The sequence below is a fragment of the Drosophila tropicalis genome, unplaced genomic scaffold (genome assembly GCF_018151085.1).
Source record: "Drosophila tropicalis isolate 14030-0801.00 unplaced genomic scaffold, ASM1815108v1 contig_3, whole genome shotgun sequence".
In the NCBI taxonomy this organism is placed as follows: domain Eukaryota; kingdom Metazoa; phylum Arthropoda; class Insecta; order Diptera; family Drosophilidae; genus Drosophila; species Drosophila tropicalis.
In genome coordinates, this window is record NW_027172753.1 from 684,641 (window position 1) to 824,463 (window position 139,823).

A 139,823-nucleotide genomic window follows, 5' to 3' on the forward strand; every position below is an offset into this window, starting at 1 on the left:
TTAGAATTGCAATGGGCGTGGCAATGGTAAAGCATTATTTATGTATGTCGTTATGTGCACAATGTTTTTGTTGATTTGGTTTTGCTAGAAATTACCTTGGGGCTATGGATTGAAATCACAAATTGAGGCAAATCTGAAATTCAACCAAATTTCTAATGAAAATACATAGGCAAATGTTTTTCGGAAACTAGATAAGGGAAAACTAGAATGAAAATTTTAAAAAGAATTAAGTGTGACACTGTAGGAGCATATACATATGTATATCCGGAATTGAAGAATTGTTAAATGTAATGCTTGCAGAAATCATTGCCAAAATATATTTTGTATCTTCTGGCTTGTGGCTTAAGAAAAGTGATGGCCAATCAGAATCAATACTCATTTATTTAGTTCTGCGATTAATCGAAATGGCTAAGAAAAATAAAAATATTCGAAATTTTTATTCAGCATTTAGAAAAGACATTAAAGACAGTGGTGCTTAATGTCTTTTCCATCCTTTCTACATCTGGTTAATCTGCTCCCTTTTTTAGTTGACTTGAAGAAAGTTTTTAGGAAAGTTCCTATTCAAAAACAATATCGACAAGCTGAAGTGTAAAAAGTTAATCCTTGTTGTGAGAAATATCATTAATTTTTGGAAGCAAGAGCTTCAGTATTTGATAGTAGAATTTCGTTTTTTGTTGTGTCCTTTATAGCTAAAACTGAGAATTTATGATCTTGATAATGAATTTGAAGCAAAGATCTAAATATGTTACATAATTTTAGGATATTATTTCAGCTAGTTTCGGAAATCGCCAAGCTAAACCCGTGTAAGTCGCCTGGATACGACGGAATGGATGTGCCAGCCATCAAAGCCCTGCCTCCGAAAGGAATATAGCTTCTTCTCAAAATTACAAGTAAAAGCTACCTTTTAGGACATTTCCCCACCCAGTGGAAATGCGCCGAAATCATCCTAATACAAAAACCTGGGAAACCTGCAGCCAATCTCGCTTCAGTCTATTGTCGGTTCTGTCCAAAGTAATTGAAAGACTACTTCTGCTTAGAGTCCGACCAATAATGGAGGAGGCCGGTTTGATCCCTGATCACCAGTTTAGCTTCAGAGAATGCCATGGCACACCCAAACAATGCCATAGGATCTCGGGGAGAATTTTGGAGTCTTTTGAAAAAAAATTTTGTACTGGAGTGTTTCTAGATGTGACAAGATTCAGAGTCAGAGCCGGAGTCCCCTTAGGGAAGCGTACTAGGTCCATGGCTAAGGGAAGCGTGCTAGGTCCAGTGCCCTCTGCACTGCTGACATGCCGATAATCAACGATCCCAAACTCTTAACTGACAACAAAGTGCCACAGGAGGCTAGCAACCTCTTCCAAATCCAGTTTGACATTACATGCAACTGTCTCAAAAGATGGAATATGGCGGTCAATCCAGACCAAAGCGTACAAACAACGTTTACATTGAGGAGAAGTTACTGTCCACCTATTCTACTCGACGGAACCCCCATCCCCATCTGTGACTCAGCCAAATACCTGGGCCTGATTATGGACAAAGGGTTAACATGGAGGCTCGACGAAAGGATGGAAAAGTAAAAGCCAATGCGGACATATGGAATACCAATCTGGTGCACCACCAGCCGATCCAACTGTGACCCAATTCAGAAATTCCAAAGCAAGGAGCTAAGCATCATTTCAAACGCCGACTTTCTAACGACAAACATACAAATACATACTGAACTGGATATCCCATGGGAACGAGCATGAGATTTTCAGACTGACCGTAGATTATCTCTTGGGGTACATACATAGTTGTTTGATCTAAAATAAACTTTTTTAATACGGCACGTTTAAAAATGAAATACGAATTTTTGACCGATCTTTCCTACGGCTGCTATATTTTGTCTGAAGGACTTTGTCTGTTTATGGTAAGAAAAAGTCTAAACTGCAAATTTCTTCTTAATGGATTAAAAAAAAGGGTTGAAGTAAATTGGAAATATAATAAAGAAAACCTTAGGAAAGAAACTTTTTTTAAAAACTAAAAGATTTAGCATTTTAGAATCAATAATATAATTGAGTATTTAGAAAAATACTCACAAAATATATTTACCCAGTACACTAGACTTGCATTTAAATAGTTTGATTTATTTCGATGTTGACATACATAAAAGATAAAATAGTTAGAACTAGAAATTGTAATTAGTTACAGTTTAGTGGATATTTGAGTTTAAAATTGTTATTTATACTAAATGCAGTTCTGTTGGATCCTTTAGTTAAACATTTACTTGTCATCTTCATTTAGTTGGGGATCTGAAATAAATTAAAACATGAAAATATTTCAATTAACATAATTTGGTTATTTGTTTAGAAAGATTGCTAACTTGCTTAGGTCGGCAATTAACTCATTTTTATTATTTTTTTAACAAGTTACACACACAAACACACACACGCAATAATTACTAGACATTTATATTAACTTTAATTGCAGAGGGGCAACAACTACAACAACAACAAAATCGAAATTGGTAGCAAACTATGTTTCGTATGGTAAAATGTGAAGCACTTTATGATTTATATGTGCAGCAGAGTCAGAGGCAGAGGCAGAGGCAGAGCCTCCTGGACAGCCATCACCAACAACAAGAAGAAAAATCAACAAATCATTTTTCTGGCCAACGCTGACAGCTGCAATTTTTCACTGCCTACTACTGCCACGAGGCCAGAAGGAAGGGGGCACTTGGGTTGTGGAGCAGAGAAGTCATGCAACATTTAACAGTAAAGTCCATGCAACTTTAAAGCATAAATATGCAATGCAAAAGCAACCCCTTCATAAAGCACATACACATACATGTTTGAGTGGTAGGGGAGGGGTGGGAGGGGGGACACCCTTCTAAAACCAGCCTTAACTCACACTCTTGCACTCAAACTCAAATTCAAATCAATTAAATTCAATTAAAATCGAAAAACCACAAAACCAAGTGCAGTCTCCGCTTAAGAGGAGCATGGTGAGCTTAACCTTATCGGTCAGATGCACGACCATAACCCCTAAAGAGCTTAGCTGTCAATCTTACAGACGCAGACACACCCACACACACAAACACACACACCACTTGGAACAAAACAAGTCAAGGAAATTGACTTCTAAACACTAAACAATAGAAATTGCAAGGATATTTGCTGCTCCTAAGCCCCCTGAGAAGAAGTCAATGTCCTTGTGCTGAAACTCCTGTAAAATCAACAAGTCAACTGCCTGTCATTCAAATGTGATGGGTCAGGCCATTTATGTTTTGTTTCTCACTGTCTAATTGATGCCCCCCACTTGACCTTCTCAACCAAAAGAACATTTTATGCCAGTGCTGGAAATGCAATTGAAGTTCAATTCAATTTATATGCAGAAAGCCGTAAATCAAAGGTTTATTTATTTCCCATCTCTTTTTGTTACCAAAAGACATCTTAATTAACTGACGATTTGAATTGAAATGCATTTGCTTTTTGATAATTCCTCTAAGCCTATTAACTTTGTTATTCTTGGAGTTTTGCAGTTAAAACTATTTGAGAACACAATTGCACTATATTACTTTTTGTTTTTCCTATAACAGAAGCAAAATGAGAGAACATTTTCAATTTCGAATTCTTTTGTGTTTGCTTTCAAAAATCTTAATCAGGCCAATTAAACGGACGACCAGATGGGCATGTCCTATCAAATATCTTATATAATTTTTGTAAATAGAATAAAACCCATCAATAAATGCATCTACATAGTTCTTCGTTTTGTCTATCTTACTGAATCAAGAAAGTTTTCACCTAAAACTGGTTTGCTGGTTACATGTATATATCTGGGAGTAAATGGGTATTTGATCTGTCCACCATCTCGAAGTATTCTCCAGTATTCTAGGAAAACTTTACGGTCTTACGGTCAATATCAAGTCTTCCACTATGCCCTACATCTCGTTCAAATCACCACCCACAACTTGTTCTTCTTAGGTATAACTTTATTCAAGTATGTATATACATAGGTATAACTACTTGTGGATTTATAAGTACGTGGGTTTCTCTTTACACATGCTTTACCCTAACACTAGCACACATACATTTAATAATTAGTAACCATTCTTCGAACTTATCCTATAGGTTTATCATCAACTGGATTCTAGTTCATTCAGGTTACTCTTACTCATAAATATTTCCCTCAAGCTGAAAATCAGATTCTACATATCTTTAAGTTAAATTACTTTACAATATATTATCTTAATAAGAAATGATCCTTCGATGAATAAGTACAAGACTTGATACTCAAATTAAGTAGTCGTCCTCAAATTTACTAGACTTTATAAATCTGTCATAAAAAAACATTTGAAACACTGTCAAATAGATTCTAGGCCCTTCATTGGAGGACTTAAAAAAAAGTACTTTTATTTTGACTCCTAATGTCAAGATCAGATTGTCAGGACACTGAAGAATCTGAGTTTCTTTCTCGATCTGGTATAAAATAATACCTTATCACAATTCTAAAGCATTTCTTAAGATATAAATGCATTGTTAGTGTCATTTTACAGTAAATGGAAGTCTAACAATAAGCAGATGAATAGAAGAAGGCAGTATCTTAGTTAATAACTCGCCAATTATGAATTGGTTAAGGCAGGAAGCAAATATTTATGAATGTCCATGAAAATCTTGCAATCTTGAATATGATAAGATTTCAGTTGATAATCTTTACACTCTTGAGTGATAAGGAAAAATGCGTTACTACTCACTACTTTTGAGAGTATTTCGTAGTCGGCCAAATGAATTGGTTGTTTTTTTTAGTTGGTGGCCTTAAATACTTGACATTCTTCTGTGCGAGTAAAATATTTTCCACACACTCAAATTTTGTGCATAAAATTTTACCTACGCCTCGAGCGTTCTCATTTCTCTCCTGCTTAATTAATTAAAAAACTTTTTTGCACCTTTTTATTATGAATATTTTGTCTCATTTTTTCTTTTTGGTTGTAAAGAGCAAAAAAGAAATGTCTACAATTTTTATTTCGCACACACACAATTTTGAATGTTTTTGAGAGTTTTTTTTTTAGTTCAACTGGCAAATTAGGGTTTGGGTTAGAGAATGTTCGACATGCCTTGTTAAAATATTTGCAAATATTTAAATTGACATTTTTTTGTTATCTACTCCAGCGCTTTTAACCATGAATAGGTACATATACATATATAGAATATGTGCCCGGGAGGTGTCTTTAAAATTTGTAGATGACTTTAAACTGCATTTGAGCCTGGCAAACTAATCAAAACAAATTCAATTAAACGACACGACATATGGGGAGATGGTCCAGTGGTCCGGTGCAGTCCAGTTCAGTTCACTTCACTCTGTTCTCCTCTCTCTCTCTCTCTCTCTGGTGAAGTAGTGTTGGGTAGAGGCGACTCCTTTTGGCTCTCGCTCTCTTATCTGGCAGCACAATCCATTAAAATTGCACATCGTTTACACCAAAAATCAATTCGCCAAAGCATTTAGGCATTACAAATGCCAAGGCAGCCACTGCCAGCCACAGCTCGATGCTCTTCTGACTTGGTTCGAGTCCAAGTCCGAGTACGAGTTCTCTCCTATGGGTCTCTTTGGGGGCTTCAAATTCAACGTTGATGCCCATAAATTTCAATGTTGCCTCTTGTTGTTGTTCCTCTTGTTGCTGGTGGCTACCAAGCGATAAACGTAGCCCCAGTTGGCATTGCTTTGAAATGTATCCGCCAGATACGGAGACTCGCACTGCAAAAGCTACATTTGTGGAGAGCCAGAAGGGTCGCATTGGTCGTCGCTCATCGTCATCGTCATCGTCGTCTGTGTGTCGTGTGTCGTCTAGAGCGGAGCCTTCAGATATTCTGACGGCAACTTCTATTGCCAATGAATAGAAGTTTACCAAATTGAGGTGCCTGTGTTAATCTATCTGAATCTAAAATATTTCTGCAATGCATCAGAAAAAAATGATCTAGCACTCTTGCACTAACATGGCTAAACTAACAATCGGCTAAAAAGTTCTGAGTAGAATTGTATGTGATAGATAGTTCAGTTGGTCTTTAAGTCTTTATTTTGGTGTACTAGGAATCTTAAGTAAATAAATGAGATAGAATTTGTAATAAATTTCGTAAATTTGCAAGTAATCGTACTGTAAACTAAACAGAGTTCATATAGTTATCAAAATATCCAAAAGATATTAATCTGCGAACTCCCATAATCAGCGGTTTCAAAAAAGTGTGGCTGCATATTGAAAGAAAAAAGATCCAACGTTGCTAAAAAAAAGTGTGACTGTTTTTCGCAATGGAAAAAAATTCAAATAAGAACCTTTAAAAACTTATACAGTCTGTCAAATTTATCCCATCACTAATGATAAAAAAAACCTCTCCCTACTACCGTCGCCTTGTGGACCATTCTATTGACAGGGTGTCAGTGTCACCCAAGTTGTTTGGCAACGTACGACAAATTATGTCTATCGGAAACAGAGAAAAAGGCAACCAGGCCGAATATCAACGAGAAATGTATTTGAGGATCGCTTTGGTCAGTTGCTGGTGGTGGCGTCTTTAGAGCTTGCCCCGTCTTATGGGTGTCAGTTTGTTAAGCGTTTTATTAGCGGCCACCGGGTGGAGAGCAAATACAATTCCGAGATTAAAACTTGAGTGAGGACCATGAATTATGGTGTGCATTAATGGGTATGAAAGTATGTACATATGTAACATAGGACATGGCATTGGACTTTCAATACTTTCATCACAAATCACCTAAATGCAATTAAAAAGAACATTTAAACATTTTATTCATCATTTAGGCACATTACCTTTTCACTCATCAAATGTTTCACTTTTATTCACTTTCATCTCAAGCATGAATATGTGAATATTTTTGACATTTATGAGGTGCCACCCCTCTCAATGAAATGTTTAGTAACAACAATAACAAATGTCAAATATGATTTACATAACAGGCAAATGCGTTAGATACCCATAAATGATAGCAATCTATGGCATAACAAAGTCGACCAGAAAAGGTTGAAAGCATCGACTTGACTATACCCTGCTCCAGTAGCAAGAAGTTATCTTCTCATGATGCTCTGATGGTTGGAGAGTTAGGTTCATTTCTACCTTAGTAAAATATTAACGAAAACTGTTCAGGATCAACCAAGTAAGTGCTTGATCAAAGAACATATATGTACTAGATTAAAAAGATTCAAAGAAGTGATATGCTAAAACTAAATCTGCCTAATACATAGACGCAGATTTGGAACATAATAACATGGCTCTGCACGGGAAACCCTTTGAGCTCTTGGCAAATGTACAGGGTATGAAAATCACTCTTAACCCGCATAATTCACTTGATTTTCACTTACAATTCAGTGATTGTTGCTTTGAGGGGTGGTGGGAGGGTGGGGAAGGGCAAAGAAAGCATAACATTAGGTCTTATTACATTTGACATGTTGCGCCATATACGCAGGGGAAAAATATGAGGAAAACGGCAAAAGCAGATGAACAAAAGTTTTTCTTTTTCTTGGTGCGTTGCTTTCGTGCCACTTTCATTTCATCCCTTACTACAAATCAAAAGATAAATTGTTTTTGTTCATGATTTATATATAAAAATATTTCTGCCGCCTCCCCCGTTTATCTTTGAGTTTCTTATCGCTGTCGCTGTGAACAGAAAACGCAACAAATATTAATATTGTTTGTATTTCATGTTCTCCTTTTTTTCTTTTTTTTTTTTTTTCATTTCGTTTTCAATTTGGCAATGTCAGTCCAGAGGGAGCTCAAAGGAGGCGCAAGATGTCAAAAGTATGTAATATAAATTATTTGATTTCTCATTCTATCTCTCTCTCTCTCTCTCTCTCTCTCTCTCTCTCTCTCTCTCTCTCTCTCCTACTCTCTTTTAGAAGCATAAAAATCAAATAAAAGTTTTCTTCACTTACATTTGGCAGGCTTTTTCCAGGCATGTGTGGGGGGTTGCGGCCATACCATTCTCGTATTTCTTTTGAATGATAACATCCTTCGATTTAGGGGTCGGCTTATTGCAGATCTCCTTGTCCGAGAAGTGATCCAAATATTCATCACGCCGACAATAGATGCAAACCCCATAGATATATTCCTCCTCGCAGATGGTGGCATTTGTGTTTCGTGCCCAATCCGCATTGCCAGATACTCTAAACAACTGGCCCAAATAGATGTGAGACTTGGGTATGCCTGTAAAGGCAGTCGGTGATATTGTGGTTATAGGGTTTTGTTCGAGATTCAATATCTGAAGGTTCCTCAATTTATCAAAAAGACCGCTGAAAGTAAAGAAAGTAAAGCAACATATCCACAAATCAATTTTTAGTAGTTTCCACTCACCTCTGAATGCGATCCAAATTGTTGTAGGCCAAGTGAATTTCCAACAACATGGGACTATGATGGAACAATTGATCCGGCAAACGGGCTATGTTATTGCGTTCCAGTTTCAGGGTCAAGAGCTTCTGCTGGGCCTTAAGGAACTCGCGACCCAAATAACTGATATTACTACGAATGCTTAGGTAGGCCAATTCATGGGATTTCCAAAACATTTCAGCTGGTATATTATCGCCGCACTGAAAGAGTTCAAAGGACACCAGTTCTGACATGTGCCACAGTTCTTGAGAGGCAAATGTGGACATTTCCACACTGCTGTTCTTCACATCACAGTGGATGGTTAGGTGTCGCAATTTCGTTTGCTTCGAGAATATTTCACTGGCCACTTTGTGCATATTTCGCACCACAATATTCAATTTGGTTAACTTGGTCAGGGGATAGAGTATAGTGCCAGGAAGGTCACCGCTTCCCTGCATACTCAGATCCTTTAATTCCGAGAGATTTTCAAAGTAATTCGCTGGCAGGGCAGACTTGAACCCCAAAATGGTTAATCTCTTCAAACCCGGCTGATTGGTATAACGCTGTTGCAAGACATCGCCCTTGTCGCTCTTCTTGAAGTCGAAGAAGTTGTTTATCTCCAGTTCTGTGTAGTTCGTGATACCCAGAGTGCTGATCAGTTCCTTGACACTCCGGGCATTGGGCAGGGCACAATTGTTGATGGACAACTTGCCGATTTTGCCCACTTGAAGTGGTGGGATATAGCCAAAGCCGCGTACATCAAAGACATTGCAATTAATGCTGTATAGCTCTTTGGAATTACTATTCAATTGGATTTTCTCGCACTTGATTTCACCATCCTGACACTCGCACAAATTCCGATCCCTGATCAGAGCTTCGCATCCCGATTTGGTCACATAGGTGGCAGTGTGATTCTCTTGTCGTGTCGACAGAGGACAAAGCGCTATCAGAAATAGCCAGAGAAACAGCATCCTGATCCTGAGATTCCCGAATACCAACTGATTGCTGTAGGCAAAGAAGAAAAAATGAGAAATTATATGACAGTTTCACTTATCCTTTTTGCACTAGTTTCAGGTAGCCACCACCCATTCACACCCAGAAGGCGGCCATTTTCTTTGCTCACAGGTAAAACTCTTCTGGCCAAGTCGCTTGGCCTCACTTTTAATGGCCCGTAATTTACAACGCAACGCAGCTCGATTTCTGCATAATATTAAACCATTTTGGAATTTTGTTGTAAGAAAAGAAAAAAGCAAAAGCAAAAACATCTACAAAATGACTTAAATTGCCATTTGCCATGGCGTAGAGGGAACGCGAGGATTCTCGGGGATCCTCATGATGTGAGATGATCTGCGCCAGCAGCCAAAAGCCGCCTCGCCTGATAACAGTTGAAAATGCGCAACTTTACATACGAAATCATTGCTCAAAGGGGAGAGAAACATGAAGAAGTGCAACTGAGACAACCTCCAGGCACACACACACACACATCCAGTCAGCCAGTTGCCATAATGCAGGCCACAAGCACAGTGGAATGAACTTACTCGAAAAAAAGTGTTAAAGTAAATTCTTTCTACAATGGCATAAGTCACATGAATTGATTGTGAATCCTAATTTTGGGTAAAAAATCTGTCAATTTGGAAGAGTTAGGAGTTGTCAATTCAGAAGATGTTAAATAGGACTACATACAAATTTTACTTAACTAACTCTACTAAGATCTCTTACCATCTTAGTAATGGTTTAACCCACAGTGCTTTGTCCTGTTCCCAGCTGGAGTTCAATGCTATCATCGAGTTCGAACAACCTCCACAAACAAAAGTCCGCATGGTGGCGGGAACTCAGACTCAGACTTATTCGCTGAATCTGGGCAATGGCTGATGCAGATGATGCTTGCATTTCATACAAATTACATTTCATTCTGGTTTTCAGTTTCATTACAAATGCAAAAATGCAAAATGGCAAGACCGGCCATTAACTCAACCCAACTGAAATCGACTTGAAGTCTCTACACAGAGTCAGACTTGAAGTTGGAGATGGAGTCGCGAGTTGGGAGTCTGTTGATCGATGATCATCTTGGTGGTGCTGGCTGTAGCGATGATCAAGTTTATTTTTTGTTTTTTTTTGTTTTTGTGTATCGTTTGGGGCGAACATGCGTAAGTGGTTATTCCTCAATCACCTGCCCCGCTTTGCTCTGTCCCCGTCCCGGTCTTCGGTATAAGCCATACGCAGTAGTTGCACATTCACAGATTGGGGCCAATGCACATTTGAATTTGTCGGCCGCCAGCCAAACGATCGACAACCAATCAGCCAGTCCCAGAGTCCCAGTCCCAGTCTCAGTCCCAGTCCCAGTCAGATCCAAAACCATGGCTGCTGCTGCTGTTGCTGCTGCGGCTGCTGGCGGTGGCAAACATTTCATTTTTCACGATTCGCCGTCTCGTATTCCCAAGAGCTAAATCAATAAATTACGTGACAGGCATGCAGAAAACCTGATGCCTTCCAACTTGGACTCGGACTGCGACTCCGACTGAGAGACTGAGACTGGGAGTGGGACTGATCGCCGTTTGCATTTTGCTTCGTTTTGATTGAATCAATCAAAAAATTGTTGCTAAAATAAAACATGCCTTGATCATATGTATGTACGTATGCCCACTATATTATGTTCATATATATCGTTTGCAGATCTTCTGGCGCAGCCATAACATATAAATTATGATTATGGCTTCAAGATCATTTCATTCCATAACATCTTCTCTCCCCATTTGCCATTTCCATCTCCATCTTCTTATTCTATCCATCTTTGTCTCTCCCTCTTCCTTCTTGGCCTTTTGCTTGGCATTAAATTTGATTGGTTTTCATTTGTTTTGAGCAGGAAATGCTCAATAAAGTAGTTCTTGACTCTATTTAATTAACTTTGACAAATTGAAAACTCTCTTGCAGGATGGGATTCCTGATGATTTTTAAAATGTAATCAAATTATAAACTAAATAGAAAAGGAGCAAACAAATAGCTATAGCCACTCTTTCAATTAATAATAAATAATTTGCGTGGCGCACAAAGTTTTTGCGACAAGGCTAATCCAAAAGGCAAAGAACTCCTGGGATGAAGAAGCCCCTTGTGGAGATGAAGCCAGCCAAGCAAGACGAGTGGAGCCAGTGGCAGGAAAACTTCACATTGATTTTTGATTTGCTTGCCAGTGGCAAAAATAAATCGCCTTAGGCTAAAAACTTTTCCTGCTTTTTCCCGAACACAACAAAAGAAAAAGCATTTACCATTAAATACAAAAGGAGTTTCTTGAACTTGGTAAATAAATGGTCATAATCCTGCTGCAATATACTCACATCATGGCCTATACACAGGAGCGGATCAAGGATGTTTACCAGGGTATGAGTAGGTATCCTAGCGAATCTATTAAAAAGATCTTTCGGTTAAGAATTCTTACTAATTCAACAAATAAATCTGATGATTCGGAATAAGCTAAGCCTAAGTCTAGATTTGCGATGATTGTCATTTTAATAATAAGACTTCTCAACTGTTGGATCTATTAAGCTATCAAAAGTGTTTAACAATGATTATACCCTTTCTAAGAACTAACTGATTTAAAAAGAAGTTTTTTTTCTAACATTTTTAGTTTTTTTGGGCGTCTACCCCATTTGCTTCGGCCCTGTGTCTTCTATGTAGACCCAGAATAAGGTAGTTCAGGATATGTCTGGACATTCTGTCTGGAGTGGTTTTTGGGGGCGTGTTTCATGCATTTCCAGCATTTGATTTATATGGTCATATGCAAATTTTTGCCGCTGTTATGGAATAATAAAAATTAAGTTGTACGAAGTTGTTTCTTGCCAGAACTCTTCCTGCCTCCTTTCTTTACCGAACCCCATAATAATTCGCTTAAAATTCATTTACTCACGTTTTTCTCTCCCCTCCAGCTACCTCCCCCCAGCTCATGGCTTTGGGCCAGAGAAATAAAAACATAGTCTAGCTTAAGGCGTCCACGCCCCATCATCTTTGCCATACTTCCATCCCCAACTCTTTCTCTTTTCGACAACTCTTTGGACCGCAGGGCATAACCCGCTCCCCTTTTCCATTTTTTGCTCTGCTCGTCAAATAGATGCATGAAATTTAATACATTTCCGGACAAATGATGAATGGAATCGTCATCATCATCAACATTGGCCTTCTTTTTGGCATTGTTGTTAGTTCTCTGTTTGCGCCTATTTATTTATTTTAATTAAAAGAGACACGTGTTGCTGTTTTCTTTTTGCCACGGCAACGCAATTCACAATCATAAGAAAATTATTTTAGAAATGTCTGGGTGCGGTTGCCTTCCCTGCTAATGTGTGGTGGGGGTGGGAACGGGTTGTGGCAAGTGTAATTCTCTGGTAAAGTGAAAACTGTATCGATGGCAACATTGAATGAATCCAATATGACATACTTTTGTGTGTTCAGGTACCTACATACATACAAACATACGTACATTTTAATGTACCTGTGGACTTTTATATTCTTCTAAAAAGATCGAGAAGTACTTATCATACATCAATGCCAAAGAAATTACCAAATCAGGAGCTGGTAAACTTCATATCCTTTTTCGCTACCTTCTTTTAATGAACTACAAGTTGATCTACTTGTTGTAGTCCTAGATCACATTTCAATTTAGAAAATTAGTAAAGATATTTTAATTACATTTTTATATGGATCTTTCGAAAATTAAGGAGTATACGAAATAGATTTTCAAAGGATATCCTAATTTCAACAGACTAATGTAAAGACGGCCAAACTTTCACAGATATTAGGTATCTAAATTACAGTTTTACGAACTTAATGACTAATCCTACCTCTAAATTGATATAATAACTTTATTAGTAGTACATTGAATCTTCTAATAAGTAACTACCGACGTGTGGTGGTTATTTTTACCATTAGAATTACATTTCTTATAGGAAAAACTGGGTCTTATTGTTAGAACATGGGATCTGAAGTGAATAGCTTTTCCTTATTTCCTCTTCTTTAAGTGTTCTTTGAGGTCTCATTGTGATTTCTATTACGATACCTACGAGTTTTCTTATATCCTAAGGGGTTTTGGTTTCGTCAAGGATATTAAAGTTTTTTATTTCGCTTAACCCAAGATTGTTAAAGAATTGGAAATTCTTCAAAGACATAAGTATTCCAAAGTGGTGGCCATACGTTATAGAAGAATCTAAGAGATCAACCCATGATAGTATGAAGCTAGAATGCAAAGATTTTGCGATTAAAGGTCAAACTGACGAACATGAACATGGACAGATTGGTGACGGATGGTGATCAAGAATATATACTTACATTCATTTATATTGGTGCCAAAAAAGAAGTACTAATATCACATCGAACTTAAAAACTAACTACTTCTATGATTACTTTTATGTGAAAATCGAACCTGATTTTCATTACCGACTTAAGGCATATTTGAAAGTGACCCAAAGAAGGCCAAATTTGAATTTCTATGGTTGCCTTTGGTATCTACAAAATTATTCATGGCCTCTTTGTTAGCCCACATAATCGTATTGTTGAATTCCCTTAGCCTTATGAATTTTCTCATCGGTTTTGTCCTTCTGTTCTCCTTTTAATGCTTCCCCACTTCTTCTATACTCCCTGCAATCGGCAAGCCACACAAAATGGGGCGTGACTGGATCATGTACATAACCTGCAAATTTTGCATGGCCAAAGTGAGCCAGTTGGAAGAGTCAGATGGAGCACGAGCAGAACCAAAATACAGAGAGCACACAGTATGATGCCCTTGAGTGATCTATGCAAAAGAAAAGAGCCAGCAAGCATCTTCTCTGCGGTTTCAGCTTACCAAAGATCGTGGCCAAAAGGTGACTATGCAAAATGGGAAAAGGTGGAGAAAAACAAAATATGAAAGGTAGCTAGTAGCCGGTAGCCGACTAGTCATCAAAACTAGGAAATTAGCATAGACAGGCTAAGCTGCTGCCGTTTCGCCATTCGCTATTCGCCATTACTGAGCCAATGGCCCAAAGTGCGTAGAAAATCATGAAAATGGCTACTGAAGTAAAGCCGGCAAAAAGAATGAGTGACGGTGCGACAACTGAGGGGAAGGTGTATGATGGAGTGCTTCAGTTTTCAGCCAACGGCATTAATTTCATACAATTAATGAAAATTACATGAAATTATGAGTGGAACATTGAAATTCCTTGTGAACATCACCCAGGACAACAATCATAGTGTCCCTCATACTCATGTTCATCTCTCCTCGGGTCTGGCATCTCAACTATAGCTCTCTATGTCGGCTGGTTCAGCTTGGGTGGCTTTTTTGCGTTTTGTCTAAATGAAAGAAAATTAAATTTTTCACTCTCTTGCTTAATTGAAACATTAGCCAAAGCAACACAAGACAAAAAAAACAACAACAGCAACAAAAAACAGAAACATTTTCATTTTCATGTTCATTTACATTCAAATTAACTCGTAATGAAAACGAGTCGAGAAACTTTGACTGTGACTCTTACTGCGTCTATGACTGGGATGCTGTCTCTATGCGGGGGGTTGTGGCATTTAATTAGTTGTTCTGATTGTTGTTGTTGTTGTTGCTAGTCATTTCCTTCTGGCATAGCCATTTGAACTTTTGGTTTATGATTCTGTTTGTTTTGACACTCATTTAATGCCCATTTATACGATTTGTTAGCAGTTGAAACTAACGTGAATGCTTAATGAGACAATCACAGCCACCCCTCAGTCCACAAAACGCCACCACCCACCACCCATCGCCCATTACCCATTGGCCCAACTTATATAAAAGTCTATTAAATTAAAGGCAAAACTGTTTAACTGTTCTAAGAGTTTCAATTAACTTTTATTGACTTGTATCCATTGGATACTTGGATCTCTTACAGCAGTGGAAATGACGCAGAAATTCGCAAAGGATCAAATTCTTTAGACAGTGCCGCATTAGCCATAATGCAGGATTAGCAAATGATAAGAGTCCCGAGTCTTGTTTGACGACTTTTGATTACTAAATATTTTATTTAATATTCTTTCACTTTTCTTCACACAAATTTAAATTTAAAAATTTCGATAATTTTTAAAAAACTGTTTAGTTTGTTAACTTGTAAAATGGCTAAGTTTTAAAACGCTTTTAAATTGAAAACTAAATCATGTTAATCTTTTCTAATCCATTCTAATAAACCTTAATTTCATGAAGCTCCTATATGAACAATATTAAGGATAATGTATTTCAATCTTCATGAAAATCTCAAGAAGTGAATTTTTTTATAATTTTTACTAAAATAGGCTCGAAATAATCCAATAATCCAAGTGTTTAAAGTCATTTTAAATATACTTCATTGCAATATAATTGAGATGTATCTTTTTTAAATCGGTTAATGAGCGAAAATCAGTCTAACAAGATCTAACCAACTTTATAAAAAGGGTAGACTAACCCAAAGTTTGTGTTTAAGAACTCTAAAAAAACATCCAACATCCTTGCGAATCATTTTTGAACAATTCTGATTCATGTTCTAACTTTCTCATGGTAAAGTGATCTTTCAAATTTTGTTATGACCCCGAAAACTTGTATTCATATTTTCATTTCTATTGTGACTTAAGATATTATGCAATTATAGAGGCTAAATTTTGTATCTAAACTAGCCAATTCTTTGCAGGGTATACAAATTTGGCATATTTAATGCTGCTGATTCTTCGTCTAGTCGACAATCGAACTAAATTTCTACATCCAGTATAAATGTATACAACAAATATAAAATATGTTATATTTGTTTATAAGATTTTCAATGTACCAACACATTATCTTAAATATATATACACTTATGTTCCTTTATTAAAAATATTTAGTGGTATTATGTATTTATATATAGCACATATTTATATATTATGGCACTCAACCAAGCCACAATCTCCTCTATATACAAAACATAGCTACTCAATTTTGATAAGCAGAATTGCTTAATCTAGGCTTTATAATTCTTTCACATTTTAGTTTAAATTCAACTTTATGAGTGACAAAATGTAAAAATGTTAACAAAATTTATGAAAATATTTTGCCTACTTCTGTTAACCGGACTAAGGAAATCGTATTCGTCATATCTTGATAGAATCAGGGACGATTATTGTCTCGATTATTGTGCCAATGAGTGTAAAGAGGCCGAGACCTTTGAGAATGCTAAAACATGCACCAAGAATGGAAACATCGTAATCACCGACAAATACAACATTGAAGTAAAAGATAGAGATTTCACAATAATCTGGAAGATAAACCCAGTTAACCTAACAGATCTAAAAAAACTAAATTCATCGGACTACAAATTCATAGTTTATGAACTTCAAGTGCAATATTTGAAGGAAGATTTCTTTGGACACTTCAAGGAAAATGCAATTGTTCGAGCCGCTGATTATATGAAGGCTCTTAATTTATATTCCTTGGAGAAGTTTAGGGATGGAACCTTAACGAGTTATATTTCTGAACAGAGCGTTAATGTAAATGATGGGCCACATATTATACATTTCAATCACTTGAGTGATCATATAAAGCTCTCAGACTTCTATGGTAAATTCTTTGCTGTGCGGAAAGATCGATTAATGCATATTACTTTTAATGATACCGAAGTATTTGATCTTGACAACAAAATTATCCAAAATAATATCAAAATACTTAGTATTTCGTTTTCCGGACTTAATTTGGAAAGTTTAAGTACAAATTTCTTTGACAAATTGTCAAACATTACGGATTTGTATATTTCGAATTGTACTTCGAAAAACTTTGAATTTTTCAGGTTGGTATTAAAATGATTGACCATCTTGCTCTTAACTATAATATATTGTTACTTGCAGATCAATTAAACTTCAAAACAATTTGGAAAGGCTGCATTTGCGGTCGAGGGAGAATGTGGACTTAAGTGTTTTCGAATATTATAAAAAACTAAAGGAAATTTATGTAACCAAAGAAGATCTATCGTATTATTCGCAAATCGCTTCCAGCACCAACTTAACTGCCTTTATCTGTGATTATCCAACTGATCTGGGATGCATTATAAACGTCGGCATGAACGGAAAACGATGTCCTTTGGGTTGCCAATGTTCAAAGAAAAACTTTTGGAATCCATTAGTGATAGACTGCAATCGTTGTGGATATGACAATATTCCTGAGTTGCCTGTACCAATCAAAGGCGAAACAATTTTAAAGTTCGAATATAATGGCCTAACACATTTGCCCAACCTAACGAGCGAGGGATATAATAATCTAAAGGAACTCCATTTGGCCAATAATAATCTAACCAATCTAACGATGAACCAGTTACCCCAAAGACTTTCTGTATTGGATATTCGAGACAATAAGTTGACGGCCCTTGACGATGATGTAACAAAGTTTGTACGAGATCTGTTTTCTAGGGTTCATCTATCTGGCAACCCCTGGCAATGTAGTTGTAGGTTTACAAAGTTTCTGGATCTTCTTCATGTGCAACATCTTTCTGTGTATAAAGCAGCTATAAGGAATTGCAGTGGACGAGCAAATTGTCCTTTCCGTTGCTCATGTTGCACCGACGAGAATCAGAAGTTTACTAAGACCTGCAAGAGGGGTTTTCCTTTATTATTTGTTATAAAATAAGGTCACACATTTGCATGTTTGGATATAGAAACATATTAGTAAAGGAAATTTACTTATGATATTCAGAGAATGTCATTAAATTGAGTTTTTATATATGTTTTCAGACTTTATTTTATCATAGAGTTGCAGTTCAGACAAAGGATTGCATACATTTGGGAGGAATGTCCCTTATCTCACATTCCAAGGTCTTTCATTTCACTTAAAAGATCAAATCCGTTGGAAAATATATAAAATGATCACATCGTAGATATATCTTAAGGGTAAATGAATTCGATTTTTGTGGAAACCAATCAAATCTTATTCAGCAAAAGAAATAAATGCGATCAAGAAAATATACTGAATCCTTTGGCTATAGGTTTGGGTGTTTTTTATTCCAAAGATTATTAGATTTGTTTGGTTTTATCAATTCGGTTTGCCTATGTCTTAGAGGCCATCAAGTGCTTGGCAAAGGGCTGTGTTTTAATGATATTCTCTTTGATATCATTTCACATTCTTGCATACATTCCTCTAAGAAAAGTCGACAACATTTCATTTGGTAGATGGTTGTTCCTGCTTGCCACCCTGTTGAAAGAGTTGCCCATTTACCAGGCTTGAATCAGGACACACAGAAACCAGGAATTGCGAAACTCTGAAACTTTCTGCACACACAGCACAAATTGCAATCAAAGCTTGCATATAGCTACAGCTCCTCCCCTATTCTTTTCTCCACCACCTCCTTTGACCGCATCTAGTTGGGCTCTGACTTTTTTTAGCACTTCAAATTGGTAAACAAACAAACTCACGTTCAAATGAAATGTGAGCATAAACAGAAATTTTTCACACAAACGTTTTACCCTCTCGCTTCCTCTCTCTCTAGCTAAATCTGGGCAAACAAACTTGAAGCGGAAACATTGCGCATACGTCGCGTTGCACGTGAATAAAGAAGAAGAAGAAGAAGAAGCAGCAGCAGCAGAAGAAATCACTTGACACGCAAATATGCATAAACATGGCATGAATATTCATGCTCAAACCCAAACCCAAACCCAGAACCAGACATAGACTCTTCGTGTTGTCTCTCTTGAAAAGCAGGACTCACATCACATCCACTTGTAGGTCCTCGTATCTTGGTTTAGAGATGAAATGCAATGCGCATTCACAATGTGGCCCAGCAGATGAATGAATGAATGAATGTTTGCTCAACTCGAGAGGTGAGTGAACTGCCTATTTGAGGGCAGGGTGAATATAATATGCAATTTTCACAGCATACGAATGAATGAAATGAAATGAATGGCTAGAAATGTGCAAACAGGTCGATGTGTCGATGTGAGGGGTTGCTCGAGGGTCTCTCTCTCGTGAGAGAGAGAGAGGGGGAGTATTAAAATTTCTTATTTTTGAAACAATCATAAATCCTTGTCAATCACACGCGGCTGTCATCATCATCATTTTGTATCCACCCGGCTCCATTTTGCTCCAAAAAGGCCTAAATATGGCTAGTTCTAAGTTTCGTCTCTTGACTTTTACTTTGTGCCAAGGCGGAACTGATTACAGAGACGCGTCATCGTCAAAGTCTCGTTTCTGCGTGACAAAAATTTCTTCATAACATTTTCTTTTATTTTTTTCGTACTTTGTTTTTGACTTTCTTTTATTTTTTGTGTGTGTCATTTATTTGATGCCTTGTCGTCGCCTTTCTGACAGCTGCGCGATAGGCAGATGAGCGGGGTATCATAACACTTGGGGGGTGCTTGCCGGGTTGAATGGTTTCGCAACACTTGAAGAGCTAATTTCTTGGCCTTCTATTTGACAATAATCAATCATTTTGCTATTCCCTTTGCATGCTATTTATTGATTGTCTGTGGTGGGCCAGACAATTGTTCATATTTTGATAAGGGCGGGGTTGAAAAAAAACATCGAAAAAACCCACAAAAATCGAAAGCAAATTCAAAAATGTATTCATAGACTACTAGTTTTTTAAGCAGAGGTTCTAACCTGTGGGTTAAGTATATATCCAATCTGCATAAACACCAAAATATCAAAATTTTGAAGCTTTCGTAGACAAAATTAAGCAATTATGTCGAAATATCAAACGAAATGAAACATATGTGTTTATATAAACAATTCTTATACAATTTAGCATCATTTATCTACATGAAATACTATAGATTATCTGGGCAAAAGATTTTCTAAAGAAATTTAAACATATGTGAGCAATTTCTGAAGCGTTCTGTTCTAATATCTGAATGTGAAAATATCTAAAGTGAGCCAATTAGAAAAGTAATGGCTTGGTACATAATTCACTTCATAACAAGGAAATGAAATGGAATTTTAAACCGTTTCTTAAAATTCGATCTTATGCCAAAGCTATTGTCAGTCATACTTTGTTGAAGTGGGTCAACCATATCAATCCATGCAAACTATGCACCATGTACAGCTGCGAACTTCAAAATTGCACTACTTGCTGGGGTAATGAGTTCAAAGGATTCATAGACTTATTTTAAGGATCAAGGAACATGTGAATATGTTTTTGAACCTAAAATATTTCCTACTAATGGAAGCAAAAAAAATTAAATTAATATCCAACGCTTTCAAAGATTTTTATAAAACATTTTGATATACTCTAAAAATACTCGAAACTAAAAATAGCATCAATTGCAGTATTTTGCAAAATACCGTCATATTTCGCAGGATTGTATTGCAAAAAACACATATTTAACAGTTTCTGGCTCAAAGTCAATTTTAAAAGCACCAGCACTAAAAAAAATGCTAGACTTTTAAATATAATGGGTCAGGGAAAACACTGCCCTGTGTTTGTACATACTTATATCAAAACAGTCTAGCACCTTAATAACATCTTATACCATTAACATATTTTATTTTTTTTTTTTAAATATTAATCACATTTTTGTTAAACCTCTTTATCTTTTGAATATATGTAGAGCCCTTTACACTAATTCTGATAGCGCCCAGTGTATGCACACAGGAAAAAAAGTGGAATCTGCAGTTTCAAGCTTTTTTGTTCCTTTTTCGCTTCATGTAGTTTGAATTCCCAACTACTTTTAGATATGATATGACCATTACAACTGTCGCTTCTTTAGCTTAGTCTGATGATGATAGAACTTGGTGGTTCTTGAAACAACTAAACAGACAACCTGCTCAAATTTTGTGATTAAAATCTGATAAATTAGTAAGATTTATTGACCTCAAGCCTCACAAGATGCCAAAAACAAATAAAATCTCCATAATCAATGAGAATTTCAAATCTTTTTCAAAAGTAAACATTTTAGTCCAATCGAATGCAAGTTCACAAATTTCAAATCAGTCTTTATAAACAACAATTTCAATTCCCAATTGGAGATATGGCAGAATATGTCCAGACACATTTGACTTTTTGCTAATTTTGTTAAAAGTTTTTAATCACAATAATTAGACTTAACAAAAAAAAAAGGCGAGTGTTTTTCAAACATTTCCAGAAGTCTCTCTAATTTTAAATAAAAGAAAAAGGAAATATTTTTTAACCCGGTAACAAATCCAATTTAATGATAGTGAAGAAAAAAACGACATCATTATAACATATATTTCTCCAAAGAAATTTGCATACAAAATGATGTTAAATCACCAACTAAAACTAATCCCTCAAATAATCTGCAATGATTTGGTCCAGACAAATCAAAAAGAGCTGAAACCTTAAGAAAAACATAAAAATAAGAAAAAAAAAAGAATGGAGAAAAAAACACAAGACAAGCCTGGGGCAACAATTTAAGATTTACGCCACTTAGAAGACATTTAAGCGTGCAACAAACACAAAAAGCAAAAAGAAAAATATAAAAAAAAAGAATTTCAAATCTTTAAAAAAGTGAGAGGAGATAGAGCGAGAAAGAGAGAGGGGGGAACTGCCGCCACATCATCTCAAGCAAAGGCAAAAAGTCGAAAAAGCCGCCTCAACTCGTTGTTGTTATGCGTGCAGCAGCTCTTCGACCTCTTTCTCTCCAACTTTGGCTTAAAGTTCTTCTTTCCCAGACCAAGATCCAGTACCAGACTGAGACTTAGGCCCAGACCTCGACCTGCCAAAATGAAAAAAGGACAAAAAGTCTTCTTGGCCCAGACAGTTTACAAGGTTTTCTCGTGTTTCGACAACATTAATTTGTTTGCCTGCATTGGCAACATGTTGCCAACAGCATTCTGTTAGCAACATGTTGCTAACCGCAAAAACCTCAAAAATCAAGAACAGTAGCAGGAAAGCAACAGCAGCAAACAGCCAACAACAGACACAATAAGAAAAATTATTTTAATTTGAATTTCAGTGTGTAGCAACAACCGAAACCACAAAATTTTTACGAGAGGTAGCACCTCGGCTTCTTCAGGTCTCTTAACAATGTCTCATTGTCAGGTCTAAATCATTTTTAACGATCAATAAAGAGACAGCAACCGAAACTGCAAGAAACAGCCGATTGAGATGGCAACGTGATTGAATGTCAACAGTTTTTCGCTTACGAAATGGGCATGGCTTTAGAGTAAGAGATCTGAAGGCGGATTAAATATCCCAATAGCATTTAGAAGCCATTGTTACGGTTGAACTTATAATACTTACAAGAAGTTCTCTTCATATTTCGGCAACTTTTCCAACGGGTGAAATGTTAGAAACCAAACTTTATCTGTTTACTTTGAAAAACGAATTCAGAGTAAAAGTTTCATCAGAAGTTCATAGAAGAGTGGGCAATCGACACTTAAAGAGTGAGGTGAGAATTTGTACGAATTTTTGTATTCGTTAATGGAAATCGCAAAGCCAATCGATTTGGATGACGAAAGTTTAATCACTAACCATAGAACACATAGATGCGTCAAACTCAAGTTTTTTTGATTACAAATGCTAGCCTGAGCGTGGAACCCCAGAGAACTTCGGCAAAAGCCGAACAGCGTAGAACCCCAGAGAGCGGCCGCAGTGTCGCTACACATCGAAAATAATTCAGTCTGCCACAGATCGCAGAACGATGAGCGCATGTCTGTGTCGCTGTGCTCTCGTTTTGCATATGTATGCGTACACTCGTCGGTACATGCTCAGGCTTCGTAGTGTGTGTGTGTGACGTGAAGTTGTACAACATCGCATTTCAATAGCTCCCTCAACCAAAATTTTTGATTTTCGACAAAAAAGCGACAATGCGAATAGGTAATGCCTCTGTGAAAAGAATATCAGGAAGTATTGGCATCAGCTTCGTATGTGTCACGGTGGCTGTGCCAACCGAGTTGGGATTCGAACCAGAGATATTCCGATCGCCAAGCGAGCACTCTATCGGCACAGCCACCGTGACACATACGAAGCTGATGCCAATACTTCCTGATATTCTTTTCACAGAGGCATTACCTATTCGCATTGTCGCTGTTTTGTCGAAAATTAAAAATTTTGGTCGAGCGAGCTATTGAAATGCGATGTTGTACAACTTCACGTCACACACACACTACGAAGCCTGAGCATGTACCGACGAGTGTACACATACATAGACAGAACGAAATCACAAGCGACATAGGCCTGCCTTCATCGTTCTGTAGTCTGTGCTACACTAAATTATTTTCGTAGCTGCTTGGCCCTCTCCCCATTTTACGCTCTCATTGAGAGTACGAGCGTTCGGGTTTTCCCGAAGTTCTCTGGGGTTTCATGACTAGGCTAGCGTTTGCAATCAAAAAAACATGAGTTTGTCCCATCTATGTGTTCTATGGTTAGTGCTGAAGTGCTGCCATCTGTTCTCATCCGTTCTCACGCTGCCATCTCTAGCGTGTGAAGGAACTATTCTGTTTCTTTGGAACTCATCGGCCCTTACAGGTACGCTTTGTGTGGGCCGCTGCTGGTTGCCCTTTCAACTAAACTACACAACTTGCTTAAGAGTTGAAAGGAGGTGTAAACCTAATTGAGGCGGTCAACTTCAAAGCGGAGCAAACAACTTTGTTGCGGAAGCAAATGCTGAAGAAATAAATAAACTAAATAGTAGCTATGGCAAACAATATTCCATTGAATTGAGTTGAAAACTAAAACTAACTAATATTCTCATCACATTTTATTGACAAGGTGTTCTAGATAAGCCCTGGACGGACTGCACACATGTTTCCATAGACAATATGCATGCGAGTTGATTTGATGTCTACTAACATACATACATTGTCAACAATTCTATCAATTTAGTTATTTTATCAGTCTCTATATTGTCTCTATTTACCAAATACTTCAAATTGACAGCTGTAGTTATATGGCCAGAAATCGAGTACAAATTCCTATGATTAAATTGCCAATTCCAAAACAGATGTTGCAACAAGAGCGACACGGACTTTTGGTGTGGTGGAGGGGGAAACGTAATGGGTGGCCGGGCGGATTCGGCCCATTTCGAATTGTAAGCGGATATTTATTTGTCCATCATTTCCGCTCATTTTAATGCTAATCAAAATTCAAAATGTAACTGAATCCTCCAGCCACAACAAAAAAAAAAATTGGTTGAAAAACACGGAAAATACATTTTTGGGGTAATTTCAAGGAAGAAAATGTTTCCTCTTCATCTGGGTGAATCGGACGGGCGGCTTATTAAAGCAACACGTGCAGCGAGTTTTTTTTTTAAGGAGTTTATTTTCGACAAAAAATTACCGCGAAATCTTATTAGAAAGTTAACCATAAAATCAACATGAAGCAAAACCTAAAACAGCAAAGTTCCATTTCAAGACCACTGTAAGCACAGTGGGTAGTCTTCTAGACGATGGAAGGGATGGGTGGATGTGGAGTCCACGGTCTAATGCATAAAAGAGAAATTATAATAGGAAGAACGAGCAACTTTTCGCCCATGTATTACAATTCCAGTGAAATAATAAATGAAAGTCGCCGCAAAGTAGGCAATGCAAATCGACTGCTTTGCTGTTTTTCCTTCTTTCTTCTTTCTTTTTGGTTTTCTTCTTACAGTTTTCCCATGTTTTTCGCTGGCTTTTATCGCTCTAATAAAAAGGATTTTCGTCGAACGTACAAACGAGTCGTCGTCTCGCATTTCTTTGTATCATTTTACTGCAGGCGGCGGGCGGTCGTCAAAAAGGCAGGGCAATGTGGATGCGCGGGGGCTATGCGGGCTGGGATGGTTAACTGAGGGTGATTTGACTTGGGCAGCCTTATTTATTTACTAGCCTTGTCATATTGCAACAACTGCCTTTTTGTGTCTGGCTTATACACATCCATATATAGATTTTTGTTCTCTGTCTCTCTCTCTCTGTTTGTTTTTCTTTTCCATTTTTTTCGAATTTTCTTTCTTTCTTTTTTTTTTCTGTTTCTCCCGTCGTTTGAGGTCGTTGTGGGCATTGTATGGAAAAGTTACCTTATAAATGGATTATGGCAATTAGACTGGGCCTCAAATATAGGCGAGGAAGCGTTAGAGAAGGGCTTTTTGTGGACTTAAAATATGCAATTTATATTCTTCTTACAAAGTGCTAGTAAAAGCATTAACACAGAGACAGAGAAAGAAGTCGGACGAGAGAGAGAAGGAGGGAGAGAGAGGTGTAGTTAATCCTTTGTAAGACATATAGATGCAATTTCTACTCCAATCATATAGTTTTGAATATATATTTATTTAAAATCTCAGGCCAAAAATTAGTCTTGTTAATATTTGTTAATGATATTGTACATATTACGCATTTATAATTTAAAAATTTAAAAATTTATAATGAAAACATAAGTTCTTTTATTCAATTCGATTCATTCACTTAAACCATAAACTCTTATATATTTATTTTCATCTTTAAAATATTAATTACAAATTTATAGATTCTACCCACAAGTACATATGAACATACAATGTATAGAACAAATTCTATATTCCGACAAAATGAATTCATTTGATACTCTATGGTGTAAGACACATTGAAAAATGAAGTAAGTAAGTCATCTCACCGACTTAAGTACACCATGCACCAGTAAAACAAATATTTGAATTTTATTAAGGAAATGCATTTTCACATGCTTTTTACAAGCAAATATCAGTATCTTGCTCACTTAGGCATATGCGCACCCTAGCGCCACCACCAGTCAACGGCCAACTCCGACCTTATGGAAAAACGTTTATACGCATAACTTGGCTATTTTTTGTCCGATTTGGATAAAATTTGGTACATTGCTGGAACATTACTATTAAATTAAAGGGTGCCAAATTTGATGGAAAAAGATAAATGGTGAAATTGCGGGAGTTAATCAAATTCCGGTGTGGAAGTGGGCATGGCAAAATCTTTATACATTAAAAATCTGCGCATTAATGAAACAAATATACATACCAAATATGGTGTCTCTTAGTTAGAATAGTCTTTGAGTTAAACGATTTTTTTTAATTTCGGGGGCGGAATAGGGCGTGGCAAAAATATAAAATAAACTCGATCACTTTACATACTACACGTGCTTACATACCAAATTTAGTGGCTCTATCTTTTATAGTCTCCGAGATCTAGGCGTTCAAACAGACGGACGGACAGATGACCATGACTAGATCGACTTGGCTGTTGATACTGATCAGGATTATATATACTTTATCTGGTCGAAAAAGCTTCCTTCTGCCTCTTGCATACATTTTGACGACTTTAATATACCATACCATAAATTTGACACAAGAATCTGAAGATTATAAGATAATTAGGTTTATACAATCATCTATTAAATTTTTACAAAATACATCTTGAAAATAATCTAGGCAGCATCCTCCGAAAACTAAAACTGTAGATTCCGTGCAGGACATGGTTTATGGTTTTTCCTTTATTTTTGATCCTGCAGACTGTACCTAAAAAGCTTTATCCGATAGCCTATATTTACGATTAGGCCCTGTTGTTCTCGAGTTGGTGGATTTTCCCCCCGATGAAGCAATACTGAAAGGTAGTTCAGTCAGGGATAATGGAAATGATTGTGGATAACTTTTTCAAGTAGTATCCCTGGAAATCATAGTTATTATTGACCCATTTTGTTATATTTATGTATATTAGTACTTTACCAAAAGAAACCTTCAAAACCTTCAAATTCCCACATCAAGCATCTTGAAACTTCTCTCTCTTCAATAAGGATATTATCGTTAGATATTATCGTTAATTCCAAAATAGAGCAATTATATAAATTGATTAACTTTCTTGTGGTCATTTTTTCCCCCGAAAACTTTGTTCTCAATGATTAAACTTTTACATTTAAAATTTGTACACCATTCTAACGTAAATCTTGTTAAACATCAAATTAATCATAATTGAAATTGATTTTTTTTCTAATTTTTTCAAAATTGTTGTTGTTCAACTTTCATTTCAGATGTTGTTGGTAGTTTACAATTTCCCTACTAGTCATTCGAAAAACTAATTAAACATGAAAACTATCATCATTAGGGCAATGCCATAAAATGATAATTCAAATGCTTCAGTCTGAGTAGCCAAAACGAATTCCAAAATAACATGATACAAAAAAGAAAGAAAACTGATCGATACCGTGAAATTGAACAAATAATATGGCCAAGAAAGTAGGCGCCTTTTTAGAATGTGAATGAGAATGAGAATGAGAAATCAAAAATCATAATTAATGATCTCTGGTGTGTACTCGTTACAAACATGTATCAATCGAGCTATCAAGTGTTCAGGCTATAACCACACATCAAAGCAACTGAGTTGAGCTGAGAAGCAGCAGAGTTTGAGAATTGTTTAACCAACGAAAATATTTTACTATACAATATGAGTTTTCCAATTTTCTGTGTAGTTTGTCGGACGAAAAATATTTGAAATTCGAACCGTTGTGAAATTCTTTGAAGCGCACAAAATGCCAGGCCAGAAACTAAACTAAATTTTGACTATGGCCAATGAAAATCCCAGCCTCCAACCCCCCCCAACAACAATCCGCCTATACATACATATATGTATATTCATCCTTTACCACCCATCAAAGACATTTAAACATTTTGCGGTTTCAGACGGTAACGGGATAGATGCTATGGGTTGGGTTAGGTTGGATTGGGCTGAATTTTCTAGCCTTTTTCCTATCCATCCTGTTTGAGGACATGTGCAACAAAGTGTCGCATATGTGGCTTAGCTTGGCTTTCCTTGTTTTATTTCACTTTTTTTGCGCAGTTACTTCTACTACTACTACTACAAACTACTAAGGGATTTATGTATGTGTGCCTCGTCCTGTGGCTTGGTATTTATGAAATTTTCTATGGAATGTCGGGCGAAGCAAGTTGAAAGCCTTGGCCAGAGATGAGATGAGACGAGACGAGACGAGACGAGGTTAACAAACTGCTTGCTTTTAGCCTTTTCCTTACGAGTGCGATTGTATGTGTGCATCTTTTTTTGAGGCACTTGTTTTTTTTTTTTTTTTTGGTTTTGTTTTTGTTGTTCTTTTTATTTTTAATTTATATGTAAATTAGCTTACTCTGATTTCTGTGCATAGACTGGAAAACTGGCTGAAAAGATCTTGGTTATCGTTTTACATTTTTTGTCTAGAGAAATAACTATTAGCACAAAGCTATAAATAATGACACATGAGTGCATTTTAATGACAACTTGCAAGAAAATCGTTGAGAAGCAAACCTATTGAACAGGCTTTCCATAAGGCATAAGCTAATGGGTCTAAAGTTGAACTAAAATGCCAAATGGGGGCTAAATTTGAATGTCATATGTGTACACTTAAGTATAATATTAAAATCCATTTCGATTAAGATGAGATTTATATTTTCTTCTGTTCTTTTTGCTGTGGAAATTCATATTTATTTGTGATCTAACATTCTTTTAACACATTTAACTTCAAATTTATTAAAATTTCCAACTTCACATATTCTTAAAGGAAATTTATAAACCTAGAAGCCCCAAGAAATTAGAAATTTTTGAAAATTTTGTAATTTTGTCATTGAAAGTTTTTGCGATTTTGTTTATTATTTAATTTCAAATACTTTATATAACTCCAATTCTTAACAACGAGGATCTGGGTTCCAATCCCAGGCTAGTGTATGGATGTAGATTATCATCTAGGCCGAAGGCCCTTTAGTTCATAGTTCATACAACTATATCCGATTCCTATAATAACTCCAATTGTATGTCATTAATTTCCATTTTCTTTCATTTATGATTCAATATCTTTTAATTCAGTGTCTAAATTTAGGAGTTACCTAACGATCAACATATTTGCCGACTTCCAGACGAAAGAAAACAAAAATCACCCATAACGAATCAAGCATAAAATTGAACAATTTATACCCGAGTTCAAGTTGGCCATAACTTACAGCAGTCAATAATAAATTAAACAAATTTTAATCAAATACACGTAAGTAGCACATTCCTCTTCTCACACTCTGCGAATTACCTGAGGCCAAACACACACACTGCAAAAGAAACAAAAGCAAAGGAGAAGATGTATGAAGAGGTAGAGAAAAAGTAGCCATCGCTTAGATTATTTAAACATTAATTAAATGTTCAACATGGGAACCACACACACACACACACACACACACACTCACACACAAATCAAAAATTTTGATGAATATACGAGTGAGCAAATAGACAAGTTTCAGGCGTGAAAGTCCGTCAACCCAAAACCTATTTAGTGCGATATAACCAACACGATATATACACATACATTTGGTTTATATGCTGCATATGGAGGGAATGTTACCATAATTTATGAAAAGCTGCAACCAGAAATAGTGGCAGTTGGTAATCATAAAAACGTAATCGAACGAATCGAACCAACAGCACAAATAACAATCGTCATAATTTATGAGACCGAAATAACCAAACAAAATAACAACTAAATTGATAAAAAACCACAAAAATGACAGACAACCAGAGACAGAGACAGAGACAGAGAGAGAGAGAGAGAGAGAGAGAGAGAGACAGAGAAAATGTGACACAGACTAAAGGCAATTGTCCAGGAATTGCTTATATTAAGCTTACTGACTTTGAGTTACTCTTTTAACCACGTGACGAAAATTCTCAAGAAATTTAACCTTTCACCCCCCTCGGCAGACACCTGTTTATCTATGTTAACATTTCAAAACCCCTTCACCTCCCTTATACTTAGTTTGATGATGCAAACTCTAAAGATTTCAATGGAATTCTTTAATATACGTAACCATTATTTAAACATTTTTAACTACTTTGCATTACTTGAATTACTTATATGTAGAACGATTTGCAAAACGATTCTTAAGTCTAATGTTGGCCGACGTTTTACTTTTTCTATTACGAATTACCCTAAGAAAAGGAAAAAAGGAATAAAGCCCAATTGCTTAGAGAATGGTCATTTCCAATCTATATGATCAAATTCAAAGTGAATACTCTATGTTATATCATGATCAATGAACATTTTCTGCAGTTGTACAGGGATAATCATGCATTTGGGGTTTGAAATCGGGCATATTGAGGGAAATTTGACCAATTCAAGAAGTGAAATCTTCCATAAAGGGAAAAATTTCCCAAGGAAATCCGTCACTGGTTTCATATGATGTTTTAAATAAACGAATTCGTGCGTTGGGCAATCATATCCCATCCATATATTCAAGAAGTAACCAAGCAGAAGAGTTTTCTGCAATCAAATAACATGTGAATGATAAGTAAGATTGTGGATCCAAATGGTCCTTGATCATCAAAGAACACTTTGTTAAACACCTTTTTACACTAAAGACCTTAAAGACTTTAACACTTAGGACCATTAGTATTGCTATTTACCCATGATCAAACAAGAGATAGTATATATTTCTTAGCTTATGACTTTATGTAAACTTATCTCATCTTTTGGGGGTCAGAGCACCTTTGGTAAGAATCCTGCTTTTATTACCTGAAGCTCTGTTTCTGCATTGACTTGATAGCCAAACTAGTCGACATTTAGAATAGGGTATCATATCGAGAAAGCCAATTGTAATGAAGCCACCAGTGGCAGTTGACAAACTGCAAGCAGCTGCCAACATTCACACGTCATTTAATTTCGATTAGTCGACAGTCGTCCAGGCCAAAAGCAAATAAGTGAATAAGTTGATATTGGAAAAAGCCAACTGCCTTTGTGGTCAATACGAGAGGCCAAGCATTCTGTTGTTGGGTAATTGTCACCTTTGGCTGAACAAAATGTTTAATTGGCACTTGAATGTGCCAACTAAGTGAATGTTTTTTTGTCTTTTTTCTTTTTCGGCCTGCAAGTTGCCCCCGATAATTGTTTCATGAAGACTGGAAAGAAGGGAAGAAGAAAAGAACCAGGGGAATCGAATAATTCTTGATTGATTGACTTCTGACTTCTGTTTCCCATAAGATCTCGATTTGATATGCCCCCAAGGCAAAAAAACTAAAGGAAGTCTTTGAGATCTTCGAAAAGAAAGAGATCGATTGCTAATGAATCGAAACGATTGCATCCGATATTTGTTTTTCTGGGTGTGATTGTGACTGATTAGATCATGAGAAATGCCCTACGGATAAGTTACATAGATTCCCTTCCTACTCTGGATTGTATGTATTAGTGATGGGTGAGAGATTTTAAGACTTTCCTTTTCTTTCCTTTTTGTTGTTGTTGGTGGGAGAATAATTTAAAGCATTTGGAAAATTGTTGGATGGAACTCTTTGTTGGTAGGCCTAGAGAGAAGATTTAGTCGCTGTCTTTTTCTATTTTTATATGGCGCGTGTGTGGAATCAATGAAATGGAAGATAATTGCACACAGCATTTCCATTATTATTAACATTAACATGAACAACAAGAGCAGTTGGCTAAAGGAGCAGAAGCTGATGGAGGGGGAGGAGTGCAGAAAGTAGAGGTGAAATGGAGGCAAAACGGAGGTGGGGCAAAAGCAACACGTGTGAAAATCAAATTCCATGGCATCACCTACGCAAATTACAAAATGAACACACGCAGCAGGTGAAGTGAGCCAAGGGACAGAGAGGTGAGGAAGGGACCAAAGGCTAGCGCTAGCCTATACTGGCCGAGCGCATGCCTCAACGCCAATGGGTTAAACGCGTTAATCATTTTAAGCATTGGCTCCCCAGAGAGCCTCCTGGCCCTTTCATCAATGATTATTGCGTTAATTATTATCCTTTTTTGGTTTGCCAACGCCAAGCAACAGCTTGGGCATATTTGTGCGTAAACTTCAAAAGGAATCTCTGCTATTTCCGTATGAGAAGCACACAGACACTGTGTATGTGTGTGTGAGGCCTTCAGGGTGCGTTTTGCCAACCTGTCAGCCAACCTGACTGCCACTGACCTAATAATCATCCAAAAAGAACTCTTGTTTTCCATTCAATTTCATTCACACATTCAAGCCAACTCAACTCCTCTCCCATTTGGGTTAGAGTTCGAGAGAATTTATCTCCACACGAAAAGAAAAAACTTATCTCCACCTCAATCACAATCTCAATTGAGGCTTTTCCTTTATGCGCTTTGGTCAAGTTCAAAGCTCACGTTGATCCCCAAGACTGGTAATAACAATAATCATAAATACTACCATCATGAGACGATGACAACATGTTCATGACCAACATCCAGGCACTTCAGCGAGCCAACGAGCCATCCAGCCAGCGAACCCAAACTTGACAAGAAAAACTGCACTTTAAATCACAGATAAATTGTGGGGCAAGTTGAAGTGAAGAAAAATGACTCGAGAAGGAATGAAAGAAAATGTATGTAGATGCAATTGAAATGAAAATTACCCTCCCCAGAGAGGGAAATACATGGTTATAACTCCATGGGAAGATCTATGTATTGTTGGTCTGTAGTAACTCTAACTAACTAATTGCTCAATTGTGTTGACAACCCGAAAGGCAAATATTTATATAGAAGGAAGAACACTAGAAAGATAAAGTGTGGAAACAGTAAAGAAAAGAAAAATGGAAAATGGAAAACAAAAATGCAAAACGCAGAAAAGACATTAAAAGGCACGCAAATGCCTAAAATGAAAAAAAAAAGGAAATGGGCATAGGAAAAGCTAGCGAGAGAGTGAAATGACTTGGCCTCAATTTAATGGCCAAGATGATAAGCATCGATAGCCACTCTATGGCCACCATTTTGTATTCCTCGAAAAAACGCAAAAATTGTTTGCGTGTGTAAGGTAATTTATCAAAACATTTGATTTAGTTGTAAGAAAATTTAACTCAGCAAAAGAAAATGCATATACATAACTTGGCAGGTCTATATATAGTAGTGGGTTTTTTTTTGGGGGTAAAATGGTAGCCAAGTTTGGCAAATTGGATATGGAGCCGTCATGTACATGATGACGATGATGATGATGATGTCTAGGCAAGTGGCAGAGCCGACGGCAAAATTTGTCCAACTCGTGTTTTTTGGGGTGAAGAAGGTTTCTTCTTCTTCTTGTTCTTCAGTCTGTTTGTCTGTCATGAAAAGGGGTTAATTCATAGGGGTTGACATGAAGTACAACTAAAGAACTAGGGAGCAGCAATATGGACTAAGGGGTGGAGGACGAGGTAATTGCCATTGAAATTTATGTGAAACTCTGACAGAAATTATTAGGTACATAAATACGAGTGAAACATCAAATTCTAAATTTTGAAAATTATGTTTTCACAAGTTATTAAATAGATACCTTAAGTAAATACATTTTGGTAGTTACTATTAGTCGGATATTCTTTTTATTCCATAATTAAGTCCTTAAATTATTCAACTTAATACATTTATTTATCGAAAAATTTGTTGCTTCAAATGAAAACATTAAACAAAATATATGTATTTGCATGATAAGTAGTAAGAACTGACTAAAACCTATTAAGGGGGTTAATTTTATTTAAAATTATATAAAAAATTTAAACTAAATGCATAACCTCATACTTAAATAGTTAAGAAACACAAATTTTACTTACCTAAAACGCTCTCTTAATGCTGTAATCGGTATGATCTGAAAAAGGATTCAAGGTAAATACATACATATATTAATACATAATGTAAATTAGAGTTATCTTTAAAAAGTCTTCAATTCAATTATGTATTCTAATTGCCATCGATTGAATGAATATCCAATAACCTTAGGTAGTTCATAGAAAGGAGTCAGGTGTTGTGAAGAAATGAAAAAAGCTGTTAGAGTTTGAATTGAAATGTAATTTGATAGTGTTAGACTACACATAATTTAGCTATAAGAACATATGATTGTTAGTGTTGGAAGACACTAGAAGGGCTAGTGTAGAAAGCGTGAGTAAAATGCGCTATTAGTTTTAAGTTGATTTAATTTGAAATATTTCTTAGGAAATAAAACTCACTCACTCTCTACTCATCAACTCCTCAACAATTTGAATGAAATTGGTACCAGAGGCGCTTGGAGAGGGTCAGGAATTATTATATGCTAAGGGGTCCACGGCGGCGTGGGTCGAGGTATGACCAGGTATGACCAGTAGACCGTAAAATTTTATAAAGTTTATAACAAAATCATTCAATTTAAGATAAAATTTCTTTAAATTTTTGTTTCTATTAAAAATTTATTGTAGATTAAAGTTCTCTTTAACTATTTTTTTGGAATTTGAATCAAAATGTATTCAAAGTATCTACTTAAAACTTGGCTAATCCCTCTAATTTTAATCCTGTCTAGGTTTTCGGGTATTTCTGATTCTGATATCTGGTCAAAACAGTTTCCAAAGTTGTTTAAAGTGCTCCTTATCAGTCAAGATATTTGATTGATTTATAGAATTTTTAAAATTTTCTTATAAATTTAATATATTTAAAGGCTTTAACCATATGTTTAATGACATAACTAAAAAAGTTTTGTTTTAATAAAATTGTATTTATAGTATCTTTCTTTTTAAAAAATTTATATATAATTTTGAAAATATTGACCCAACTGCCTTAAGAATACTTTTCATTTCAAAATTGCGAGATTTTACCTAGAAAACTGTTTGAATTTTCTTAAAGTTTTCAAATTTCTCCCACTTAAATTGGAGCTAAGTTTTAACAAAATAATTGTTAATACATTTTGATTTGAATTCCTAAGAAAAACTGTGAATTAGAAGATACTAAATGAATTCTTAAAAATAAAAATTACAGAAAATTGCATTCAAAATTGAATGAATTCTTAAAACTAATTTTAAAATTCAACGCTGACCTTCCATATACCTGGCCTATGACCTTAAACTAACTATGATTTATTCATATATGTATATCAGATCATACTTAAATACACAACAATCCAAATATGACAATTATTTTCCATTTATATCCTTTTATATCCTTATTCAATCGAGTTTGAATAAAATTTCTTATTGTTTTTCTTAAAGATCTCTAATAGAACTAGAATATTTGTAATTGTTACGATTTTGTTGCCATCTGGAATTACTTGATTCAATTAGAATTCGAGTTAAGACAAGGTTAGAGAGGGACGGAGACAAGTATCAAGTAATTAAACAACTTAACTATTGTTAAACATTCAAATTGACCCCGATGGCATGCAATTAAAGTGTCTGACAATGAAACAAAACCATATGCAAATCCGAACCGATTCCTAAAACGAACAACCGACATCAGCAGACTTGTAACATTTTGCTATAATTTTTGCAGTTTATAATTTTATGCAGGCAGAGAGAGAGAGAGAGAGAGAGAGAGATAGGGAGATAGACAACTAACCTCACCGGGATACGATGTTACAGGAAGAGGAGTAGCGGATGGGGATTTGTAGGGGTTCGAAACGACACAAAATGAAATTTTCTACAATTTTCGCAAAAGTTTTCTGCTCTCTTCCATCTATGTTTTTTTTTTTTTTTGCTCGATTTTTAATGTTTTCTTTTTTTTTTTTTTTTTTGGTTTTTTGTTTTTGCTGGTTTCTTTATTTGTTAACACGTTCTGTGGATTGCGCGTCTTTTTGCAACGTTACAAATACAACTACAACTGCTGAACGGCAGAACCAAACGAAGGAACGGGAAAGCGAAACCCTAAGAAAGAGAGAGAGAGCACGAGAGAGAGAAAGCAGCTGGCAGCGACGCGTCGCAGTCGACAGTGGCAGCGTGCATTTGTATTTGTATTTGTCATTTCGCTCTCTCGCAGCTGCTACTGCTGCTGCTGGCTCTCTCTCATTTCAATTGTACGCTCCGCCCTGAAAAGCGTTGCGCAGTGTTTCAATTCCCATTTCGTTTCTTATATACAGCAAACAAACATTGCCTTTGCTTTTGTCTTTGCTTTTGCCTCTCTCACTGTGTCTTTGCCCATTGCCTTTGCATTTTTCGGCTTATTTGGTGATTTTGGGTTTTAAGAGAAGAGTTGGCTATTATTTACTTAAGAGCTGGCTGGCTGGCTGGCTTTGGATTTGTTTATGCGTCTCGTTTTACAATTTAAAGGCATTTCCCTCCCCCATGGTAGGTGACGCAGGAGGTGGGCCCCTGCCCACCTGCCGCATCCTTCGTATAACCAAAAAATATTGTTATATTGAATAAATATTTTACTTGCAAGGTAAAAACAATATTTTGCTTTCAGTCTCTGCCTACACACACACACACACAAACGCACACATCGACCCAGGGGGGTTTTGACTTTCGGGGGGGATTCCCAATTCAGGCCTATACTCGTAGTTTTCGGCTCTTTCAACTAATTTAAAATTTATGTTTTTCACTAAAATTTTGTTTGGCCAATTTAATTTTGTCGACCAGTTTATGATGATGAAAAGCAGAAATATGTATTTATAGCCGCTCTGTCACGGCATTTTCATTAATAAGTAGTCAACAACAAAAATGTAATCTTTAATTCTATATAAGTAAAACTTGCAAATTGCCTTGACCTGGGAATAAGGAAATGTTACAGAGACTAAAGACAAATTTATATTAAACTCAGATGCTTTAACTATAAACGGGCATTCTAATTTTAGTAAGAAGAAGACATCTTCGATCCCATGAACTTACACATATAATATTGATTATCTTTATCATACAAGTCAATGTACATATAGGCAAAACAAAACTTGATATTTAAGCAAATTATTTCAAAATTGAACTCAAATTTGACAATTCAGCAAATCAAACATATAACATAACATATAACTGGCATAGAAATATCTCAGTAAAAATTTAGCAAAATCTTCAGTATTTCACTTGAAGTCGAAAATTTCTTCTCATATAGAAAAATCTTATAAGATCCAAAGGCCCTAGGAATACAAAACTTATTTATGAAAAATGGAAAAATTAACGATTTTAAAATGATTTGTAGGAATGAACTTCAAATTAGCCAAAAATTTCTTACTTCTCGTTTAATTTATACATATGTAAGTTTATGGGATTTCCTTTAATTTTACTTCGATCTTATCTCAACTTTTTGATTTTCAATGGATCCTTTTTATAAAATTCGTGCAAAGAAACGGTTCTATTAACTTAACTACCCTAATACCTCTGAGACACTTTACTTCATATACAGTTGCGAACCTAAAAAAAAGCACCACTTGCTGAGGTAATGTGTTCAAAGGGTTCCTAAATTTATTTTAAGGTTCAAGAAACATCTAAATATGTTTTTGAACGTAAAATATTTCCTAATATTGGGAGCCAAAAAAATTTATTTCAATATCTAACGTTTTCAAAGATTTTAATACGACTTCTTGACTTCTTACTCAAAAAATACTCGAAACTAAAAATAGCACCATTTGTCAAATATTTACTTAAAATTAAAAAACAAAGACAAAAAATGTACATATGTATGTAGATACTTCATTTTCAACAAATCTAATCGATCTAATCGTAGGAACATATGTACATACATATATAAACCAAAAATATCTGTTTATATTTTCGACCTCTTAAAATTTAAATCAAACTCTACAATTTAGCCGGCTCAAGTTCAATCTTCCAAAAGAAGAATATTTCAAAGGCAACATAATCTTCTTGTGGAAGATTAAGCCGGCTGAATTGCAGAGTTTGATTTAAAGGAAAATTATATTTTCATATTTTAAATTATCAACTAATTGTCAAATTGATTGAATTTATCATTTAACCCTCTAATGCCCAAGAGTGCCTCAAGACACATATCGATACTTTAGAAAATCATTGATACTGACCATTTTTTAAACCATTTCGAAGTTAATTTATGTTAAAAAGTTTCATTTGTTTATTTCAAACTTAAATAAATTTTCAAAATTTTTAAAACAGTTTCAGTTTGTTCATTGTGTTCATAATTTTATGACAATCGATTAAAAACTCAAGAGCATTAGAGGGTTAACATGCGGTAAAATTCATATATATATAATTCAAAGATAATCCTTCTTATGCTATGTATATCCATATAACTTTTAGAAATTTTCACTGAATTTTAGACAAATTTTTGGCATAAATCCTTATTTCTTTAATCAATGGATTCTATATCAAATATGCAACATTAATTGATGTTCGAATGAAATTTACTTCACCCGCTTAAAAATGATAAAAAAAAATGGTTTTAATTTTAATTTTCTTATAAATAATTTATCATTTTGAATATCAGCAAATTTTTGTTGATGATGTTCGTCAGATTTGGCCAAATTGTTAACAACTAATGTTTGTATAAACAATATTTTAACTAAAAAACTGTTTTCCAGTATAAACTATTTAAATATTTCTATTTTCCATTAGTCCTAATACTGATCTCTCCATTTCCGTCATATTGAGATAGAAATTACATTCTTATGAATTTGAATTCAATAAATTTTTAACTCTTTAATAAAATATCGAAACAAAATTGCATTCTCTTTAAATTGTTAAACATTTATTTTAAAAACTTAACCAAGAAACGTATAGATATTTCATCTTAATAGTTGATTTTAATAATTCGAAATACTTGACTTCAATTTTAAATTTAAGAAAACTCAAATAATTACTAACTAATTGGGGAATTAGCAGAAAAAAAAACACCATCATTGAATAAGTTGGCAGCTTCTCGAACTACTTTTATCCAGACTTTATGCCAACATTCACTAAGATAAGATGCCTTGCCCCATGCCCATGCCCACGCCCACGCCAACGCCCACATTCCATTGCCATGGCATTTTCTTTTTGTTCTGGTGCTTCTTCTTTCTTTTTTTTGTTGTTTTTCTTCTTCTTATTCAACTGCTGCCTGGGTTTTTCTTTTATATCCGCCATTTTATTGCTTTTCCTGCTCCTTTCTTCCTTCGTTGCTCTCTCTCTCCCTCTCTCTCTCAGAGTCTTTCTCTCTCACTTTCTGTCTATCTCACTCTTTGGCTTGGAAAAACTCTCAACATTTCATTTGCAATTTTCTTTTCTTGCTTGCATTTTATGACTTTTTCTTAAACACCCTGTTCTCCTGTACTCCCCTCCTCCATATCCTTGCAACACTCTGCTCCTTTAGTCCTTGTTTGCTTTCTTTCACTATGCAATTGGCAACATCTGCGTAATGCAATTTTCTTTGGCGAAAATTTGCGTTTTTTTTTTCTTTTTGTTTCCCTCTTCGTCTTCTTTTTGTTGTTTTTGGTTGCTTCACTGACAGGATTTATATGGCCAAGAGGGGATCTTTGGGTATTAAGCAAACAGTTAGTCGGGGCCACGCCCTAATTGCAGGGTGGATAGGAGAGAATACGAGAATAAAAACAGAAACAACAAGCACACAGAGAAAAACACACAATTTCCCTTGATTCCTTTTGCCTTTGTCCGTTTTTGCTTTCTGCTTCTCAAGTTGACGCCTCAATGTATGCTACACTCTTTTCCCCATTCACACACACACTCACGCGCACACACGTGTTTTTTATGCCAGGATATGTCTGCGGATAAGCGTAATTTAGATATGACTAAAAGTCACCAAATCCTAAACATATTTTCCATTTTCTTTTTTCTTTTGCTCTTTTATTACAACTTTTTGCGTATCGCTTAAGCCTATAAGTTTATGGTTTCCCCTCGCTCAACATTGTGGCAAGAATTTCCATCGCATCGCCTCGCAGAGGCAGTAACGTGACAATAATTCAACTGCAGACAAAAGCAAAAATGAAAAAAAAGAGGCACCTGTGAAAATTTATGACTTGACCCCACCGCCCTGGACTAGGCTAGAGAGCGGGAGGGCGACCACTCTAGTGTGGGAGCCACTAAGAGACATAGTGTGGATAGCTAGAGAGAGAGAAGAGAGGATGAGGCAGGTGCAGGACCAAAGATAGCTTTGGTGATTTTCGGCCATTTGAACTCACAGAGTTTTATAGCGGACACTAAGGAAGCTCGTAAATACCTGGAAAAAAAGCAAATCCATCGACTTGACTTGCAAGTTATGCAAACTTTTCTCAATCTCCCATCACCTCAGCTCTCCTCTCCTCTCCTTTATTGGTCTCTTTCTCTATATATATATATATATATTTTTTTTATAGTTTCCTGCCTCTGCCATCTGAACCCATCCAACTTTATTATCATATTTGTTTAATATATTAGAAATTTCTTTCTTTCTCTTGGCTGCCACCCCATGCAACTTGACTTTTTTTTTTTTTTTGTTTCCACCCGTATTTCCCGCTTTCCCATATATATATACATTTTTTTTTTTTTTGTTCCTGACTTGTGAAAACTTTGCTCAGCAGTTTTTGACATTTTCTATGATGGATTGCATTTTATGCTAATTGAGTTTAAACACAGTTACACTTTTCTCTCCCTTACAAACACACACACACACACACACCACATACATACATATATATGTAGGTATATTCCTCTGCTGACTTTTTGCCCAATCGGCTTTTGTTCTATTTGTGTCCTAAAGGTCCTTTCAACTGCAATTGATAGACAGTTGCCTAGAAAAAGAAAAGAAACTTCTTTAAAATTAACTATAACTGATTAGTCGTTGATGGCCTTAACAGAAAAAACTTCTTAACTTCCATAAATTTCAATTAATGCAATTTCAGTGTAAAAACTTTTACAACCAAACGTCTTTACAATGCTTTTACAATTAGAATCGATTTGTCTATAGTAGGTATTTCCCTTCTAAAGGATAACTTCAGTAAATATGTTGACTAAAAGCAAGTAGAAGGTTTCCTTCTGATTAAAACATAGCATTAGTTCAAACGATTTGAAATATTATTATCGTAAAGCAAGTAAAAAATTTCCAATATACTCCTTTGAGTTGAAGATTTGTTTTTTTCTATAGAAAGATATAAAAGAACTTCTGGATTCAGATAACTCAAAGGGCAATTTCCTGGACATTGAATTAGAATTTAGCGAATTTTAACAATATTTTTTATGTTTTTTTATTTAAGTAAACTAAACTAATTCACTTAAGAGTTGGTGTAATCTGAGAAGGATCAAATTGGCACCATTCCAAGTACACTTAATATATAATCTCTTTCAGTATCTTAACCGCTTTGGATCTTTTCATCTTGGAGTTTTCGTTTGGAGATTTGGAATTTTAGAATTTACCAAGCAATTTAATAGAATTAACTAAGAAGTTTACCTAACTAATACCTCCTTTTGTAGGGTAATGAAGTCTTTCTATTTTTTATTTGATTTTAATAAATAATATAGCAATCGAAGGGAAATTTAGTTCACTATCTTTATATAAAATTGGTCAGATGTTTGTAACACACAGATGGAGACGTTTCCTACCCCATAAAGTATATATATTCTTGATAAGCATAAGAAGCTAAGTCGATATAGCCATGTCCGTCTGTCCGTCCGTCGGTCCGTGTGTCCGTCTGTGCAAATCAACTTCACGCCGCCATCTTAAAAGCTATCGGTATGAAACTTGATATTTGAAGTACTTATAGAACGGAGCAGATAAAGTTTGCAAATTGTCAGGATCACACCACTATATCATATAGCTACAATAGAAACATAAATGAAGAAATTGGAGTATCTCTATGAAACGTATGATAGTTTTGAATATAAATGATCAGATCCCGAAATTTCAATCAAGAAGTAAGCAAGAAGACCAAAAAATAAATAGAAAATTCCGTTTTTCAATTGGCATCAATTTGGATTCAAAATTTGTGGTCTGAAGTTCACATCTAAGTTTAAGGCTTTACTTAAAAAAACCGTAGCAGATATATCCACAGAATTCACGGTACATCATCTTGATAGAAGGACCAACTCGACGCTATAAACTCCTAACTTCTTCACGAATATTATATCAAAATCGCGTGAAATCAAAATTAAAGTTCAAAAAATTTTAGTCTATTTTATTCCTGATATAATATAATTGTCTGTGCAAGGACCACAAATCAATCTTTCTATTGTATCTTCGATTGGTTTATCAAGATGGAAGACTCATATGAACTCTTGACCATCACACACTTCACATCGTCATCCCCCATCCTCCAGCCCATTTTAATCATCATGTGGCTCCTTTAACCCTTTTCTTTTTGGTTACCTTGATGATTTGGTTGGTAGGTGCAACATCTGGGCAACGCCCCTTTTGAAATATATACTCATCCAAACTAACATACATACATACATATATGAAAGGGAATGGGCAAACATTTGACCTCCCCTTTTATGGGGTCATTCTTCTGCCACTTCAACTTGTTCTTTTTCTGAGGTTTCTTTTCGTTTTCTTCTTGTTTTTTAATTTTACGCTTGAAAATTTTATAATTTCTACAGCCAGCAAAAACAGCAAAGAAAAAGATCGAAATAAACAAAATCAAATTCTTGTCACGTACACAAAATTTTTAATTGAGGGCATCAAAAAGGTTGGAGCAAAAATCCAAAAAGAAATCAAAGTCTCTAGTGGGTATTGGGAAAAGAAGCGCCAACAGGAAACATGCGAGACACACAGTGAGCAGTGAATTTCGCTTTTAAATTAATGATGGAAATCCTGAAATTGTGAAAAAAAAAAACAAAATCAAGTGAATAGAAACAAATAAAGTCACTTCATTGTCAATGAGATGAATGATTGGGCAGTTTTGGGTGAAGTGGCTCATAAAAATCAGAGATAGTTTGGCTTAGCTTTGACATTAATTAATGGACTTGTAAGCACATATAACTCTATCACACACACACACACACACACACACATAGAAACTGTCTAGTTGAAATTTTAATTGTAATTCAGAAAAACAAGGGAAAAACTTTTCCTGTTGACTTTAATTGTGTGAAATAGCAAAAACATTCTAATTTACAAGGCAAGCCTTATTAGGCGGGTATCCATGTGTATGTATGTATGTATGTGTGTAAAAAGGATGCACAGGACATGCTAGCTGGAATGTGATAGTGTAATTATTATGCGGTTTTGGTTTCAGCTTCAAACACAGGATAAAGCACACACACTCTCACACTCACGCACTCATGCTCTCACTTTCAGTATCCTCCAAACAATTGCAGGCAAGATTAGTCAGCTTAGCCTCACACACACACACACACACACCCGTCCGTTCCGCCCATTCTATGCCGCCTCTGGGCATGTGTCACACGTTTTTCGGTCCTTTTGCCTTTTCTCTTTCTCTGCTTCTCCTGGACTGCCTTTTTGCATATGTACGTACAGACATTTCATTGGGCAAATAATGCCAAACAATAGCGCATCGGTTGGCAAAGTATTTGATGCAATTTGGCCATTGTTTGCCATTGTAATTAAGTTGACGATCCATCATCATACATCATCATCGTCATCATCGTCATCGTCATCATTGGTGGTTTAGGTAAAACGAAAGAAACGAAATCCTCTTTCTGTGGCGCCGAATGAGTTTTGTGTAATTTGTTTAATGAATGCATATCGAAATGGAATTAGTTTTGACACGTGAGGTTTTACTTTTACTTCCTTTCATCGGCCAACAACAACAAAAAGGAAACAAAAAAATCAAGGGTTGTTATGAAAATGCACGAAAAGAGAAAGTGAGATAGACTATAAGTAGAAGTTACCAAGCATTAGAATGGCCCACATAAGGGTTAGGGATTTTAGCTAAAACTCTTTACTCTTTATTTCAATATATCGATACAAACGATTGATTGTTGACAAGATTTTAGAAGGAATTGAAAGAATATGGGTTGAAACTGTGTGACTTCTGACTGATCCCTCTAAAAGGTATTTCCTCAGACCTAAAGTGTGACCTTTTACCAAACTTTATCAGGCTGTAGTTTGTATTTAAGAAATGATTGGTTTTTGCATATTAGAATCATTTTTCTTTCAAATTCTATATCTGACTGATCTTATTGAACTATACATAGATAGAAGGGGGTCAACCAAGTACCAAAAACCTCCTTACGGAAGATTCTGTACCGAAAATTCCATTCTAAGATCTTAATCTTAATTATCTTTCAATTTTAGAAGGCGAAGAATTTCCTTAAAACAATTTTAACTACATACCAAACCGATTCGGGATTACTGTGATAGTAATGCTACTTTCTAATTGTACTTAGTTTAAAACTTAGTTACTATTAGAGTCTAAATTTTTGTAAGCTTATGAGAAAATTCTTACTAGGTGGTCACATACCATTTAAGATGATTTAGAGATAAAGAAAACGCTGTAAAATAAATATTCTAGTTATGAACTTTAGAAAGAAATTTTAACTAGATATTAATGAAGGAAAAGATATTAATCTAACGTAAGAAGGGGCAACCAATTTAGGTGCTTAATAGCTAATGTTAATTCCCCTTCGAAATAAAGCGTATTATTACAAGATCTTTAGGAGTAAGAGGATGTTATTGATGCATTACAAAAGTCAATACTTCGTTTCACATTAGCAGTATATTGGGTCACTCTCTACCCTTTCAGAGTTTATAGATTCATTAATATTTTATTCATCAGAAGTCAAATCTAAAATCTAAAAAGTTAATAGTTTAGAACTGTCAAAGAATTCCTTAATAAGTTAAAGTTTTTAGAAACTTTGAATTTCAAAAATAAAGGTCTATAACTTATTAACTAATTGACATTTAAGACATTCAGTTCCCTCATGAATCGAATATATGTGGCTAAAAGTCAAACGAATTGAATGAATACAAGTGCTACCTTAGAAGTCGAAGATTCATTCATTGAATGCGAATGAATCTAATGAATTAAATGATTGACTGAGTATCCATTTCGAATCGACAGAATCATCAGATCGGATAGAAACTTCTCAAGGACTTTAAAAAGTCAACTTTTTTGAAACATTTAAGGACTTTAGAAAGTTACTTTAACTCTAAATTTAATATTAATGAATTTCAAAACATATTTTATTACTTTCATTGATTATTAATATTAAATTTTTTATTGCTAACGCATATAAATCTCTTCTAAAAGATGTCTCTTTGATTTGGTTAATTGATTTCTGAATAAGCTAACAACTTTGGTAAAAACTTTTAAAGGTCCTACTAAAAAAATGTCTATTCCAAACCTAATTGAATACCCTTAGGCTACACAGAGACATATACACACACACACACACACACACACAGGAACACAAACAATAAATAAATAGCCGGCAATTACAGCGTTAACAAGTTTTATTGACTGACTAAATGTGCTAAAACCCTCCACCGCCCACCCATACACCATACACTCCCTCCACCCACCGCCCACTCCCTTTTGCGATTTTCGCTGCCACATCGAATAAAAATGAACTTCAGAGATTTGGCTCCCACTCCCCCCGCCCCCCGACAACGACCAACAAATGTTAGCCCTATTTTGTGAGGACATATCCAGGAGGGCTTGTAGAAACGTTTAACCAGAGTCCAGTCCACTCTGTAAATTTATTTGCTCATCGTGGCGAGTGTCTGGCCCAAAGTTGATGTTATTGTTGTTGTTGTTTTTGTTGCATGAGAGAGAGGGAGAGAGAACGGAGGGTGGCAAACAATGAATAATGTCCGCAGTCAGACGGGCACAATCGCTGGTTTCCACTTGCCAGACCGCCCCCCCTCAACTCTACTCGTACCCAAAGTCACTTAGTCAACCATTCATTCCGCTAGATCAATCTTCGTTGCACTTCTAACTCACACACACACACCCACAAAATAGACACACAGAGGAATAGTAGACCATGTCCATGTCCATGTCGATGTCTGTCTATCGATTCGACACTTTGTTGCATTTGAAATTTATTGGCCAAGCTAAGCTACACCCACGCTCTATGCGATTCTCTAGAGAATTGCCATTTTTTTTGTCTGTCTTTCATATATATTTTTTGATAATATTTCGCACCTTTTTTTCATCTGCTGGTCCGAAAAGGAAAATCATTTCTTTAGGAACATTTTTGCCGACGTCGTTAGCCAATAAAAAGATAAAGCCCTGAGGCATAACGTCTGTCAAGGGGTGTAATGGTGGTGAGTGGTGAGAGGGGGGTGCGGGTGGGGTGGGGGTAGATCGACCATGTGTCGCTGCTTGGGTCTCTCCGCTATCAGCATATGCGGTTTAAGTTGCGGTTGACATTTATTTCATGCTCCATTGCACAAATAAATGCGTTGCGGCTGACGATTTGGTTGAATGGAGAGGGCCAGGAAAGGAAAGGGATGCCAGAAGGTTTTAAAACTTAGTGGTAGACATTTTCCATACTTTTCATTCTGCTTCTTCTACTTAATTTGTAAAAAAGAAATATGAAAGTTTTGCACTTTTCATTGATACAATCTTGAAATGTTTCCGCCTCTTGTAGAAAAGCAAAAAACAATTAAAAATTCATTAAGAAAAACGCATAAGAAAATTAACTAAGAACACGCAATTTTCACTTATGGCATACAAGGTTTTCCTTAACTCTCCCTCTCCCTCTCTCTCTCTCTCTCTCTCACTCTCTGTTGGCTCTTTTCTCACTTTTGACTTTTTGGTTTTTGATTAATTTAAATTGGTTCTCTGGACTGAGAACTCTGAGAAATGCAAGTTGCAACTTCTTGCATGTTTCACTAGAATTAAGTTGTCGCAAGTGTTGAAACAACCTACAAAGAGAAAGAGACAGAGACCAAGCGGGGAGAGAGAGAGAGAGAGAGAGACAGGGCGTGGCCTCTTCTAAACACAAGACGGAAACGCGTTCCAGTTGCAAAATGCAATTTTTAATTATTTCTAATGGCGGAAGACCAAAAACGATAAAACATAATGCAAAAACCGATTTCTGGTCAAGAACATGCCAAAAACGGAAATGTGATAATAACTCTTAGATTTTCACTTGGCCACAAGTTTAAGCAAAGAGCCAAAAGTTACACCCAATAGGGTCGTAACTAAAAAACGATTCTTATATGCCCTTCGGTTAGTCATTCGAAATATGGAGAAACCTTGTGCCGAATTTTGTTCACTAAACATCGTGAAATTTGATTCGAAATATGTCTTAGTTAGATTTGTTTTCTAGGCAGATTGGTTAACTACTATTAAGTTATTGTAATCTGCGGTTACATCTAGTTAAAGGCAGCTAAAATTCTCGCCCGGATTTGATTCGTTGTCAAAAAATATTGATATCCTATCGGAATTATGCCTGTGAGATGTAGATGGAAAGCCTTTTAAACTGTAATTCAATCTTTTACTTCCAATCCCCTAAATACCAAACTTATACTCTGTGTTTAAGTGAAATAAAAAGGTGCCTTGACTTTGAAATTGTATTGTTTTGCCAAAATGTTTCATCATTTGTTAAATTATTTGACATGAATTCGAAAAAAAGATTACTCTGGCAAATCTAAGTAAAGTTTTTGGGAAATAGGAATAGCTCATTAAAGAGGAGAGATATTGAACTTGAAGCTTTCTTAGAGGTCAATAATCATTCTTTGGGGAATTCCCCTCAAATGAGGGGAGGAAATCCTCTTTAGTGGATCAATATATTTTGTTATTGACTTAAATATTCAGAACTTAGTAGAAATAAAAGAACTTAAAAAGGTTTTTAACATTAATTTAAATACTCTTGCCCTTTTTTATCTCTATCACTAAGATACATATACATATATGTACTTATTGTCTGTCAAAGGATCTCGTTCGAAACGTGCATTGTGATCCTTTGGCTAAATGTTTTAGCCTTTCCCTTAAGTGAAATACGCATCTTCACTACTCATTCCAACAATTTCCAAAAATTTCATGTTTTCTTCTTTTGTTTGGCTTGTCAACCGAAAGTTCAAATGGTTTCACAATATTTTTACAGTCAAACGACTGACAATTTGCATAAACGTTGAGCGGATGGACCCAAAAACTCAAAATCCCAGCCACAGCCAAGCCCTTCAAAGGGCCCAAAGTAACAACAGCAGGAAAAAATATCCTAAAAGGATAGTAAAACACCGAAGGGGAGATACCCTAGATTGTAAATTACTTATATGTAAGCTTCACGTCTGCTTAAACACTTAAGTTAGTTAGTTACTTAAGATTTGGTTGAGCGAAGGTAACGTTTTTCAATTTTCCAAAAGCTAAATTATTATGGCATACCAATAGGAGCACAGAACATGTGAATTGTTAGATCTAATATGCCATTTTCCACTCACTCAATGGTTAGCAGGGTATGCAAATACCCTCAAAAAGCTTTTCAAACGTATGTTCCCCTTGTTATTGTTGTTGTTTTTCACGCCAAGCTACATGTGACAGCAACAAACTTCAGTTCACCCCTTTGACTTGTTGGTGGTGCTCCTGGCGACTGGTGGTGGGGCGCCAAAAGCGTGGGATTGGTGTGGGTGGGTTAAGAAATTTCAACGCATTTTGTTTCATGTGTCAAATTTAAAATGACAGCAAATTTAATCGATTTATGCCTTTGTTTTCTTTCATTTACAGATTTTTGTCTAGATTTCTACTCCACAGAAAAGAAAACCCGTAGAGAAGGGGCTGGTGAAGGGGAGGTGCGGGTTCTTCTTCCCCCTTAGCCATCGAGTTGAGGCAACATTTTAAAGTTAATTAAATTGAAGAAAAAGTTTCGAATATAAAACTTAATTGAATTGAAATGTCTGTTTGACATGATATCAATTACATTTGCATTTGCCTATCCTATCTATCTATCTATATATTGAAAGCCTCCGACTGGCCCCTAGCAAACTAACTAACTTCATATGTATTATATAGTATATCTTTCTTTTGTTTCGACTTGTTTTGCCATGATTAAAAAAAATTATAACTAAATGAGCAATTTGCATGTTGGCAAGTTGTTAAGAAAATCTATGATATATATATGCTATATATATATGTATGTGTGTTTCATATAAAAAGAAAAATTTAAATTTATATACTTTATAATATATATAAAACAAATTAGGCCTGCGACTTCATAATGAGAAAGAGAAAGAAAGAGAGGGGCAATGCTTTTTTTTTCCCTAACATTTAAATGAACTGCGTTGTTGGCTGATGAGAGAATATAGAAGAAAAGCAAAAGAAAACTCTCACAATTTTCTGTTCTGGGGCGTGGGGGTGAGGGGAGGATCTGGCAATTAGTTTTACAATATATGGAAGTGGAAATACAGCCCTGAGGGCAAGCAAGTTGTTCGACTAAATTGCTGAATAATATAAAATGAATTAAGTTATACAATGCTAAAGACAGAATGCATTTTATCTGAACATCACAACTTTTTATAGGTATTCCACTTTCTTGGGATCTTAATTCGGTTCACCGATTTCTTCTGCAAATATTATGATATATTCCGTTTAATCTCATTTGGCTCAATCCTTTGTTGAGTGTTGTAGACTTATCCTTTATTAGTTTCTTCCTTGTAGTATATTCTTTGCCCTTCTCTCTCTTGTTGAATATTCATTAAAACCTGCCTAAATATTTTCTCACTGCAACTCACCTAAACTTTTCTATAAATTAAGTGAGTTTAAAAGTTTTACCATTTGTTTTTGATACAAACTCAAAACTTAATTGGATTTGAAATGCCATTTGCAAAAAGCAATTCCTCAATGCTTTTGAAAGAATCTTATCTAAGACATGACTAGAAACCAATCAGATTGCTTTATCTTTGTGAGTGGCAAAAACAATTGCATATGATTTATATGCATTAGACTGGGAAGCACTCCACATAACAGTTGCCACATGCCACATGGCCACACAGCCTCAATCGCAGTCTCCGGCTAGACCGAAATATTGCAAATGCTTCGGGGCTGGTCAAATGAAGTTGCAAATCAAGTGGCAAGTGGCAAGTGGCGAAAAAGGAAGGGATTTTTTGAAATATTTTTGCCTTGGCATGCAACCCATTTCTGCCTATGACAGCCGGACAAAAGTTCACCCGATGATACATTGTGGCAGCAACTGCAGTCTGCCGTACGCATACAAATGCAGTTGCATTGTTTTCGACCTGCAAGTGTGGCAAAACTGTGACTAGAGAGTAACAGGAGCTTCGGTTTATGAAATGAAAGCAAAGATAAAGCCACCATTCCCATTCTGCCCAGCAAACCCCAACCGAAAAAAGAACCTTGGCCCTGGTGATGGGTGGCGGCAAATTGCATTTTGCAACAACACACACACACACGCACACTCAGACTCAGTGAGATGCACACAGGCAGATAGACGTTAGTCGGGAAGCAGAGGGGCAGATGGGGGTTGCAAATATACATATATGGGGCAGGGTGTGGGAGTGGCAAGTTGACAATGTGCGAACAAATAATTCCATCAGCAAGAACAAAAGCGTCGAGTGTTTGTTTGGGTGGCAAACGACGACGACGACTACGACGACGACGTCCTCGTCCAATGTCTGTCCACAGAGGACCAGTGCATACATATGCAGGCATCTACTACTCCTCCTGTTGCCCTCCCCCATTCCATCATCTCACATGTCTCTGTGCATGTGCAATATGTTACACACTTGCCTGGTTTCTCTGCCCTCTCTCTCTCTCTGCCAAGTGGCAATCCTCGCCTATGAAAACTCATATAGCCGGGCTCGATTATCATTGTTCAAATTTATGAATTGCAGTGAGAGAAGTGAATGGACGAGGCATTCTGTTTGTCCATTGCAACAACTCTATTTCTCACCCTTCCATTCGAATGGAAATTTATCATCCAAAATGGAAAAAAACAAAATATTGTTATACTTGGTTTTAAATTCTTTTCTTTATAAAAATAATAAAATATCCCTAAAATTTAAATAGTTCAATTAATCTATTATCACTGAAATAATGAAGATTATTTGAATTTTACTCATGTCTTATCATAAACTAAATCGAATCCCTCTGCTTCCTTTGAATAAGTTTAGCTTTAACTTAGTCTTACATTTTTGCATATTTTAGCAATATTATATATTAACCATCTCAAAATCGATCTAACAATTCACAACAATTATGGATTAACTAAAAGCTAATCAACGGAATTTTATAAAAATTAACTTTGCTCAAAGTAATCTCATGGATACTTGAGTCTATTGTATTCACATTTATTCACAGCTTTTTTGCTGAAGGTCTCACAGTTGTGCTTAAAGAAATAAATCAAATCCTTAAGCACGCAATTTCATCGCCCACGAGGCGTATGTGTAATATGTATCCACATGTATACACATACATACATACATATGCATGAATGCCCTCAAATCGCACGATAATTGTCTCTCGTTTCTGGCTGTGAGGGTGAAGGAGACCTTCTGTTAATTTATACACGCATTAATTGTTACAACATTTTAACTAAGCGCCATAAATCTAACGCCCCATTTTACATTTTTGTTCCCTTAATGTGAAGGGTATGTCTGGTTAATAATGAAACTATGTACTTTTGACTAGAAAAAAGACAATATAAACAAAAAGTAAACTATATCAATTTCAAATATGTGTTTATCTTTTAGGCATTTGCTTTGGGACTTTACCCTTTATATATTTAACTTGCTTCTTTTTATAATATATAATTAAAATAAATACATTTCACTTATGTACATATGTATCTTTTTACCTTGGATGCCAGATTTGAGTGATAGCTTAGACCTTCTGTTTGCCTATCGATGATTTCAATCCATTTGAAAGTACAACAGACAAAATCTTTAGGTAATCCTCTTATTTATCGGTTTATTTTGTGTGTAGCAAAAATATTACAAAGATTATTGAAAAAATAAAGAATATTTTGTCATCTTGTTGAAAAGAATAGGTCTATAAAGACATTAATATTATTCAAAAGTCAAATCTAAACTGTTTTATTGTTCAAAATTATACGTCTATAAAGAAAATTTGTATACAGTCGAAGGACCTAAGTCAGCATGAAGCTTTTCGGATGCCAAAAGTATATTTATATTTGATCAAACCATGACAGCCAGTCTGTCCGTTCATTTATCAGACTCCCTAGATTTGAAATGTAAACTTTAGATTTGTCTAGTATGCACCTCAGCTCGCCTCATCTTCCTCCTTTTATCTCCCTAGGCCACTGGTTTTAAAACTTGGCTGAAAGAATTGGGGAAAAAGATCTCAAGAACCATTGAAGGGTATTTATTTTATTTCTAACTAGTGATTGACTGTTATCAATATGATTAGCTAAGCACTCATTAGTAAAAATTTCCTACTTTCTTCACCTTACTTCGATGCGGAGTCTTACTGATTCAAATATTCCCATTCTTATGCTAATATTTCATTGTGTCTATGGTTTTTGGCCTAATCTGTTGTCTTAAACGGTCTAAATGGAGAGGAAATGTTATAAAAGATAATTATTTGGCATATAATTCCAGGCAAGTTGCATAAGTTCTCATTTTTGTAGATGATTGAACCAAATGAATAGCTATTTGCCATATTTAAGCATCAAATCGAATCGAAACATAAAGCCAAACATATATCAACATGTCTGAACCAAAGTGTTGGCCATTCATTCCATTTGATGCCTGTGCACATTGATGTTTATGTGGATGTTGATGCGGTTGTGGATATGCACTGCCCATTGGTCAGCCAATGCACTCATTTCGCTCCCAACCAATTCGCTTAAGTCACCTCCTTTACAGTCAACTCCAAACAGCGTACTCCATGCTACTATCCCCTATACTTCGCTTCACTTTTTCGGAATAAAAAAAAACAAGGAAAAAGGAACCCAGAGAAACCTCTCTCGTCGTCCATTTGTCGAAAGCGCAATATTTTCTGCATGCAAACCAAAAAATTAGCATATAAATGCGAAAACGCATTCAAACTAACAACGACTAAAAGTGAAGAGAGAATGCAGGACGCGGATATGAACTGGAAATGGAGCTATAGCTCAGGGATATTCAATGGGAGGGAAGGATGGCAAATTGGGGAGACAGGGGCAAAAACAGAGGATGGTTTGAAATGCACAGGCATCGTTTGCAGTGAAATAAATAAAAAATATATATATATATGTATATAAGTGTGTGTGTGTGTGTGTGTGTGTGTATGTAAGCCATCGAAAATGTACGAAAAAGTAATTAACTTGTGGGGCCCGACAGAGGGAGGAACAACTGCACCAATAGTGGGGAAGTGGAAACGTAGTGCCATCGTATGCTGGCCATATGCAAATTTCGCCAAATGCATTGCACTTTTGGCTAATGGCGGCCATCGTCAATGTGGTCGACAATGTTACAAGTGTAAGTCACAGTGGTCACAGTAGATATAGCCCAAAAATATTTAAGAACTTTTGAATGTTCATATAAGTTATCTTAAACTAAGATGTTGCCCCTTTAGACCATCTACTGTGTTTCCTCTACAAGTTTTCTACAAATACTCCTTAGTCAGGACTCATCACTTCAGGAGGCCAAATCTATTTATGATTCATTTAAACTTAAAATTAAGGAAATGTAAGACCATTTTGACTACATTTTGGACCACTGTGTCGTATCAGCCATTGCACATTTATATTAAACACACACACACATACAGTCACTCACATATACAATCTGCTCAATTGCATGTAGACACGGGCACGCCTTCTACGCCTCTACGCCTTTACCCCACCACCCAACTACACACAGAGAACTCACTTATACATATAGCCACATGGCCGACAAAATAATATCATTTGACGATCAAAGTAATTATTTTGCTTTGGTCTACAGCATAATTGCGGGTTCTACTAGTCAAGGGGTGAGGACGTGTACGGGTGTAGGGGCATGGTTTGGGCAGAGGGGCGGATTTCGAGCATTGGACATTGCATGGCCATCGCTTTGGTTGGTCGGACAACTCGACCATATCAAACGAACAGTGGACTCTAATAGAATGTTTAATTCTCAAAAAAGATTGACATATACTCAAGCAGAATAAGAATCGAAATGGAAGACGATTCTTTTAATAAATTGTCACTAAAATTGCAATGATTATGCCCCTTCTTAAAACAAATTAAACAACCCATCTTACAATTAGTTTAAAGGGAAACATATCTAACTCCTTTAGTTTCATCTTCTGATTTATAAGAATTTCTATCTTTAAGGCAAATAATATAGTCTTTAATCGATATAATGTCTTTCAGAATACAAGAAGAAGGACGAAATCAACTCTAAACTCTAAAAAGGCAAATAACATTGTGGATATTAAGAGTAACGAACAATTTTCAGCCACTCTAGAACCACTGTTCAATTGTTTGGAAAATAGTCGTAGTTTTAACCGGTTGGTTCTGACTGCTGAGGAGGGTACCGAATACCTACTTGCTACTGGCTACCCTCTGTGTGCTTAAATATGTGTGTGTGTGTGTGTGCGTGTGTGTGTGTGTGTGTGGGTATATTTGCCTTTTTGCACATGGTTGACATTTTCCCCAAACGCCATTTTTGCGAGCCCTGGACTTCTCTTCAAATAAAATGTCGCGCACTGAATGCACAAAATATGCAAATGCATGCAACAATTTTGAGCCCCTGAAACTCGGTCCGGCTTCAAAAACGGTTCCCTGTCACACACCCTCCCCCCCAACCCGCTCTCTCTAACACACACATCAAGCCAAAATGGACGCCATTTTTCGCTTTTGCCGCAAAACGAACACGAGAAACCTAAATAAATTTATGTCATTCTACGAAAAATTAAGGAAAATTTTCCAAAAATTGCATGCAAAGCGCCAACTCAGTAATAACCAAAAATTGAAATGCAATTTACTATAGCTATATATAGCTACATATATGTACATAGCATGAATCTGTGTACTATATAGAGGAAATAAAATATATGTAAATGCGAAAAAGCATCGTCTGTTTCCTAATTACAGTTAAAAGCTCTCTTTGTGGCCATTAAAAAGTTAGTAGAAAGTTCAACTTTCAATAAATTTTTCCTTTTTTCAGTTTTTTTATTCGTTTTTGCCTATTGTTGGCAAAGTGCTGAATTTGTGGTTTTTAAAATTGAGTTTTTGTTTTATAAATACTTATTAGATATTTAAAATATGCTTGTATTCAAAAGTGAAAAGTTTAAGAATTTGACTTTCAAATTTCAAAGTTAACTAAAATTAATTTAAGGTTTTATTATTTGCCACTTGAAAAATGCTAATGAGTTCTTAAGAAATCTTTTGATATGAATACCCTTAAAAAAAATAAGTTTCAGTAATTTCAAGCAGAGTTTTAAATTTTATAACAATAGAAAGACTGATTTCGAAAATTCGAAAACGTTTCAATATCCTAACCAAAAACCAGTACCGAAATTTGTATATCTTTTCAAAGTAAACACTTTGAAACACTTGCGCTTTTCATACCTATGTATGGGCATAAAAGCGATCAAAAAATGTTTCTTAAGAGTCGAATTTTCAAGAACTAAATACATACATGTATGTATATATAATATACAATCTAAATGTCGATATCGATAATATTTGTCACAGTCATTCATGGATGAATCCAGAAGGCCATCTCGAAAGTCTCGACAGCTCCGAAATGTACGTAATTTAAGCAATTTTTTACCTAAAACTCGTAAGTCTTCGAAGTGTTGGAAAAATTTCGATAAATCCTCATACTGAAACAATTCCTTCATCGACAATTACTGAAATCGGTAAATTCTGAAAACTTTTGATTGGACCTTCCCCTTAAATGTTTTATATATTCTTTTATAAGGTCATCAATATGCAATTTTTGTTATAACAAAGTTTTTGTTGAAAAATAACAAAGTTATTAATAAAAGACACTGTTTCCGAGAGATATTTCGTGTGAAACCTAGATGAAATAATGGTCTGATCCGGCTGAATACGAAATACGAAACGCCTGCAGTATATAAAGTTCACCAAAAGGCCTCATGATGAATTTCAGGGTTGTAGCTCTGTTAAACCAGACAAACAGATAGATAGATATGGATACAAGAACTTGTCTTATTGTACTGATCAAAAATAGATATATACTATATACGATTGAAGATCCTTTTTATCCATTTGCACATTTATGAGTCAAAGAATAAAGTACTTTAAGGGAATAAAAAGATAACTTCTTAACAACTATTGGCTTCTTATTGAAATCTAGGGAACTTACATTAAGGATTAAAGATAAACCTATAATGGATAAACCTATATTTTAATTTAGATGTATTTGTCTTTAGATATTGAGAGAGAAACCACTCAATATAGTTTTGCTGCAATGTATCTTATCGAAAATTTCTGAATTTTTGAAAGTGAAAAAGGTATATATGTACATACATATATATATTTGTGATCATCTGGAGCCACTGAATCTTGTGTAGTTTCTTCAGATTTACGTTTCCAGTGAATAATTTATAAGATGGTAAATTTCTTAGTTAATTTGTAAATTCTAATTTCTGTTACTTATTAGACCTGCATCTTACATCTAAAACTTGGTCGCAACTCCTATGTCTGCGACTAAGAAAAAAACTTTCAAATGTTTTTGAAAGCTCTGCTTAAGTCCCAGTTTAAAACATCGAATTCCATTTAATATTACGTTTAATTGAAGCTAACTTTTACCAAGTTTTTGATTAGAACAATTTTCGATTTAGATCCGTTTCTAACTTTATGAAAAAAAGTTGATAAAACAATATGATAGGAGGACAAAATTCAAAGAACTCTAAAAATCCAACTTCTCTTGCAGACAGGTGAAACTAAAACCAAAACCAAATCCAAGTTTAACTTCCAGAAAAATGTAATCAAAATACTAAAAGTTAAGCAGCAGATGGAAAAGCGGCTGGGGTAGCAGCGGGAGCAGCAAATATGGCTGCAGGCAATACCGTCAAACTGCATTCCAAATCAACAACAGAAGCTAACAAAACATGCATCAAGCTCATCAACATCCTCATCAGCAGCAACGGCGACAGAGGCAGAAAGTAGTCAGAGCAGCGGCAACAAGAAGACCAGAAAACATGGCGAAAAGTAGCAGCCGAAAATGGAAGACCAGCGATGATGATGATGATGATGATCGGAATGGGGATAAAGTGAAGAGAGCTAGCAGGAGGTAAAGAGCTAGTCAAGTCTAAGTTAAACTATTCCAGCAGCCAGACAACTATTACAACCACAACAACAACAACGGTAACTTCAATGCAAATGGTGGAATAGACGAAGAAGGCCCAGACCCGACACTTATTACTCACCAAACAACTCTTGCACTTCGTAATGAACTTGGAGGCATTTGATTGACTCCACCGTCTCCAAGTAAGAGCAATTCGCGGCAACTTGCAGCAACTCGATTCGCGACTTCGCCATATTTGCAACTGAGACAGCCACAATGAATGAATACTTGTATGATGAATGCCGAGTGCTGCGAGTCGAGAAGGTAGTCACTCCATCACTCCATCAGCCAGGGCAAACATGGAAGCCAACAGCCGACACACCATATAACAGCCGCAAAAGGCATCATCATATCATCGAAATGTGAATTTTATGCATTTTATACAAGACGAAAATGGAGACAAGCCTCTCTCACACACACACACACACAATCTACAGTGGAATAATTTAAATCAATTTTGATCAATTTCTGGAAATTCTTGGAAATTTTTATAGATTTTTTTCTCAAAATCTATTGAAGTCTATTCTTTGTAAGTTTTCTTTGAAAAAAATCATTATAAACAGCAAAAAAACTGTTAAAAATTACTATAGAATGGCTATAAAAATGTAATCCTATTGATTGCAAGAAAAAAGGATACACAAAATTTTATATATGTACATAAATCGTTTTTGAGTTGCTCTGCTGAACTCTACGAGAACTTCAAAACATTTCAGTTCACTTTCGTTCACTTTTACATCATGTTAAAATCAAATACATTCATAATGAATCGGCCTATGTTAGCCAAATTGTATTCTGTTGTTAACATCTAAAGGTTTTAGAGAAATATGTGAATTTGCAATGTTCTAAAGGCAAACGGTTTGAACTTCTCTTTGGTTTTCTTTTCTCTCAGGTTTTCTTTTAGTTTTGAACAAAACTATTCGGAAATGGAAACAGTTTAATCAAAATTCAGTTTTCAAAATATTATTAATCTTTCGAGACTAAGTTTAACAACAATTTTAGATTGTAAATCAAAGGCTGCCTAGGCACATCCTTAAGACTCATCAGAGATATTTACAGCCTATTTTGAAAGGGATTTTAGAACTAAGCCCACTGTTCCAACAACCGCGAAGTCTGGCTTGCACAACGTGTAATCCTTGATATATAATATATATATGTATATGTGTGTGTAAATACATATATTTTTCTTGTACAATATAGATATATATACCTATATATATATGTTCATATGTATATGAAGCATAAAAAGTGCTTTAGGCGCGGCACATCGCTTTTCAACACAGCAGCGGCAGATGGCAGCTAAAAAAGATGCCCAGATATAGCGCGAAAGAGCAGGATGATGATGATGATGAGAAGAGGACTGACGATGATGATGATTACCAACGGTTTTCAAGCAGGACTGAGCAGGACGGACGTATTGTCAGACGGATGGACAGACTTGGGTGCAGACATTGCGCATAATTTCGCGTACGTTTTGTGAATTTGTAATTTCAAAATTATTATTGCTCAGGAGGTTATTGCTGTTCGTTGCTCTTCTTGTTGTTGTTGCTGAAGAAGAAGAAACACTCCAAAAAAAAAAAAAGACAGCAAAAGGAAAACCAGTCAAGAAACCAACTTGGAGGATGCGCGAGGCTAAAGTTGAGCTTGGAACAAATTGTGCCTGATTGGAAGTTTCTGTTTTGGTGTTTTCTTTTTTTTTTTTTGGATTTGATTCGCTGGAGAAAAGACATTAACTGCGAATGCGTTTTGTTTTGTAGGCGTTGCCATATCAGAAATTGAAAACTTTTGCTCCCCCCTCGCCCCGTTGGGTAGAGAACTTGGCATATTTCTCACCCAAACGTGAATCTTTTCACCTTCTCATCTCTCTCTCTCTCTCTCTTTTACTTTTGCCCAACGATCCATTAAATGGGCTTTTGACCATTTTTACGCCGCGCTTGCGGTTATTTACACTAAATATATATGGGAGTCTATATATATATACGTATATTCAACAGATATATATGAAGAGTTTTCCATCCTCAACTGTTTACTCATGTAAATAATTAAGCAAAATAATGGAGAAGTGCACAAAAAAAGGACCTTTCGTTATGCGGCAGTGATTTTTCATACACACACACACATGTCAACAAAAAAAAACCACACACACACACACACATGGACTGCCAACAGACAAAGTGACGTTCTCGTTGAGGTTCATTGTGTTGGTGAACCTTTTTGACCATCACACCAGCACGCGCTACACCCTGTGAACTTCCTTCGGGTGCGACGCAATGCGATGTGCCCTTCCCCTTTGCGTGTCTGGCGTGTGAAAAACCAAAACCAAAAAAAATGCCCAGCTTTATTTTTCATACATATATGGTTAAACTGACTGAACTGGAATGGACCCAAAAGACTCATGCATTTTTTAACAAATTTATTGGGCGTAAAAAATTATATTTAATTGTGTGTTTGAATTGTTTTCCTCAATGGCCCGAAGGCCATGCGAAAAAAGCATCCATAGAAATAAAGGATAAAGAAAGGATCATCATATAAAAAAATATATGAATAATCACGATGGAATACTCACGTTGGAGCTGATAGAAGTTATATTTAACATCAAATATATCCGATAAGTTTTAGAGTACTTATTCTATAAAGAAACGTATCAAAAATCGTTAAAATTTTAAACGAAATGCCTTAGATTTGTTCAAAAGGAAGAGAACCTAATGGCAGATCTTTGAGGGTTATTTTTGTTAACAAATAATAGAAAAAAATATCATTTACACAGTTTGCCTTTGCAGAAAGCTAATTTTAAAATGTTTTTTATTCAATTTACTAGAAATTTTGTACTTTTGGGCTATTGAAACCTAAAAAGATTAAGATTGTTCTAGTCTGCAAGTCCTTGTCAAACCCGAAGTTATTTACAAAGAAACCCGTATACTTATTCTACCAACAATTGCTCATATGACTAACTGGGAAATCCCAAAAACTGTGATTTGTTAGAAGAAGTAAAATTGTAGAACATCAAACTTAGGAAAAGATATATCAAAGTACCCAATTTTTGCCATACTGAAGTTTGAAAAACTCTTACAGGCTTTAACCGAAGTCTTTACCCCTGTTTTAAATTCTATAGTACTGTGCGTCTTTATGTATGCATAGCATTAGATATTATACCTTTTTTTTAGTTCCATGTGATAGGTTCTAACTATCAAACTAACTAAATTTTACAAGCACTAGCAAATATGGAGATTTGCGGACTATAGCTACTTTTATGGGACTCGAACCCGGATCCTCGTTCAGTTCAGTGGCCTATAACACTGTAGATATGTTTGCAACTCTAGCTGTAGGGACACTAAAGTAATTAATATCATTAATAATAATAATATCCAATCTAATGTGCATTTGCAATTGAGACTTTATGATTATTAACCCAAAGTTGAACAATACAGAACATGAATATTGAAATCTAAACTTATCCAAACTCAATTCTAAAAACTTAAAAACGAATCAATCTAATTAAGACCTTTGGCAAGTATATCTTATAATGCAAAGCCCAATCCACAAGTTCCATCTCAATAGATTGTCTATCCATGATGACAAATGACAAAGACAGGCAAAAGTACTTAAAGTGCTTCGATCTAATTCTTCTCCTGACTAATTTTGTACTACCCACTGCAAGAGTATGAAGAATTGGTCTATAGAAGATTGGGTTACTTATTTCTTCAAGGAATGGCAACAAAAAGTGTTTCGCTTACCAAGAAGTTGTTTCCATTGAGGGTTGCATTCGACAAGGCCATATTTAGTTCAACTTACTGATTAGTTCTTTACTGTAACAGTTTTTTAATCTTTTGCTTCAACTAACTGTGCAGAATTAGTAAGGTGAAATAGTGATAGGTATAAGTATTAAATTGAAGCCAAAAATCTTAGTAGATGAATATCTAGTTAAAAACCATTAACAATTTACTTTAAAACCAGAATGATTTCAGTCATAGAAGCACAAGTTTAAATTTTCGAGTCTATTTGGTGCCCGATCCGATTTCAAAAGTAAATCGAGAGCGTTGTTTTCAAACTTCCTGTTCTTGACTTCTATTAAATTGACAATCCAAGTTCCAAAAAATACTTTCGCCCACTATATTAGCTTTCCTTTTAATTATAAACTTCAACAATTCAATTTTCGACTTAATATTATCATTATCTTATCATTAGTTACTCATGGCTATTGAAGAATAATAGAAAAACATTTTAAAATCGAAATTTTCGTGACTTTATTAGAAAATTTGCAATTACTTTTTATTGCACTTAGTCAAAAGCAAACTATTTGAAACCGAATCAATTTTCTGGCGAAACTCAAGAGAGAACAGGTCTGTTAATCTTAGTTGGTTAAGGTTTTAACATGATTTATCGAAACATTTTTGTGTTATTCCTAAACATTCCATTGAAGGGCTAACAAAAAAGTACTCACACTTATGATTGAACGATAAGATTGATAAAGTTGTTAATAACATTCATTGCAAATTGGCTTTAGATAACATAATAAAACCATAGCAACTCAAGTATTTACAATATCATCTACCTTCGCCGCAACCTATGTAAGTAGTCACCGTTTTCAACCCATTCCATTGGGAAATGGAAAATTTTTCACCCCACATCTGCCATCACCAAAGCGACCACAGAGAAGTGCGGCCAAGTTGTTTTTAGTCTATTTACCTTGGCGTAGAACAGCATTTGGCCTGGCTAGAAAGTAAATTCTAAATGAATTATTGGATCCATTAGCAAAATCCATTTACACAAATTTAATGCCAAAGCAGGCGGCAGGCAAAAACTTTACACACTTCGTTGAGCCAGAACTTTTTTGTCCATGATGGCAACAGGGCGGAAGAATGGTTTAGCCATTTGAGGTGAAGACGCAAACGGTGAAGGGCAACTGACAGGGCACTGGGGCGGGAAGGTAAAGGTAAAGGGGAATGTGCCCTGCATTGATGGGAGGATGTCTGAGAAAAGGAAATAAAAACTTAACAATTAAAAAAATAAGCACTCCAAAAGAAAACACATTTTTAGATTTACGCATAATGCCCAAGAAGGAGTGCTCGCAGAAGGGTTCAAAATTTGCATAGAAAAATAGGCAAACGTGAAATTATTTCAATGATGAGAAATTTGCGGAATGGTCTACAAAATTCGCTCCAAATCCAAACGAATGTCTACCAAAAGTGCCGACTTGAAGTTATCCTGTATCAAGAAAGAGCCAAACTTCATTCTAAGCTAAGAACATAAACAATAGATGTCAGAGTATACTAAAAACTAATTAGTATACTAGTGAATGCCACTTGTATGGAAACTAACTAGCATAACCATCTAATACACACTATTAAGTTTGTCTTTTAATCCTTTGAGTTTTCACTTGACGCCCACTTAACGTAGTAAACTTAATTGTCAATAAAAACTTAGTCTGAGCACCTAAAAATATTCCAAAGTCAAGTATTTTTGAAGCGAAAATTTCACAAATAAAATTATTTGATGTTTCTTATAAGTAGAATAAGCAAGGATTCTTTTTCATTTCAAGAAGATCTATATTTCCATGTAGTAAAATGAAAGGACCTTTTGTATTTGAAAGGGTATGCCAACAGACTAGACAGTTGGCTTTATCTGTTTGTTGGGGAAGATTGGAAAAATATTATTTTAAACTCTTACTGAACAAAAGTGAAAAGTTTAAAGTTCCTATGAAAGATACAAATGAACGTATTTAGTACTTTATTTGAAGGGTTGATTTTTAGATTTTCATTTCACAACTTATTTTTTTTTTTCTGTTCTGTAATACGCTTAAAAACAAAAGCCACAAAATTTATTTAAAAAAAAAAATACAATAAATTTGTATTTATCACATTTATGAAGTCAAACCAAACTCTAACCAGGTTGCAATTTCTTTTTTCTTTTTTTTTTTTTTGTGCATTGGCCATTTTTTAATTTATTTACAAACCACTTAATTTGTTTTTATTTAATCAGATTCTGTTTTAATTACATTCTCGATGTTGGGTATTAAATCGGAAACGAAAAAAAATGAAAAAGAACCAATTTATATGGTCAATATCAAAGAACTGAACTTTAGATACCCTTTAAGATCCTTCAAGAGAGTGAGCCATAAAAAGATATTAACAGGCTTTAACTTATATTCTGTTGATTATAAAGTTAGAATTGGTTTCCTATTTCAGTTTATAACATAAGATAGGTAAAATTTTATTGATCAGAATGTATCTGAAGTATTGAATTGATTAAAATAATAACTTTCTTATCAAATTCAAAACCAATGCCCAATATATTTCGATTTTCAGATCGTTATCAATCAAAAAAGGTTGCCCAAAACTTACTGTTCAGTTCGGTTTCACATTTGATTCCATAAATGCAAGCCCATTAGAGAAGTGTCCATGACCATAGTGAGAGTATATTCATGAATATATGGTTCGATTTCGAACCATTTTCATTCCTTTTTTTAATGCAATTATAAACAATGCAAACAATTGTTGTTATTTTATGTCTGACCCACGTTTTTTTTTTTTTTATTCTTTCCTTTTTCTTTTCCCCCATTTTATTTTTAATATTCATATTAAAAATTGTGGATCGTTGTGCCCCTCTTCCCTCGTCCCCATTCCCAATCCTCGGGCCAATCTTTTATTGCTTTTACTACTACTTTTTTCGATGTGTTGCCATGAAGTGGCATTAATTATTATTTATGACATTATTTTGTCATTTAATTTTTATAGTATTTTTCAATAAATTAATGCCGTTATGCCGTTCATTTTTTCCCCCATTTTTATTCGTTTTAACACACAAAATGTTATTATTAATAAAAATGAAAAAAAAACTAAAATTAAATTATATTTGCAAAGTATTGAAAAGACTTATGGGTACCCTATAGAAAGTTTTGACTGCATTTCAAAAATATTTTACTAATTCTAAACTCAAATGTCTAAGCAAAGATTTCTCAATTGATGTCACAGGTAGACGAGGGAGACATCCAAATGTCCTTTAACATAATGCTAAGCTTTATACCAAATTTTTCCAATTTTTACCAACCAAATAAGGGAAAAAGATATCCTGACTTGAAGCTATTTCAGTGTTTTCTTTTCCAAGTTTTTTTTTTTTCTCCCAAAAGGAATAAGTTCTAAATATTTTAAACGACACAAAATAGGTTTTAAATAATTAATGACTGTTTTTTTAAATGAGAATTACTAAAAAGGATTTCCGGGATATAAGGGCACAATTAGGCAACATTTTCATTAACCTTAAGACCTTGATATTGATTTACTTCAAAAAAGTAGAAAAAGATTAACAAAATCGTTTAATTTCAAGCAACATAAAATTATTTATACCCTTTAATTTAGACCTGAATCATATATGATTCTCATATGAAAGAAATTTTAAACATATATCTTTAAAAAAACTAAAAAAGTCTTAAAATTTAAGATTCAAATTTAGGAACTTAATAGTAGGACTTTCCCTATAAGGATATAGGCACGACCGATAAGGCTGGAAATCTAATCTAAGCTCAAGCCCAATATAGAAGCAAGGTATACAAAGATATAAAATGGATTGATGATAATTATTCCTTGGCAAGGGTATAAATAAATATTGAAAAAACTTTTGACCAACTGTCGACACTAAGGTTTCTCAGCCTCAGAGTGTTATCCTTCTTTCTCTCTGTCACTTGAGCACTCGATTGTGGCCAAAAAAGGAAAGAAAACCAAAGCAAAACCAATAAGCAGTCAGTTAGAGCTGCAAATTCACTGGTAACTGGTGACTGGCAACTGGTAAGTGGTAACTCTATACTCGAGACACGACCAAATTGAGCAGAAAACCAGAAGGCGCCAATTCCCCCTCGATCGTCTACTTCTTTCTTCCCCTCCGTTTTATGAGACTGTGGATCCTGGTATTTTGACACTTGCCATTTCGCTTGTAAACAACAGTTATTTAGGCTTATAATGAATATGAGCAACAGCTCGAAGGTCAGTTTGCCACAAGAAATCCTTCAAGTTCACTTTGGTGACATGTGGCGCCAGATTCAACCAAAGCAATTTCCGGACAACCGGAGCAAAAGGCAAAAAAAAAAACGAAGAAAAGACTCAAAAGTTTACTTTGATGGCCTGTTGGATCGGGGAGTGAGACTGGATTAAATTCAATTGGATTGGTTTGGTCTGGCCTAATGAAGATGCTCACAAAGAATGTTTGTCCTGCTTAATGAATGGCATAGAGACTGAAGGGACATCATCATCATCTTGCTTCTTATAGACTGTCAATTACTCCCCTTGGAGATGGTCAAAGAAAATGTTTTCTCGTATTTTTTTCATCCGTCTCATTAAAAAATTAGAATTTGAAGGCGTGCTAGGTATTCCTTTTAATTTTTTTCCTAGTTAAATACTCTTCAAATGGGATATAGTGGTACTATGATATGGTTTGCTATATTAACAGATTCTGTGGGGTATAATGTAAGTAACTAGCTTAAAATATTTGATGTATGCAAATGTTTACCATATTTCTATTATCCAATTGTTGGAATATCTTATTTTAAGAACTTTTCTTATGAACCTTTCTTAAAATGTGTGTATTTTTTCAAAGAACTTTCAATATAGACTTTAAGTTCCAATAACTGATATAAATATTCGATGTACATATAATACTTACAAATATTTATCAAAGTTTTTTACTAGAGTTTCAAATTAAGTTGTGGCTTATATATTACTTAATCTCGATTTAGATTTATATAAATTAAACAGAATTTCTTTTTTTGTCTTTAAACTATAAAAAGTAGAGTGTCCAAAGCTTCGTTGTCTTGTAGTTACTTGATCCAGCTTTTTATTCTTCTCAGTTTTCTTGTTGTGTATATATTTATATTTTTTTTTTTTTGTGTCTTTTCTGTTCATTTCCTTTCGCGCTTAAATCAACAAACAATTTTTAATTTCATTTTTCAAACGTCGCTTTGATACCTGCACATCGCATTAACACCCTCCCCAAGACCAAAACCCAAAACCCAAGACCCTGACGGATAGAGGGGTAGATGGATGGATGGCTGGATGGATGTCTGGAAGGACTGGCTCGGACCAGCCCCGACCAGGGACCAGCCCTTGGCTTGATAATTTGATATGCCTTTTGGTCTGTTTATCTATACAATAATATAAATAAATGTGTATGTGTGTGTGTGTGTGGCCATATAAATGGGCGATTTCGGGGGCGGGTGCTTTAATTTTATTTGCACAAAAATGCGCGTCAATATTACATTTAGACGTCAGGATATGGCATCATGTTGCCGTTTGCCTTCGACTTATTTTTTTGTTGGCACCCTTAAGGAAAGAGAATATATTCATTTTTTTTAAGGCTTTTGCAATGAACAAAAGTTAGAGAGATTCGTGTGAAAAGAGGACAAACTGGAGGATTGATTTTCGAAAGGAAAGGTTCCCAATTAATTTTACTTATTAAATACTTTTCAGATATTCAAAAATGAAAGTTTTTCGTTCATAATCAAACTTTGACAAATTTTAGAGTCATTTCTTATAGTTATCATTAAATTTGAGACCATTTCACGTAGCTTTTCAAAGAATATTTGGATTAAATTTTAAAAGAATTCTTTAATCTTTAGTAAAAATCTCTTCTTGAGGTAAGAGTATTTCAACTGCGGTGCTTTCAAGTTTCATTTTATTCCTCGCTGTGGCCAAAGCAAATAAAATTCATTATGAATTTCTAATTATATTGCCCCCTTGCCAAAAAGGACGACAAAAGTTTACTTTTTTTAACCAAAAAAAATATTTTGTATTTCTGTTTTTCATTTTTTTTTTTTTTTTAAGGTTTTCTTCCGAAAAAATGTCAAGCCACACATTTGACAATGATGAATTTGCAACCCCTGGTCGAAAATGAAAAAAAGGAATGGAAAAAATAGATACGATACTTCAGATAAACTGATTAAGCACTTGGCCGGCGAATGTGAGTGGGATGATGGGAAGGGGGCCAATGGAAACATTGTTGCTTTTGCCTTTGCTAATGGCAATTGTTTTGTGAAAATTGAATTTTCTTTTGTGCTTTTGGCATTCGGCATTGTTAGCCGAAAAACTCTCCAACTCTCTCTTGCTCTCTCATTCATTCTTCTTCAAACTTGGCTGTAATTAGAAATGGGGCAAGAGCAAGGCAAATGCTTTTGCGGTTTTTACTGCACCTGCTACCAAAAGATAATTATGGCAAAGGTGAGGAGACTCGAAAAGTGGGATGGGCGGTTTGGGGGGGGCTGCTGCAAAAGTATGAGGGGATGGTTGTAAATTGGTAAAGGTATTTTCTTTAAATTATTATTGGACTTAATTATGCCAAGCAAAAGAATGTGAAATAATGAAAGAAATGGCATAGAATGGGAAGCCAATGTAAAGTTTCAGTAAGAAAAGGGGTGAGCATGGAGAGGAAAATGTGATCAGCTTAGAGTGGCAAACAAATGGACACTTGAAGCTTAATAAGGTTTAATTATTATTATGAGGTAAATTTAACAAGAGAAACAAATAATGTAAGGAGTCTGTCGGCAAACGAAACCAATTCAATTATAAAACTCAAACTCAAAAAGTTTGAAAAGTGAACAACAACATTTTCATAAATGAATCTTAAAATACAGATCTTAAATATTGCCAGTTATAAATTAAACTGAAAGTAAAAAGAGTTTTTAAGGAATATCGGAATATCCCCACTTAAAATCTTTGTAATACATATTTTACTTGCTTAGAAATTTGAAAGGAATCTCATGAGAAGAAACAACATTCCAGATGTTATTATATAGTTTTTTAATCAACTCTGCGATCGTGTTTTCTTGATAACCTTTAAGTAGTATTAACAGTCTATAGAGTAAATAAATCTAGCATTATCTTGATTTAGAGATATATCAATAAATGCATCCCAGGGGAAGCAGTCCCAAGGGTCTTGATTCTGGCCAAAAAAAAAGGCACAAATTACTCGAAATACTGACATTTCTAGAGGAATCCAAACTTTAAGGATTCCTCGCCCTTGTTTCATCCATGTATATACCTCAACTAGTGAGTCTTCAAAAGAGTCATACCTAGTTCTAGTAAGTTCTAGTACTGACCTTATTCAAGAATACTGAAATTACTCACAACAGAAAATCTTGACGCCCATATGAATGTATCCCAAAGGCACTAGTTTACTCTTTTCTTAAAAAAACATTGCTTGAACTTCTTAAATTATCCATTAGCACATTAGTATATAATCTATAAGCCTAGGGTAAATATTAAAACCTTAATTCATGTTAGAAATGTAATACAATCTTTGTATTTAGCACATTTATTCGGTGTATAAACAAACCATTTGGCATTGATTTCTATTGACAACAAAACCAGAAGCATCGATTGACTGATGATAGTCCGAGTAAATATATATACATATGTGTGTATATATTTGCTGATCAAATATCGACAAAGCCAAAAACGTCAGTCCATTTGCGGTTATTAGGCAAACTAAATACCGACAATGTTATGAGTGGTTTTTGGTTTTTTTTGCTTGACCCATTTTGGCCAAACAAAGAGTATACTCGTACTCAATCTCTAGACAAATAAGTCGAGTGAATGAAATGAATGGGGCGGCTATTTAACTTGCACGCCGCCGCTCTCGTTTGATATAAATCAAACAACAACAATACGAGAGCAGAAAGAGCAGAAAGGGAAAGATGAGGAGGACGACACTCGAAATCATGGGACACATTGGAGATTATGCGGCTCTCAACACGAACACGAACACGCCTTTCCATTGCTATCAACCTTTGTGACCCGGACCCGCCCCATTCATCTCCATTGTCGGCATCTAAGCAGCGTGTGAGGATTATTTTCGCATTCTTTTGGCCATGTCCTTTTGTATAATTGCTTGTGTCACATATGCCAGATCCTTGTGTGAGCATTCTCCATTCGTTGATTCCCATTGTTGTTTCTGTCCTAGGTATTGCGTGTTGTCATTAGTCTTCACTGTAAACATCTTTCATGGACTTATCTTGTTCTTCGTGAGGAATTTAATGCTTCAATTGATTTCTGATTTAAACACTCTAAACAGGCCAGTTAGCCAGCAGCTGCCTAATATCAAGCTACCTTTTTCCTCTTTCAGTCCTCCTTTGAAAAGCCCAGCAGGTTGCCCTCTTCAGTTCAAAGACGAAGGCGAAGTAATTTTGCTTTTTGTTCAAGATCAGCTGTGTCAGTTAATTGAAAGTCTCACAAATGATGACGATGATGATCCGTAAATAGAGAAAAACAAGTGACTCACAGTCACGCACAGCACGAAGTCGAACCGAGGCAGATGAAATTCTATATACATATTCCATATAAACCAAAAAACATTAACAGACATCGAGTGAATAGCAATAAGCTAGAGAATCAAACACTGACATGCACAAGGTGTACCCTAAGATAATGTATATATATTTTGACTAATACTAGTTATTAAAATTAGATTGTTGTGGAATGTTTTATTGAATCAAAAGATTTGCATGATTATTGACTGATTCAATTTGTAATTTCCAAAGCTTTTATCAATATCGGTTGAAGGTTCAGAGAAGGCAGTTCTTAACTAACAAATTCAAACATCATTTGTGTTTATTTTTGGTATATTGTAGAATATCTAACATCATTTTTCAAATCACGGGCCAAGTTAGCTAATCCTTTTAACTTTATATTAGTTTATATGTTGTAAAGTCATAATCTAAAAGCAAGCAAAACATATTTTGGGCAGTCCTCGGTAGATGAGTTGTCTAAGTGACCCATTCATTTGGGCAACTGAACAACGAGGACCCGGGCTCGAATCCCAGGCTAGTGTATGGATGTAGTTTTCCTCTAAGCCGAAGGCCTTAGTTGCCAGTGCTTGTAAAATATAGTTGCTTTGATAGGTTACAAACTATATCCTATACTTATAAAAATAATAACATACTTTCGCCCAATTCTTAAAGGAGCATTAACTATATTTTCTGAATCAAACCTCTGATTGTAACTAAACATTCCATAATCTGTTAACAATTTTAACTTTCGTCTCTGTGTTTTAGTTTTGTTATCTATGTTTGGTTGACTATGAATAATATATCTTTATAATACACTTTCTGAATATGTATTCATATCACAAACATATGTTTGTCCTAGATTTTTCTATCCAAGAATTTATCATAATTGATCTTCAAGGTAAGAAAACAAGAGTTTAAAACTTTCCAATATATAAAATATATATTTTATATGGAATATGTATGTTCTCTCAATAGAAAAGGTTTCTGCGCTCAGACTGATTCATCTATTTCTCTATAAACTACACAAATAATAAGTTTGCTTAAAATGTCATGAAAATTTTTACAAGTGTAGGGATTCTTGGAAGAAACAAACGTGTTTTCAAAATGAGTATTGCAAGCTCACACATTGACAGTGCCTACGTAATACCGCAAATAACAAAAATAACACATATGAAAACAAAAACCTGATAATGGCATCATCATGAATGTATTATGTAGTATATATGTATACATCTAGAATAAAACCCCGACAGAGTCTGAGACCAGCGTGTGTTGCTTATCTCTCGAATGCCCCTGAAATTTTCAAGCACAAAAAGCTTGAAATTAAAATTCTCTCCAGACAGTTGCAAATATTCATTCATAAAGTCAGGACGTGTCCATAAGGAGAACAAAAAGTGTATGAAAATGAAGTTCCAGTTGATTGGTCTTCTGGGTGTAGTGCAGCTTCTTGGCCTTGTTCAGGCTGGTAATGTGGTTTGCTATTACGATTCGGCCTCATATTTGCGTAAAGGCCTGGCCAGGGTGACACCAAGTGATTTGGATTTGGCCCTTCAATTCTGCACCCATCTTGTCTATGGCTATGTGGGCTTGAATCCACAAAACTTTGAGGTGCACAGCCTTAATGTGGATGTGGATATGTTTAATTTCAAGGATATAACAATGTTGCGTACACGATATCCGCAACTGAAGGTGCTCCTGAGTGTGGGCGGTGATCAAGATGTGGATGAGGCCCATCCGAATAAATATCTAGATCTATTGGAGGCGAATCGCACGATACAACAGAATTTCATAGACAGTAGTCTGATATTGGTGCGTCGCAATGGTTTCGATGGCTTGGACTTGGCTCTTCAGTTCCCCAAGAATAAGCCGAGAAAAGTGCATGGCACAGTGGGTACCTATTGGAAAAAATTCAAGAAACTATTCACAGGCGATTATATAGTCGATCCCTATGCCGCAATACATAAAGAAGCGTATAGCGAGTTGGTAGTTAACTTACGCAGAGCATTTCAAACTGTCAATCTCATGTTGACCATGACCGTGTTGCCCAATGTCAATTCAACATGTGAGTAAGACCAAATTTTTAATCCCAAGCTTAAAGTGAATTCTAGTTTCTTCCTATATATTTTAGGGTACTTTGATGTTCCCAAACTGCATTCCCAGTTCGACTACATCAATCTGGCTGCCTTTGATTTCCTCACACCAACGCGCAATCCCGATGAAGCTGACTACAGTGCACCCATTAAATTCCTGGATGAAGAGAATCGTTTGCCTTTCCTAAATGTGGATTATCAACTAGACTACTGGCTCCATAACCAATGTCCTCCGCAGAAACTATACTTGGGCTTAGCCACCTATGGCAGAGCCTGGAAATTGACCTCGGGTTCGGGTTTAAGTGGCCTGCCTGTGGTGCCAGAAACCGATGGACCAGCACCGGGAGGCCTTCAAATTGCCAGCACCGAAGGCTTACTAAGCTGGCCAGAGATATGCGCCAAATTGGCCACCAATAATACGGCTGCCTATAGAGGAGCAGATGCTCCCTTACGCAAGGTCACCGATCTGACACAGAAATATGGCAACTATGCTCTTCGTCCGCCCAATGAGGATGGTGAACATGGTCTCTGGGTTAGTTACGATGATCCCGATTTCGCTGGCATTAAAGCGGGCTATGCCAAAAGCAGGGGACTTGGCGGTGTGACCATCTTTGATCTAAGCTATGACGACTTCCGTGGTCTCTGTACGGGTCACAAATATCCCATTCTACGTTCAGTTAAATATTTTATTGGCTAAAGTTTCAAAAGAATATTCTATACTTTATATATATACCTACTTTTTGTTTAAGTCTAATGTCGTAATAAAAATTATAAAAATGTCTCTGTTTATTACACATTCTAATCACCACATCAGTTTCAATGTTTATACTTCAAGATCGTTTATTCTATATGCATGACTTAATACCTCGCTCAAAGCTCGTTTTGGTTTAAGCTTTTTGTCATCTGGCTTCTCGTTTTGGGTTTTAGGTTTGTCGGTCGATTTGCTTGATTTTCATTTCGGTTTCAGTTCGATTTCATTCGATCTGTGCTGCGGTTGTGTTAATTTCCGAAAAGGCAATATGAAACCTTTGCTTTTGCTTTCGTTTGCCGTGTGCTTCCTTGTGACTGCGGCACAGCGTCCTTCCAATTTGGTTTGCTATTACGACTCGTCTAGCTACACGAGAGAAGGTATGTACATATGTGTTTGTTTACCCTACTTTCCATAGAAAATTATAATAGACTAACAAAAAGTACTTACTCCTAGTTTAATTTTAAATTTAAATAGACAATTAAACTAAAACAAACAAATTTATAAAAAAAATTGCCAAAAATGTACAAAAAAAGTGGCTAATCAACTTATTACATAATATAAAAAAATGCTTAAAAAGCAAATTTACATACACTAAGAAAAATTACACCATTTTTTTTTTAGGTTTCTTTAAGTAGATCACATTAATTGCTGTATAAAGAAAGCCTAAAATCAATTTGTATACTAAGATTGAAACGTTGTTTTATAGGTACTTAGAAGAGACTAAGATAATCTAGTTAATTGCTTAATTGATTGTTGATATTCTCTCTACTAAATGATACAACAAGAAAAACAATTTAAACTTTTTTTAACAAAGTATTTATTGGGGGCATTAAATTGAGTTTTTTTTTTAAATCGAAACTCACAAAACAAGTTTTTAATTCGTTAATAATATATAATTCAATTAAAAGTGTAGACGGGACCCTAAGGGATTAATAGTAAAGGAAATACATATATAGTCAAGGGTGAATTTTTAATAAATTTGCAGTTTGCTAACTATTTTCTCACTAAAATTAATATAAACAACTTAATAAATTGATCTAGAAATCTTTATAATACAATTTTGTAAGTTTTGTTTACCAATTTTTAAAAAGAATCATTAACCATAAAGAGATATAGATTAATAAAAATATATCCTATTTAATAGTTAAGTTGCATAAATGAAAATTTGGAAATTAGGTCAAAATTTATAACATTTTCCAAACAAATTCTAGAAACTTTTTCTCCTTGTGCACTAGAAGTGAACTATTTAAAGTAGAGTGCGTGACAATTGATGGGGGATGAGGAGGGTTGAGGGGAGTATTGAAAAAAAGCCCCGCTTATCGTACATAAGCACAGAGCGAGAGCAGAAATCTAGTTCTGAGAGGTCAGTGGCTTATCAGACAAGTTTTTTTTATTATTATTATTATTTAGCTGTCCCTCTCTCCCGCTGCGTTCAAGTCGAGCTCATTGATATGTATGCTCCATAGTGAATAATGAATACAAGAAAAACAAAACAAAAACAAAAAAAAACACTTAAAGCAGCCGATACACCAGCAATAAAAGCTGATCCAAACAAGCTAATTAGTCAAGTTAACTTACCCACATACACACAGCCAATTAACAATTGTAATTATGGAATGATAGTGCGAAACAAAAGCCTGCTAAGTAAGTCTGGACACAAAAAGGCACTTGAAAACAAAACCACGCACTCTACTCGCTGTGAGTCCAGCGCCACAACTGCCCCAAACATCTGCCCCAAAGACGAGTCTCCAGAGAATGAGAGACAAACACAGAGAGAGAGAGAGAGAGAGGGAGAAACAATGAGATGTCTACACACAAAATAACAAACAAACAAGTGACTCAGCACAGTGGATTGAGACTTAGTTGTTAAACGATCGATTTTCAAGAAATAGAGAAATCTAGGAATAAAATGGAAGGGAAAAGGTAACAGTTAGAGTTCATAAAAGGCATCTTAGTTTTAAGAAGAAAATTGTCAAAGGTTTTTTGGTTTCTTTTTCTTACAATTACCACATGATCCCAACTCACTGTGCTTAACAATAAATCCCACACTGTGGCGTTCAATTAAGTCACAACGAGACAATGGATGACAAAACCACAGTGGTTTCGGAGCAGGATGGGGTAGATGGGTAGAGATTTCTTTTCATGTGGTTAAGCTACTGTGTTACGATCGACACTCTCAGAGAGAGACTGTCTTTCTCTCTCTCTTTCTCCCTTTCTCTCTTTTATATTGAATTAATGGAATTTACGATTGCGTTTTACAGGTTTGGGCAAACTACTGAATCCCGATTTGGAAATTGCTCTACAATTCTGCACTCATTTGGTATACGGCTATGCGGGCATTCGTGCCGACAACTATCAAGTGCAAAGTTTAAATGAAAATCTCGACATTTACAAGCATCAGTACTCTGAGGTGACGGCACTTAAACACAAGTATCAGCATTTGAAGATTCTGTTGAGTGTGGGCGGAGATCATGATATCGATGTGGAGCATCCAAATAAGTATATCGAACTCTTGGAGGGCGAAAAAGTGCGTCAGACTGCCTTTATACAATCGGCATTTTCATTGGTGAAAACTTATGGATTCGATGGCTTGGATTTGGCCTATCAATTTCCACGTAATAAGCCTAGGAAAGTTCATGGTGAACTGGGAAGTGCCTGGAAGAGTGTGAAAAAGTTCTTTACTGGCGATTTTGTGGTGGATCCCCAATCATCTCTGCATAAGGAACAATTTACGGCGTTTGTGCGTGGGGTAAAGGATTCTCTACGCAACGATGGACTCCTGCTGAGTTTAACTGTCCTTCCCAATGTCAACTCCACCTGTAAGTTCTACAGTGTTCACTCACTTTCAGGAAAACTAAATCGTATAATTCTCTGTTTTGTAGGGTATTTTGATATCCCCGGTCTCGAGGGCCTGGTTGATTTTGTGAATTTGGCCACCTTTGATTTCCTTACACCCGCACGCAATCCTGAGGAAGCTGATTTCACTGCTTCACTCTATGGAGCCCCCAATCAGAATCGTTTGGGACACTTAAATGCCGATTTTCAGGTTCAGCATTGGCTTCAACACGGCTTCCCATCCAATCGCATCAACTTGGGTGTTGCCACCTATGGCAATGCCTGGAAACTGACTGCCGAATCCGGTCTGGAAGGTACCCCAGTTGTGGGACACACCGACGGTCCAGCTCATGCTGGGCCACAGTCTCAAAAAGCCTGGACTACTTAGTTACCCGGAGATTTGTGGAAAGTTGAAAAATCCTCAAAATGAATTCCTCAAGGGAAATGATTCTCCTTTGCATCGTGTCAGCGATCCTACCAAGCGATATGGCACTTATGCTTTCCGTCCCGTTCAAGGAGCTGTCACCGAAGGCATATGGATCAGCTACGATGATGCAGACGCTGCTGCCAATAAGGCAGGCTATGTGAAGGCTAAGGGTCTGGGTGGCATAGCCCTCTTCGATTTGGCCTACGATGATTTCCGTGGTCTGTGCACCAACGACAAATATCCCATATTGCGTTCCATCAAATATCGTTTGTAATTGATGTCCTTCAAGCCGCCTAATAAATGTTATGAAATGTTATTTTAACTACTACTTCTGAATGGGCATCTTTCTTATAATCTTTCTTTCTTTTGATCTGAAAAGTTTCTTAATCTATTTGATCTTTTTGGGTGTGAAAATCTTGAAACAACAAGGGTACTTACTATCACTATCTCCAACAAATAGCTGTATAAATTTCCCCAAAAGCCTTAGAGCCATTGTATATATAGACCTGACGGCATTTTATTGTACGATCTTATTACTAATTTGATTTAAATGATGAGAGATCTTATTACGCTTTTATAAAAAAGCCTAACCACATAAACAATGAGTCATTTAAACGATTTAGAAAAAAGTTTGTCATGATATGTATGTATATAGACAAGGGCCTCTGCCAAAAGTGGAATGTGCAAACCTGAAAACGACTTGAGGTAGAAATGAAGAAACGTTGTAATAGGCACCAAAGTTCGGGCTAACCCCGAAAAAGAACAATTTAAAAACAGTTTTTAACGTCTCACAGATTTGGCTCCTTCACATTTCCAAGTCCAGCCCTGTGTGCACTTTATACCAAGGTTTACTAAACCTAAAGCAAATTTCGAAATAACAGATTTGCATATAGTTAAGCTCTGAGACACTCAGACTTATCACTCCATATATAGGTGAATATATTTATTCTGACTTATTTTTTTGAAAGATTTTTTCACTTATTTAAATAGTGAGTCGCCCATGATTGTTATCTCAGGCAACAGTGGGCCATAGATAAGTGTGTTTTACCCGGGGAGAAGTAAGTGATCTCATTGAACCCAATGTCAGCTTGTCACTTTATACAAACAATTCTGTTGAATTTTGTTGATTACACATCATCGCGAGTCCGACTTATTGTTCGTTTCGGGAGCCGTACAAAAACAAATATAAGCAAAGCAAAAAGCTCCACCGAATGCCATTTCCAATGCCATTTCGAATTCAGTTTCGTTTCGAGTCTAGTTGAAGACGGACGTATGTATATAATTGCCTAAGTGGGGTCTGGTTGCTCTGCTCTCTTTCAAGTTATTCTCTTCCAAAGCCTCTCTGTGTGAATAGTCGGCAAACATGAACTCTCTGTGGCTCGGCTTAGGGCTGAGTCTGATGCTCTTGGCGGCGATTCAGAATGTATCGGGAGCACCAAATATGATATGCTATTACGACTCAAAAGGTTTTGAGCGACAAGGTGAGTACACTATCTTTTCAATCAAGAAGACGACGAATATCTAATTGAGATGCCATTCTCATAGGTCTGGCTCAGTTTGGTTTGCAAGATATGGAATTGGCCTTGCAATTTTGCACACATGTGATCTATGGTTATACGGGCATCAATCCGGATACCTTCGAATTGCAGAGCATTAACAAACGTCTCGATATGGAACAGCGGCATTTCGCCCAGATAACCTCGCTGAAGGATAGATATCCGTATATTAAGTTCCTCTTGAGTGTGGGTGGCGATCGTGATGTTGTGCAGGAAGACAAATATATTAAGCTCCTCGAAGCTGGACGTCAAGCACACACTCGTTTTATAGAGTCCTCCCGGGATTTGGTGCGCCGTTATAATTTCGATGGCTTGGATTTGTCCCTTCAGTTGCCGCGAAACAAACCACGCAAGGTTCATGGCGAAGTTGGTTCGGCCTGGAAGAGTTTTAAGAAATTCTTCACTGGAGATTTCATTGTGGATACCGAATCGGAAACACATAAGGGACAACTGACAGGCTTGATTAAGGATCTAGGCAATGCCTTCAGAGACAGCAATCTTCTTTTAAGTCTCACAGTGCTTCCAAATGTTAATTCAAGCTGTAAGTTTGTTTGGAAATAGGTTTTATTGTGCCTCTTCTTATCTCTCCTTATCTATTCCTCTAGGGTATTTCGATGCCCCGGCCATTGCTCCCAGTCTGGATATGATTAATTTGGCAACTTTTGATTTTCTAACTCCTGATCGTAATCCCGAAGAGGCAGACTATACCTCTCCTCTGTATGAGGCTTTTGGCCAGAACCGTCTTGGTCACTACAATGTCAACTTCCAAATGGAACACTGGCTACTCCAACGTGTGCCGGCCCAGAAATTGAATATAGGCATAGCCAGCTATGGTCGTGCTTGGAAATTGAGCACCGATTCGGGTAACACCGGAATGCCGGTGGTTCAGCAGACCAAGGGACCAGCACCAGCTGGTCAACAAACTAAAACCGAGGGTCTACTCAACTGGGCCGAGATCTGTCAATTGATGCCGAATCCGGGCAATTCAAATCCTGTGCGTCGTGTCTTGGATCCCACAAAACGCTATGGCAGCTATGCCGTTCGCCCAGCCGATTCGAGTGACGAAAATGGTATTTGGATAAGCTACGACGATCCGGATACTGCGTCCAGCAAGGCACAGTATGCGAGGGCCAAGAATTTGGGCGGCGTGGCCCTATTCGATCTGACCCTTGATGATTTTCGTGGTCAGTGCACTGGCGATCGTTTCCCCATGCTGAGAGCCATCAAATATCGTCTGCTCGTCTAAGGTAACCAGCAGCTCGGCACCACATAAAGATATCAAAAAAACCACAAAAAAAAAACCAAAATAAGACCAAACTAAATGTCACCCACCAGCAAATTAATTACAAAGTTGTAAACTAAAAACCAGCGCAAATTAATTCGATATTGGGTGGAAGAAGGGAAAGATGGAGATGTTGGCACAGTAGTCTCTCGATCTTGGTTTTAATTGCCTTTTTCCATTGAATTGTGAGCATGTGTGTGTTGGCGCCCACGTCCATTGACTTTATCACCTTGCTTCCATCTTGGTCAAATGGCATTTTAGAGTCGGGTTTGTAGTTTTTTTTTGGTTTACCTTTCCAGATTTACAGATTTCACTACAGCGCAAGTTTGGTTTGTGTAATTGGCGCTACATACAGGCAGGCAGATAGAGAGAAAGAGTGACTCAAACTCAAACTGGACCCCGTACGATCCTTATGCGTTGGTCTTGCTCCGAAGTCTGGGGTGCATGTGACTTTGTCTGTTTTACAGAATTGCTGACATACCACCATGCAAAAGGTTGCAACAACTGTATCTCCCTCTTCCTCACTCTCTCGTGTGTGTGTGTGTGTGTGTGTGTGTCTAGAGGGGTGGAGTGGGGGTGTTTGCTTGGAGGAGGCTGGCGACGACAACGACACGATGTAAGACAACTAAATTAAGTTATTGTTTCGGGGCAACTAGGCAAAACAACTCTAACGACTATTGCATACGCTAAGTTAACTATTTTTAGTTAGTCTAATAAAAAATTAAGTTAATCTAAGATGAATTCAAGAGAGAAAAATAGAAAATCAAATAAGAGTTTAGAGTCTAAAGTGATTTTATATTAGAAAGTTAGAAAGACTTATTTGAGATCCTAATAAATAAGACAAATTTTAAAGTGTATCTGGAATCTGTTTATAATTTTTAAGGTTCTGGCTTCAATAGTTTCTACATATTTAGTGACTGTTTCTAATTGATTTGATTTATGAGCAAAAGTTTTACTGTATTCTCTGAAAATATATTTAGTATACAATGTTTTGTTTCAAGCATGCATAATGGGCATTTCAAAATTCTAGAAAAGAAACTTAAGTAGAGTGTAGTTTCTTGACTACCTAACTAATAATGTAAGTACCTAGAGAGAAAACAAAAAATACTTATTGTTAGACAAAAACGAGTGCTTAAAGTGCTTACTTCAAAACGACTTACTTAGATAATTCCAGGAAAAGACTCTAATGCAGAGCATAAGCAAAAAGGTTTTGGAATAACTTCTTATACCAAATATAAACACTCCTTGCCAAAAGTACTGCCCCTTTGGAATATTCAAAAACTAATATGCTCATGGGAAACATTTATGATATAGTCAAAAGCTATTGTTATCATAACTACCTATGTATGTACATACATACATATACATTGTGTATACTTAGATACATAGATAAAGTTGTAGCCACTTAACCATATTGTCGCAGGAGATGCTTTTCGCGAAATAAAATAAAGAAGTTCTAGTTGCTATCTAGTCAGCTTATCTGTGAATCGTGATCTTATTAAGCAAAAACTACACTCTAAAATTATTTGCAATTGGCGCAATGCCTTATTGGAATGCAAAATATGCCATTAGTGGCAGTCGAGACGACGAGAGACTTTGGCCACTGTTTTAACTGGATTCCCAGCAGCCGCTGACTCCTGCACTTGGAGGCCCTTTTCGAGACCCAAAGGGCAAGAGTACACTAAGTACACAGAGGAACCCAGCCCAGCATATGCATGCCTGGGCCATAGTGTACAAGTTGTAAACACGGCATTGTTTTGTGGCCTCAGCTGTGCGCCGAAATATCGGCGATCGTGAGCCTCCTTGTCGCCTCATCTAATTAAGGAGGCTCAGTTGGTTACCTCTGGCGGCGTCTACAAGATCTCTCCATGATATTTGCCTGGTCGATTATTTCCCCTAGGCGGGGCAACCAGAGACCAGGCAAACCAGCAAACTGCATGCGAATGACAAATATGCTGCTCCCAAAGAAGCAAAAACACAAAAAAAAACAGAAACCAATCTGTATAAACGTATGTGGTGCTGCCTTCCATGGAAGGCTCTTGCTCTGTTCTCTAAAATAAAGATATTTTCGCCCTCATTACGCGTTGTGTCCTTTTGTTTATTTGCCTGGATATACTTTTTTGTTTGTTTTTTTTTTTTTGGTAGGCGATGAAGTGTCGCTGATTGCGCTTTGCATTGTTTTTAGTTCTTTTGGTTCCTTTTTTTGTGTTTTTGCCCCCTTGTAGCACTCGATGCATGATGTCCACGATGGCGATAAGGACTGACCATGTGCAAGCTTTGGGACTACAACTGCAACTGGAATTGGGACAGAAATCAGATCGGAGGATTTGTGGGCATTTTGGTTAACTGCCTGGCTAAATGATAAGCTGTTAAGCCTGTCCAAAGCAGCGATTAAGATATCGTTGCCAAACAAAAAATTCAAGCAAAATAATTGATACAGTTTTTTAAACAATATCCATTGGGGTGGATAGCTCAAATGCAGGTTCACAAGGTCCACCCAAGAAGCTAATTTTGGCTATGCAGAAATTTACATACCCTTGTAGTCTTTGGCCAGAATATGTTCCCAACTCTGTGTCTCAGTGCAGATGCCCATACAAGAATTTCAAGAGTTTACGCTTGAGCAGAACTGATCTTTATTGACTAAAACATGTCTTCTATCTATCCGATCTTATTGAAATTTGGGAATATTATGTTTTTAAGTAAAAACTATCAAATTAGTGAATTTCATAAAAATACTCCAACTCCTTGACCTATTTTTCGTATTTCAATTTTCATACTTTATCTCACTCGGGTTCTAAAAACCTTAATTACCAAGTTTTTATTCCAAGACCTTTTAAAATTTAATTGATTTGCACAGACGGAAGGACAGAACTGGCTATACTTATCGCCTGAACTTCTCATGCTGATCAAGAATATATATACATATATACTTTATGGGATACGAAACGTCTCCTTCTCTGCGTTGTGGACATCTTCTTCAAGGGTATTAAAATAATAGATAGATTGGTAAATTGAATTCAGGAGGTTTATGGCAAGAATGTAACTGATTTTATTTTAAGTTATGGTTTTCTGGTTAGAAGTGTTTTAAGAATCATGAAACTAAAGTATATAATAAAGTACTAACTACTAGTAGCAGTAATATGTAGTAGTAGGCATCTCATAAGTCATTCTTCCCTCTGCTAAGACCAGTGTACTTGGATCAATGAGGTGAGCTGAGAAAAACATCTAAAGACAATTTGTCAGGAATGCCAAAAATAAAACTTTCAAAAATTTTTAAATTAATTGGCAACAAGCCTAATATTTACAATTTAGAAATTAACACCAAAAAGGTGAAAAATGTCAAAAGATAATAAAAATTTAAGACTAGAAGGAAGCTTGTGAGTGTTGTATTGTCCATAACCCGATGAAATCTATGACCAGTTAAGCATCAGCTCTAGCTCAACTATTAGACATATAGACATAGATACATATCTAAGTATGTATGGCATCTGGTGAATGGGTAATAAACTTTGTTCAACACTTTTGCTTTGTTTTGACCTAAACAAAAGTGTAGGAAACGTAATACTAATGGATAATGAAGAAAAGTAGTTAAAATAAATCCTATTGATTTAAACAAAAATCATTCTTCTGATGTTCAGTTAACTAGTCTATATGTATGTATATTATAGCAGGCAGATTTTATTTCTTACTCGCTTCCTCTCTTTCATTCATTGTTATCGCCTTTGCTTGCATTGAGTTTGCATTTTTATTGCTTTGTTAATTTTAAATAAGCCACGCGACTTTATGTTCACAGTTGTTGGTTCAGTCTCCCTCTCTCGCTCCCTCTGTGGGCCCTTTGAACCTTGCAAAAGTTGGCCAGAATCTCGTTAAGTGCCGCACAGTCGCCCGTCGAATTGAGCTGTTGATCCTTTTGTGAAGTTAGTGTGGTTTAGCTCTCAGTCTCAGAGTCTCATTGAATTGTCAGCGGGTTGTCACACAAACGAGAAATGAAAATGATTTACATATGACGATCTTCTGTGCGATCTTTGACTGGCGCCAAAAAGGGGGAATACGACTACGTTTTATAGACATTTAACGCTTTAAACGTGAATACGAACCGACTGACCACAATTATTTTGTTGTTTTTGTGCTAAACATTAACATCAACAATAAAAAAACGTGGCCATAACTAGTTAAGCGGAATAAACAACTCGTAAAATTATGCTACACGTTGAACTAAAAACTCAAAAGTTTTTCGTTTTTAATTTATCACATTTTTGCTTGATTTTTTTTGTTTTGTTTTGTTTTGTTTATTGTTTTTAATAGTGTTTTATTATTTTTCTTCACTTTTTATCTGTACATTTTTCGCGCCAATTAAATTCAATTAGCTGTCAGCTCTTTTGACTCTATGATAGATAACCATATTATATGCCCCAACATCGAGCACCCTCCCCATCCCCATCTCTATCCCCGTCGCCATTCCAGCCCCCAAAACATTGGGACCGCCCCGACAATATGTGTCTGCGGCGAGTCTGTAGCGCCACTGCATCGTAAAAGGTTAGTTTAAACAAATAAACACGTGGAATTTAATGAAGAAACGTGTGTGGCGCTCTATAGGATTATCAGGCCAGCGTGAATGGTGTGAATTAACAGGGGGCGGGTGTATGGAAGTGGCATCAGCGAAAGGGCTAAACGTGGACTGTTGGACTATGCGGCAGATACAATACTCTTGGCAATAGGATCACTACTTAAGTTTACTAAACGAATCGTATAAGAATTGTAAGCACTATATCTTAGAAATTGTTTTGTTCTTTTGATTTCGAAGGATATAGTCGGAGTTTTGTTCCTGAGAGTCAAAAGTGATCGCCTTAATATCTATCTTAAATCTATAAGAATCAAAAAAGGTCGAGAAAGGATCTAATTTTCTCGGGCAATTTTAAAATCGTTAATTTCTTCAGTGAATTTTCTTAAATGAGTTGAGAAATTTCTCGCAAAGATTTTGTCCTCAGTAGTTGAATTGTCTAAAACGTCCATTCAACTAGGCTAATTCCCTAGCTCATGTAGGGGATGTAGTTTCCATATAAGCCTAAGGCTATTGCTGCTTGTGCTTGTAAAATATAGTTAGGTTGATAGTTTATAACTCTATCCTAAAATATATAATACTAATTTCTTGTCGGTTTCAATATTAGCAATAAGTTATAGTAAGTTATAAGTTCCGACGAATTGTCAAACTTAATCTTCCGAAAGTAATTCAAAGCTTAAGTGCCAAGATTCATTCCAAACGGTCAGAAGGCTATTGCTATATTGACTAGGCTTCTCACGTTAATCAAAGATTTGACTAAAATTATAATATGTACTATACAAATTATTAGAACATTCTCTACCACTATTGATGAAAATACAGTAAAATTCGGGTAAACCGACTCCGACTATGACGTCCATCGGGTTATAGCGACTAAAGTTCGATGAGTGATTGGTTGGTCCCAATACCAACTTATATGAGAGGGCCTCCAGTTAGTACGTCGGTCCCTTGATCGTCGTTATAACCGGATTCTACTGTAATGTTTAACACTTGATATCATAAACATTATACGGACATCTTACAGGCTCATAAGGATGAGGTTGGTAAGGACCAACCATTGCCTACCCACATAAAAAAGACAAAAATATATTAATAGAAGATAAAACTATGTTTAAAAATCTTTCTATTATTATTATGTTATGGAGCTGAATACTTTTGAACGTTAAATCATAAACAGCAAATCAACATCAACGATAAATTAAAGCAAAATACGATGTTTATCGGCTTCAGTAAAGTCAAATTACATGAAAACTTTTGGTTATCTTAGGTATGTTATTAGTCGATGGTACCACATGATTTCAGTGCAACATGTACTCCCCGCCCTACCCTCGGTACAGTGCTATCCAAACTGCCCATTCGATTAGGGGATTAGCTATAAATGTTCTTATTATTTCATCCTGTTCTTATGAACATTTATCAAAGATGTAGTTCATTTTTTGCTAGTTTAATCTATAATGTCACATTTTTGTTTATCGCCTCTTAATGGCCTCTTTCCCTTAAATGAAGTATTTCTCTAGAATATTGCAGAAAGATCTTAAGCAATTGTTTGCCTCTTCATTGAATGCATTGTTTCATTTACAGAAATGTTTACAAAACGAAAACGAACACAGAACACAGAACATGGGGGAGAAAATCGAAACGTTTTTTGGTTCTACATACCATATAGAAGGATGATCATTTTTACGATTTGCCTAGTGTTTATTTGTGCATCTAAACAATTTTAATGGCAAATCATAAGATGGGCCAACGAACACCCACGCGGCGTGTTCAATGTGTTTGATTATGTGCCTTTAATTTTTCTACATTGTTGTTGTTGTTGTTTCTGATTTTGATTTTAATGATACACGGGCAAGTGATTTTTTGAGTTATTGGCTCATGGTATACAGGGTCGTAATAAAATCTCTCATGTGTCGGTGTGTGTGTGTGTGTGTGTGTGTGAATGAGTTTTTATTGTTTTCTCTGACGATTTAATTAAATTTCCTAAAAGCGTGCCGCCATCCAAGTCGAAGGCTGTTAGTTAACTAGTTGGCCATTTACTTGCCCGTTTATTTGTTTGTTTTAGGCGCGTCGTCGTCGTCGTCGTCTTCGTCGTCATCAACGCCCTCGACCCCGCACAATTCAAAGACCAATTTCTAGTTGCAATTGAATAGACCATTCATCATCACACATTTTATCCCCGCCAAGTTTTGTTTTTACTTTCGGATTTTCATTTCTGTATTTTTAGTGCGAGTAATCAAAAATGTTTGTGCGAAATGTTTATGCACATTCTTTCTGGTGACCACAAGTCTAGGGTGATGGATTGTTTATTTGTTTGCTTGTATTTTCCTTCTTTGCCAATTGGATTGCCATATTATATGCTCCACCTTTTGCCAGATGATTCGTTTAAAGTTATAGTTGGATTGCTACATCCATATGGCCCAAGATTCTATGATCAGAATCATATATAAATTGCATAGTCAGCGAATCTGCATAAGGAATCTATTCATATGCTGTAAAATGGGGCGAAATTACCCCTTAAAGTATACAATAAGCAGTACAGGAATGCGTAGATACGTAAAAATTCAATCTTCGAAGCAAACCTTGTTCTTGGTCTTTTTAAATGTTAAATCTAAATTAAATTCAAATTTTGTTGAAAACAATTAATATCATATTGCATATTGCATACTTTAAGGAGCCAATTTACCCATTTTTCAGCCCTAGATGCGTATCTAGGGTATCTTATGAACCCATTATGGATATATTTCAACTGAAAAGGGAAACAATTATGCTCTCACATTTATTATAGGAAGGATTTTGTAAATTAAAACAGAGTTATTGCTTTAATAAATTAAGCTTAATAAGTCTAATTACATTTGATAGAAATCTTCCGAATCGAATCGTCCTTACAGCAAGTGCACTGATCGGGGCAATCTTCTTGTACATTGCAATTCCTTAGAGCAGCTTTATATTCGATGGGATTTGTTTTCCTGAGGTAGTCAAGGAACTTTGTGTGCTTGCAATTGCATTGCCAAGGGTTGCCAGACAGTCGAATTTGCGGTAGATGTGATATAAAGTCGGTAACATCATCGTCAAGTGCTGTGAGATTATTGTCTCGAATATCCAAAAGTGTAATATTTAAAGGCAGCTCATCTAGATGAATTTCATTGAGATAGTTATTCTTCAGGTTAAGTTCCCGAAGATTGGAATTTCGCAGGAAGCCAGTTGAAAGAGCTAGTATATGATTATCCTCCAATAGAAGTGATGAGTCTCCGATTATTTTAGTTGGTAGTTTAGGAATAGTATAATAACCTCTTCTCGTGCAGTCTACTATAAATTGATTGTCATCGAGACAACAAGTACAATCCTGCGGGCAGGGACCATTCAAACGATCATAGAAGACAGGATTGTCTATGGCATCGTGCCAAAATTCAATTTTCACATGCCTTTTAAGATTGGAGAGGTAACTTAATAGATCTCTATTCCCGCAGCTGGGACTCCACTTAATGCCAGTTTGTAAGATATCAATCTCACGATTCTTTAAAAACTCAACTACCTTGGAATCCAGAGAAGTTAAACTATTATTTCTTATATCGAGCCATGTAATATTTCGAGGCAATTGTTCTACACTCAAGCTAGTTAGTTTGTTATTTGCCAGATGCAATTGGAGGACATTATTTAGTCCCTCAGACGAAAAGTTGGGTAATTGAGTTAAGGAATTATTTTCGAAATGGAAAACCGATGATCCTGCGGCTGGAACAGGCAACTCTGAAATGTTTAACAATCCTCGGCTAGTACAATTTATGACAAAGGGATCTGCCAAATGTTTCTTTAAACATTCGCAATTTGCCGGACACGATTTCCCATTGATGCCAATGTTAAATTGACAATTTCCATCATCTGCGTTACAGAGAAATGCACTTGAATGGATTTTTCTGAACTCTTGTGCATAATAAGGAAACTCTTCATTGTCCACCAAGATTCTCTCGAGCTTTTGGTACTTTTCGAATAAAGTCAAATCGATTTTCTCTTCAGTCTTGAATGCAATTTCTTTCAAATTATTCTGAAGATGAGTTAGCCTGAAATTAGTAAAGAAAAACTATATATAATTGGAGATCAAAGCCAAGTAATGATTTTAATACCAACCTTAGCAAGTTATTGACATCTAATTCGCATTCTCCAAACTTGAAACTAGTCAAATTTGGCAAGTTTTCAAAGGTTTCTGCATTGAAATTGTTCAAATTGAATCCCATAATTCCAATGCTCTCTATTTGTGTATTATTTTCGAATACTTTGCCAGGGAGTTCAAATTTTTTGGTATTGTGAAATAAAACTGATTTCAAATTTTCCATTCGCCGTGATAGATAATTAAGAATAGAGGGGGTAATATTTTCACCCTTTTCGCAAAAGAAATCCACCGATCTAGGACCCTTGTTCACATTAATTTTACTCTCATAAATTAATATCGAAGGAGTGTCCTCAGTAAAATCTTTCAATTCATACAAGTTAAGAGCTTTCATATAGTCAATAGATCGAATTCTTGGCTCTTCTGTTATCTCTCCAGAGTCATTTTCAAGATAATATTTAACTCGTAATCCAAAAGTTTTCCATTTTTGATCTGATGAGTCTAGTTTTTTCAAATATTTTACGTTTCCTGGGGCTATCTTCCATGTTAATGTCAAATCAATAGCTATTAGGTTGATTACATATTTGTCGGTAACCACTGCAGATCGATCCTGTCGGCATGTTTTGACGTCCTTGTTATCAGCAGTCGGCAGTTTGCATTCATTGGCACAATAATCAAGACAATAATCTTCCCTGAAATCTCTTAAGAATTGTACATCATCCGTCTCAGCATTCGATTCACATAGTCCGATTGCCAGAAACAGGCAAAATATATTAATTACTTTTAGCAACATTTTAAATGTTCGCTCAGTGGGCGACTCAAAACTATACTGAACCATCCAAAGAACTTGCAGCATACATTAAGTCTCGGTATGCCGAGAAGATTATGTATAAAAATAAACTATATAATATGTATGTATATGTACATATATAAAATACGATTTGCTTGGGTACAGTCTAAGCTATCTTCACAGATTGTGTTGGCTCGAGTGACCTCCAAATTAGGACGGAACAAAACGCAAACCATCATCATTATATTAATGCCCCTAATGGGTATATTAGAGTCAGCAAGTTACCAAATTTGTAAATTGTGCCAATTCTGCTTTCGCTACTGTAATTTAGAATAGAATAAATCAATTTCATTAAAATCGCAAAATATGTAAAAAATTTTCACTATCAGAGGGTATTATAGCATTGCAATTCCCTTGAATTTCTCCTTAGACCTTTGCAAAATCACAAATTACTTAACCCAGTCTATTAATACATTCTATTGATCTGGATAAGTAGGTCATTCTTATTGGAGATTTCAGGATTAGACCACTACAACATTGGAATGATATTTCATTGAAACAATTTCTAGTTGCTTACGGTAGAAGCTAACGGTCAACTAAGGCTATCAACAATATATCAAACGACTCGTTTTGTTTTGATTTTACACGAAAAAAGCATTAATAGTTAGTAAATCTATAAAACATCGTTTAGGTAGAAGAAGTCGGAAAAGAAAACCAAAACTGAATGCATTTTCCTATAGAGTTTATATGATAAACAATTTTCCAACTTGTATAAGATAGTCCTCATATGGATTTCCCTGGGAAAAAAGACAAAAAAAGGTAAAACTAGGCAAAATAGTCAAAATGCATACAATTCAAATTCAATTTCAAAGTTTTTTGTTGTGGAGTCTGATTGGTTTTCTGTTTGGAATCGATAGATAATTATATTTTGGGAAGAAGAAGGAAAAGTTGCTAGCATTTGTGTTTAAATCGTAAAAAGTCTGACCAAGGTGTGTAGCGGAGGCTTAAAGGCAAATTATTTTGGACCTAAACTTGAGATAACAGCGTAGATTTACTTTTGCTTTGACCCCAATTTCAGTTATGTAAGGATAGGACTACTCTTTTATATACATAAGTTCTATCATGTAGGATAGGGGTTGTTATGATATAGCTTAAATCAATTTGCATACAAGGAGCTATAAATCAGTAGAAGTTGGAATTACTGCAAAATTGAAATAGACACAAAAAGTTTGTATTTGAAGTTGATTTAAAGTACTTACCTAAGAGATGTTTGAAAATTTCGAAATGTTTTGAAAATTGTAAATCATTATAGATCACAAAGGTGAAGGAAAGAGGTAGAGGATAGTTCTGGAACATATATAATAATACACTTAATCACTTAATTTGTGTGTTCCGATTAAGCTAAGCCATATATGGCTTATTTCAATTTGGGTATAAGTACTTTATATTGGAATGCACTCTCAAAATTTAAGTTGTAGCTGTTATGGACCAACAAAAATTAGACGAAACCCAAATAAATTGTCACTACATGTGTTCAGATAGAAAGACATGTATGTTTATTTACTAAAGATTCGATCGATTAAATGTTAATCTAACTCATAGAGCTTTGCACATCAAAAAATTGTTATTTAATGGTCCCCTCCCTCATTCTTCTCCCTGGGTTTCTAGTCCTAATCATAAATTGTTGATGTAAATCACGGCGGACCACATCTTTATCTCTTCGCCTCATATGCAGCAAACAAATAGAAAAACGGAAATTATTCCCTTTCGGGGAAAATTAGTATGCAACCCTTTTGCAGCCCTTGATGAGCAACAATAATACACAACAGGGACAAAAAGGAAAAAGGGTAGAGTCACTGCAAATAAAAAAATAAAACGAAAAACGGCAGTGTCAAACATGGTTTGGTTTGGCGATACGTCATCATGATTTGGCAAATTTGACAGCCGAAACAGAGATAGAGATACATGTATAGATGGATCGCTAGATTGAGAGGGAGAGGAAGGGAGATTGGGCTGTCATTCAGTTGCTTTTTGCATAAATTGCTTAACAATTGCTTAACCCATTCGCTCACTCACTGACTCACTTACTCATTCATTCATTCATTCTACTTTGACAGCAGCTGAGAGAGATTACAGCGATGATTTGCCAGAACCCGAAATCAGAATCGAAATCGGAATGAATCTCCAACACTTTACCCATTTTTTTTATCTGCCCATTGCTTGCGTGTCACGCACAGATTTCTCATGCATAATGGCAAATCGAACTGCCAACTTGCCAAATTGTTTATCTGTTATTTGTTGTGCGTGTTTTTGTCTTTCAGTTGGAAGGACAAATTGAATAACTCCCCCAACTTCTTCTTCTCCTCATGCTGCAAAGTAAGAACAAACAAACAAACGAAAAAAAATTGAATTATCAGTTGGCTGGTGCATCAGGCTTAATTCGTTTTGGCGCTGTACGCGTGCGCACGCAAATTGTTTTGGCCCTATACGATTCGGTTCTGTTTAATGCCCACATGCTGGGCCACAAACACAACCGACTGACATAATCGTGATATATTAGCACGCATCAACGGCATCAACACATAAACTATATATAGGTAGGGAATACTCATATATAATTCCCATTTGTAGTGTCAAAATGTGGCAGTAATTTGAAAAGATTTCGAAATGTGGAGGATTAAAGAGGAAGTTTTGCCTAACATAGTCACTTGCAATTCTAATGTCTTCTGCTTAAACGAAAAGTTTTTGTAAAATCAACTCATCTATGTCAAAAGCCAAGTGCATACATCTTTGGTTTAAAATTTAAACTTAAAATATCCTCAAACCAATTGCTCAAGCTAAAACCAATCACGATGATAGATACGAAAACTTATTCTAGTTTGGATTTAAGCTTATGAACTTAATAGAAACCAACAATCTGGCTACCAAACAAGCCCACCAATTCACAAGTATAACTAAGACAAAAATAAACTTTAAAGAAAGAAATTTATAACAAAAATAATCAGATAACTACAGGACAGTTAATGTAAGTCACAGCACAGCTAAGTATTCTGAACTAAAAGTAGAAAGATCCACATCATCAAATTTCAAGGAATGCCACTTGCAGTTCATGTTCAAGAGACAACTTACCAGCCAAAGTGTGCTTAGTGCAAAACACATTATATAGTCCTCTACAAACTCACAGGATTCCCAAATACAAGACAATGTATAACAACTTCATAGTTATATATATTAAACAATTTTTACAAGAACTAATATTCCACCATCTAATGTCAGTCGAATTTTGTCAAAGATGTAAATTTCAAATTCTGTAATCTAGTCACAAACTATATTTATATAAGTATATAAAACTCCTTCATAGTATCATCTTAACCAAGTTTCTAATAAACAAACTTTGTTCATTACGCTTCTGTATTATTAATAAAACTATCATTTTCCGTAACTCTCTTAGTAAAATATATAAGTAAATTAGAAAAATATGACCTTTTTCGAAACTCCTTTGTGCACTTTGGGAACGCATCAGCTATCAAAAGTCGTCAGAGGTCGAAGGCCAACAAAACCTAGACTCGGCAGTCAGAAGAGATGTCAACATAATCAGAAGCACATAAAACCCGAGGACTAAGAAGGTCGGTTGTTTCCGTTCTAATCATTATTCGCTCGTCCGATTTGTAAAGTTATTTAATGAACTAGTATAATAATATCTCAAACATATATTTTCTCTAAATCTTTGGACGTACAGACGATGACGACTATATAAAAGAGCCTCCGCTTAGGACGCTTATCTTTTGCACAATTCAACCGGCAATTTCGATGTTCCGACTGAAAATACAGCAAAATAATGCCTAAAAATTTACATATTTATCAGTTTCAGCATTCTCATTTCATTCTCTCGCTAATTAGCTCGACTTCTCTTCTGACTGCTGAGTCTAGTTTTGATGATTTTGAAAACGAGAAGGACATTCTTTTGGATTGAGCAAGAGTTCTAATACTCAGTAGAGAGAACTAGATGAATATGTTCTTATTAACAATGGTTTGGCGATTTGTGGAAAATCTTCCAAGGACAAATTTGTTAAAAAGTTAAAACAGCGACGTTGAAGATCAGAATAAATATAAGAACCTAGTGTTTTGGAGGTAATTTCGGTTGCATTCCCCATTCAAATTTAAATGATGCTTCCTTTAGCTTAACGATTAGAATATTACGTTTTCATTATATTATATCTTTTGTAAGTCAAAAATGGATAAAAATGTTTATTCCTTGCTCCTAATATAACTATAATCTTCGGTGCCTTGAGCGTAGTTATAACCGGGTCTAGTGTATATCGAATAAGAACTATACAATTTTTACATAAGGAATTGCAAATTTACTTGCTCTGGGTGGGTGCTATTTAATTGTTCCTTATCAAAAACAATTAACTTAATTGACTAACTTTTAGTCTTATGATATTAGACTTGATAAGCAAAAACAAATGACTCTATTCTTTCACTAGAATTTGCTTTTGAGCATTAATTTTTTAATTTATATTAAAGGATTGCCTTTTCGGGAATCTATTGCTCAAAGTAAAGCTTTAAAACTATAAAATTGTGAAACGAGAATAAAGATTTTTAGTTAAAAATACATTTGTTTAGTAAAAACAAACGAGAAAATATAATATTTAATGATTTTTTGACTTTAAACTATTATTCAAGTGATTCATAACCCAATTATTATACATTCTAACCCCATCCTTTAATTTCTCTTCCTTCATTTGGCTCAACACTTTCAATTTAAATTAAATTTTGGGTAACGGCGCTTATGGAAATCCGTTGCCGGAGGCCCAAACCAATTCAAAAAGCCATCCATCACACACACTCACATATAATACAAATAAAAACGTCATCGATCACACACACACACACACACAGGCATGTCCTGAGCGCCCAATGTTAGGCAATACATTTGGCAAACCGAAATAAAAAACCCAACAACAACAACAATAAGAAGCGCTGACAAATTAAAATGCAGAATGAAACTTACTCAATAGAATTTTCCCTAAACTGATGACGAATGTTGAAAGAATTAAGATGGATCACATGGCATGACGTAGAGTAAAAAACAAGCACACACACACACACACATCAAGGAGGGGAGAATTACACAATCGCAGTGAAGGATACACAATAAAAATAATAATAATAACAATAAAAAACGAAGCAAGTTGCACAAAAGGAAATCAATGAATAAAATGAAAGAGAAACCGAAAAACAACATCTTATGCCATTTGGCGGCAAAACACTGAAAGAAGAGCCAAAAGCAATGATGCAGCAATTTGGCTACCTATCGTCATGGATGTCATGTCACTCTTCGGCTACAACAGAAGAAAAAGATATAAATCTTGACGCTTAGCTGTGGAATTGACTTCTGGATACCCTAGTTAATATTGATCAGCATCAAAGGGAATCATTTTCAAACAGAGTTTGGTAAACACCTCCCGAAATATCGGTTAAAATTTTGTTGTCAATGATAAAAGTCAAAATTAGCATTAGGAATAAACTGCTACTACTTGTTATGACAAATTAGTTCCTTTGTTTAGCTAAAAAAATTAAATAACTTTTTGAAGGCTGATTGAGTCTTTATTTGCCTATAAAATACATTTAATGTATGAGTTTACAGCATAATATACTAAATTTAGTACAGAAAGCCAATTTAGTTGTAAAAATGTTTTTTTTTTTTATAATAACACAGACTTCGCTATATTATTATTCTTCTCGCTAATGTGAGAAACATTTTATATAATGGTTCTTAACAATTGCAATCAGATCTGAATGGAAGTTATGTGAATAAATGTTAACAGGTGATCAGGATCTTGAAATCCAATTTAAAGAAAATCGTTAAAAACTTTCAAAATATCTCTATAACTCATCAAAAAAAATCTATAAAACAATTTGCAGCTTTGGAGATTTGGACAAGTTAATGAATAGTAAAGAAAACTTTAAAGATATTACAAAGTTTCTAACCAATTTTAAACATACTTTTAGTATTACTTCTTTGAGGACAAAGTGATACCTACATACGTCGGGACTCATGCTTTAAAGGAACAGGATTAAGTGGATCTGCATATTTATTATCTTTTCTCCCTATTAAATTAAAAAATTTCCCAAAATGTAATAAATTATATGGACAGAACACATAAAATCCTTAAGAACCTCATGCTTGAGTCCTTGTTTAAACTTAAATACTATGCCAAAGATTACGATTAAAGTTTAAAAAATTGTAAGAAATTTCGTCTATATAGAAAATATGAGTAAATTGAATATATTTGTAGGATAAATCAAAAAAGAGAAAGGCGATTCTTTAAATTAAGAGAAAAGGATTTAAAATAAAATATGTTAAGAATTAAGATATAATTCTTAGCTTTATGCCACTCATCATATACATATAGAAAAGAATTATAAAAAATCCTTTTGGAAAACTGTTAAGTAACAAAAACAGATTGGTAATTCGTTCCGTTTGCGCAACTCAATATAACCCGCTCAGCTTCAAAAACAGGGTATTGGAAAAGAGTTTTGTTTTTTTCTTTTTTTTTAGTTTATCAAAATTGAATTGAAAACAAAGTAAATGACGTTTGAAAACTTACAACAGACGCATGAAGCCAGGCCAATCCTCTCGTTCTATCTCTCTCCCTCTTTGTGAGGGAATGTGTGTGAGTGTGTAGATTTTAAATGCCTTCTTAATGGTTAATATAGACAGAGTTCGGGTCATCTTTTACGAAACTGTCTAGTCATGGCGCCACAAGACAGAGAAATGCGAGACGAGAAGAAATACATAGAAACAAAAAATGAACTGAATTGCACAAACAGGATATGAGAGACCATGTGGCAAATCATTTATAATGTTTAAATTTTTAATAAATATTCCTAGCATATACGCAGAGGGAGATGGAGAAAATTCTCAGCTTCTTTCTCCCATCACCCAATCTTCCCTCTCTGCTATCCCTTTTCTCATTCTGTATGAGGTTTGCTTCTTTAATCAGTACAGGAATCTGATACTTGTACAAAAGGCTTTTTCTTTGTAAACACACTTCCTGAACTTTGCCAAGCCATAACAACAGGCAAAATGGTAAAGAATATGGACCAACTAGCGGGAAAGGGGGAAGAGAAAAGGGGGTGTGGAAGTCCTTGTATTGTATGGATTTTGCGCATATTTACACATATGTACGTATGTATGCATTTCTATATATCTATATGTTCGTATGTATGTATGGGAAAAACATGTTAACCAGAAAATTAATTATAAAATTTTCACAAAAACCTTAACAATGTCTACAATATGGCGTTGATTTTACTCAAACAAAAAACTAACTAACTGTTACTCCATCATGTGTGTTTGGTCGTGTGTAGCAAGGAGGGGTGGGTGTTGAGTGGAAATGTCCATATACATACATACATATATAAGTTTTATACAAGGCAACTTTTCTACATCAGCTGCATTGATTGAAATGTCTGTTGAATTTTTAACAATAAGAAAAGTTGCAATCTCCAGAGGAACACAAGATACAGAAAAAACACTGAAAAATATTCATTGAAGTTATGGAAATGGCATATTTTAAACTCTTAATGATCATTAACAAAATGTATTTAGTTTCGTATTAAGTTTAATCTTCGTTATCATTATCATATCTTTATTTATATAAGACATACAACAACTTATTTCAGAACACAACTCAAGAGATCACAAGAGATTACCTAACAAAAACTAGTCCAACTTAAAAATTCCAATTTTTATACAGACCAAACCAATTAAAATGTGACTAGAGCCGTTTGCATACATCCCATGGATTTAGATTAAGTACTATACTAAGAAGAAATGTTTGAAACTTTTTGTTGGGCTTATCAACCAATCAAATCAGTCAACTAATAGCATTTTAAGATACTTTGAAGTACTGAGAATGTGTATAAATGAATCATTTCACTTTTTTCGCTTCATTTAGTTGCAATTCCCAACTAGTTTTAGCGTTAAAGACATGGTATGGCTATTGCGATTCTGGAGCTCTTTAGCAAAGTCTGCTAATGATAGAACTTGGTGGTTCTTGAAATGGCTATACAGACAACCTGCTCATCTTTTTATGTGTTGCATTTGAAATAATCTTCTCTTGGAAGATTTCCGGCTAAATTGCAAGGCTTGAAATTTGATATTCCTAAAAAAACATTTGTAATGAACAAATTGCTCTGTTAATGTTAATTTAAAACTATACATACTCGAATATCGACGCTAAAGTGTTATAGGGAAGCTTCATAACCATTATTTCAAAGTACAATATTTTAAATCAAATTTAATGCTTCTTCTTTTGTCTTAGAAAAGACAATAAATTAATTATTTAAGAAAGAATGCATTCAATATCAAAAAAAGTTTGACTGGTTTGAACCTTTATAGCTCACAATTTAAATTTCACTGTGAAAATCGTAAAAAGGAGGACTTGGCCAAATTCAATGGTTTCACCTTATTTCGGGTCCTGTGAATCGAACTGCATCATAAGATTTTTAAGTTAACATAATGGTTTTATACAACATTTTTTCTGAAGTTTTTCATCAAAGTTGCCATTTTTTCGAAAATATTAATTATTTTTAGAAACTTTCTTTAGCAAAATTTCTTAGAATTGAAAAGGCTACAAATGTTGGGATGACATCCAGGCTCTAAATCCGTTCCCAAGCTTTGTGACAAAATGTAAAAAAAAAAAGAAATAAATAATTATTCATTAACTTTCTACTATTGACATTGAGGTTTCTATATTGATGGTTTCGAATCGATATAATTTTGCATATTCACCTTAAGTCATCTCTTATTAATAATCGATTCAAAGCAAAGGTTCATTGAGAAGATTTTAAGTCTTTGAATATCCGTTTATGGCAAAGAATTTGCTCCAGTATTTGAATTTAGCATTTCTTTATTGTATTTAGGGGCACCCTGTTTAATAAGTACATTTCTATAAGAGTAAGAGTAAGAACAAAACAGCAACAAAAAGCAATATATATTTATACATTGTTAAAGAAGCAGCAGCTTTAGCAAAAGGAAAAAAAATATATAAAAATAAAAACCCCAAGACGTCAGAACTAAAGCCACACAGCCCAAAGCCAGCAATGGGAATAGTGTGAATATAGAGGGGGAGGCGGGTAAATTCCAAAGGGGATTGGCAAACAACAAAAGCAAAAACGTTGCCTCGTAATTCATACTTCCTATAAGAAATTTACAAAAATTTCTTTTCTTTGGTAAATCAACCCAGAAAAATAACTTACCACCCCAAATCGCCCATCTCATGGCTCTCTGCTCAAAGCCAAGCCAAGCCACAGGCAGGACAAGAAGGCAGGATATGGATATATGTAAGTATATGAGAAATTAAACATAGCAAAAGGACTTGAGAGAAACGTGATCAAGTTGTGGTTTCCGTGAGTTTAGCGGATGCAAATCTTACTTCTACAAACGATGCGGGCTCCTTTGCAAAGCTCAATCAATCCCACGCTCTATCTTATCCTTCGAACTGGCCTACTCCACCTGCTGCTTGGCTGCATTTCCATCGTTTGGGCAACTGTGGCCAATTGACAGCTGTTGTCACCTGTAAATCACGAAGAGAAAAAACCCAACAAGAACAAGCATAAACAAAGAGATTAACCAAAATTTAAGCAATCGAATTTTCTATGCCCTTTAATTTTGGGTGTCTTCAAAGGTGAGTGAAGCTATGAAATATCAGACCAAACATTACAAAGTATATACAGAATCGGGACCCTAGTAACAGTTGTAACAAGGATATACCAGTTATCAGAGTTGTAGACTTTTGAGATTTTAACTGATAAGGATTTGTTTGAAAAATGAAAACCTCTTAAGCTTCAAGATGATCCTGCATAGAGTCAGAATCGCGTAATACTTAAATATACATATATTAAAAAGGACATCATCTTGAATATACCTCATTAATGCAGGGTATAATGATATTTATGTGTGGTCCAGCGCCCACATAACGGTGAATCAATATTCCTTAACCAACACGAACTGCCCGCAGACATATAAATAACGGATCATATTGCATTTCATCCACACAAATTTTTCACAAAAATTATCATAATAAGAGAAAAATTATGAAAAATTATGCAAAGGAACCAAACAGAAAAGAACAAAACCAAAGACAAGACAGATGAAGAGCGAAAGGGGAGGAAAAGAGGAAGGGGCCCGTTTCTTGAAATAAAAGTATCGAATTAGCGAAATAATATCAGATGTCTCTCAACAACTACTGGCAAAATGAAAAACAGAGAGAGCAAAAAATAAAAAAAAATAAAATTAATATTAATAAGAAAAAATGAAAGAAAAAATTCCACTTGAATTGCCAGCCGGCATGCTGGCGCTCCTTCTTCGGTTATGCTACCCAGAAATATCCTTTCTAAACATTGTTGTATCATCATCATTATTATCATCATAAGGTATATCCTTGATTGTCTGCAGTTGTCAGCTGTTGTCAGCAGTTGAAATTGTATGGAAAAAATCAAACCACATTCGACATATGTGTAATCCTTTCGCTAATCCCGAAAAGATAGTGTTTTTTAGTAGAGTGTAACGTAACTATAAGAAGGAAGGCTAAAGAATACTGCCTTGCCTGAGTGCATTAGAATTGTATTTACTCTTGTGTTCAAGGACTTATGAAATATAATGGACGCAAAATATGTTTTCTTTTCATCGTCTGCTACTTATTCCTTTTATTTTGCTATTCTTGTGGTGGAATATTGGAACAATAGGCAATTGTGAGAGGTTTTTGTGATTTCATTCTTACAAATTTTTTTTGTGCTCCATACTGAGCGGATTTCGTAGACATGTTGCGGCTTCTGCGGGTCGCTGTTTCATTATAAATTGCATTGGGATCGACATGGAATTGTGTAAGCAAAAAAGTGAGTGTATCTCGAGTGGTAGCAGTCAGCACCTGTCATTGATAGATATAAAATTGAACTGAAGGTTAGTAGAAAGGGAACTTGGTCACATATATTACTTAAAGACTCCTAACCAGAAAAGTTAGAATACCAGGAAAGTAATAAATTATCGGAACTCACAGCAAAGCATTGACAAGTCATTTGTATAAACTAAGGGACACTAACCGTGAACAAACAAATTTAAGTTTAATTTTCCTTCTTGCGAGGAGTTCTTTCTCTATCCGAAGAATTTTGTCGGTTCCAAAGGTGTTCGCATATGGGAGTCTTCACTGTTTGTAGTGAAAGTTAGAAACATTTCCAACATGTTTAACAAGAGAATGGCACATCTGTGAAAATTTTATACTTTTTCATTTCAAATTGTTCTTAGAATTCAAATTTTAGTTAAGGTAAAACAAATTTGTTTTCATTTAAGCGAAATTTTAGAAATTAAAACAAACATAGATCAAAATGTATCCCGGTTCTTTAAATCCAACTGTGTCAGAAACAAATAAAAGATTATTGTAGACAAATTTAACTTAAAAACTTTAGAATGACTTTAATTTTCAAACATTTCAAAATTGTGACACGAAAGTTCTAAGATGCGTTCAGGTTTTTAGACAAATTTGTCACTCATCTGTTATAAGCAATTTGTCTTTAACCCATTTTCGGCCATAGATCTTTTTGTCAATTTTTCAAGTCCATTCCTTTACTTAATTAGATATAGTGCTAGTTTTAATGTAAGTCTTTTCAACATATAAACCTTTTAAAACAATTTAAACTTTAAAAATTGAAAAGAAAAACCCGACACTTCTTGACCGATAAATCGCGTTAAAAGTAACGAAGTAATTTACAAAAGTCACTGTTTTCGACCGATTGTTCCTATGGGAGCTATATGATAGAGTCATCCGATCTTGATCAAATTTGGCACAGTCATTTTATAAGCGTAATAAACTCTCTAATATTAAGTTTCACGATAATAACATAGAAAATAACAAAGTTATTGAGAAAAGTCACTGTTCGTGACTTGGCCGTTTGTATGGGAGCTATATGATATAGTGGTCCGATCCGGCTGAATCCGAGATATACAACCCCTGCAGTATATACAAGCCTACGTGCAGTCGTCAGCTCTGTAGCTCTTACGGTCTAGGACGAATTTGCGTTGATCCGGACGGACGGACATGGCTATATGAACTCGTCTCGTCCTGTTGATCAAGAATATATATACTTTGTATGGTCGGAGATGCTTCGTTCTATGCGTTGCACACTTCTGACCAAAATTTTACCCTTGCAAAAAGGGTATATTAATTTTACTTCCTTAGATTGCTTATGGACTTAATACCGCTAAAGAAATCACATGAAATCAATCAAAAATTTTAAGTGGCTCGCTATAAAGTAGGAGAAATCGTTGGAATCTGATTCAAATGAATGAATTTTACTTTATTCAAGGATAACTTTAAGTATATCAAAGTATGTATTTGTATGTTAGTCACAACAATCAATAGGTCTTTCGAAACGCCTTTCACCGTTATTCCATTTGAAGTATTTAAACTGACCCATAACCCAGTCGAATGCTTAGCAAACCACCTGCTACAGAAAAAGAAAAACCAAAGGCGAAACAAAATAAAGCCAGAAAAAATGATAAGCCATAAATTGACCCGCCCCCTTAACCAAAAAGAAAACAAATACGTACGAGTTTTCCTTGTGCCACAAAGCAATTAAAGAAGCGATGCGAAATTGGTCGGATGGTTAGTTGAATTGGTTTGCCCTCTTCCTAGAGAGATACAATTAAATGAACAATTTTTCATATGCGAGTAAGTGAGCCTCTGCGTACTCGCCCATATCTACGATTGTGTGTTGTTAGTACATATCTCTGTACACATATCTGCTGGCCTAGGTTAATTCATATCTTGGCCATCGATGGCATCGAAGAGAGCAAGAAAAAAACTTTCAATTAGAAAAGTTGGCAATTGGAATCAGCAAATACACATCGATGCCTAACGATTTTTCCAAAATGTAGGCGTTGGCATCTCATCAACGTTATGAAATTAATTTTTTAATACTCTTCTTTATAAAGGGTCGATAAAGTCATTGAGTCCATGCCAAGGTTTATAATATGTTATATATACCTATTTTTTTAACGATGCAACTTTATTTTAAACATTCTTTTGAACTAGCAAGTTATTTTGAAAATAAACCAAAAAGTTTGCAAGTTCACGCTCCGCTTTAGTATAGCAATACCATACTTATTTCTTTAGCATCAGAACCAGTTGGGAATTATAACTGAATAAAGCTAGAAAAAGTATCTGTTTTAAACATTAAACATCATTGGATCTGCTTCAGACGCTTAGTCTGACAAGGGGAACTTCAGCGTTTTACCTATAAGTCACCGAAGCTATAGCTTTAAATGCGATCTATGTATTAGGAAAATATAGAATAGTGTTGTATCCACCAAAATATCCGAAATTCATCCAAATCGCTGATTCGCATACCTGAAGTTTCCCTTGTGAGTACTACTGGATAACACTTAGTTACGATTAACCATTTATCACCAGCTAGGCTAAAGAGTTTTTACGCAGTGTCTACCTACTTTAGAAACCGTGGTAATGGCGATGACGCATGAGATTGAAAAGTGAAACAAAGAATTAGAAACTGTTTTGAAATATCTCATTAAACTTTCGCCTATTTTTCTTTGGATTTTCGAATCAATTACTAATTGTAAGTTCGACAATCAATTTAAAAGTTTTTGGGCAAGTTTTTCATCTATTAATATATATTTTGTTAACCAATTACTCTTATAAATTCTATACTTTCCATTAAAATGCATTCTAATATACTATTTTAATGTTTCTTTGAATTTTAGTTAATTTCAAACTATTTCTTTGACAATAAAATTAAAATCAATGTTTTTAGAAAGAGTTCCTTTTATATGATGTATTAATTTATGTCATGAGTAGGAAAATGCAAACGTTGCCATTCCTTTTTCGCTATATGAAGCTGGAATTCCCAACTAGTTTTAGCATTTAAGATATGGCAAAGTGTACTGATAATAGAAACATCCAAACGGACAATCTGCTCACCTTTTTAAAGTCCTAAATATTGATAAGATATACTAACCTGAAGATGGCTGAAACTGAGGTTTTTTTAAAGAATGGGTTAATACATTTTGTAATTTCTAAATTTATGCTGAGAAAAAAGGTCTTTCTGATCAAGCATTTCAATTACATAAGTATTGACTAATAAAATATTTGTAAATCAACTTTGAGATACAATTTTTTTTGGCATTAACAAAGTTAATGTAAGTTTTATCATTATATTTTTACTACCTTTAAATGATAACAACTTTAATTTACAGGACAATCCGTATGTCAATCAATACCTAATCTTAAATTCTTTTAAACGACAAAAAGTTTATCAATACGAAACGAGTCTCCTTCGAAATATGCATTTGATCCACTCTTTAAGGGTATTCCTTCTTCGTCGAAGAACTTTCACTAGTTTACGCACTCTAGATCTAATTATGTGGATTTTTCGTTTTTAGTTGCTTTGCGTGCTTCGAATCGTTAGCCAATTCTGTAGATTTATCCAACTAATTCGATTTATTCGATTATAGAATGGGGATTTCATTTTCCTTTTGCATTTTTTGTTCCTCTTCCTTTTGGTATTGTTGTTGTTGCTGTTGTTCTTTCTTTACAGTTTAAACATATGTTGCATTAATTGTTCCATGTTTGTGCTTCACAAAAACCAACTCATGTTCAATGAGTTTTATTGCTGCTCGACACACAAACAACACAACAAGAGAAGAGAAAAAATAAAATAACGAAAACCAAAAAACCAGGCAGACGAAAGAGAAGCATGCGAAACAAATGAAAAGAAAAATTGCTCACAAAACATTTTTCATTACGTGATTTTCAAGCATGCCACGACGAACCCCGCGAACTCGAACTCAAAAACCCAATCCCAATCCCATACCCATACCCATACCCAAACCCATACTCAAAGTGGCGACAGCCGGCAAAGTGCCATGTATACAACAACTACAAGATGGTGAGAGGGGGACCGGCTTTAGGGTCGTCGGTTGCACAAGCCATAAGGATCATCTTGGCTTCTTCAACTCCTGTCTCTCTCTAACTAAGTCTCACTCTCTTTCTGTATGAGGATGCATTCCCACACGCGATCACAATCGCAGCCTAGAGAGTTAGTTCCGCGATGTGCAGGAGGAGGCAAATGAGGATGAGAGCTGCAAGCTGGAAGATACAAATGTATCTATGAACTACAGTCGCGACTCGCGACTCAATTACAATTTATTAAAAGACGCGCAAACTGATTTATAACCAAAAGCCGCAGCAGTATCCCGACCATAACAAGCCAAAAGACAAGGAAAAGCCTTAACAGTGGTTCGAAATGGAGCAAAAAACATTGGACAAGTATCAGTTTTAGCAGGGTCTTTAGCTTGTACCACCGTAAGTATAGCCCATAGTTGGTTTCACTTGTCTCTGTCTCTTTCTCTCTATCCCTCTGTCTGTCTGTCTCTCTTGCTCGGTCTGTGGTTGACTTAGTGTCTGGTGGGTTAGCTTTCGACTTGTTCGCCTGTCTGCTGGCTGCTTGCTAAGAGCTGAGATGTCTAGCGGGGGCAAATTGGCGGCTTATTTGTGTGGAAATTGGCCTGCCATGGCTCTATAGTCCACCAGCATCAGAGACTACCACATGGAAGAGTGTGCAGCCACAACGAGTTGCAAGTTGGTGAAGCTTCAACACAATATGGCGCCTACATCGCTGATGATGGTGGTGACAGTTGCTTGTCAACAAGTTACACGCCGTAGAAGCTGGTAAAAGAAACACACTATATCTACAGACGATCCGCATGTGATCGTGATCTATGGCGCTAGAAAACGCCAGAGGAGTCCTTATAGAAGTTGCCTTCTCTCGAACGATATTGAGACAGAAACCTTGTTCATGAAATTTTCGCCATTCATTATATATTCTCTTCGTCCTATTCAAAATGATCAATGATTAGTGTTCTTTAAATGTTGTTTTTCCAAAGAAGCATTAAAAATATACAATTTGTTAAGATTTCCTAACTTGAACTCCTTGGAGATGTTTTACCTGCTAGGCCAAATTATATATATGTCTTTTTCTTCTTCACTCTAAAAAGTTGTCCATAACCAAAATGAAAAAATTTGATTTGCTTCGTTATTTTGCCTATTTTTATTACATTAACTAAACAATTTTAATTTCATTTAAGAATTATGTAAGTTGCAAGTCTTGGGTATGAATCTGGTCTCTGCTCGGGCGGCAGTTACGAGTCTTCTGGTTGGGCTGTGGCCTTACCAAGATCCTTCGGATACACATGGAAGATGACACACACGACTCTTCCTTTGACCGCTAGTTTCCTATGAAACTAATTACATAGAAGTCTTGATTCAAGTCTTAAACTAAGTCTTCGATTCTTCCAGAGATCGGGGCCTTAAATATACCTCAAAAAGGCTGATCAACGTCTATTGGCCGATCGTGGGAGTAGGTCGCTCTTCACGTGAAGTCAGCAGAAACGGGTTGGCTAAAAAGGTAGATGGAAAAGTGCTTATGCTATGTGATAGGAAGTTAGTATTGGGTCGAGCGTTAAAGTGCTTACCCCAGGTATAGGAATGTAATGCCACAAAGTACTTAAGGTTATGGGATGTGTGTGTTGTCAACTTGACTTCTCATTAGAAGTCAGGCGGTTAAACTATCCGAAACTTATTCAGCGGTTTCAGGTATTGCGTTCCATTTACCACTCGCTGCATCATAGTTGGTCGGGGTGCAGGGCGTAGTCCTATATGTTCTGTAGAAGGCGCCACGGAAGGAACCCTATGCTTACTTGAATATATGTATATAAGGGCATAATATAAATAAAACGTTGATCAACTTAAGTATTTAATATTTACATGTATTTAAGTAAAATGGCTTTTTCGACATTTAAAATTATCGGTTTTGTTTAATAGAGAAATATATAAGACCATTTTAATTAGGTATATCCCAGGATGTGATTAACTTGTTAACTAGGGACTACTTCAAAAAGTCTAAGACATATCTTAGATACTTCAAAGTCACCCTGTTAAGCCTTCGATCTAAAGGTAGAATAACTGTTTTATTGTTAAATTAAACGACTTATTGAACTCTCTTAACTTTTGGATCCAACCTAGGAGGCAACTTCAAAAATAGAATATATGCCAAAATAAGTGAACATAAACTAAATGTCACGAAATATGCAAGTTACTAGAGTTTCGATAACTTTAAGTTCATTAAGCACTACTCAAATATTAGATTGCATTGATCCGAAGAGACAAACCGACAGATTTCCATTTGTGATATTAATTCAGCATGTTGATAGTGATCCAGGAAACATCTACAAATTATCTTTAAGCCCTGCGAATGAAAAATAACATGATTTTCAAATAAGGAGATTCTAGAGATTCTAATTGTAAGACAAGCTTCGCTAATAACCCATAGTAAGGGTGACTTCCATGTGAAATGCTAAATACTTGAACTTTTTTGGGGCTTCCTTTTCTAGTTTATTGTAGTCTGTACCATCAAATTGTACCTTTTTTTTAAAGTTTACAGATTTTCTAAAGTTCTTTGATTTGGAATAGGAAAAGTGTAAGGCGTAAGGCATAATTTCAGAGAAAAAATCCTGGTATATTGTAGTTAATATGAAGTTATTCTTGAGTAGAATAAATAAAATAATTTCGATCGGTGGACAAAATGGAATTATTGCAGTTGATCGCAATACAAAAATATGTTAAAATTATGATAAAAGGAATGTGAAAAAGATCTTGTAAAAATTTTAAAACATTTTGATAGTTTTTAATTTGGACATTTGGAAATAAAACAATCTAAATATAAAATTGTCATAGTTTCTTTATAACTAAGTAGTTTATTAATAAGATTTTGAGCAGTTAATGGCAGTTTTCTCTTCTTTGGTTTCATGAAAGTTTTTAAGGATAATTTAATGATCTTGAACGAACTTTTGCTCTTATTTCCTTAGTGCCCATGACTTTTAGCCCCTTTTTTTGGTTTCTTCCCATGATTAACCCAGTTCCTTTGTACTCAATTTCATTTGATTTATTGTCAACTAAATTCAAGCAAATTCCGTACAAAATAACAGTTATAGCAGAGTGGCCGGCCAACTGGAGGCAGGGCAGGGTTGAATCAAGAGAAATATGTTTCAAATTAATGCATTTAACACAAAATATGATTGCCACAAATTTTGATTTTGGATTCCGTTTCGATACCCAACAATCAGCTAAACGTTGCACGTTGCCCCCATCTGAGAAATTAACGAGAATTAAGCGACCTGCCCACCTAATACGCCGCAGCGACACATGCCCCGGTCAGAGAAAGAAAGGCTCAGTGAGTTTTTGGAAAAGGCGGGAGGCCAAAGGGGGGGGCAACGGGTAAAGAAAGAACTTTTTGGCAACCTAGCAATCAACAGCATTCCATTTAATTTCAACTTTTTCTGATTCGCCCCAAAGAAACAAACCAAAAAAACACATAACACAAAAGTCCAAATCAAAACCAATAATAAAGTTAAATCGATAATTGAGGTCAAGTCGCGCAAAAGAAGGCATTTTCGCAAGAGACAGCGAGAGAGACAAAGAGAGATACCAGAGGAGATAAACAGAAGAAAAAAGAGCTGAGGTCCGAGCGGCCCTTTGGCGCACATACGTGATCGTTTAACTGTAAATTAAATATAATTTACCAATAATCATAATCACAATATATCGTATATGCATATATGTATATAGTTTCTGTCTCTGTTCTTTTGTTATGGCCTTTTGTGTGATGGAGTTGACCATGGTGAGATTGAGTGTTGATCTTGATCCCTTAAGCTAGCTCCAGACGCATAAATCATCATCTCTCTCACTTTTGTTGCCCTCCTCTCTCCCCCTCTTTATCTCGTGTTTTTGGGGATCGATAACTGTCCATGTTCAAGTCTGAGTTATACACTGATCAAAGCTCATCTGACCTGATCTGAGCTGACGAAGTGTGCGCCACGCAGCTGATTCGCATTTTTATGCCTTCTCTCCACTGATCGATTGGAGTCTCACACGGTCTTTGTGATATGTAATTAAATGCTAAATCGTTTTGTGGTATGAGATCCAGACTTGGGGCATATGTTAGATTTTAAAATAAAAAAGCAAAATAAAACATGAAAACGCTTAGAGCAGTCGCAGCGAAAAAGAATTTAAAAGAAGGCTTAAATTGTGGTGCTGTTTGGTGAGAGTATTTTGCATCTCAAGGAAGATGCTTAAACATTGGCTAAGAATCTATTTAGTCATTAAAACTTTAACAAGTATAAGCCTAAGTAAAAGGATAAACTGCTTTGTTATTTGGAGAATCAGCTGAATTATTCCACAATAACCTTTACATTCAAATAGGTCCTAAATATGCCTACAACAACTTTGGGATGCCCATTTTTAGATTTACCAAACTAGGGAATATCCTTCTTAGTTTCTCAATGCACATTGCTACATAAGGAATTCAACTATGGGACACAGCTTTTATCTATGATATAAAGATTCCCACAAATTCGAACACAAAACTATTTCGCAGGATGAAAACTCTGCAAATCTTCAAAAACTCATAGATTCAAAGACTTGGAAACCGATATTGTTAAGTACCACGAAAATCAAATTGCTCTCAATTGTCTAGACAACAGTTCAGATTTCAGAAGTCTAATGTCACCCATTTGATCTCTTGATTTAGACCTTCTTTTGATTGGTACGATGGCAGACTTTACTAAATTGCCTGAAAGAAATTCGCTTGTAAATTTAATGTACCTACATTTTATAAAAATTGTTTATTGTTCAGCAACAGATTGCAAATTTATAAATTGAGATGAAAGATTTGTTTTGAAACTTTTCCCGATTTTTTTTTTAATCATAGAAACCTTTTGGCTTAAAACTTTAAAAATTGTAAGTAAAATCCTGTCATTTGAAGTACCTTGAGCAATGAAAAATATTAGTTTTTAGTGATGAATTAACTTAAAGTTAACAAATTAATTTTTGTTTTCGAATCCAATCATTATGATTAAAAGATTGACATAACGTAAAGGATTCTATCATGTCACATCAAGAAGTAAGGAATAATTTGTTTTTTAAATTACTGGGTTTGAGCTAAAGAAAAAACTAGCTTTGCCTGCTCTGGGTCAATTCTCGAGAGAATAAATATAAAAAACAGTGTGTTCTCTATAATGTTATATTTCGGTCTCATCGGCAAATCATGTTTTCTAACAATTCAAATTCAAAGGTCGCTAAAATCAACAACTAAAGAAAAAACAAATTTTCGGTATTTGACTATTTCCAAATTTTCAAGCTACAAAAAAATTGTTAATAAAAACAGTGTATAACAGGGGCAAAAAAGTATTGGATTATCATGCAAAAAAAAACTATTGCTTATCCATAACGTTGGTACAAGTATGAAACTTCGAAAACAGTTTAAAAAGAATAAGTACTTTTGAGTAAAAAATACGCAAATGTTTGTCTAGGTGACACACACAGAGAGATTCTCAAACACATACAAACTACACACATACGTATATGACAAAAACAATGTTTTTTGATTTCAAATATATTTATAGGTAATTGTAGTCACATTCTATAATTAAGAAAAGTGTAAGAAATTTAAAACCACAAATATTTACCGATATTGTTTAATGGCTCTTAGATAGTGGCTAGTGACCAAGCAATAGTATTGCCAATTTAAATGAAGTTAGTAAGTCTTCGTTCCGACTTTAATATACCAAGCGCCTTGATAATCAAATTTCATACTTAAGTACAAATTAAAGTATTCAATTACTTACATCAAAGGAGCAACCAGAGGTCTTATCCAATCTTTATTAGCGATTATTTATGAACACCTTACACCGATAAATAATACATATAATAATACATATATTAAATATATATTAGAGTGAAAGACGCTTATTTTTAAACCAAAACAATTGTTTACTTACACATTTATGGAATATGGAAATTCTATGTATAGCTTAAATTTTCAAAGACTTTAAGTTCTGAGAGTTTATATGAAGACCCAAACATTTAAGGGGTTCTCTTTACTCAATAATATATGTACCTACAAATGACTATCCTGTATATAAAATAAAGTATTCAAATAGACGTAGTCGTACAACGCTCAATACAACCAAGTGGCCCATATGACACCAGGACCGGCCTGTTACGAATGACCCTAAGTAAAGTTAATGTTACAACCTCTACTCACTTCGACCTATGGGCAAAGGCGTATTACTTATATAAACATAAATTAAACTAAAGAAATAGAAAATATTAAATGTAATAAGATAGATAGATAGATAGATGTTCATATGTATGTATTGGGAAAAACATCGACTCCGATAGATACTTTTCAAAAGTTTTAGTATGTCAACTGCCAAATTGTTGTAAATGAATGTTTGAATTTTAATAAAAAAACAACAAAATTAACCAATTTTATTTCGTAAACCGTTTTTTATATATCCAGGAAGATTTTAAGTACTTACGTTGCCCGTTTGCAGACGTTTTTAAAACCCTCGAAAGCACCAAGAATAGTCTTAATGGGAACAATTCGTTCACTTTGACGTACACTGCGCGCCACTTGAATAGGACACCTCTAAAGTCGATTTTCTTTAGTTAATTTCTGCTAAGCCATGCCAACTATATAATTTTTCATTTCTTAAAAAGTTTATTTTTTTTTAAAGTAATTTGACGAAAATTTCAAAGTTATTCAAAAGTTGTAAGTATACAAAAAACAGGGTTAACCATTAAGTAACAAAATGTGGAGTATTGAATGGGTCAATTTAACTTAAAATTGTTTAATCCTCTTCATATAAAAATACTACTCAATATAAAAGTTATTAACAAAAACACAAAAATTAGTATAGTAGTGTGTTGATCCACCTTTTTTCTCCAAAACCTCACGCATTCGGTTTGGAAGGGATACCATACCATACCATTTTCCCAAATAATTCAAGAAGATTGAGTCCCATGCTGATTTGATACCTGCAATTAGCTCTGGAACGCTCTAGCCATCCCCACACAGTCTCAATAATATTCAAGTCCGGTGAATAGGGTGGCCAGTTTAATATCTGGACGTTTTGGCTCGCTAAAGAAGATTTAACAATCCGGGTCGTATGTATAGAAGCATTATTATGTTAATCAATCCATTTTAGGTAGGCAAAAAAAGTTTGGAAGTGTGGCAAGGCCTCTTTCAATAGCCCAACGCATTGGTTGGAACAAATTTAAGGCCACAGGTGCCTTAATAGGAAATGGCCCCCCACACCATAATAACTCCAGATGGTGTGGTTCTTTTCGAAGATCAAGAAAATAGTATAATTCTTCTACGTAGTCAAAATTTAATTTGAAATTTAAGGCCTTTAAAGTTATTTTCCATTGTCAGCCATTAGCCCCGAAAAATAATAGTAATTAAAACAAAAATGATGAAATTTTATTATGTTTTTTGCAATAATAATTTATTATATATTATTTTTAAACTTTCTTTTGTTTATGTTTTTGTTGTTGTTGTTGTTGTTTCGGCTGTCTCGGTATTATTTTAATGGTATTTATTGTAATAATTTTTGTGTGTGTGTTTGTGTATATTTTTTTTTTTACCAGCAAGCGGGGAGGGGAGGGGAGGGCGAAATGTTGCTTAATATTTGTTGCTGTTTTATTATTAGATTTGTCATTATTATTATTATTGTTGTTGCTGCTGCTGCTGCTTTTTGACTATTGTTTATGACTAAAGTTAATGTTTAGATAGTGTTAGTGTGTGTGTGTGTGTTTGTATATATATATATATGCTTATATATATAAATATATGTATTAGCATATGAAGCGTTTAAATAGTTGTTGTTTAAATGTAACATAGATTTCTTTTTCATTTGTTTAATGACGGTCATACTACAAGTATTTGTTGTTGTTGTTGTTGTTGCTGCTGCTGTTGCTGTTGTTATCGTTTCATTCTCTTTGCTTTATTAATCAGTTATATCTATATATATATATATATTTCGCTTATAGTCTACACAAGTTAAATACTTGAAGTTAAATACTATTATTAGTAGGGCTTTCTGTGTGTGTGTGTGTGGGGCGGGGTCGGAAGGGGGCTTAATGCTGCAAGTTTTAAGCTAGTGAATAAATTAAAATCTTAACTAAAAATCGGGCATCATCAACTGCTTGATCTACCATATATATTTATTATCCATCTACATAATGTTTATTGATTTTAAAAACATGAAATAAAAGCGGCTCATACATTTTGTTGTTAATTTTTGTTCCTTCTTAAATTCTTCATTTCGTATTATGTTTATGTTTAGTCGAAAATTGAAGCTATATCGGTTTAGTTATCAATAGTTTTATAAGCAATGCTAAAAGTTTCTTTCCATATATATCTATAGCATATATATATATATATATGTATATGTATAGTAGTATTAAATGCTAGTTCTAGGTTAGTGTCTGGGCAAACTTTTTTGACCGCCACTGTAGGCTGGAAAAGTCTTTCTTTGCTATATACAAAAATTGCTGGCATTTGTTTCAAGTTCAAGTTGTTTTTGTTGTATGTATGTATTTTATATATAAGCTTATAACTGGTTTGTTAATTTGATTTCATATATATATGTATGTTTAATGAAATATATAATCAAATGTTTATTGGAAGTTTTTGTTGTTTGCTCTAGTTAATGTTTAAACTAAATTATATATACACAAAATGGCCGCTAAAACGTTTGCAACGTTACGGAAAAATTCTTGAATTCTTTTCAATTTCTTCTTATTCTTGATTTCTAGATAATATAAATGGTATACTATATACAATAGATTTTACTCAAGGTTGCCGCCGCCTGGATTGCACTTTGAGATCAAATATCCTTTTGAGCTTACCATTGGATTCGGTGTGGGGGGACGAGGAAGGACAACCAATTAGTTGGCGCTTCCAAAAAGTACCGAATTCTTATAATATGCCGTCGGTCTCTCTGACAAAGGACTCTTTACATCGCGTTCGGCATTCGCAGCGCGAGTTTTACGCTCCATTTCCAACTCCTGTGCCAGGGACTCTAAAAAGATCATAAAAGAATGAAATAAAGGAAAATTGTTAATCAAAAATGGCTTATAAGGAGCATTACTTTAGTATAATGAAAAAGAATGCATATGAAATCATTCAAATTTACTTTCAAAACATTGAAATCTAAAATATCTAAATTTAAAAATCTTTATTCAGGGGCGGACTAGGAATTTATTTTAGGCATATGACGTATAAATAGTCAATTAATGGAAATGTTTTAGAATTTTCTCCCGAATATGACGTTGCTCTATACAAATTGTCTCAGAGTAAGGCAAGGGATATCCCTATACATTCTTATATTCAGTAATTTGTTGGTATGGTATCTAGCAGACTCTTGAGAAGGAATGTAAAAGCTTCTTGACATTTGGAAGAGAACTTTACTACAACCACTAACCATAGAACACATAGATGGGACAAACTCATGTTTTTTTGATTGCAAACGCTAGCCTAGTCATGGAACCCCAGAGAACTTCGGGAAAACCCGAACGTTCGTACTCTCAATGAGAGCGTAAAGTGGGGAGAGGGCCAAGCAGCTACGAAAATAAGATGAGCCGAACTCCAACATTACTTACGATAATCGAGTTGGGATTCGAACCAGGGATATTCCGATCGCCAAGCGAACACTCAATCGGAACAGCCACCTGGATACATTCAAAGCTGATGCCAATATTTCTTGATATTCTTTCGACAGGGGCATATCCTATTCGCATTGTCGAAAATTAAAAATTTTGGTCGAGCGAGCTATTGAAATGCGATGTTGTACAACTTCACGTCACACACACACTACGAAGCCTGAGCATGTACCGACGAGTGTACACATACATAGACAGAACGAAATCACAAGCGAGTAATGTTGGAGTTGGGCTCATCTGTTGCAGTTCGCCTCATCGGTTGGGCTCATCGGTTGGAGTTCGGCTCATCTTATTTTCGTAGCTGCTTGGCCCTCTCCCCACTTTACGCTCTCATTGAGCTCGTAGCGTTCGGGTTTTCCCGAAGTTCTCTGGGGTTCCATGACTAGGCTAGCGTTTGCAATCAAAAAAACATGAGTTTGTCCCATCTATGTGTTCTATGGTTAGTGCTACAACTCTTTACTCCATTTTTTTCTTCTTTTTCTCTCATTCCCTAAGCAAAGCAGCTCACGCATACACATACAGTTTATGTAGCGTTGCGTCTGTGTGTGTATGCATGTACTCTGTTCGTCATCACGAATGACGTAGTAGATGGCAAGCAGCGCTGCCGACAGAGCTGGAGGCAGAGCCGATTTATATTAACTGTAACTTGTGTTTTATTTATCCTATCAGATTCAAATTTTGGGATCTGAGGTTTTATAACCAATACTATCATATTAGTAAGCTTCATAGGGATACTCCAATCTTTTCACCTATGTTCCCTTTAGAACTGTATGATATAGTCGTCCGATCCTAATGATTTTCATACTTTATCTCGCCTGGGTTATAAGTAGCTCAAATACCAAGTTTCATTCCAATAGCTCCTAAGACGGCTGAGTAAAACGTATACACACCGACGGACGGACATGGCTATATCGACTCAGCTTCTTATGCTGATCAAGAATAATACCCTCTGCAAGGGTATATAAACTTGGAAATGCACCAAACACCATGGTAAATACATATACATATGATTGGTTAAACTCTTCATTTGGCCGATATGTAGCTGGTTCAAAAGATGTTTGGCTATATCTGACTTTACTAGTGCATGAAGTTATCATTTTTTGAGGAAAGGCAACAAAAAGGGGACCATTTTTCACAGATTTTGTGAACTTTCCACGGAAAATTGTTTAACTTTAAAAGGCTGCTGCTAAAATTGATGTAACTAAGATCCTTACAGATTCATAACTTATATGAAATATGCTAACTTACCAGAATAATTTTGCCAGAAGGCGCCAGTGGCCATTAGATCAATGCCAGGATAGCTCCATGGACCTTTGCCATTGCTGGCAGCGGCGGCCGCTGCAGCAGCTGCTGCTGCCGCCAGACTACCCTCGGCGGCTGCTTGAGCAGCGGCCACAGCGGCAACAGCAGCAGCACTTGGTGGTCGGACTGCATCGTCACGTTCGCGACTGTCGCAACGTTGATGGCGAATGTCCTCGTCGGCGGGGCCTGAACGCGTCTGACGCTCCATGGAGCCCTCGTGATCGGAGTGAGGTTCGCTCTTGAAATGGGTGGGGGAGGACGAACGGATGGGTGCCGTCGATGTTGCTGCTGCTGCGGCAGTTGTTGTTGCTGGGCCGCTAGTCACATCACAGGAGGAGGAGCTGAGGGATTTATCAGACTTTTCGCTGCTGCTGCTTCTGCCGCCATCGTTATCTATGGGGGTAAAAAAGGTAAAGCAGAGGGCGCTGTGTTGGTTAGAAAAGCGTGGGGAGCCATAGGCACGTGTGCGTGTGTGTGTGTGTGTCATGTGTAAGCAGTGGGCAGAGGGAATGGACAAACGGAGGGATTTGTTAGCCATGCGTTGTGCCTTTCTTTTTGCAGCGCCTAACATCCTTTTATTATCTTTTTGTGGATAACTTACCTTTCAGAGTTGATTCGACAACTGAATCGCCGCTGTTGCTGTTGCTATTGTTGCACTTGATCACCTCTCCGCTGGCACTGCCGCCCGAACAGATTTCCGCATCGCTGCAAGAGCCGCCGGCACCTCCGGTTATACCTCCTCCACTGGAACTGTTGCCACTGCCATTGCCATTGGCATTGGGATTGATTTTAACACTGCCGCCGTTGCCGCTGTTGCCACCGTTGCCCGTGTTGCCGCCAAGTTGTTGCTGATAACGTACGCGTATCTTGCGCTCTCGTCGAAAACGTTTCTGATAGAGCACTAAAATGAGAGACAGACGATACGGGAAATGTTGTTAAATCACTTTATATAGAGCAAACAATCGTCTAAATGTGGTCCAAATGGGCTAAAACTGAGTAACCTTTTGCCAAATTCAATGCTTTTCCTCAAACTGTTTTGCAGCTGTAATAGGAAATAATTTTCGTAGACATGCCTAAGAAACCACACACACACACACACACACAGACACAGACACAGAGAATTATACAATGGGAAGAGGGAGAGCGAGCGAGATCGTGAGTGATTTTGATCTTGATCTGGTAATTTGATCGATTCGTTCATTCGTTCAGTCGTTCAGTCGTTTTGGTTGTGTGCCAATTCAACTGCGCATCCGCCCGCCTGTGTGGGCGCAATTATGTTTATTGATCCTGACTTGAAAACTCAGTGCCAGAGCCCCGATTCAATGGTATGACTGAGAAAAGGAGAGTCATAGAGCTCAGCGTTAATGTCGATCGATGCACTGAAGCGTAGTGGTGACAGCCGATTTTGTATTATAATGTCTGTCCGTCTCTATCTCTCTCTCTCTCCCCCTTTCTATGGGTGGAGCAACCCAAAAAAAAAAACATCATCAAAATCAAAACTATTTCATTTTGGCTAGGGCATATTGAATTTCTCGAGAAAAAGAGACAGAGTAACCCAGAGAGAGAGAGAGAGAGAACGAATTTGAATTATGAGTTAGGGGCACCCACGTTCGTTCCCATTGCAATTGCTGCTCGAGTTGCCAGCGATGTTTATCGCCAACTTTATTATTAGTCGCAATTAGATGTCTATGCCCCGTGTGTGGCTTTGCCTTTTCTGCATCTACACACACACACACACATACACAACATAGTTGCATGCAATTTTGTCTGAATGTTTTTTTGGCCAACATGTGTTCTCGATTTCATTTTGGATTCCACCGACATTTGTAAATGGCCAACAGTTTTATTATTTCTCCTGATTTATGTTGTACTGCATAATTTTCTTACCAACAACAACTAAAAGGAAATTAAGTTATGAACTGGCCCATGTTGGCAATTATATAGAATTTCAAGTGTTTTTTTTTTGGGGGGTTGTGTTTGGGTGTGGGCCTCTTGAGTGTCTATGATTGGCGGCTAAACACCAAAAGGAATTGAGGCCTTTTTGAATAATTAATGGTCCAAATTGTAATGGCTACTTGATAACTACTTACAGTCTTGGACTGAACTACTTAAGAGTTAATTCTACACTAAATTGTTCAAAATGAGAATTGTAATCAACAAAGATCCAAGTTTGCAATATCTATTGAGTAAAAAACTCTGCCATAAAACCTGAAGAAAGATCTGAGAAACAACCAAACTAATTTAGAAAACAAAATTATAACTTTGAAATTTTTCTTTAAAATGTCATAAAGGTCGCTGAATTACAATATACATATATTGAGCGGGCTATCCTTAATGCTCTAGGGAATCAACATTGAAGGACTTTTCAAAACACAACCGAAATCCAGTTTGATTCAATTGAATTGCTTCACAAATCAACAGATCAAATCGCTAAATCTTTTGATAAATTCTCTGGCATTCAAAGTTTTCACTTCACATCAATTTGTCAGAGTTTAATGTTTAATGTGATGTTGGGCATCTCTCTAGTTCGCTGGCAGAGCAAATCAGCTTTGACAGTCCTTAGATTCATGAGTGCCTATGCCAACTCCAATCGTCCACGATTAATGCGAACTGACTCAAATGACAATGACACCTGATATGCCAGTTGTCTGCCCCAACTTGGCCCTCCCTCCCCTCTTGGTGGTGGTCGTCGCCAGGCCAAGAGCAAGAAGGTTTTTTTTTTTTTGTTTAAGGCTCAGCAATGGGCTTGGTCTTGGACTCGGCTATCTTGGTGCCCCTTTTTCAACAGAAATCACAATTCAAATGAATTTAATATCATTTCATTATTTAGTTACACTCGAATGATTAGCAAAAAAGTAGCTAAATAATCATGATGATGATGACGATGATGATGATGATGACGATGATGATAAACACGAGAGGGGGGGTAAATGGAATTTGAGATTTACTTTGTTCGTTTTGCAGAAGTTTCATTTGGCACATAACGTAAATCTTTTAATTGGTTGTTATGTTTCTTTCTTGAGTGCGTTGACTCTCAAAGACTTTCAAAGACTTTAAAAGGGTTGTCAAATGTATTTAAGGGTTGCTTCTCCACTAAAGATATTTGTCTTATAATCAAATTGAAGTGAGCTAGTAAGTGAAAAAACCAGTCCAACAATTCCCAACTGGTTCCTAATCTCTCTCATCGAGCCCTGAATATTTTAAAAGATTACTTCTCTTTCGACTTCACGCTTCAAATTGGTCTGACGAAATTGTTTTTAAAAACTCTAGATTCTGGAAACTTTAAATATCTTAAGTAGAAATATATATACTATAAACTTAATCGTATTACTAACTCCAAATCAAAACTTACCACGCAGTTTTCGCTCATCAACCAGCTGACGTTCTAAGGAGTCCTTAACTTCACGTTCTCGCAAGACATCCATTTTGAGCTCAGCTACAAGGAGAAAAACAAAAAACAAGATAGGGATATAAGAAGGTTAATAAATCGTATAAAGGGATTTGTTCTAGCTTAGTTCCTACTCCACTCGAACTCAATTGAACTCACCTTTTTCGTAGGTAATCTGACGTTCTTGTTGCCTGGCATTATCCGCTGCCACTTTCAGTAGACTTTGTATATTCCTCAAGAGGGTTTCCGTTGAGCTGGCCGGGACTGCTGCATGGGCATCGATACCGAGAGGACCCAAAGCCAGGCCACCAGCCAAAGCAGCGGCTGCTGTGGCATCATTGGCCGCCATCAAAGCTTCATTGGGGGTCAAGGCTCCACCGCCAGCCGAAGATGGGCCATTTGCTGACACTGCGCCACCTGCTGCCCCATTGGCCACCGCAGCAGCGGCAGCCAGTTGCGAGTAGTTCAGAGCCCGCTGATGCTGAAGAGCAGCGGCGGCGGCCGCCTCTGCCGACGGAGAGCCACCCAAATGATGCACAGCGGCCTGGTGATGGTGATGATGATGATGTCTGATGGGATGATGCGATGCCGCCGCTGCATGCTGATGTAGATGAGCTGCAGCTGCAGCAGCAGCGGCAGCGGCTGCGGCCGAGCCCGTAGATAGATTATCACGTTCGGTGTCACTCAAGTCTGAGAGGCAGAAGAGAAATAACAAAACAAAAACAATGTGGAGTCAGTCACTCAGTCAACTCAGAGTCAGTCATTGTAGCCATCATATTTGTTGTTATCGTGCACAGACAAAAGTAAAGTACACTCACCCTCATCGTCTTTGGCCAGGCAGCGTTCATCGACTTCAGATTGATTCTCATCGCTTAGATTCTCCTCCTCCTCCTCGTCGTCCTCGACGCCAATGACAGCACTGCCGCTGCCAATGCCGCCATTGCCACTGCGACTGCCCTCATCTAAAAGGCTGCGCGAGGCACCGCGTGGTGAGCCAGCAGTCGAATGGCAATCACTACGTTCACTTCCAGCATCACAATTACTGCCACCGTGATCCGTATTGCCGCCGGATTTACTTAAGTTCAGTACGGGACTCTGGCGTGTGGGGGAACCTAAGAGAAATAGCCATGCAAACGAGGATTATTAGATCATTTCGATTACACATAATGATCTCAATCATTTAGTGATGGAAGCATTCCGATACATAGTATATTTCGAATCTATCGATTAAAACTAAACAAATTTGTATACTTACAATTCCGCGAACTAAGATCCCTGGGCTTGGGTTCACAAATACTCAAGCTGCCAACACGATCACCAAGTGCTCCACTTCCAACTCCGCCAACACCACCGACACCGCCACCGCCCACACCCATGACCTGTTGTCGCTCATCGGTGCGCTCTTCACGCAAACGTTCCAAATGCTTGACAATATCCTCATAGGCAGCACGACAATTCTCCCAAATGCCAGAGCGAGCAAGTGCATCCATATTGGCCGCCGACATGCCGGCATTTTGGGCTGCTGCCTTCAGCATTTGACTCTCGGGCCGTGCATGCAAGCCATGCGGCGGCATCCCAGGCGACATAAGAGCCGCTGCACCCGGATGATGGGCATTCATTTGCATGAACGCCATGTGATTGATAGGCGGCGGATTGTAGCCATTGGCCAACAATGGAGACTTCTCCAAACGGTTCATATCTGTTTGGAAAGGGAATTGAAAGAGGAATTTATAAGAAGGTCGAATCTTTAGTTAGTAATTGTTATCAGTAACCCCAATAACTTAGAATTGAAATGGACTATAGATAGGACAGAGAAACCCATGATTTCTATGAATTGATGAGTAAGTTAAGTCCTGTGAAAACTTTAAGTATGTATATGTTTTCCTTTAGCGAGAAAAATCATGTAACTTTTTAAAGACTCCCCAGAAACATTCTATTATAATAAGATTTTCAATTTTAATCTGTTTTAAGATCTATGGATTTCATATACTAGACTCTGCTAAAATATGGTTTTGATTATGTAAGATACTTTAGATCCAAAGATAGAAAAATGTATTCTTCATGAAGTTAAATTTCTGAAATTTACTAAATAAACATTAAAAACTGATAAATATTAATTAATAAGAATTAAATTTCTGTGAAAATTTACCTAGATGTTCATAATGATAAAGGAATTCATCAGAATTCTATCTTTCCACAAAAACTAAACCAGATTAAGTCTAACTAAATGTTTTTCTATCACAAATTATATCGATTGTATGACTTATTTCATTTGAATAAACCAAACTGACACCTGTTCTTGTCTTTCTATATAGTACATATATGTCTGTATACATTAATCTATAAATAGCTTTGTCCATTGTCTGGGCGCCCAGACTAAACACAGCAACTAAAAAAAAACACACAACTGGACATACATGTATATACTTTTGTATCTGTATCTCGACATTCGCCATGTGTTTACCTAAGAATGCCCCTTCTCCTTCCCACACCATATGAATATATAGTTAATAACGTAAATTCCTGGCAAATGCATTTTCGTAACACATTTTGTAAAGTGCCAAAATGCAATTAAAAATTAAACATTCATCTTCGGTTTTCTCTACACACATTTTATTGTTAATAGTGCCATATCACTCAAATATCAACGCCCCCTTGATACGCACACTCTTTAGAACCTTTACAATGACTAGGCAAAACTAAACTTCAGTTTTGCCGCTTAGTTCTAAAGAAAAATAATACACGAAAATCGTAAAGAAAGACGGGGGAAAAATGAGTGGAGAAAAAAGTACCCAAACGAACGATTTCTTCAACTCTTTTTTTTCGGACACATTAATAGAAAGAGGCGTTTCTGAAAATGTCAGGAAATCATAGAGCTCGAATATGTAAAAAAAGAGAAAAAAAAAGGCTTATATGAAGAAATCAATTAAATATGAGCTCGAAATCTACTATGTATTTGTGTGTGTACTGGCAAGTACTTATCGATAATTACAGATTACACAGAAAGAAACAACATTCAATGCGATTTCCTGTACAAATCATATGCTTCAGCTCCTTCTATCGTTTTATCTCTCTCCATCTCTCTCTGTCTCTGTCGTTATCTGGGAACAACTTTTGTAGTCATTGCATTGTGTATCTGTGTATCCGTTTTTTACTTCTTTGACTTTAACTTCAACTTCGCAGTCGCAACAACTTGAAACTAATAATCATCTTAAATCACAAATGGCGGCAACAAACAACGAGCAGCGAATCGTTCGAATCCCCCCGAAACCAAGAAATGATTTCATTACCATTTCAACTTCAACTACAATTGCAAATTGCAACAAGCAATCCGAATCGTGCACCTTCTGGGCATGCCACTCCAATCAATTGAATAAATTATTACCCACTTCGCAAGGAATGTGGCAAAAATGTTGCCGTCAATTTTTTTCAATTTTTTTTTTTTTTTGCTGGAAACTTACCACTAATGTGTCCATTCTCGTAGGCATAGTCACCATTATCCAAACGATGCTTCTTCAGTTGCGGATGCTGTGTTAGATGCGTGGGCGGCAACGATAGGCCAACTGGGCCACGTTTGGGCGGTCTACCCGGTCTGGAACTGCGGAATTGCAGAGAGTTACTGTTGGGTTGAAAGCAATGGACAATTGGCTTGGTATCAGTATTAAACTAAAAAAAATGCCTTAGCACAGATCATCATCATTAACAATGTGCTGCATTTTTTTGAATATCATATTATATTTATCACACGATCGCAACAACAAAAGAGTTCAAAAAAAAAGTGTTTTTTCTTTATGTACACACAAACCCGTAGAGAGTTTTGGAAAGTCTAACTGTAAATATTATTGGAACAACTTAAAGAAAAAAAAGGTTCGACTATTTATAAGTTGGAAATAGTTTGTGGTTTGCCTATCTTTAAGAAATGTATGAAGCAAAAATAGTGTGGCTGCATATTTATAATTATGAAATACTAAACCAATGGCTTTTAAAAATTTTCATCATATAAGTTTATATAAATTTGCTTTCGCATCTCAAAATATAGAAATTTCTTTGTTATTTTTGATGAAATTTATAACTGATCATAAAGTTTGCTTAGTTGTGTGCTTAGTGTGGCTGCATATTTATAATTATGAAATACTAAACCAATGGTTTTTACAAACATTCATCATATAAGTTTATATAAATTTGCTTTTGCATATCCAAATGTAGAAATTTCTTTCTTATTTTTGATAAAATTGATAACTGAATAAAGTTGGCTTGGTTTGCCTATCTTTAAATAATGTATGAAGCAAAAATAGTGTGGCTGCATATTTATAATTATGAAATACTAAACCAAAGGTCTTTACAAACATTCATCTTATAAGTTCACAAAAGTTTACTTTTGCATATCAAAATATAGAAATTTCTTTCTTATTTTTGATAAAATTGATAATTGATCATAAAGTTTGCTTGTTTTTGGTATGGTAGTAAATTAAGGCCTTTAAGAGTATGCTAAAGTGAGAACTGCTACAACTTTTGACAATACCATTAAAAATAGTGTGGCTGCATATTTATAATTCAAATAAACCTTTAATTAGATAGGATTTCAAAATATAATTAATATCGATTTCGTTAGGAACGAACGTTCTATAATTTATAAATTCATATAACTTTCACCACCAAACATAAAAATAGTGTGGCTGCATATATTCATTTCTAATTTCTTTCTCAAGCTCTCATACAGCTAACATTTAGTCAAAAATCAAAGACTAACGTCCCAACTGTTCATTAATATTGAGTACTTCCTGTTAAGGAACACAACTAAATAGGCTAACACTGTGACTGCATATTGCTCAATAGAAAAATTTCATTCTAATGAGGCGAAAGTCAAAAGAAACTAAAATAAAGTTATCCACTCAAGTTACAAAACTCTTCATTAGGTTTTAACCAACTCTTAAAGTTCCCACCCGTTGGGAACATAAAAAACGTGCTACCAATTTAATTATCTGCCGTAAAAACAAAAAATAAATAAAGCCAAAAGGGTAACAACAAAACCTAATAATAAAAATAAATAAATAAACAAAAGCTATTCTGCTCTCTTTTCTGTTGTTCTTTTTTTGTTTTGTTCCTACTACTATAACCACTATTTTTCCACAAATTTATGACTGCAATTGCTGCTATTTGCTTTTCAAATATTTAAATAAGCCTTCAGCAAATACTTGACGTACGTACGTAATACTAGTTAGTTGGATTAGTAACAAAAGTCATAAACAAGTTTGCATTGCGGTGATGGTAGTGGGGGGAAAGATAATGGATAAAGACCTGCAGCAAATAGTAAATGGGCAAATGGGAGAACGAAAGACTCTGGGCAAATAGATGGCTTCAACTGAAGCGCCATCTGGCGAGCCATCTCGGGTAATTTAAAGAAAATTAAATCTTCTATCAATGTTTGCCGAATGCAAACACACACACACGAAAGTACAAACAATGAGAGAGGGCAACACAGGTAGCAATACTTTCAGAAGTATTCCAGATATGGCGAAACATTGAACAATTTATAATTGTGCGTAGTGGGTACCAACAATTTCTAAATATTTATTGTTACATATATGTCGAGAATAAATATTTAACATGAGTCTTAATTGCGACCACTTCAACATTTGATTTTCTTTAATATTAACAAAAGAATGGCCATGTTGATATGGCCCCCATTAAGGGGTCAAGTAAAGACAGCACGGCGAACCAACAGAAATGATTCATGGGCCACAAATGAATGTTTCCTTCCCCCCTAATGAGAAGTCACAGCGAAAGTGTTTTTCGGGTCTAATCGGAAGGCCGTTCGTCTATGACGTGCAAAAAAGAAAACACATCCAAGGCTCGTGTTTATGTCAGTCAGTCAAGTTAATGAATTTATGAAAAGTGGGTTGGGTTGAGGTTGCAATAACAAACACTTCCGATAAGAGTAGAGTTCACTTTCATTTGAAAGTTTTTTTGGTTTTTTTTTCTCATTCAAATTTTTGGTTTTGCTTCCTTTTTGGTAGCTCTTTATATTTATTTTAGCCCATCAAATTATGCGTTTCGTTGGAATTTGTCTTAAGTAAATTGGGCTAAGAAATATTTTATTTACTGAGATTTGGATTTTTTTCCTTCAGATTAAACTTGCAAGTAAGTACTGGGAATTGTTAAAAATTTAGTTTGATGATAGATTTTTAATGAAATTCATTCAAAAATTGATAACTTTGCAAAGGAATCTATTTATAGAGTTGGGATAACATGAACGTCGAATTTGACTTAAGCTTAAGGCCTTAAGCCAAGTCGTATCTAGCAAAGGATCTTGGCTTAAGGCCTTAAGTCGTATCTACTAAAGGATCTTAGGAATAATCTCTTTCGAATATGAATAGAACAACAAAAAACGTTTTATCTAAAACACAACTTATGTATATAATATCAAATCTACCAAAGGACCTTACTTTGGGAAACACTTTTTGAAGCTTTTCAAAATCTGCAAGAAAAAGGAATAACAAAAAAAAGAGTTTCCAGATACAACTTTGACCAACTTTTCAATTCATAAATCTGCCAATCATCAAAATAACTTTCTATATAAATTCTATATAAACTTTTGAATAGTAAAAGTAAAGTTTTAAACAAAAAAGGATTCTTTAAAGACTTTATCATTAAATTACAAATATTTGAGTTTATATGGAGATATATTTGAAAACTTAAAAGACTTAAAGCCATCTAGGACTATCGCAAGTTTTAACTCATTTGAAAACTTCTTCTTAACTCTTTGGAATATGCATATATTTACTTGATTTTAAGTCAATATCTCAGTAGCTTATTAACTCAATTATGTAAATCAGGTCAAATAAAAATGGACTCTTGAATTGCTGAAATCCTGAATCTAAAAGTAGAGAGTTTGACTGGACTAATGTTTAATATACATATTAACCAAACTCCTAACTGTTAAGAATCTATTACCTCCCCGCCTAGCCACTTTATGAGCATTTTGAAAAATGTCATAACTGATATCTCTGAGATCTCTACACAATGGAAACGCACTTTTGATCTATGGATAACAAATTTAGGCACTAATACACTAATTTATGCACCATTGTCACTTGTCACATTGCATTCGAGGTAAGCAGCAGCTCGAGCGGTCAAACATTTAGTCAGAAATAAACAACAATTTGTCAAAATAGACACGGTGGAGTCCACCATGCAAAGCAATGGAGAAACCGGTTAACTGACTGACGACTCCTGGGACCTGAACCTGTTTAATGCAGCTGTGCGGTTACTTTGCTCGGTGTCTGCATTGAAAAGCATATTTCAATAATAATCAAGGGATATCATCCCTCTCTCTCCCTCTCTTTGTGCCGAGTTGTTAATTATTGGAATTGTGACGATAGCAAGAGACGGCCAAAATATTAACTAAATGCCAATTGTGGCCACTTGGAGTTATATAAGAGTGAAAATTGCATAGAAATATTGTTTTAGGGCGTGGCACGCATTTGTCAGCGCTTCCTTTCAATAAAAAGCCGGCCACATAATCTAGAGAAAGAGTGAGAGAGCTTAACCCACTGCCCCAGGGTCTGCCATGGTTGGGTCCAGCAAATTGGCAAATCAATTAAATTTATGGCCCCATTGCCACCTTGCTGCCTATGTATATACATATATATATATATCCATGCAATATCTTGCTATATCTATAGCCTACAATTAAAAGTCAACAACGAATGCAACATTGAAATTTACATATTTCAATTATGCAATGCAAGACAAATTGAAAAAAAAAAAAGGTATGGGAAATTGATTTTATTTTTCTTGCAACTGGTTTAAGTTGGACCTGGACAAAAGGTGAAGACTTCTTGGAAAGAAGCCCGTTGTCAAAGCTCCACATTTCTGCTTGGAAGTCATCTCGAATTTCTTTGACCAACATTTTGCAGCAATACGAACAATTCATTGTAAAATGTCATGCAAATGTATAAATGACAGGCGATTGAAAGTTGGCAAAGATAGCCAACGATGCCACCATTACTTATCCAATCCAATACATTACCCCTCCAGCACCCTCCCACCCAACTACCAGCAGGTACCTTCAGTACTAACCGCTCCATTCCTCCAGCAAGGCTAATTGTGGGTTTCGAGACCAGCGAATTGTGGCAGGGGCTGGGGCAGGGGCGACTACGATGACGGCGCATCGTGCTCAAGCACTTGGAAAAATGGAAATGCATATACAAAACAACAAACTACATTCAATTGCCAGTTATCATCGAGTTGCACTCAAATTATGGACAGGAAAAAAAAGATATATATATACACACATCTGCACATAGAAACAAAGACTCTAAATGGTTTGTCGCCCAGGTTTGCGGTTTCAGCGAAACATTTTATGTGTCAAGATCTTGGCATCATATTGGGATCATATTAGAATTGCCGGAAAAGACTTTCTAATAAATCAAATTTAAATTTTCTTAACGTTTTAGAGATATGAAAATGATAATATAGATAGATTGGTATTAAAACCAACAACAAGTGGCTAAAACAGATTCAAATTCTTAGCTGAGACTATAAAGGACCCACAATCAAATGAAAATCATAATGAGATGAGGGTCCTTTCAATTAAAATAGATTATTTTAGTATTTGAACAAGAAATTTATCATTAATCCGATGTAATCATTTCTTTAAATAGTCTTTTCTTTTATAACTCCCAGATTGAATCTTATAGAACCTTGAAAAATCTTTGAATGTATAGATTCTTAATATAATTCATGGAGGTTAGATAGAATAAATTGTATCCCACCTTTAAGTAAAGTAATAAGTAAGTCGATTAATGGTGTTCGATGTCCTTATTCTAATATTTCAAGTTACTATATAAATCCTATTTTGAAGGCAAAGACTTGTTCTTGTTTTCCAATTGGTTTTTCAACCTAGAACTCTTTTATGATTTGAAAATAAAGACGGATTGAACATCGACTGATTCAGGAAGTAAAATCTCAGTTTTGGGGAAGAAATTTCCAGCATTTTCCCTCCCGACTATCTACCACTAAATCATATCTGCGAATAGATTTGTGGAAATCAAAGCGCATAAGTTCAGAAATCTCTTAAAGTTATGACTCTTTTTTGAAAAACGATTTGAAATCAAGAAATTGATCAATTTTCCCTACAAAATGTCTCATGCTAAACAGATAAGATAGATCCACTATCTGATTACTATTACTATAGACAAAATTTATAATGAGCAAAGAAAAGTCATCTAAGTCTATGGGTAAGTTTAAGGTAAACTCGATGAACCTTACTTTTCCAACGTTAAGAAATATTCGAACCAAACGAAAGAAAATCTAGCTTAAGTTGTGATAGATTCATAGATTCTTCCTTTTCCTAGTTCCTAGCATAAACAATTGCTTTCCAAATTTTCTGTCCTTTTAGTTTTTCTATGTCTAAAGGAAAATGCATAACATTGAGTCACACTAATTAAATATTTCGATGGCCTTTCCTAAAGGTTTTTCTTTCTGCTGTTGCCTTATAATTTCCTCAAGCGACTTGTGATTTTTTTCCTAGGCCTTATATTTATGCATATTAGTTGGCAAATTTTGAACTTTTTTTTTGTTGTTTTTGCTCTTGTTGTTGGGCTGGTGGCCTTTTTTTTTTTTGCTTTTGTTTTTTTCTCTTTTTGTTTCTTGTGCTCACTTCAATTTTCAATTGGCGTGCTAATAACTCATTTAGTTGGCAGAAAAAAAATAAAAATAAAGGGGAAAAAAGCACAACGTTTCGAGCATGCCATGCCGACTCCTATACAGATAGATATATACACTATATAGTAGTGTATAGTGTTGAGCCAACAATAGGAGAGACTTCGTGATGCTGAGAGAATGAGCCGCATTTTGTTTTGTTTGTGTATGTGTGTGTGTTTTTTTGGTTGTCTATAATTATTTATTATAAAAATAAATTGAACTATTGTTGCTACATTTATATTTTACAACAACAATGTTGCTTTTGTTATTTGGTTACACTCAATTAAGTTGAATTTGCAAAATGCAAATGCAAATCGAAAAAAAAAATCTGAAACTGACACCTCGAACAAACAACGGTACAACTATATGTATGTATGTATGTATGTAGGTTTATGTTTTTAGAAATTTTAATTAAATTAATTTCAAATTTTTTGTTATTTTCTTCATAGTTCTTGTCTTCTCTCTTTGGTCAAAAAACATTTCCAATTGCAAAAGTTGTTTTGTTTTGTTTTTTTTTTTTCTATGCGGTTCGACTTGATCTCTTGATTGTCAGCTAGTCATTTCAGATTAGACATTAGACAGTTGTGCACTTGTTGTTGTTGTTGTTGTTATATCTATTGTTGTTAATGCTTGATTGTTGTTGTAGCATAAATTATAGACTGGCAAATTACAAAATGCTATGCATATGAAATTCATATTATAAATCAATGGCGCTGTCGTAATTTGTGCTAAATTATTTGTAATCAATTTTCGTTTCAAAAAGATTTATGAGAAATATTTTCAAAGCTATATCCAGAGATAGATTGAACAGAAACTTGGCTTCAATTGAATTGATTGAAATGAAACTTGAGATAGTCATTTTCTATCTTAGGAACTCATTTGAGAGATTAGAATATGTTTAAACTTTAAGAATTCTGAACAAAAGAAGTTTTTTTTCAAGATTTTGATAGATTTTCTACAAATATGATAAGATAAGATTGTATCCTTAATATCTTTTTGGAACTTATTTATCTTTCAACAACTTAAGGATTATCTATTAACAATTTAAGCAATTGAAAACTTCAAAATTGAGTCAAGTAAATATCCTTTCAATTGAGAATTTCTAACATTTTTGGCATATATATTCTATATATCTAAATTAATAGTAAACTGTATAAAATTTATCAATTTTTGATTGACGAAATTTATAGTTGAAATTATTAAAGTCAACAAAACACTTTAAATGGAAAATGAATTATGTTTCGATATAAATTTTAAAAATATATTCCAATTATGTCCTTAATTTGTTTTAGAATTTTGCTATATTTTATTTAATTTAATTTGTATTCCAAAATTTGTCTAATAAACTCTTTAATACGCTAAATTAAACACAATTCAAGTCAAGTCAATCGATTGACTTTTCTTTTGCTTGTGAAAATGCAATTTTCAATCATTTTGGCTCAAGCAATTTGCATAGTTGTGGCTTAAAGATGAAAGGTGTGCCCACCAGTTCAGTCATAACACACACACACACACACACACACACACACACACACACACACACAGAGGTAGAGACAGGCTCAACTCTTTGGTAAGATGCCGCCGCTTGGGTTAAAACATCGTTTTAGAGTTGGCTCAAAAAAAGGCTCTGACTGTGGCCCAAACTGTCAATTGAAATTAAATTCAATTCTTTGTAGGCCTCAAAGATCTGAACCGAACTGTAAGCGTGCGCGCCTCTAATGTGATCAATTGACTTGAAGAAATTACAAACTGACAATCTGGTGGGCGCACACACGAACACACACACACACACACCACTTGGTTAAGTGTCAGTGTCAAATAATTGAAAAATAACAATTTTTTAGGGCCAGGCTATATTTGGCATTTGTTTTGGCTTTGAATAAAACTTTAATTTGGCTCTAGAAATTAAGACAAGATTAAGATCCTAAGGACTTATATCAACATTAAGACTTGCTTTAAGATCAATTGGATGAACAGAAGATTTAGGCCAAGATTAAGTTTATACAAAAGAAAGAATACATATGTATGTATGTACAGTGGCGGCAAAAAATTTGAGACATTTTTTTTTTTGTCCATAAATTCTGATTTCAATCGATTTTTATATACGGTTAGTGAAAAGTTTTGATGTATTAATTTATAGCGTTGAGTTGTTCATTCTATCGAGATGATGTACCGTAAATTTTGTGGGCGTATCTCTAACGGCTCTTATTTAAATGAATAAAGCCCCGAAATTCGGACCTGGCAAAAAAAAAAAAAAGAAACATTTTAAAATTTTTTAAAATTGATCGTACATCTTTGGACCCTCAGAAAAAGTTTTTAGGTCTAGTAAAACTAAGATAAACTGCATACCACAAAATTTCATTTTGGCTCCAAGATTCAATTTGGAGCCAATTGAAAAACTCAATTTAGTATGTATTTTTTTGGTCTTCCTGCTTGGCGTCATTTTAAGCAACTAATTGATTCTAAAGTATAACTACACTTGAACTGCGAATCGTAGTCAATTAAATTTCCCGTCAAATGAGATATTGTTCATTAAAATCGGATAAAAATTAAATGTATATGGGCTTTCTATATATGAACCCGAAATGTTGATGGCATAATACACCGCTGGTCAATAGTTTAGATGCATTCATACATAAACTTTTCATTTGTAAGTTTTCCATTGAAAACAATTGATAATTTATATTAAACTTAAGTTATATTCCTGTTTTTCAGGCAATTTTCTGGAAATTTGACATAATCCTTGCAGTTCCAATTCAAAAGTATGGCTACATATATGCAGTAAGCAGATTAAAGGATCTTATATAAGACATATGTATAACTGCCTTGAAGATGGATTGTGATCTCATAACAGACAGAGTTCAGCAAAGTCTTCGAATCTTTCGTATCTCTATAAGAAATTGCCAACTTTAATTAAGTTTAATCATGACAAACAGAACTAAGTTCGACATGACATCTCAAGGAGTTAAAAAAATAATAATTTTTAAATAAATTCAGTTTTTCAAGGACATATTAAGAAATGCCTTCGAAAAAAAACCAAAAAAAAGAAGGCAAACCAAATATAATAAAAACCAAAAAAAAAAAAAATATATACAGAAAAATTATTGCATAAATTTTTTTGTTTTTTTTTTTTTTTGTTGTTTCTTTTGAGTGTTTTTAGAGTGAGCCAAGTGATGGGAACAAAATTTATAAATTTAAAAAACCAACACCTGTTTAAAGTTAATTCTTTCCGTTAGCAAAATATCCTTATCTACACAGAAGGCCATAAAATTTTCATGCTCTATTTACGTATCCTTCGATTTTTGGAATATGTGAATGGACTCTCCCATTTCCGTTTTTTTTTTTTTTGTTTTTGAAATATAATTTAATTTAATAAGAAAAAAAAACAATTTTTTTTTCGCTCTAAAAACTCTCAAGTGTTTTGTGTGTAGGTATATTGGGAAAATATGTGAATGCGATCGATTTTTCATAACGGAAAAGATATTATTGCCGTAGTTTGTTTTTCGTTTTTTTTTTTTGTTTTTTATTATACTTGTATGTTTTACCTCTCGGGTGGCTTGATCGATAGGCATCTGCAATTAAAAAGAGAAGAAGAAGAGACAAGTGAGGCACAACATTTTTGTTAAAACATTACAACAAAAAGGAGAACATAATGTAATAAGTAAGAGAGAAAATATTACATAGGGATGCATTTTTGACGGAAGTTTCGGGCAAAAGCGGGTGTGAAAATGCACACGCCCCCTTACCCCCGTCCCCCTGAACATTCCTTCTCCTCGTCTCACACACACTCACACACTGTCTGTCTGTCTGTCTGTCTGTCTGTCTTACTTACAGGCCATATCTGAGGTCCCTCATAATTATTATGGCCAGGGCCCAAACAGTGGGGTGCAACTTCGACCTACCATTTGCCTTTAGCGGTTTCTCTGTTTTCCCCTTTATATCATTTTCGTTCTTTTGTGGTTCTCCTTGTACCCCTTTGCCACCTTGCTGTTTTCCTCTTCTACTTGTTTCAATTTCGCTCAAGTTTTAAAAAAAAAAAAAAAAAAGCAACCTAATAATAGGTTTAACCACACATTTTTAACTGTTCTTCTGGATGGAGTCTAGGGGTTCTTGGGTCTCTTTGAATGCACAGACACACGCATATCAACCTCTTGTTGTTGTTGTTGTTGTTGTTGTGAAGCAAGCAATAATATATTTTTACATAATTAACTAGATGGGTTTTCATTGACCCATGAAGGTAATACTCGATATCTTAATGCACTGGCCAAAGGACTCTATAAAAAAAAAAACATTTATCGAAGTTTAAAAAGGATAAGAAAGGACTGGTGGTGAATCCCCTTCGAATATCCTCTGTTTTGGCTAAGCTGTGCAATTATTTGCCAAAGATATGATCATTGATAGCAAAACTCGCTTTGGACTTGTTTTGTTTACTTTAGTTTTAGGCCAAAAACTGCAAAGAAATGACTAAAGACATCACGAAACCAGGCCGAATGAAAGGGGACTCCCCGAAATATTTAACCTAAATCTTTTCCATGACAAATTTTAACAGTTTTGTCTATACTTTAGTTCTTATGTTGATGTTATATTAAACCTAGTTCAAAATGCTATGAGCATTTTTCGATTCAGTTTTTTGTAAACAAATTCCTTTTTAGAGGCATAGAAACATCGAAATGAATCATTTAAATTGAGATATTATTGAAACGATTTCAATATAAGTTAGTTTTAAACTGTTTCCCTTTACAATTCTGTTAGGATTTTTCTTTTGACAAAGGGTAAATTACAATTTTTCATTATCCTCTAACATAATGGTTGATAAATTCAAGGAATGACAATAATCTATGAGAATTTTCTCTTTTCAACAGTCTGATTTGCTTTAGTTGGTGAGATATCTAGTTGTTGAATTGTTATAGTTATCAATTTCGATCTTTATAATAACAAAGTTTTAAGTTTTTATACTTTTATTCAAAATTTATTATAACTCTAATAGATTTCATATCAAAGTGTCTCTGACAAATTGATTAAAGAGTCTTTTTTAGCTCACATGGAATCCAAAATATGATCCAAAAGCCTTTCAAAGTTCAAATAGATTCAAAAATTAGGCGAACTTCTTAAATCTTATAAAACTAACTCATATTTATGTTTATAAGATAAAAAGATTATTCAAATATATAACTTTATAAAACTTTAGAAAGGAAATTTCCTTACATGGAACTATTTGACATATTTTCAATAGAATTTTATAGTCTATAGATGTTTCTTTGATAAACAGTTTCTTAATCAAACCCAAGACAATGAATATAAGACTATTTCGTCTTCTTCTTTAAGTAACTTTCAATTCTACCCAATACTTAACCTTTCAACTCCTTTAACACTTTATTTTCCCCTTTAACAAAAAAACTTCCTTTCCCTTTTCTTCTTTTATAACAATTATAAACTAAGTATTTTTGCTTTTTTACCTTGTCGTTTTTTCCACTCGAACGGAAACGCTCTGACAGGGCACCCGCTCGTCGATTGTGCACAATGTTTCGTGTGGGTGTGTGTGTGTGGGTGTGTGTGTGTGTGTGTTAGTTTGTAATTCTAACTATTGGCCCAACTATTGTTAGAAACGTTTTTACAAAAGCAAAACATGAAAGCAACAAAACAAAAAATTACGCAGTTTTGTTCTTTAGTTAACAAGGTGGGTCCCGCCCTGCCTAGGACGCTTCTCTCCCACTCTCTCTTTCTCTCTCTCTCTCTCTCTATATATATGGTCTCGGTCGGATCCCCACCATTTACATTTGCATTGCGTATTTCCGCTAAATGTCATCGGGCAAATGGAAAAGTTTTTTCGATATCGATACGAGAAAAGTCGATTAGAAACTATTTACATTATATGTATGTATGTATGTATGTGTGTGTGTGTGTGTGTGTAGGTAGGTGTATACAGTCAGTGCGTAAGTTGTGTACGGAAACAGGAAATGAGAAAATTTCTTGCGCCTCCCGAACCCAAACAAGAAGGAAGAAAAAACTACAACTATGAGTGGGTCGAGAACCCACACACACACACACACACACACACACTCACACACACACACACATACATATATAAACTAAACTAAAGTCAAAAGAAAGCAAAAACTTTCTCAATTGCAAATATCAAGAGAAAACTAGAAATTTTCAATAATTTTAGGAGACTTCTTTATCAATTTGAAGAGTCCTTTTTGGGCATCTTCACTTAAACCAAATGCTTTTTTTTTACAGTTTGTTTACAGTTCGTACCTGGCAGTGGTGCAATCCCTGTAGAGGACATCAAAGTCCTTGCAACTAAGCAGCTTACAACGATTGACGCCCGGCTGGATGGCACCCAGACCACGTAATATTCGCACCTGTTCGACATTGCAGACAAGTGGAACGATATCCAGACGCTTCAGTTTCGTGTAGACCGTGTGGAGGCCACCAACCAAATGTTTGAGGAATAACTCAAATGCCTGGGGCAGACACAACATTGTCTCACTGCTAATGATAAATGCGGCAACTTTTTGTCCCCGATATTCGACCAATTTGCATTCATTGGCCGATGGATCCGATGTGGAAATGGGTGGCGGCGAATTATACGAGCGCGGTGGCACATGATGATGGGCAGCTGCCATCAATTCTAATGGCGAGGCATGGTGCATCATTTGCAGTGAGTTGAGAAGGCCCAGCGAATGGGGCGGCAGACCGTGTGGCATGCGCGGCGGTAAGCCACTGGGTAGACCATTGCCAGTTGGCAATGCTCCGGTCACATGTGGCGGTGGACTCAATTGATGATGTTGCTGCTGTTGTTGCTGTTGCTGTTGTTGCTGCTGTTGCTGTTGGGCCATTTGGGCCATCATTGAGTGATTGAGTGAGCTAACTGGACTCACGGCACTTGGATGACGACTGGGCGAACTTGAGGGTGAACAACTTGAGCCACGTCCACGACCATTTGGACGATCATCGTTGGCGCCACGTGAACTGTTGCTGCCGTCGCGACCATTTTGTTGCTGATGTTGTTGCTGCTGCTGCTGCTGTTGCTGCTGTTGTTGCTGCTGCTGCTGCTGTTGCTGCTGCTGTTGTTGTTGCTGTTGTGCTGCTGCCGCGGCTGCTGCAGCAGCTGCCGCTTGCTGTTGTTGTTGCTGATGATGCATTAACATGGCTGTGGTATTCATATTGCTGGTTGTCAATAATTTGATATTGTTGTTGGTCGTAATGTTGTCGATGTTGTTGTTATTGCTAAAATTGTTGTTATTGTTATTCTGTTCACTTTGTTCACTTGTCACAGAATCATCCATTCTTCGTCATTGGTCACACTTTTTGTTATTTTCGTTTTTTTGATTTTGCTTTTTGCGTTTTGTGTTTGTTTATTTGTTTTGCTTGCGTTTGGTTTTTATTTTCGCGGGTTTTTTTTTGTTTTTGTTTTTTTTGTTTTCTTTTTGTATTTGTTTTACAGGCCACTAAAAAATAAATAATTAATGAACTTTTAATTTATTTTTAATTATTTATCAGTGTTGTTGCTATTTTGTTTTTTTTTTTTTAATATTATGCTAATCTAGCTAATTGTGATTCTATAGAAATCATCTAATATCCGTGTGTGTGTATGGAAATTATCCATAATTTTCTTTAGGCGGCGGGGGGTTGAAAGGAATTCTCTATTCAAAATCGATTTGTCAACATGGCTTTTATTTATTTTTTTTTTTTAACTCAATTTGCCATTAGTTGAATCGTTTGACTATTAAAATTTTTTTTTAATTTAATGTTGAATATAGAATTTACATCTATTTTGTGAATTTTTTTAAGGATTAAACCCATAATTACCATAAACAACAACAATTATCCCTAGATGAAAAGATAGTTAAAAACTTATTTTAGTTTAAGCATTTTCTATTTCATCTACTTAAGCTTTTGTTTTTGTTTTTGATCTTTTAAAATTTCGAAATCATATTCAATATATCTTAATACCAACAATTTCTAAGAGTTTGGCTTAATTTTAAATTTCAAAAACTAACGAGCAAAAAGCGAATTTTATTTAGTTTTCTTTAGGGTAAGAAAATGTTTGGTATTTTATATAAATTTTGGGAAAATATTAAATAGACATAAACTTTCTTTTTAAATTGAAACTAAAAATTAATTTAAATTTATATTTTTTTAAAAATTACCCCAGAATAAACCTTTTTAAACTAAAATGCAAGATCTATAATTGAAATTAATTGAATTTAAGTAAGAAATTAATAGAAAATTTTAGAAGAATTACTAAATAAAAGACTTGGTTAAAAAAGTCCTTTACAAATTCTAGACCTTTTAAGTTTTGCTATAATGAAGAAAATTCCTAAATTTTCTATTTCAAATCTTAACCAAAATCTAAAAGTAACAATTTGAAATAACACACGTGATTTTTGAACTGACTAAACTGTCTTCAAATCTGATTTTATCCCTAGAAGAAAGAAACATTTTGAATAACATTTTTAACATTTTCAAAATTCTAAATCTAAAGAAACTATCTAATAATCCTTCTAAATGGAAAACAGAATAAATTACCTTTTTTTGAATTCACTAAATTTAACACTAGTTTTGTTGTTGTTGTTGTTGTTGTTCACTTTTTCACCGCACTTTGTTTATTCAATTGAAATTTTGAATATATATAATTTTGGTTATTTTCATATGATTATTATTTAATTTCATTTGTATTAATATTTTAGTAAAGATTCCAATTACAATAGGATTGGATTATGATGCTGATGACGATGATGATGATGATGATGGTGAGGATTGTGAGGATTATTTTTATATTTGAAAACACACGAGACGATGATTCAAAACGCGCCGCGCACCGTAGCACCGTAGTACCGTACCGACGGCGTGTCACTGGGATTGTGAGAAAGGATCCACGTTTGGTTTGTAGCGAGATGGAAACTGCGACTGGGAGAAATCAACGAAAACGAATTGCATTCGAATGGGAATCGTCGTCACCCACACACACACACACACACTTACTCACACTCGTGCAATCACTAAGGGCGAGAGCGAGAATTATTTTTTTAACCCACCCACACACGGATGGAGGCACCGTTATGTACTTGACGAGATGAGCTTCATTTCGGCTCGACTATATATGTTTGTATGTACGAGTGTGTGTGTGTGTATTTTTTTGTTTTGGTATAAGTGTGTATGTGTATATGTATATATGAAATGCGCGCGCAAAAATTTTATTGCATTACCTTCGCTTATGAATGACAAATTCGTAATGAAAGGCGAGCCGAATGTGTTTCGTTTCATTTCGTTTCGTTTCGTTTCGTGCGATTGTGCAAAACCAGAAATACGAATACCAAATACGAATGTTTGAATTGCTCACACAGACACACACACACATTAGCATTGAGAGAAAAGTGGGAGTGGTGTAGGATTGTTGTTTCCGTGCTTGAATATCTGTGTGCGTTGCTGTGTGTGTGTGTGTGTGCGAGCAGCAACCCCGAAAAATACAATGACAAACGTAATAAAAACGACAAACACAAATGAAACACAGAAGTCGAACCAGCAAGGACGTCTGTCTCTGGCACAGGAACTTGCTCTCCCTCTGTCACACTAACACTCTCTGTGCTCTTTCTCTTTCTCACTCTGTATACGGCTCTCTCGTTGGAGCGCTCACTCACACTATGCTGCTGCTACTGATGCTGATTTCTGCTGCTTCTGTTACTGCCGCTGCTCGCTGCCTGCTGTCAACGTCGCAGTCGGCGTCATTTGTTTTATTTATTTTTTCATTTCATTTGTGTTTCTTCTTCGTTTTCGTTTTTTTTTTCTCTCTTTGCTTTCTTTTGATTGCTTCAGACGTTTGTACATTTCATTTGCGTTTCAATTTCATTTCGTTTCATTCAGCCCCAGACGCCATCCCTGTTCCACATGTACACACACACACACACTCACACGTTTACAATCGCTTTAGCTGTTGCTCTCTCGCTCACACCTATGAGTTCGGGTCAGGTGGGCTGCAACCAATAAACTTGAGTGAGCAAGAGCATACATATTTGCATAGGTTCTGTGTATGTGTGTGTGCGAGTGCAAGTGTGTGTGTGTCAATGTGTGAGAGGGAGCTCTGCATGGCATCTACTATCTCACTCTCGCTCTTGGATTCGCAGTTATATAAACAAATGACAATTGTTTTGGTATTTCTTCTAGTCTTTTTTTGCCCTTCGCTTTGCTGTTGTTGTAAAGTAAATTAAAATAAATTCGGCAGAGACAAAGAAGGGGGTTGAAATTGTTTGCTGCTGGGGTAGTAGGTGGTGGGGGTGGGGGATAGGTGAGTGGGTTGTGGAGGACCCTGGAGGGGTCATTGAGTCTGCGCAGCTGCTTTTCCTTCTTTTTTTTATGCTCTGCCTTTCTTGTTCTTCTTCATATTTTGTACTTATTGGAAAAGCATTTTAATTTCAATTAAAAAAGTAAATGACAAACTTTTGGACCACCCCCCACCCCCAACCCCATGTCATTTCTTCATTGAATTTGACTTTTCTCTCGAAACAGCAAGACAGAGTGGGAGAGCAAATGTGAGCGAGAGCGAGTGTCCAAGTGAGATGGCATGAGCTGACGTTTCCTTTTTTTATGCCCTTTGTGGGTTTGTCACACGATTTTCGTTTCTCATTCGTTTCCCATTTCTTTGCTGCTCGGTTTGTATTTATATTTCTTTGCAATTTTTCTCTTCTTCTTGCTGTATTTCTTTTGCCATTTTTTCTTTTTGTGTATGTGTGTGTGTGTGTGTGTGTGTGTTTGCTTCCTTCAATTCAGAGCAGTCTGGCAATATTATATTTTCATCTCGCTTGCTCTGAAACCGTTTGAATTGCTTTTGGGGCTGGCCTGGGGCGTATTTTTTTGTTTTGTTTTTTTGTCTTTTCTTTTATTTTTGATGCTTATAAATCGGCGGCACCTTTGGCACCTTTTCGATATATGTATGTATGTACATATATATAAATTTATATTATGTATACATATACATGTGCATAGATGCTTGTGCTTGTCTGTGTATGTCGTTTCGGGTGTGTTCCTCTTCTACCATTTGGCATTTCTTTCTTTCTATTATTTGTTCGTTTCGTTCTGTGTTTCTTTTGCCATTTCAACCGTTTTCCTCTGCAACCAATCAGAGTAAGAGACGATTTGTTAAAGCAAAACGATTCCCATATAAAGATGTACATACATACATCCATCCATATAATATACATAATGTATTTTTCTTTTCGATTTTTTTCATCTCCTTCTGTTATTCGTTTTTATACTTTTTTGTTGTTTTTGGTTTCTTTTGCGGTGACGGGAAAGCGAATTTCTCGACATTATCAAATATTTACAAACAATAAAAGTGCAGATTCAGGATAAGACAGATTTTAAAGCCAATCGGAATCATGTTCGATTTTTTCTCCTCAAATATATGGATTAGAATCTCTTTGAAATTAGTTCTTTAAGAATATGATTTGAAGATAAGAGGCGAATAAAAGGCAGTCCCGGATCGAACTTGGTTTAAATTTACCCTTTTCTCAGAAGTCCGAACAACATTCCTTACTTGACCTATACTAAGATCCGCTCCTCATTATATGGATAAGTTTATTTGAAATTAATATATACATAGTCTTTTTATTAAATTAATGAATTTTATTAAGTTGAATGTATATAAATACTTACAAATGCATTTAAAACTTCGGTTACTTTGAATTCTTATCGATGGGTGTGATTCTCTAATTTCATAGACGGATACAGAAGAAGGTCTATGGGTCTTGACTTTTTCCACCTCTCTATACCCCCAAACCACTGAGGGTTCAAAGTAGTATTACATTACATACCAAGTCCTCTTAGTGACAAAATGACTTTAATAAACATAACTAAAATTACTCAGCCTGAAATCTTAACTCTTAAATTAGACCCTCTTAGAATATATTTCCTAGATCAGTTCATGCTTGATTCCATAATAAAATCCGAAATACGAGTAAAAAACAGAACATCTGGATAACTTTTTAAGAACTTCTATTAAAAAAGAAGAAAATGTATGAATTTTTCAAAGATTACAGTAAAATCCGATTATAAAGACGCTCAAGAGACATACGATTTTCGTCCTTATGTCTGGAAGACGTACTAACCGAAGTTTGCATTGGGACCAACCAATTACTCATCGAACTTTAGTCGCTTCAACGGACGGACCTTATAAGCGGAGTCATTGTAACCGGATTCTACTGTACTTAATTTAAGTTATACAATTTAGATGGAAGGTCTTGCAGATGCAGGAAAAACTCATTCGTCTCTTTCATTTCTGTATTCAATGCAGAATCAACTGAGTTCAATTACTACGCCATGAATTGTATTTAGTTCATTTGAAGACTAACTCCTTAATTTTGAGACTGAATGTGATAAACGGCCATATTAAGGCGTTCATCAGGCATTTGGGTGGATACTTGTATATTTATTAGTAGGAAATCCTCAAAGGAATCTAAAATATTAGATGATCCTTTATGTATTTTCAACAACTGACAATGTTATGACATTGACTAATAAAAATAAAAATCATAATATTTAAAATTACTTCGATTTTTTACATCTTATTTGGAAGGAAATTACCGAAGGAGTTGCATATCGAATCAAAAAATGTACAAACAATTGCTAAAGTCAGATCCTTTATAGCCAATACAAGTTGTATTTGATTGGTAAGATAGTTATTGATATCATTAAGTGTAATACAGGGATTTTTAGTTTTAAAATTATTAACTGGGGCGAATATATTCAAAATTTGGGATCTGAGTTTACCAAATCAAGTAACCTATTGGCTATTTCTTGCCTTATTGTAGAATGGTTTTAATACTGATTATATTCCAATTATATTAACGGGAATATCTGTGTTAAATACCTCCATTAATTTGAATTTTAGAAAACATTGAAGAAACTGTTAGTTTTGAATTTGAAATAATAATTAACGTTTGGTTTGGAACTTTGCTAAGCTGTTAACTTACAGGGGTTCAAACGTACGCTAAAAGCTGTTTAATCGGAATTTTTCTTGAAAGTTCCGAAACAGTTTTAACAATTTCCGAAAAAATTTCAACAATTTATATTTGGACTGGATTCGTATTTCTCTTAGCTTTGTCCTTCATTTCCGTTATTTCCAACTTCATCTGGCTTGGTTTTAAAATATGGGG

At 35.4% G+C, this 139,823-nt stretch overlaps 5 protein-coding genes across 9 annotated transcripts; 3 read left to right on the forward strand and 2 right to left on the reverse strand.

The window, feature by feature from the left end:
- Positions 1–2,105: 2,105 nt before the first annotated feature.
- LOC137572256 (protein toll) lies at positions 2,106–73,778 on the reverse strand. Of its 2 annotated transcripts, XM_068283995.1 has the most exons (5): positions 73,647–73,778; positions 33,739–33,773; positions 8,331–9,347; positions 7,913–8,269; positions 2,106–2,291 (listed from the first exon to the last, which is right to left on the reverse strand). In XM_068283995.1, exons 1-5 carry the CDS (start codon positions 73,650–73,652, stop codon positions 2,276–2,278), a joined length of 1,431 nt encoding a protein of 476 aa, XP_068140096.1. In that variant the 5' UTR covers positions 73,653–73,778; the 3' UTR covers positions 2,106–2,275. The 2 variants fall into 2 exon arrangements, with proteins under 2 accessions (XP_068140096.1, XP_068140097.1); XM_068283996.1 differs by lacking the exons at positions 33,739–33,773; positions 73,647–73,778 and adding an exon at positions 22,514–22,648.
- Positions 70,582–72,119, forward strand: Idgf1 (Imaginal disc growth factor 1). The gene is made up of 2 exons (XM_068283998.1): positions 70,582–71,289; positions 71,356–72,119. Exons 1-2 carry the CDS (start codon positions 70,626–70,628, stop codon positions 72,012–72,014), a joined length of 1,323 nt encoding a protein of 440 aa, XP_068140099.1. The 5' UTR covers positions 70,582–70,625; the 3' UTR covers positions 72,015–72,119.
- Positions 72,287–75,658, forward strand: Idgf2 (Imaginal disc growth factor 2). Its single transcript, XM_068283997.1, is given in 4 exon segments — positions 72,287–72,445; positions 74,330–74,887; positions 74,951–75,278; positions 75,280–75,658. Coding segments are annotated over 4 exon segments (1,320 nt in total). The 5' UTR covers positions 72,287–72,336; the 3' UTR covers positions 75,605–75,658.
- A 912-nt stretch (positions 75,659–76,570) lies between these two features.
- Idgf3 (Imaginal disc growth factor 3) lies at positions 76,571–78,251 on the forward strand. The gene is made up of 3 exons (XM_068283983.1): positions 76,571–76,811; positions 76,876–77,427; positions 77,492–78,251. Exons 1-3 carry the CDS (start codon positions 76,694–76,696, stop codon positions 78,130–78,132), a joined length of 1,311 nt encoding a protein of 436 aa, XP_068140084.1. The 5' UTR covers positions 76,571–76,693; the 3' UTR covers positions 78,133–78,251.
- Positions 78,252–110,023: 31,772 nt separating this feature from the next.
- On the reverse strand, positions 110,024–136,441 carry dac (dachshund). Of its 4 annotated transcripts, none has more exons than XM_068284051.1 (11): positions 135,202–136,437; positions 132,925–134,120; positions 130,212–130,238; positions 120,420–120,577; positions 118,214–118,657; positions 117,777–118,070; positions 117,118–117,648; positions 116,923–117,006; positions 114,172–114,471; positions 113,517–113,963; positions 110,024–111,628 (listed from the first exon to the last, which is right to left on the reverse strand). In XM_068284051.1, the coding sequence occupies exons 2-11, from the start codon at positions 133,956–133,958 to the stop codon at positions 111,495–111,497; spliced, it is 3,453 nt and encodes a 1,150-aa protein (XP_068140152.1). In that variant the 5' UTR covers positions 133,959–134,120; positions 135,202–136,437; the 3' UTR covers positions 110,024–111,494. The 4 variants fall into 4 exon arrangements, with proteins under 4 accessions (XP_068140152.1, XP_068140153.1, XP_068140154.1 ...); XM_068284052.1 differs by having other exon boundaries at positions 120,420–120,556; positions 135,202–136,436; XM_068284053.1 differs by lacking the exon at positions 130,212–130,238 and having other exon boundaries at positions 120,420–120,556.
- Between the last annotated feature and the right edge of the window lie 3,382 nt (positions 136,442–139,823).

What these genes read in the sequence shown, in the direction of transcription:
- Idgf1 (XM_068283998.1), top strand. Translation starts at nt 70,626, where the DNA reads ATGAAAATGAAGTTCCAGTTGATTGGTCTTCTGGGTGTAGTGCAGCTT. An exon ending in GCCCAATGTCAATTCAACAT is followed by an intron (nt 71,290 to 71,355) that starts GTGAGTAAGACC and finishes TATATATTTTAG; the next exon opens with GGTACTTTGATGTTCCCAAA.
- LOC137572256 (XM_068283995.1), bottom strand. An exon ending in GCATTAAGAGAGCGTTTTAG is followed by an intron (nt 9,348 to 33,738) that starts GTAAGTAAAATT and finishes CTTTGCCTACAG; the next exon opens with CAATCAGTTGGTATTCGGGA. An exon ending in AATTTGGATCGCATTCAGAG is followed by an intron (nt 8,270 to 8,330) that starts GTGAGTGGAAAC and finishes CTTTACTTTCAG; the next exon opens with CGGTCTTTTTGATAAATTGA.
- Idgf3 (XM_068283983.1), top strand. Translation starts at nt 76,694, where the DNA reads ATGAACTCTCTGTGGCTCGGCTTAGGGCTGAGTCTGATGCTCTTGGCG. An exon ending in AAAAGGTTTTGAGCGACAAG is followed by an intron (nt 76,812 to 76,875) that starts GTGAGTACACTA and finishes CCATTCTCATAG; the next exon opens with GTCTGGCTCAGTTTGGTTTG. An exon ending in TCCAAATGTTAATTCAAGCT is followed by an intron (nt 77,428 to 77,491) that starts GTAAGTTTGTTT and finishes CTATTCCTCTAG; the next exon opens with GGTATTTCGATGCCCCGGCC.
- dac (XM_068284051.1), bottom strand. Translation starts at nt 133,958, where the DNA reads ATGGATGATTCTGTGACAAGTGAACAAAGTGAACAGAATAACAATAAC. An exon ending in TCGATCAAGCCACCCGAGAG is followed by an intron (nt 120,578 to 130,211) that starts GTAAAACATACA and finishes TCAACCCAACAG; the next exon opens with TAACTCTCTGCAATTCCGCA. An exon ending in CGAGAATGGACACATTAGTG is followed by an intron (nt 118,658 to 120,419) that starts GTAAGTTTCCAG and finishes CTTTCCAAACAG; the next exon opens with ATATGAACCGTTTGGAGAAG.